Here is a 144,179-nt window from a genome sequence, read left to right as displayed (position 1 = left end):
GATGGCCACACGATGTGTCCCGTGGTGCCATGCCCATCTCAGGATCGAGTCTGAAGCCAGTGCTGAAGCGGTCTCATATGCATCAACCCGAGCAGTGTGGCCACTGCTGAGGATGCCATATGCCCCAGGAGCCTCTGAAAAAGTTTCAGTGGAACGGCTGTCCTCCATCTGAACGCCTTCAGACAGTTCAGCACCGATTGCACACGCTCGTTCGTGAGGCGCGCTGTCATCGAGACCAAATCTCCCAACTCAAAGCAGCAAACAGCGAGCAGTTTAACATACAAATATACTCAAAACATCAGCATTTAGAATCAAATATAAGATTTAGTTGCGCAAGAAAAAATCACAGTTTCTAAACTAAATCTGCCCAGATAACGACCAATGGTGTTTGAGACTGGGTCCATGGGCAGGACTTGTCGTCAATAGTGAGGTTGTGGCCTCTGAATGAGTCCATCATCTCAATCTCTGAATCATGTCTCTCTGGACTGAGATGGTGGAGGACAATGTTGGCTATATTAGTGTTTGTGTCATGACGGTCATATGACATTAGGATCTCGGTGGCAGAAGTACTGACAAGCCATCGACTACCAGCTCTTTCTACCCTAGATTCTGTCCCTTCGTCTTTAACAGACATACTAGCCTGGCATTTTTGCTCTGGGGTGTCAGCCCTCAGACCGCACAGGTGGTCGGTTATATCTCTGATAAAGGGGTTGCTGGGGCAAACCCAATGTATGTCCTTGGTGTTCGTACACATGTTCAGATTGGGAATAAGGTAGAGAGAGGGGTCATCATCGTGGTAGGCGAGCACAGATGGTGTTTTGATATGTACATGTACATTATTCTTCCAAAACCCAACATTCAATATAGATTTTAGTCGGTAAACATTCTGTTTCTCTATAATGGGTACGTTAAGGATAAATTCTATCTCTAGGTTCTGAGGATTTACATGGATGGGGATTGCACTGCCAAGGCTGTATGCCAGATGTATCTGAGAAGTTTGCACAACAGTGGTAGTGGCCGATCTTAGGATTTGTTCAACCATGTTTAGGGGAACTAGGTAGGATGGGATCTTTCCACCACTCAGGCTGTTAACTGACGTGCTAATTTCCCTCACAAGGTCATGCATTAGATCGCTAACCATTCGCACATATGTTATGTCTGATCTCACAACTTCTGACAAGGCATCCAGAGCATGCAAAGTGTTATTTAGAATTGCAGAATGCATGTTTACAGTGAGTATGGTACCCTGCAGGGTTTTACCCAAATCCTGTAATTGTTCTTGTTGTAACAGGAGTTTCTCTTTGATTTCTGGCATTTCCTTATTAAGTTCATGAATGATGGAGTTGGCAGCTTAAAGGCCAATAGAGATCAGGGAACCAATGGCCGATGCTGCTAATAGCAGGCCACCGAGGAACCGCTTTGGTCATTTATTCCCACTGAGTTCTTCCTCTGTGCCTAGGAATTTCTGCAATTGTTCTAGGATGTGGACAGTTGTCAATTTGGCATGTTCAACTGTGTCCTGGGTTTGGGTTCTGCTTACCCTGCCCTCCGTCATCTGTGGAGGTAACTGGATGTGTTTGTGATACACATCCCAAGTGTCTAAATGAATGTATATTCTTTGGGTGTAGAGGTGGCAATGGGTGATTAATAGTCCAGGGGTCTCCTGTAGGACAATACCGGTTGGCGGGCCGGTTTCTACCACCTCATTGGCTTGTATGAGCTGTAGGTTGAGGAAGATGCCAAGGATCCAAAGGAATTTCATCCTGAAACATACAAGAGTCTCGTTACCTTGTTTTTGCTGGAGTAGTCTTAAGTGTTAGTGCATGCTAATATATGAGTAAAACATGCTACACCCAACTACAAGAGACACTATTGTTGTGGGTCCGCTCCCCTTTGGAGTGGAGACTGTTCAAAGGGTTTGATCTGATTTGAATGGACCCATTTGTACATTGGTGTTTGGTTTGGCTTCGAGATCCGGATTCGGTAAGCTACCGGGGAGAGCTTCCCTATAATCTCAAAGGGACCTGACCAGCTTGGTAGGAACTTTTTGGCGATTCCCACCGGTTTAGCGAACTTGAAGTAGAGGACTGTATCACCTACTTTATATTCCTGGACAGACGTTTTCCTATCGTAATAGGCCTTTTGTCCTTTGACACTGGTTTCCAGGTTTGTTTGGGCCCAAGCAAACGTAGTTTGGAGGTGTTTGCGTAAATCGGTCACGTACTGATGTGCAGTATATGCGGTTGCAACACTGACATCTTCTGGACGGTACAGCAGATGCAGTGGGAGAGTAATTTCCCTCCCAGTCATCATTTCAAAGGGTGTGACCCCTGTGGTGTGGTGTGGAGTAGACCTGATGGCCATCAGTACCAAAGGGAGTTTCACATCAGGGGCACCTGCAGTTCTAGCTGGGATAGTCAGGTCAAACTCGCTTGCTGCCTGACACGCCCGAGGGATGGTCTGATCAGACAACATGTGTTCTGGATCAACCGCTGCCGGATGGTTTTCAATGTTTGCCTGAGACCATAGGACCTGGTTGACAGTGTCCAGCAGAGCACCTAACCTAACAAGGATATCGGCCACCATGAGGAGTGAGGGGTCAAGTTGGGGAATCACACTCATGAAGTGTGTAAACCTCTTCTTTCCAATTTGAAAGGAAAGAGCACATATCCCAATAGCCTTGATGGGCCTCTGCGGTAACTGCAGAAAGAAGGCGGTGACTTTTGTGCATGAAGGACAGAGAGGAGCTGTTCTGACACAGCTTGTCGTACAAAGCTTGACTAACGGCAGACTTTTCAGACCAGAGTACGACAAGCACATCAGGTACAAAGATACCGTTAGCATGCACGCCTCCAGCTATGCAGGGGCTGTTCAAAGCTGGGTTTGAGTTTTGTAGTGAGCAAAGGAATGATTCATGGGTGCTCACGGGTCTGCCAAGCGGCGGTGTCGGTGGAGTCACAGATGACTCAAGAGGCTCAGAGCCAAGATGAGTCTGGATGTCTGGGTAATGACAAAGTGCTTACTCAAGAACAGTGTCACAAGTGGTCTCTCCTGACTCTTGGATATAAGTGACTCGGTCATCTGAAGCGTGATGGCTGTGGGCTAGATGGACCGGATTTGGGGTTGTGACCTGGGCCCACATGTGCCCACGAAGGCAGTCAATCAGCGGGGCCAGTCGGTCCAGCAGGTCGTGACCGATTAAAAGTTGTTCTGTGTCAAAAGCACAGATGTAGATGGGATGATTGAGGGTCATCTCCTTGAAGGTGATATCAAACCAAGCGTGTTTTGTGATGGGGCTCTGTTTTGTGTGTAGCTGACAAGGCTCACATCTGCAGTGGTTTACCAAGAGAGAGCATTGCCGTGGTGACTTCTGCGAAAGTCTCCTTGCACATTAGGCTGATTTCAGACCCAGTGTCCAGTAACGCATGGATGTCTATACACCTTCCTACTGACACTGAGGTGTATATGCATCTGGCATTACCCTTGTGGACAAGGTCTCCCAAGAATTGAAAGAGCAGAGCATGGGTATTGGGCATGACTGCCACTGGGTGCATCTGGGTCTTCCCTGTGTTCTTCTCCCAGCCTACAAAGTAGACTCTAGGGGAAGAGGGGGGAGTGGGCCTAGTCACACTGACGGACTGTCATCGGGTTTTTTGTGGCCATCGTCTGGCCCTTCAATGTGCTTTGTCACGTCTGCTAGGCTTTTCTGGATGAGGCTGAGCTGACGCTTCAGATCACTCTTTCCAGGAGGCTCCGAGTGATTCCCTTTATTTCCATTCCACTGTCTGGGGTTTTTCACAAACCCGACATTCCTTTTCTTTGGAAAGGGATTCTGTTTTTTCTCTTTTTTCTGACCCTGGGAGGGAAAAGTGCCTTTACCTCACCTTTGAGTGTTGCTATTTGCAACTGGGCTTTGTAGTGGTAGAGTAGAAACAGTTTACCAACTACCTTCTGGATAGTGGTTACCTTCCCTTGAGGATCGTGTGCATTATCTACCACGGCAGCCATTTCAGCATCACACTGAGATTGTGTGTAGCTGTTAAGCTCCTTCCTTTCTTCTCTAGAGACAAGGAGAAGGTCAGCGACCCAGTTGGACAGTGAGGTTTTCTCACCTGACCTGGTAGCTTCAGCTCCGGACACTGATGGGGACTGGCAACTCATATCTCCCTGGTTAGACAGGTGAGAGGGTAATGTCCAGTGGACCCCTATAGGAACTCTTTACGAGTTAACAATTCTGAAACCTTAGCTGAGTTTTGAGGGTGGCGACTTATGACACCCATTGCTCTGTGGGAAAGACTGACGCACCAGTCGTTATCCCAAGGAAAGTATGCACAGGGGGAACCACTTACCTGTCACTCACTAGCAACTGCTTTGTATTATTAACTGTTCCTTGAGCTGCTAATTTAGGTGTTATTTATCACAGTATGACTATCAGTACGTCAGACTACTTTGTTAGTATCTAGTGACTGAATCTCTCAAACACAAACAGAAGGAGTAATGAATTATTACCAAACTAGCAACCACTAACACAACACTTGCAATGATTCACAACCACAAACGGCCTTGTGCCTTAGCAGTTTGAACTTCCTGGAGAAAAAGGAAGCCAAGAGGGGAAACCTTTGTCTACTCTAAAATATTTAGAAGTTATTTGCAAGAATATTGGAGGAAGCCAACAATTATCAGTGCCTCACACGGGGCACCAATTATTATGTAGGTGCTACTGGTTGTTTAAATCAGTTTTACTATCAGAAATAATCAATAATTAATTGTTATTAATTATTGAATAATTAAATAATAGAATTTAACTCATTAAATTCTATTCTCGGGGCACCACTCTTTGACAAGAGAAAAATGATAGCAAGTTACTGATCGAGTCTCATAAAAACAAAATCTACCCTGAAGGTTGAGTATCTTAATTGTTAATCAAAATAATTAAAAAGGGGAGAAACTAGTTAAATTATCGCTATACAAATCTAATAGTAATCTAATTACAGTTAGTTTCTAACACCAATAAAATAACAGTATTCTGAGGTAACTTGGGAGTTCTTGATGTGGCAGAGGCTGGCTTCAACACAATATTCAAACAAAAAACAAACAGGAGTACTTATTATAATATAACAAGATTTATTATAATCAAGCAGTAATGAACACAGCCAATACTAGCTGAATATAATCCAAAAAAATATCAAGGAAATCCTAAACTAACAGTGGAGCTATATGCTAGTGTGTGTGTGTGTGTGTGTGTGTGTGTGTGTGTGTGTGTGTGAGTGTATGTGTGTGTGTGTGTTTCCAGATGTGGTAACAAAGGAATCAAATGGAGGATCAGGTTCAAAATGGAGGGTTAGATCCAAAATGGAGCTGATATCATGTGAGGGTGGAAATGAGCGGACACACAAAGGAACTGAGGAAACAGGCGGGAGAATTTGGTTCACCAGCCTGAGTCAAACATTAACCACGGTGCCGCTCACTCAGTGAATATCAATGAGAGAGAGAGAGAATGAGAGTGAGAGAGAGAGGAAAAGTGCATGCAATTTAATTGAGGGTAACCACTTGTAACAGCAGGACTGAATTACTAGTTCAGATCACTCAACAAAACAAACGTAACCCCAAAAAAAATTAAATACAAATCTCCCAACTCAAAACAGCAAACAGCGAGCAGAGTTTAACATACAAATATACTCAAAACATCAGCATTTAGAATCAAATATAAGATTTAGTTGCGCAAGAAAAAAATCACAGTTTCTAAACTAAATCTGACCAGATATCAAGCCTTACTTGGGAAATCCTGTGTGATTTCATTAGGGTTGTCTGTTGGAATTCCTGTTGCATTGAGTGTTCAGGAGAAATGGTCTGGATGGTCCCTTGTCTTATGCTCGTCAGCGAAAAGACGCGTCTCTGCTTTATTCTTCAGATCCAGCAGTGGAGAAGAATGCAGAAGGTAGTCAACGTTGAATGAAAAAGAGGGAGAAGGCAAACTGGTCGCCTTTCCCTTTTTCAAAATAAATTCACTGTTGCTTTACAGTGAAACTGAACCGGTTGTTATAAGTATACTATAAGACTTGAACAAAGCTAAGTTTATCTTACTCTACCATGGCCAAATGGTGAGGTTAGAAAAACATGGTCTCTTTGTTCTCAGTCCAAAACGGAGGGAAAACTCCTTCAGTACGTGCACAGTACATATGTCCCTTAACAGCCAGCCAGAGCTTAGCACAGAGAGGCCTGTCCGCTTGACAAGATGACGTCATCGGTCGGAGGCCGCTTTCGACCAATGGTGTTTGAGACTAGGCCCATGGGCGGGACTTCGCATCCAGTTGTGAATTTATGAAGGATCCTGGGAAACTGAGTTCAATGTCTCTCCTTTGATTATAGAACAAAGGGCCATGCGGTCTCTGCTGCCATTTTGAGTGGGCAAAGGCCCTACACTAGAATGCGTTTTTCCGTCAGCATCTTGAATGGGAGACTGTGCAAAGCCCGGTTCAGTACTCGCAGGTCCAGGATTGGTTGCAACCCACCGCCTTTCTTCGGTACGATGAAGTAAGGGCTGTAGAACCCTTTCTTCATCTCGGCTGGAGGGACAGGCTCTATCGCACCCTTGCGCAGAAGGGTAGCGATCTCCGCACGCAAGGTAGCGGTGTTCTCGCCTTCACCGAAGTGAAGCAGACACCGCTGAACCTGGGCGGGTGCCTGGTGAACTGAATCGCACCAACGAGTCGGACGGTCTGGGTCAGCCATCGCAATGGGTTAGAAAGCGCGAGCCACGCGGCCATACACCGGGCGAGGGGGACCAAGGGAATGATCATGTCGGACATACCGGCCGGTGGGGCCTCGCGGCAGGGTGGATCTCAAGGTCCCACGTCAAGGGGATTCGAACCCTGTGGCCGTGCTGTGTCCAGAGACATTGAAGCACTTACCTGGCTCCTGCCGCCCACCATAAGATTGGCCGAGGAGGGGGGAGGAGGAGTCTCGTCCCCGTAGTCCACCGGAACCAATCCCGTGTGGGCGTGTTTGTGCCACAGCTGGGCAAACAGGGGCATACCTGCAAAAATGGGATGGTGGACGGAGGTCGTGACGACGGCCGTGCGCACTGGACATGTGACCCAGGGAACAAGAAAACCACTCATTTGTTGAACTTTTGGGTACCGCAGCCTCTTGGACATGCGGCAAATTTAAATGAAAACGAAACAAAAGATTCTCCTCCCGGCCCTCCACTGGGGGATGGAGTGGTCTGCTCACCAGCTCCAGAGAAGCAGGTCTCCTCGCCCCTGGGTCGCCTGTCTCAGGGGCGCTTCGAAGCCTTCATCGGGTTCTAAGCGGCAGGCCATGAGACGGGTGGTGTCTGCTTCCTGCGTTGGGCTCCACACCGGGGCCGGGGGATGGGGCGGGCTGTAGCAGTGCTGGTGTTGTTACTGCAGGAGGACACCCTTGGCGACAAGCAGATGGGGTTCGGGGTCTTGAGCCGCGCTGGGGCAGGATGTGTTGTATGGCCTCCATCTGCTGCTTCACTCCCGAGAACTGCTGGGCGTCCAGCGGCACCATAGGCCTTAGCCGTCAGGGACGACATAAACCTACAGGCCCTGGACGGGAGCTTCGGGCACCCGCGCCAGGTGGAAGCGCTCTGAGGACACAAGTGCACTGCGAGCGCCTTATCCACCCAGGGGATCACCGAATGCCCCCTGGCCACTCCACCATTGAGGGTAGTGTGAGTGGGGGAGCTGAAAGACCAGGACCGGGTGGTAAAAGTGCCTCCCACGATCTTGTCAGCTCCTCATGCACTTCCAGGAAGAAAGGAATGGTCGTCGAGCCACAAGGGTTCAGGGAAAGTGGAGAGTTCCACTCTAGCCCGATGCTCGCGGCTGCCCGGGAAAGCATGTCCATCATTTCCACGTCGGCCTGGGACTGGGTGACCATTCCCGAAGGAGGAAGCCCAGTCAAAGCCTCTGCGTCCGACTGGATGAGCCCGCTCTCCGATGCTGCGTTCGATAACTCGTCGTCTTCCCGGGCTCAGAACAAGAGGTCGAACTCGCCCTGAGACGAGCCGGCGGTCTCATCCGAGCACCTGACTGGGGCAAGTGAGCATGCTGGGGAATGGGAGGTCCGTGGGGGGATACCTGGCGGAGGTGGTCCCATTGATGTCCCCAAATCGCCCCCAGTGCTAACCGGCACGGCCTCATACCCGTAGGTAGAAGGAACTAGGCGGGGAGCTGCTGGGGTGGCATGCTTTCTTACGAATGCAAGCCGTGACCGCAACATTGCCATGGTCATGTTCTCGCAATGAGGACAAGACCCATCCACGAATGTTGTCTCCGCGTGGGCAGCGCCCAGACACGTAAGACAGTGATCGTGGCCATCAGAAGCGGAGAGATAACGACCGCAACCAGGAGTAACACACAAATGGAAAGACATCTTTAAAAAGACGTTCCGTGTGTGCTGCTCTTTTAGAATGAAAATATACTCTTTTTTTTGTTTTGCCGAAGCACCCAGGGGAGTTCTCTGCACTCCACGGGTGCAGAGGGGGAGAAGCCACTGAAATGCGCTGTAAAATCCAGCAGATGAGGTGAATGAACTCACGGATGAATTCAGCTTCAATGAATAGATCGCTCGGCTCCGAAGAGAAAATCTGAATGAGTGGTTGCATACCAGCTCCTTTTATACCCGTATGTCTGGGGGAGTGGCATGCAAATTCCACTCGCCAATTCTCATTGGCCTTTTTTCAAAAAAGTAGAGGTGTTTGGGGCTCCCAAGAGTGACCCCTAGTGTCACTACATCGACACAACTTCAAGTGAGTGACAGATAGGGAATGTCAGTTTCCACAGCTTCTGTTGTAATAGCCTATGTACTGTAAGTAGTGTTTTCCATCGCTGGTAACTTTTATCGGATTTCTATCAAATCAAAGTTTGTTGAAGGTGTAAATGCAATCCAGCTAAAGAATATCCAGATACTGTAAAATGCATGTTAATGCAAGTGTAAATGGGGTGTTGTATCATATTCATGGGAGAGTTATCTTTGATACCTTCTTAAACTCTAAACTGAACACAAACATCATCTTACTCACTAGCTGTGGCTACTGATCCAGAACATGTATCATATCAGCCTTTCTGAACTGAAGTAAACAACTCAGGACATATTCCATCAAATATACACAATATCAAATATCTGTTTGTGTATACTGAGCCTCTTAAAGAAGCAGACTACATACAAAGAGGGAGACATCTGATCATCTGTTCGTGAACCATAAACAAGATAGCGGAGACTGAAAATGTTTATGTGGAGATGGCATCAGGACAAAGTCTTTAGTAAGTTACAATAACAATGTCTTGTTCAGTGTATGGTGACTGGCAGCCTCTCCATACTATAAAATGTATTTAACATCAATTTGATTTTTTGTCTCAAAACACTTGTATAATTTTTGTCTCAAACTAATTTACTGTTTTACTAATTTACTGTTACTAACAGACACATGGTTGAGAAATCTGTTTTTGTTTTGATCATGTAAGTTGATAAGACTTGTGTAAAAGCAGTTATGTTAAAGTGCACCTATTATGATTTTTAAACATGCCTAATTTTGTTTTAAAGTTCTCATACAATAGATTTACATGCATCCAAGGTCAAAAAACACTTTAATTTGCTCATAATTTAAATTGCAGCATTACATTTTTTTTCCAGTGTCAAAAACGACTCCTTCAATGATCCATTCTAAAGGATTCATTCTAAACTCCTCCTTTCAGAGAGCCTACTCTGCTCTGATTGGTCAGATGTCCCAGTCTGTTGTGATTGGTCTACCGCTTACAGCACATGTCGGAAAGGAAACGGCCACTACCAAATCCGAGTTTCAGCTCCCTCTGAAAAAATCTCTGTTTTACCTTACCAATTTGAGCCAGAGTCCGATAGTGATACATCGGAAGATCAACCCGAACCACCATTGCAACCACGACGAGAACAGTTATATTACATGATGTTTCTCTGTGGTAAGTTTATATGTAGTTTGACAATAACGTGAGTTAGCCAGTTAGCAGAGGCTAACAGCTAACAGGCTAACACCCTGCACTGGCTGTACATGTAAACAGATCAGAGGTGGATTTTTTGTTACCAAATTACATAGGTTAGTACAGGAAGTAAGTCTGGAATTACTAACGACTCGTTTCAGGTGTTCAGAATCGGTTCTTTCTTTTGGGTGTCAATAACTCCATATTTCGTGCACTTTGATTTTTGAAACTTTGCAGATTTTTTACATTCACAAACAGCTATATAATACACTACATGAAAGGTAATATTTGAAAAACCATAATAGGTGCTCTTTAAAGGAGTTGGCGATATGTTAAACAACACAGGCTTTTTAGGAAGAGAGAGGTCAGATGGCCCATTAGTGACACTCAGTGCTAAGCATCCCTTAGTAAAAAACAAAACAGTGATGGTCACCACACTGCTGCTAATGATGTTAAAAAATAGTGCTTATTGTAGATATTTAAACATTGCTGAAAAAATGTACTCTATTTCTAAATCAAAGTGATGTTATGTAATATGATGTTATGTAGGGATGTGCATGAGTAATCGACTACTTGAGTAGTACGAGTACCAATGTTGTAGTCAAGACCATCTAAACCGAGACCAAGTCAAGACCAAGACTATAAGTCGCACTGGCTCAAAATCGCATTGTTGGTAGAAAGAATAAAAACACATAAGTTGCATTGACAGAGATTGGATCCGGCAGGGAACCGGGAGCAGCCACCCAGCCTCCATTCACTGATTCAGATGTCAAACGCGCTCCGTGAAGATTATATTACCTCAAAATCTACACAACGAATCACTGTGTTTTTGGACTTGTTTAAAACAGGAGAATTTGCTTTTAGTAATCGTATGTAACAGTTTCTCATATACTTTTTATATTTCATGAGAGAAACACAACAAGTAAGCCACATCTGTTCATAACATCTGTAACTCTATGCTGTGCACAAATGAACAGCTTTTAGTCTTTGAGTAAAACAATACACCTGTTGTATTCTGTTCATTTATTTGGTTCACTGACTGAATGTTTTTACTACAAGTGTGACGATGAAGCATAATTTTGTGGGCATGTGAGGAGTTGCGTTTGACGGCGGACTAGAGTTTGTAAGAACAATAATGTTATGATGGACAAAATATTTAAACTGGTTGCATAAAATACTTCATAATGGAAAATATACTGAATTGGCAACTTTAAAACTCTTCTACTGTCTCTATGCCTTCACTAAAATACCGGAAAAAATTGTATTTATTTATTTTGAGGAATTTTATCATTTTCCATGGCACATCTGACAATCTTTCATGGCACACTAGTGGGCACAGTGGTTGGAAAACACTGGTTTAGGTAGCCAGATTGTATTACAGAAGATTTGGCTGACATCTCTCAGACAGCCACAATTTCTTCTGTCTCCCGCATTCACTTTCTTGGAGAGCTTGTGAAGGGTGGCGGGGAGGGGTGACAGCCGTTAACAGTAGCAAAAACTTCAAATTAGAAATGAGTTAAGTTATTGCTTGCATTTGAAGCAGGAAGTTTTACATCCAATCACAGTAATGATGTTAACAAATAAATCAGACAATGCACAGACAATTTAGTGATATCCCCGTGGTTGGGGTCTTGAACAGTCTTTAAATAAAATCCAGAGTCTTCTTTGTCTGAGACCGAGACAAGACCGAGTAAAAATGTGGTCGATTCCGAGACCTCTAAAAAGTGGTCTCGAGACCAAGACCGATCTCGAGTACTACAACACTGATGAGTACTCATTCTGCATCAGCTAGTTGACTATTAAAAACACTACCTGGGTAGCTCAGCAAGTAAAGACGCTGACTACCACCCCTGGAGTCACGAGTTCGAATCCAGGGCGTGCTGAGTGACTCCAGCCAGGTCTCCTAAGCAACCAAATTGGCCCGGTTGCTAGGGAGGGTCACATGAGGTAACCTCCTTGTGGTTATGTGGTAAGTTGTGCGTGGATCGTGGAGAGTAGCATGATCCTCATGTGCTGTGAGTCTCCGTGGTATCATGCATAGCGAGCCACGTGATAAGATGCGCGGATTGACGGTCTCAGAAATGGAGGCAACTGAGACTTGTCCTCCGCCACCCGGATTGAGGTGAGTAACCGCGCCACCACGAGGACCTACTAAGTAGTGGGAATTGGGCATTCCAAACTGGGAGAAAAGGGGATAAAATTAAAAGAAAATATATATATATAAAAAAACTCTACTGGAGTTTGCAAATAGATTTACCTTTGTGCATTTGATTGCTGAATTATACTGTACTTTCCCTCTGAATCTCTCACTAAATATCATAGTTACAATTGCGTTCCAACTAGTGTGGAAATACATGTAATATTTTGATTCTTATTAAATTCCACTCTGTTGGTATTCAGTTCTTTTAGAGTCTTGCAAACCAATGGACGAGGTTCTGCTTTTATAGTTTAAAGAAAATGTGAAACAGTATGAGAAACTCTGAAGCTTATGCAACCAGTATGTGTTTATGTGCGTCACTTTTATTCTATAAAAAGCCAACTTTCACCAATTGTTTTTCTGAATAATAACATGTTTTTGATAATATCATTGTTAATGATACAAATGTGATAGCCTTTATGTAGACTCAGAGTTTATATATGTTTATTACCCTAATGCCATCAGTATTGGTTTTTATGTAAGCGCCAGGTGAGTGCAAATGTTTTTACTGTTATTTAAAAAAATAAATTACACATACTGTATATACTCTGATGTCCTCGCTGCTGTCATGATCTACGACTGACTGAACCACCATTGCTTCACCAGCCGGCACCCTCACAACACAGTAGCCAGGACTTCTTCTCTGTTCTTAAGGACATGACATAAACGTGCAAGAACGAATGACGGAGGCTTGCGATTACGTGCCAAATCCGACCCGACAGCTCAAAATGTGAATCATTATTTCAGCCTTATCATAGTGAATTGAGGCAAGATAAGTGCATGGTTTTGAACAGATTTTTTATGTAGTGAATCAATAATAAAATATTGTTAATTATTAACAAAAAACAAACAAACCTTACATAGAAAATGTTCCTACTCCCTGAAAGATATCTCTGAAATAAGTGTCCTGAGATATTTCACCGGTGTCTGTGACAGTACTAGACTGTGTAAACAGCAAACAACAGTCAGCCAATCAGAAGACTTTAATGTGCTTTCTTCTTGTCAATAATTTTTCGTGTTCTAGTGTAGTAGTTGAAGCGGATCATTTAGGTTTAACGCCATATTCAAATCCATAAATGTTGTCAGCTGATGGCACTATTTTGCTGCTTTTGTGTTTAACAACCATGAAAAGACGCACTGCTGCTTTTCTGGTCAGTGTCGGTCTCAACGGTATCTGTGAAAGGTGGTGTTTTGGAAAGAGGGAGCGTGTTTAATTCAGCGGCTCAGTATCGTGGAAGTTCCAGAACAGCTAAAAACACTTACAGTACCTTTAATGGCCCCACAGACTCGAACAGAACAGTCTGTGTTTATTGAACATAAATCCTTTTCTCAAGTCATGGATATATGCTTTCAGCAGCAATACCTGAATGGCACACATTCATAGTGTAAAGTTATTCTACCATATGAATCGCATCCTAATTCAGTCTATTACAACTGTTTTATGTTCACGTGTTATTTCCTGTTGTTATTTCAGAAAGCTTCCCTTGACAGGGAATCGGATATAAAGTCTGATGCTGCCAGTTTGAACTAGAGAGCAAGATTTCAGCAAAAGAGTCAGTAGGTGTAACCAGACTGATCTCACAATAAATTCGGTGACAGTAGGTCGAAAGTTAATTTTAACACACACACAAAAAAATATGCACATTGTCTTTAGGGCACATTTCAACTGTTAACAGTGTGTGATGAATTAGGATCTCATGTGATAGATACAACTTTATATTAATTGGTTTCCAAATGACTAATGTGTTTGGATTCTTTGACAGCAATTTCTGGGGCATGACTCACAACTAATATCAGTTACCCACAATGCACTGCGACCTCCTACAGCTCTTAGATGATCTAACTCATTGGCTCTTCTCTGGCCATGTCATAAAAGCAGAAAGCAACTGCTGTTGGAATGCAGAGAGAATGAGGCCAGCAATCTCTGAGCTGGAAGGTGGGACTCATGCCTGAACAGGGCTGGCCTGTTTCCCCAATGCTGAGAGCAAACACCATGGCAACCCACTGTTTCAGCATTCATACTGGGTGGAGAGAGAGTTTGTATAGCAGAAGGGTGAGAGAGTTGGGGGCAGCCAATATCTGGCAGATGTATGTTGGAGGTCAGCTGAATACCTGTCTTCAGCTTTTGGCTCTTAACACACCAAACTTCTCACTCATTACTCAACACATCAGTTATGTACATATAGAAAAAAAAACAAAAACAAAATTATTAAGTGTTGTTAAATTAAGTGTTCTTTTTGTTCTCTGCTGGCCCAACTATGTCATTGTGATTTTTAAAAATCAACAGACTGATGATTTCATTTGTAATACTGTGCCATCATTTATGGTGGATATGAAACAACTACAACAATGAAACATCTAGCACTCGTATTTCACATGTATGCTTTTAATTATGTCAAAGAAAGGGCCCACCTAACATGATCTACTTTATGTCATTCATAAGGAATGTACACGTTCCTGCCTGCGATTCCATTATGTGTTTGTTCCACTGATATGGGGCTTTTATAGAGCCTGAAAAGAATCAAATGCCACTGTTCAGTTTACCTCTGTTCACGGTAAATTAGTAAGAAAAATCTGCCACATATGAAATGTCAGTGCAGTTTGAAAATTAAAATCTTTCCAGTGAGTATGTTTTAATTAAAGCCTGTTTTAGGTACACTGTGTGCTCTGGATAAAATGTTTTTGTGACCCCAGAGTGAGGGGTACCTGGTGGGTTTTTGTAAAGCCTGTGAAGCTTTGAGAACACTTGGAGTATGTTGATATAGTTATGCTCAAATTCCTCTAAATTCCTTTTTAAATGACCTTGTTCAATTCAAAAATGTAAATTAAATGACACTACATTTACCTGGCAAATTAGGTTATGCCAACTAACATAATTTTTATGGGTTAGATCATGCTGAAAAATAGAACCTGCAGGTTACCACTTTTTATACAGTCTTCAGTGCTGGGGAGATTACTTCTGAATTGTAATCCGGTACTAATTACAAATTGCATGATTAAAATTGCAATCAGTAACGTAATCTCTTGGATTATATTTTGGGGTAATCTAATCTGATTACTTTTGGATTACCTCTGAACTAACACTTGTTTATTTTATGTCACATGCATTTGAGTAGGACAATATATACAATTTTGACATAATGTTGTTTAAATGCTTTAAAGAAACTTACTTAATGAATCAAAATATGAGAATTGATTTTATCATTTGTGTTTTACTCTCTATTAGTCTGTTATGGAGTGGAAAACAAGGCACTCAAAAGGGAACATGAAACACAAAAACACATATGAACTGATATGCATGTATGTACTGTATGTATTTCACAGCTACAGTATACATCATCAGTGTTTATAATTGCATAATTATTCTTCATGAGAAGGCATGTTCTAAGGGTCTGAGTGATGCTTTTGTCCATAAATTTAGAAGCACTGATTGCAAAACTATTTTACATGGTGTAAAAATAAGAAGGGAGTTGCATGTTTTCCCCCGTGATGCTAATAGAGCTCTATACCCTCCATCAATCACAGACTTCAATATAATTTAGTTTAACAGGTATTTTTATTTAGGAGAGTTTCTAGAATTATGGACAGATGTTCCAATGTGCATTTAACAAACATGGTCTTACTACAGCAATTTCGGCATTACAAGCACGATCCATGCATGGTGACAGATCAGACCATTTATATTTGTGAATCAACATCCCAAAAAAAGGTTTAAAAGTTATCACAAAAACAAAATTGCTTTTCTTTACATATTTAAAACAGAGTACAAAAGCAATTTGTTGAACTAAAACTAACTTTTCCTCTCAAATGCAATCAGTTTGGCATGTATGTGTTGAATCGTTTGCAGAGTTTACATTGCACAGTAAAGTTTTTGCCCTGTGCCTCCTGTAACAATTTTCATGTAATATTAGATTTTTTTTGCCAATGTGTGAACAGCTTGTAACGCAACTTAAAAAATGAGCCCTTCCCGGACTTCCTAGGTTACCTTTTAAAGCCTGTAGACTGATTTTCATGCGAAGGGAGCGGGTCACTTTTGCCAGGAAAATCCAAAGGATGTGACGTTTATGCGCGCTCCCGAGAGCCTTGCCTCAGACAGTAATAGCTTCTCTTCTGATGTTCAACAGCGACAACAAACTGCAACACTAGGTAACGTTATCTTAGAGATGGAATCCAGCAGAGAGGACACGTGACGCCATGCGAGAAGCAGACATGTGAGCCGCGAGCTCTGTGCACTTTGCTAGTTTTTAAATTATTTTCATGTTATAATCCGGTGAGTTTCGATACACCTAGTTACATACTTGCTCTTTGAGGTAAACATGGCAAAGAAGTCAAAATCCTCAGACTCTGGAGACATTAAAAGACACTTATGTGTTCAAGCTGAGGCCCCTGGCAGCCCTGCGAGCCAGGGACTCGATTTGGAAGGCACGTCAAGAGAAGAAATTCAGCATCAAACTGTCCAACATCTCAGTGATGCTGACAAAGGTTGTTGCTGACTTGGAGGATCTCGCTGTAATACGTCGATCGATTATGGCGATGGAAACAAAATTCTCTGAGTTGGTCACAAGAGTGTCAAATGTTGAGAAACGGATCGATTATCTGGAGTCATCGGAAAGGGAATTATCCGCTAATCTGCCCACGTTCCAAAACAGACATGGAACACATTTTGGGAGAACTGGAATATCTCGAAAATATGAGCCGAAGTAATAACATACGGATTGTTGGAATTTCTGAGCATGAAGAAGGCAGAGATATGGTGAAATTCCTTGACAAGCTCTTCCCGAGTCTGCTCGACATAACAGGCCATAAACTGGAAATTGAGCGAGCTCACAGAGTCCCGGCTCGCAGATCTGCTGAGGGAGAATGGCCCTGATCAGTCCCGGCCAAATTTCTGAGATCATCCGATAAAGATCTCATGTTGCGCCAGGTGAGGAGCAAAGGAAAGCTTTCTTGGAAGAATCACAATATTTTCTTGTTCCCGGACTTTGCGAATTCGACGAGAGAAATGCGGTCGGTTCAAGGATTGTAAGAAACTCTTACATCAATGGAAGATCGCTTTGCACTGATGTTTCCGGCCAAACTGAGAATAGACACCAAGGATGGCAGCAAAGTATTAACATGTCCCAAACTGGCACTCTCCTTTATAAATACATTGGAGTGAGTAAGCCATTTGATGTTTCTTATATTAGTGGACTGACTCGCTGTTCAGTGACTCGATTATCTGAGGAAGCTGGGCGCCATTTTTGTTTCTTTTTGCGTTGGCTCCACCTAGAGGCTGGAGTTTGGAGTTGTTTTGAATGGAATGACACTTCCTTCAAGAAACGTTTGCATTGACGGAAGATTGTTTTTACACTGAAGTTCCCTGCCAGATTGAGAATGGACACTATGGATGACCGCAAACTATCTACATGCTCACATAAAGGACGTCTTTTATAAAGTTGACAGGCTGAGTAAGTCATTTTTTTTGTTTGTTTTTTTGTGTGTGGCCTCCAAGTGAGTTTGGATCTTGATCATCCGAGAACCAGGATGCCTGTTTTGTTTCTTTTTGTGCTGGTTCTGCCTAGCGGCTGGAGCTTGTTTTGTGGAATTACACTGCTTTGGGACAGTTGTGGATGAATCTGTTCATTCTTTGTGCTTATGCCCCCTGTTGGCTAGAGTTTGTTTTTGTGGAGTATTTTTAAGGGACATTAGAATGATTTCATCATCTGCTGAACTCATAAACAGCCGGCTCACTGAACAATTGTTTGTCTGTCTGAGGAAACTGAACGGCTTTTTATCAGCTGGAGTTTCTTTTGTGCAGGAACACACCTTCAAGACAGTTCTGCGAATGAATCTACATGTTCTTTGTGTTTATTCTGCCTGTTGGCTGGGGTCTGTATTATTAAGTATTTTCTGTTATGTAATTTTGCCTCACAAAATCTGTGCAGAAACACCGGATTTGAGCAATTCAATGGCAAAGTTGTCGCAGGGGCTCTGGTAGGTGTACATGGTCTTTTTGAGTTTAGAGGGATTGACGCCGGTTGGCGCTGTCGTGTGCGTGGTTAATGCGCACATTTTTCTTTTTTCTGTTTGTTTTGTTTGGGGGGAAGTTCGCAGTTTGATTGTTGCACTAATGGGGAATGTGGTCTGTATAATCTTGTTTTTGACACAATTGTTTTTATTTTTTATTATATCAATATGTCAAATGTTAATATGAGTAGGTTATCTCTCTCCACATGGAATGTGAATGGGTTGGGGCACCCCATAAAAAGAAGGAAGATTGTTTCTTTTCTTAAGCGTAAGAAATATGATATAGTGTTTCTTCAAGAAACACATCTTTCCCCGCAGGAAGCTGAAAATTTTGGGAAGATATGGGGTGGACATGTTTTCTTTAGTGCAGGCTCAATTAAGAGCAGGGGAGTCATTACATTTATAAGTAAACATCTACAATTCAAATGTCTTAAACAGAGTAAAGATAAATTAGGAAGAGTCATTGTTGTTTTAGGAGAAATTCAGGGGCAAAGTCTGATTTTGTCTAATATTTATGCACCTAACTGATGATCAGGGTTTTTTATAGATCTCAAAGGGATGTTGCAAGCCACTGGCACCCCATATGATATAATACTGGGAGAGGAGACTTTAATCTTTTGATGGACTCGTCCTTGATCATAGTGAAGCAAAAATGTGTAAGCCCACTAGAGCAACAGTGACACTTCACAAGATGTGTAAAAATCTTGGTCTTGCAGATATCTGGCGACTTTTGAACCCATCTGGTACGGACTACACATTTTTTTCATCAGTTCATAAGATTTATTCTAGAATATTTTTATTTTTATATCTAAGTCCCTTATTTCATCTGTCGTGGATTGCTTAATTGGAAATATCTTAGTCTCAGATCATGCCCTGGTGAGTTTAGAGATGTTGCCACATACAGAGAAAAAGAAATCATATAGCTGGCGCTTTAATGTATCCCTTTTGCAAAATCCAGATTTCCAACAAATGTTAAAGGCTGAAATCAATGTTTATATGGAGACCAACTGGTCCTCAGTATCCTCTGTGGGCGTGGCTTGGGAGGCACTTAAGGCTGTTCTTAGGGGTCGGATCATACAGTATGTCTCATTCACCAAAAAATCCAAAGCACGTGAACTCGTGGAGTTGGAAGGGAATATTAAAAGTGCCAAGGCAGAGCTGAAGCATCGAATGTCATCTGATGGCCTCAGAGAATTGACCCGATTGAAATACAGATATAATACTATTTTGTCACGGAAAGTGGAGTTTTGGTTGTTCAGGGCAAGACAGTCACACTTTGAGTCGGGGGACAAAGCAGGGAAGCTATAGGCTAGATATACGGCTAGAGACATATTGGCTAGAGAGAGTCTTTTTCTACCATTCCCTCAGTGAAATATGCTGGTAGTGATATATTTACCTCAGCCATTGATATTAATAACGCTTTCAAAGAGTTCTATCTTGATCTCTATAGTTCCATGTCTTTGTCTACTGATGAAGATATTAGAAAATTTGTGGAACCATTAGAACTCCCCAAATTGATGACTGAGCAAAAAAATTTCCTTGATTCTGAGATAACCTTGGAGGAGCTTGACGAGGTAATTAAGGCCTTGCCTACAGGAAAGGCTCCGGGGCCAGACGGTTTTGCCACTGAATTTTTTAGATCTTATGCTACAGAATTGGCTCCACTTTTGTTAGAAGTTTATACGGAATTATTAAAGAATGGAAAGCTTCCACCAGCCATGACACAAGCCCAGATCAGTCTGATTCTTAAAACTGACAAAGATCCAAGCGAGTGTAAAAGTTACCATCCAATTTCCCTGATCCAGCTAGATGTAAAAATGTTGTCAAAAATTTTGGCTAACTGATTAAGTAAAGTTATGACATCTCTTATACATATAGATCAGGTGGGGTTTATTCAGGGTCATAGCTCTTCTGATAACATTAGGCGTTTCATCAATATCATATGGTCAGTAGCGAATGATCAGTCTCCGGTCACTGCCATCTAACTTGACGCCAAAAAGGCGTTTGATATGGTAGAATGGGATTATCTTTTTAAGATTTTGGTAATGTATGGGTTCGGGAGTACATTTATTGGTTGGATTAAGTTACTTTATAGACACCCTGTAGCAGCGGTACAAACAAATGGATTCATTTCAGATTATTTTACTCTGAATAGGGGCACCTGTCAGGGTTGCCCTCTTTCCCCATTACAGTCTCTTGCCCTGGAACCATTAGCAGCTGCGATAAGAGAGGAGGATGATTTTCCAGGGGTGATGGCAGGAGGCTTGGTGCATAAGCTTCTGCTTTAAGCAGATGATATTTTATTATTTGTCTCTGATGCTACTAAATCTATGCCTTGCTTCCATAGAATTATTAATTATTTTTCCAAGTTCTCAGGGTTCAAAGTCAATTGGTCTAAATCCGAAGCTTTGGCTCTGACAGCGTAATGTCCAGTAACGGCTTTCCAGCTGGGCGCCTTCCAGTGGCCCAAACAGGGCATTAAGTATTTGGGGATTTTATGCCCAGCAAATTTGTCTGATTTAGTTAGTGTTAATTTTTACCCTTTAATAAAAAGGTTTTCGAGTGATGTAGGCAGGTGGGCTTCATTACATTTATCGATCATTGGGAAGGTTAATGTTATTAAAATGAACTTTATTTCAAAATTTAACTACCTGCTACAATCTCTCCCTGTAGATGTCCCCTTCTCTTATTTCAAGCAATTTGATAGCATAGCGAAGTCCTTCATTTGGAATGGTAAGCGTCCCAGATTGCATTTCAATAAGTTACATAGGCCGATTGACAAAGGTGGGTTAGGCCTATCCAAGATTTTGTTTTATTACTATGCATTCAGTCTCAGACATTTGGCTCATTGGTCTCTTCCACCTGAGAGAGCCCTCCCTGGTTTGGTATTGAACAGGAAGTTCTTGCCCCTATTTCGCCATTGCAAAGCCTCTCTATCAAACTAATCTGAGAAGTTAAGTCACACCCCGTTATTTCGCATGTACACTCGGTATGGACAAAAGTATCCAGAATGTTTAAATCGGACATTTATTTAAATGTTGCCTCAAGCATGTGGCAGAACCCAAGATTGTGTATCGGTAAGTCCCCTTTCTGCTGGTCGGAGTGGATTGGGAGGGGGGTTACTACACTCGGTGACCTATATGAGAGTGGAGTGTTGAGATCATTTGAAAATCTGGTTCAACATTTTGGGATCCCCAGATCTCAGTTTTATAGGTATTTACAACTGTGCCACCTGCTTTGTACTGTTTTTGGGAGTAGCACACACCCCCTAAAGCAGCAGATACTCTAGGAGAGATGATTACTGATTTTGGAAAAGGTCATGAGGCATCAGTTTATTACTCCCTGTTAATTCAGAGTCTGGGGGACCAAGCTTTAACTTCTCTTAAGAGTATGGGAGAAAGACTTCAACTTGGTATTGGAGGAGGGGGTGTGGGCTAGGATTCTTAAAAACGTTAAGTCTGCATCTAGAAATGCAAGGGTGCATCTTATGCATTTCAAAATTTTGCATAGATTTTATTGGACCCCCTCTAGATTGTAGAGGCTTGGTCTTAAAGACACACCCACCTGCTGGTGATGCCAATCGTAGGATGGAGACATGGCATGTTGAGATCCAGACATTCTGGTTGAAGGTTCAGAATTTTGTGTCTGACATGGTAGGCACTCGGGTATCGTTTTGCCCCAGACTTTGTGTTCTGGGTGATGGGGCGGTCATTGATGTGGGGGATAGTCATATAGAGAATTGGGTTCTGACCTGTGTGATGATCGCCAGGCAGGTTATTTTGAGGGGTTGGAGGTCAGCTGGTGCGCCCCCATATCTGGAGTGGTGCACAGAGATGGGGAGGGTGGCAGCTTATGAGGAGGTATCATCGTGAAGACGGGGTGGCTTGGATTTGTTTATCCGGAAATGGGGCAGGTATTTGGAGTTTTTGGAGGCCTCTTGGGTGGGGTGTGGAGAGAGTAGTGTAATATAGTTAGTATGATTATTATGTGTATGTATGTATGTGTGTATGTACACTACCGGTCAAAAGTTTTGAAACACTTGACTGAAATGTTTCACATGTTCTTAAAAATCTTTTGATCTGAAGGCATATGCTTAAATGTTTGAAATTAGTTTTGTAGACAAAAATATAATTGTGCCACAATATAAATTTCATTATAAAACAAAAATTTAGTTTTTGAAATTGATGACTTGGACCAAATAATAAAGAAAATCAGCCAATAAGTGCCCAACATAAATGGGAACTCCTTCAATACTGTTTAAAAAGCATCCCAGGGTGATACCTCAAGAAGTTGGTTGAGAAAATGTCAAGAGTACATGTCTGTAAATTCTAGGCAAAAGGTGACTACTTTGAAGATGTTAAAATATAACACAGTTTTGTTTTATTTTGGATTTTGTTTAGTCACAACATAATTCCCATAGTTCCATTTATGGTATTCCATAGTTTTGATGACTTTACTATTATTCTAAAATGTGAAAAAAAAAATTATAATAAAGAATGAGTAAGTGTTTCAAAAATGTGACCGGTAGTGTATATAGAAAAAAATGTTGATTGTGATATATATATATATATATATATATATATATATATATATATATATATATATATATATGTTTTGCATTTCTTTGTTATTGTATGATTTAATATTTTTAAAAAAAGAATTAAAAAAAAAGAGGTGGAATCCAGCAAATGTCCGGCTCCCAGCACAACACCAACTCCTACACAAAGAGTAAGCCCAAAAAAAAAACAAAAAAAAAACAGTTATCTACTGAATCCCATCTGGCTAAGCGGAAACGTGATCGTGGTCGAGCGAAAACTAGAGTGAACATCGGCAGGGCATTTGATTCCTGTAGGGTCCTTCATTCGGTTTTGGGGATCAAAACTGACCCTGAATTGGCATTCTTCTTAATGGACAGGTAAGCTTACATAACTGCAAAGCATGTGAAATATAGTGCCATAAGGATTGATCTGTGTAATTTTAGCTAACTTGATCTTGCCTGCTAACACTGACGAATTGCAAGCTTCCTTGCTTCGTAACTTTCAAATAATTTCAACGATCTTCTCTTTATACTAAAAGTCAGGTTAATGTCAATGTTAATCTGTAATTAGTCAGCAAGGTAAACTACAATAACACATGAAATGAATGCTAGACAATGTTCAAGATAATGCAAAAAGCTCGATTCATTTGTGTAACGTAACTTGGTTATACAGAAAATATATACAATCTATTATTATAAAACAATAGCACATCGATATATCAAAATAACAGTTGTGATGGAATCACATCAATACTGAACTGTGTCAACATATTTATAATGTACAGTCTATTTTATAAACAGCTTCTGTCATCATCCACCAAATTTAGCTAACAGCTATCGATAAAGCTGGCTAGCTAGCTAACGCCGACATAGGCTAACGTACAAATGCAGTCAATGTATCATGCAAAGAAAAGTGATTACTTCAAACTACAGTCTCGCATAGTCAGACCTATATCCACACTTTGTTTTAGCCCTGTTCCAGCACTGAAGAGTCAAATATAATATACAGTCTCAAAGTTTGTAGTAAAACAATCATAACTGTGTAATTTTAAGCCATGCTGTCAGCATGATGTTGGTGAATCACGTTCCTCTTTGTACGTTACTTCATTGTTTTGGTCGATATGTCCTTATGGAGTGTGTGCACAAGCAACAGCAACAGGGAGTTGGCTGCAGTTCACTTAACGGCTACAGGTGTCATTAATAACAAGGGTTTCTGAATCTTACATACTGCACCTTTGAAAGTGAAATGATTTTGGTAAATCTAGTGGTTAAATGCTGAATGAGACCGTTACATCTTCAGTGGAATTATAGCCAGTGGCTAGTATCAGGTCTGTGCGTGCAATTCCACAATCCTTCCCCTCTCTTCTGAAAACACTCGAAGACTTACTAAACTTACTGTATATCATCAGTAGGCTGATATTGAATGAAAAATGTAAAAGATTTAAAAGATTTTCTCTAAATAAATACTTACATTTTGGTCTGTTCCTCACACAAAGTAATATGGCTTCAAGACTAGCAATATAGTGCTCAAGCCATATGAGCTACTTGTATGGTGCTTTTTGGTTATTTCAGGCACTTGAAAGACCCTGGTCAGTGTCTACTTTTGTTAGTATGCATAAAAAGCAGCTTGGACATTTTGCTAACATCTCCTGTTGTGTTCCATGGAAAATAGAAAGTACCATACAGGTTTGGAACGATAGGAGGATGAGCAAATTAGGACAACATTTTCTGACTCTGTGGAGATCTTTTCACACTGGCTGCTCTCCACAGAAATTTAGTGTTTCCACCGAAAACCGAGTATTTAAAAAATGCTCTTCATTACAGCATAGTGTACTTTGGAAAATGAAAACGGATTAGTGTGGATGTGGCTTTACTCTACTCACAAGGTTGTAAAGCTACAGGCTTCAGGACAGACTAATTCAAAGCCAAAAGCGAGAATCATAAGGGACAATATTAGCTTTAAAGCCAAGGAGGAACACATCTAACCTTCATGACACAAAAGTATAAGAGCTTAGATCATAATAACTTTCTCTATGACATGAAGTATCAATGAGTTATGTTATGGTAGTAGATCCCCATCTCTGCCACTCGAGCATAAATGGTTATTATGGTCATTTGCAGCTCAGAAGAAGAAAACAAGCATCTAGGGAGAAGGTGTGGAGGAAGATAATGAAATCCGAGAGTGTCGTTTTAGCTCATATTTGGGAATATGATCAAGCTAATGCTTTCAGCACACAATTATGGAGATTAGCAATGAAAACAATATCACATTTGATTGTGCTTGGCAGGATAAAATTGACCTTGTCTCATGAGAGCTTTCTCCCAGAATGAATTTCTAATGCACTCATTTGGGCATGAAAATTGAAAGCATGTGCAGAGATTACATATAATGCTCACTTCAGCGAGCACTTGGAGGATTTGGGGGTCTTGTGGTAATTGCATTGGTCTCATATATACAGCTGGCAGGGTGGGCTGGCCGTGGATCCTGGACAGCATTGCTGTGTCTGCGTGGTGTGGCAGTTGCGCAAAGCAGGCCTACATGAGCAGCACAAGCTCCAACCTCTCCCATGATGTCATGGGCAATGAGGTCACCCTTGTCATTATATGTCCAGAACAACCTGCCTGTCTGTCTGTATGAACACAGGTGTGGGGAGCTGGCCACATCAACTGGGCTGCGCACTGTCCTGCAGAACAGAGGTTAATTGGCAACAGGACTGTCAAAAGCTTGTTTGTCTGCTTTGCTCACACTGAACATGTAAGCCTCTCAGTTCCACTTCAGGAAAGAAAATGCTTATATTACACATGGACATAGTAACGCCTCTTCTAATCAATGAGTGTGTTTACATGCACACCAATATGCTGATAACCAGTTTATCCAAAAATCGGAAACGCAAAATAAACCACATTTACATGAGACTTGAAAAATCATCGGATAATCTGTTTACCTGCTACACGTTAAGCGAAAGTGTTGATCGTTTTCTTGCCATAAAATCTTTTATGACCTTGCTTACTCCATTAAAGTAAAGCTGTTTAAGGCGTTTAAATGACCACACATGTTGTCGGCTTATTAACAGTAAGATCATGCATGTAAAAGCAGCCAACAGCATTGGAACTAAAAAACACAAAAAAAACAAAAAAACACTGGAAACAAAAAACATAAAAACCAACTAATGCTGAATGTGTTTTTAATCAATGTCTATTCCAGAAAAAAAATTAATTCATTACAAATGTTATACAATGCTTAAAACCTATTCAGCTCTGCGGACCCGACGGTGGGTCCAAAAAGGTCTCTATGTCGCGAAGAAAGTTTACGCTTAAAATGTTCAAGTCTCCGGATACATAAGTCAGGCATTCAGTTGTGCTCAAAAGTTTGCATACCCTGGCAGAAATTGTGAAATTTTAGCATTGATTTGGAAATTATGATTGATCATGTCTTTTATTTAAGGATAGTGATCATATGAAGCCATTAATCATCACATAGTTGTTTGGCTCCTTTTTAAATCATAATGAAAACAGAAATCACCCAAATGGCCCTGATCAAAAGTTTACATACCCTTGAATGTTTGGCCTTGTTACAGACACACAAGGTGACACACACAGGTTTAAATGGCAATTAAAGATTAATTTCCCAAACCTGTGGCTTTTAAATTGCAATTAGTGTCTGTGTATAAATAGTCAATGATTTTGTTAGCTCTCATGTGGATGCACTGAGCAGGCTAGATACTGAGCCATGGGGAGCAGAAATTAACTGTCAAAAGACCTGCGTAACAAGGTAATGGATCTTTATAAAGATGGAAAAGGATATAAAAAGATATCCAAAGCTTTGAAAATGCCAGTCAGTACTGTTCAATCACTTATTAAGAAGTGGAAAATTCGGAGATCTCTTGATACCAAGCCAAGGTCAGGTAGACCAAGAAATATTTCAGCCACAACTGCCAGAAGAATTGTTCGGGATACAAAGAAAAACCCACAGGTAACCTCATGAAAAATACAGGCTGCTCTGGAAAAAGATGGTGTGGTTGTTTCAAGGCACAATACGACGATACTTGAACAAAAATGAGCTGCATGGTCGAGTTGCCAGAAAGAAGCCTTTTCTGCGCCAATGCCACAAAAAAGCCCGGTTACAATATGCCCGACAACACCTTGACATGCCTCACAGCTTCTAGCACACTGTAATTTGGAGTGACAAGACCAAAATAGAGCTTTATGGTCACAACCATAAGCGCTATGTTTGGAGAGGGGTCAACAAGGCCTATGGTGAAAAGAATACCATCCCCACTGTGAAGCATGGTGGTGGCTCACTGATGTTTTGGGGGTGTGTGAGCTCTAAAGGCATGGGGAATTTTGTGAAAATTGATGGCAAGATGAATGCAGCATGTTATCAGAAAATACTGACAGACAATTTGCATTCTTCTGCACGAAAGCTGCGCATGGGACGCTCTTGGACATTCCAGCACGACAATGTCCCTAAGCACTAGGCCAAGTTGAACCTCCAGTGGTTACAGCAGAAAAAGGTGAAGGTTCTGGAGTGGCCATCACATTCTCCTGACCTTAATATCATCGAGCCACTCTGGGGAGATCACAAACGTGCGGTTCATGCATGACCACCAAAGACTTTGCATGACCTGGAGGCATTTTGCCAAGACGAATGGGCAGCTATACCACCTGCAAGAATTTGGAGCCTCATAGACAACTATTTCAAAAGACTGCATGCTGTCATTGATGCTAAAGGGGGCACTACACAGTATTAAGAACTATGGGTATGCAGATTTTTGAACAGGGGTCATTTAATTTTTTTTTATGATTGTGCCATTCTGTTATAACCTACAGTTGAATATGAATCCCATAAGAAATAAAAGAAAAGTGTTTTGCCTGCTCACTCATGTTTTCTTTAAAAATGGTACATATATTACCAATTCTCCAAGCGCATGCAAACTTTTGAGCACAACTGTATGTGGTATCATTTGAAAGCTTAAAATCAGAACTTCTCATAAATAACCAACACTTCTGCATTTATTTAACATAAAATAACAAAATAAGGCATGAAATCATCAGCATCACAAAGAAAAGCGCCACCTAGAGGTCAATTTGGTAGAAATATTGATACGAATATAAAAGTCTTTCAAATATCACTTAAATAGACAAATCCTATTTCAAATGAAAGTTCTCATTCTCAGGAATGTGACTGTTCAGTTTATGTTGTTGCACTAATACAACAGTTTGAAAGATTTCCAAAAGAATCAGAAAGTGAAATATGATTTTTGTAAGACATCAATTACAAACGTTTATTTTATGCGCCAATCACTGCTGCTGTAGGCCCCAAATAGCTACAAATGTTATAACTGCACTTACCATAGGCAGTTTTCTACAAAATTAGCCATTTTTTACTTGTCTGTGAGATTGCTTGTGTGAATAATCCAATGTTATATCTTAGATGTCCAGAACAAAATATGCAGTCCAGCAAATGGGAGGATCAGCTTTCTAATGACACTGAGTCGACCACATTGCACCAAACTGAGCTTCTAGTCCACTCAGAGGCCGAGATATTCAATGAAACAATGGAGGTGGTGTAGGGGTGGGCGATATGACCAAAATTTTAAATCACGATATGAGTAATTTTATATCATGATAACGATATATATCATGATACAGGTACATTTTTCTGAAAAATCAATAAAATTGTATGATATATTAAGCCATGTCGCAATGTGTAATTTTAAGTAATCCAGTCAGTGAATTACTGTAAATACTTTATAAATAAAAACTTATATAACTTATATAATTTTCTCTTTATTTTGAACTTGACAAACATAGTCATGGAAAAATTAATAAATGCCACATTCCAGTCTGATGACGTGCACCAATTTTCTTCTTTTTCATTTTATATTTATTATTATTGTTGTTGTTGTTGTTGTTGCTATTATTATTATTGGTATTATTATGATTATTGTTATAACTTTCCTCAAGAAACTTAACATCTTCTCAAAGCTATGCAATAAGTAAAATAACATATAAATAAAAAAAGTATCCATAAATAAAACACTTAATTAGGCTCTTTTTTTAGTAATCTCTATAAAGAAAATATAAAATATCTGAAGGAAAATATTTTTTCCTCATACCAAACATCATTCAAACGGAATTTTAGAAAGGGTTTTTATGTGTATTTTAAAAACCCACATGACATTGAGAGAAACCAAAATGAGTAGTGGGTGTGATCTGCACTTTTTCTGTCACTAGAGCACAAATGACAGGATTTGGATGATTTCAAGACTCAGCTGCGAGTATGTTTGGATGGGAGGCAGGTTTGGAGCACGGGATGAATGTCATTGAATTTGCTTTGACGGTCGCTCAAGTGAAATTTCATGCCGCAGAAGTGGATTCAGTGTCATTTTTCTCGAGTTCTAGAAAAGCTTTTCATCTAATGACGTGCAGCTGTCAGTGAAAAACTGCATTTCATTAGTTCTATCAGTCTCATGTGATGCCCTGACCACTGATATATATGCGCACATGGATACAGTATATCGACATACACAATGTACAAACCTTGCAAATCGCTGTTTTCTGCTCAGTATCACGTTTTCTAAAGCCAAACCAATTCCACACCACAGAGGATGCACTTTTTCCTTCATAATCTCCTCTCATCTTCTCATTCAAATGAATTTGAGGAATGAGCAGTCACTCCGCCTTCCTCCATTTATCCAACAGGGTGTGTAATACATACTGTACGTGTTATGTGCTGTGCACATTCCTCGTGTGGCAATTATGCGTTACCGCAATAGAGACGATAATCCAAAATGTATACCAGTTTGCACATTTCTACCGGTTAATCATGTCTACCGGTATATCACCCACCCCTAGGATGGTGCATGAACTGAAATTTAGGCTGAATGTCTATGGACGAGCATATCTGTGAGGGATAAAATGTGTTAGAGCGCCACCTACATTTCAGATCAGCATTTTGTGATGGAAGGTGAGAGAGGAAAAATTATTTTTTCTATTACTTGCTTCTACCTAGTGGAATAAAATAAGACTTTTTGGAGGGAGTTAGAGTGAAGAAAACCAAAATTACATGCTTACAAATTTAGATTTGTAAGATTTTTTTAAATCCTATTCATCATAAGACTGTAAACATATACCTTTTTTAATTGGGGGGTTTTCTGAAATATTAGACCAGTTTTTTTGTTTTTTTTGTAATTAGTCAACAGTATGTGTAAACAGTGAGCTTTTAAATTTGAGTGTGAAAATTGAAGGCAGCAGCCCAAAAATGCCCCAGAGTTGAAGAGGATCAGTAGTTCATGCAGATTCATATAGAAATATATAAGAATATTTGACATTTTGCTATCAAAATTTCAGGACCAATCCATCATCAAAGCAGTATATAAAGTAACTAAATTTTCTAAAGGCAATTTGATTGGTGCTTGCCAGTGTAAAACTCGCCACCACAATACTATTAACAGAAGTCTGGATTCCAGAATGCACTACATTGGGATAAAATACATTTGTTACTTTAATTTCAGCAATTTTCTTTACATGTACAATAATGAAACTGCATTATATATAGTGACCGATGGCCAATATCTGCCACCCTTCTCGCTAGATATCAGCATCTGTATCATTGAAAACCCCATATCGGTCGACCACATTGCACCAAAGTTTTGTTTTTTTGTTTTTTTTGTAGTTATAAAGTTGTTATCTACAGCTTTCCGTTTCACTGATCCATTCTACACAGGGTTATCACTGTCTTTGTACAAAGACAGTATTATATGGTGCTTGTCTTCTAGATCCACTCACTAAGGTGGGCTAATGTATGACAAATTCCATAAAAGGTGAGTTAAACTAATGCAATCATTTTTCATGTGTGATAATTATCTCTTGCTCTGTTTTCTTTTGAATGAGGAGGAGACAGAGGAGAGGCAGCTTCCCTCCTATTTCACTCAGGATGCCACTAACTTATCATTAAAATGGCAGTACAGGACACTCGCTCATTTCCAGCTAGTCTCCCAAAGCAAATCATGCATAGCTGCTGTCAAGAGTCAAAGCTCACAGTGGGAAGTTTGATTGAGCCCTGCATAATCGTATCATTCAGCTGAAACCCGAGAAACACTGGAGGAACTGTGTCTATGAGTCATAACAACACCCAGCATCCCTCTGTCTATATGCTAGGTCAGAAGGCCACTGTTGTTTTGCAAGAGCACATTACATCAGTAAATGAGCATGTGAGTTGACAGCAGATATATCCATTTCGTGAACTAACTTGTTATGCCAAGAACACTTTACATGATAAAGACTGACACCTTTCAACAGTCATATTAGGAAATACAGTCACATAATTGCCTTTAGATGCATCTTAAAGGGATAGTTTAACCCAAAAATGAAAATTCTGTCCATTATTCCAACCTTGCTTCAAACGTGTGTAAATTTCTTTCTTCTGTGGAACACAAAAGGTAATGTAAATGCAAAAAAATATGTGATGAAATTGAATGGTGACTGAGGTTGTAATTTTGCCTAATATCTCCTTTTGTGTTCTACGGAAGAAAGTCATATGGGTTTGAAACAACATGAGGGTAAGTAAATTATTACAGAATTTTCATTTTTTTTTGTAAGAACTATCCCTTTAAGTCCTTGCTCTGATCTCATGTTGAGTATAATCATGTTGTCAGGACATTTTGTGACAGTAAAAATGTTAAGGTTACAAAATGTAAACAGTTTAAATATCATGTATCATTAATCATTTAAATAGTTCCTGGAAGGATTTTGTGGTAACAACAACCAAACCAAATTTGGACCATGTCTTCTGCTGCCAGATTTTCAGAGAGTGGCTCTCAGTTACTAGACTCCTGTTCTCCCAGAGGAGGATGATAAAATGTAAAAGCATTTTCCCACCAAAGAGCTGAGAAGCAGGAGCAGGTGCAGTTGACAAATAAATTGAGAAAGTAATCAGAGGAAAATCGCAATCTTCTCCCAGACTCCCACTAGGATCAAATTTTGTATTGTTCTAATGCCATTTTGCTAATGACTTGAGGAATTGTCAGCTGAGCTGTTTGACATATGATTAGTCATTCATATTCAAAGCAGAACACTTTTAGTAATACTCCAAAATTTGAAGAATAAATATTGTATAAATAATACATTCTTTTTTCATTGTTTTTTTTTTCTTTTTTTTTTTTTCAGCATTTGATAAAAGTTAAGTTTACATGCACATCATTTTCTGATTAAGTTCCATATTCTGGTTAATCTTTTATTCTGATTACAAACAGACACAAACAAGTTAATTTCAGTCAGAGCAATTTCTTTTTGTTAACACTATTGTTAGGCATTTCATAAAATATCAATGTATCGATTATTGATTGGTACATTATTTAATCGCTACATTTTTGAAGCATTAATATATTTATATTAGCCGAGATTTAAATTAGAAGCCTAATTTGCGTGCATTCCAATTCGCTGTCAGTTGGCCTTGTTTAATGTAGTCTGGCGTAATAGCGTTGGGAGACCACAAGGGGGTGATATAACATTTACTGAAGCCGGTCACGGGTAGGACAAGGCACAGGTATCACTCACTGAGTTTGGAATTGCATACTACCATACTACTCTTACTATTTTTGCTATAGACAGATATGGCAGAAGTAGTAAGAGTAGTATGGGTAGTATGCAATTCCGAACTCAGCAACTGTCACATTGGATACGTCAGTGCAGCAGGTGACAGTCCAACCTAAGTTGTGGATCTAGTCACCATACACACAAACGTTATGAAGGTATATTTTTGTACTTATTCAAAAATAAACAAAGTGATGTTGATGAGTTTGCAGGTTAGTGTATAAAACTGGTGTAACTGCGCAAACTAAACTACAAAAAATTATTATGCAATTTCTCTGTATGTAGCCTTTAAATGCTGTCAAAACCACAAAAAGATATACTTGTAACTGAATGTCACCCTCAGTGTCTTTGGTGGTTACGGCCACTATCATAGTCAGCTTACCTTACAGAAATACAGGGATGTATGTGCCCAACATGTGTATTCCTTGGGATATCTCTTCTGTTCATTCAAAATTCATTAAATTCTGCATGTTTGATACTGCTGAAGGTCTTTTTAAAATAATTCTGGTAACCCATAAGTAATGATTCAAGTGTTACCACATAAGTATGAAGGAATTACTAATGATCTGGACAATTATTCTAAAGTGAGACTCATGGTAATGCATTATTAATTCATGAGATCTTACTGTTGCCATCCTTGGGAGATATAAGGTTATCTGGACCATTATTCTAAAATGAAAACACATTATAAACCATTAATAGTAACTGAGGTGTTACTTGTCTGTTAGTAATGAATACTCAAGTGTTTGTTCCTACATTTTATTCATTTAATCAAACAGATTAAACAAACATTCATAGACATTCAAAAAAAAATAATAATTCTGACATTGAATTATGAATCATTGAATTATTAATCATTGAAATAATTGAACATAATTGCATAGACTACAGACCTTTAGCAGGATAATGCTTTTAATTGCTGGTGCTCACGGTTACTAAATGTTTTAAAAGTGTAATATCTTCACATAAAGTAAAATAATAAAATGATGTGTCTAAAGGACAAGTGTGTTGATCTCCACAAGACTTCAACAGAAAACGGAGAGAAAACCAACGTGCAGCTATGAGGCCGATTCCACATGTGTACTTCCGCCCTAGACAGCCCACTCTGTAAATGCGTACAGTTTTTATCAGATTAATTTGACATGCGTCCTCTTTTGCCTATGTTCAGTCTGAACAGAACAGAATGTATGTTCAAGTTTACTGCATGCAGGAGGATCGACGGGAGAGCGGCACAAAATTGCACTCAATCTTTTAGTTTCAGCGCGAGCATTGAATATGATGAACACTGATTGGATTAGAAGCTTGATGGACGTGACACTCATTCTTTTCTCTTTTTTTTTTCATTGGATCTATTAAGTTCCTCAGAAAAAAAAGCACTTTACATAAAATTAAACACTTCTTGTAAGATTAACCTACAGTATCTATGAATAAAATATTCATTTTAAAAATGTTTTGTAAAAAAAAAAATAAATATGTTGTGTATATTCAAGTGTGTATTCATTAATTAATAATGCGTTACCATGACCCTCACTTTAAAATCATTAGTAATTCCTTTGTGTTTATGTGGTAACACTTGGCTCATTACTTATGGGTTACCAGAATAATTTAAAAAAGACCTCCAGCACCTGCCGAAGTTAATAATTTGTAATGAACAGAGATATCCCAAGGAATACATGTTGGGCACATACATCTGTAAACTGACTATGATACTCTACCAGACACTGAGGCCATGATTTAGAGAGCTATTATGTTCATAAATTAATTCCCACAAAGAACACACATGAGGTGCATGTTTCTCTGAAGGCGCATTTAATGATCATGTTCACAATAAAAACATAATCATTCACATTTTAGACACATGTTTATATTTTGATTAGTGATTAATTAGTAGTTATTTTAAATTAGCCATAGTTAGTAGATAGTTCTCAATGAGGCAGACCAAATTAATTAATTACTGATTACCTAACAGTGAACTACCTCAGTCATCAGTTCACTATTACTTACTGATTGGTTAATCATGTTTCCATTTTAGTTAATAGTAGTAACTAAAGTGTTAATGTAGTACTACTCATTAATCCTGTACTAATTCCTGCATAATTACCTATTAATGACGGACCATTATTCTAAAGTGTTACCAATTTTAGAATGCGCCGTGTTGTCCGCCAGACACGTCCGGTGTGCAATCCCCTTTAATTTACCCTGCCGCTCACACTTTACCAAAGTTGTGTTGAGAAATATATGTTTGAAAAGACAAAACATATTGTCCAACGAGCAGTCCTATTTATATCTGAAAAAAAAAATGCAGATATATATCAATAATCATTGGGAAATCTTCTGATTATCGGTGAAAGAGGCATTGATCCCAACCCTAACTACTGTAAATGACACCATCATCTAATTATACACCTTTTGGCTGTTGGTGCACATGGTTAGATAGGTAATTAAAAAAACTATTGGAATTAATAGGGAGTTGGTCCTCCCTAACAGCTTCCACTCTTCTGGTAAAGTTTTCCACTAGACGTTTGAACAGGGCTGGGGGGATTTGCACCCATTCAGACACAAGAGCATCAGTGAGACTAATTAATTTGTCTTCACTGGAATTAAGGGACCTAACCAAACCTTTAACTAGAAATGGGTGTCTACAAACCTGCATTGACCCCTTAAAGTACCTTCAGGGTTCCTCAGGGGTCTACAGAGTCAGACTCCTGGTTGACATTCCTGGGCCTAATGGTTAAAGTGAGTTTGGTGCAGAAGTTTTGTCATTACCTCATCACTTCATCTGGTCACAACGCCAGATGATCCCAAGTGCCCACGTCTGTCTACTCAGTGACCTCAATCCAGGAGAGCAAGAGAAGCTCTCCAGGAAAAACAGAAACACAGTCAGCAGACATGGAGACAACACAGTAACACGGCATGATGACTGCATGATTACAATTACACATGATGGTGGACAAAAGCTTGGTGAGCTGTTTCTTAAACGTACAGCAAATGAGTTACCATGCAAACTGAGACCTGCTGGGCACAACACACTCTGTGAAATACCTCCAGTCTAAACAACTTCTCACCAAAACAACAACACCGGAGCCAATCTTTATGCCTGCGATTAAATGTTCTTTTAAAGTGTTATCACATAAAGTAAAACAGCAGAGTCAGCCTTTTATTTATTTTTTTTAATTATTTTTTGTAAAAATCACCAGAGCAATAGACAAAAAAATAAAATAAAGAATAGAAAGAGGATTCCTATATGTAAGCACTAAAAAACAATGTACTGTAAGTGGCCACTACAATGCTAGGGTATTGTTGGTGGTTGCCAGGGCATTGGTATGCAGTTGCTAGGATGTTCTAGGTGGTTGCTAATCTATTGCTATGTGGTTGCTAGGGTGCTGTTGGTGATTGCTAGGTGCTTGCTTCAATGTGAGTCTAAGGATTATTTTCTGCTGCCCATCCAAGAATCGCAAGTCAGATTGCATAGAAAAGTAATAGTACACCTCTCCTCAACAAGCCGCACAATTTAAGGTATCATACATGTCCATATCCAAAGATTAATAATAAGGGTAAGGGGTTTTGTTCAAATGAAGAAACAACATGGACTGTCTGACTGCTATTTAACCCAGCTGAGGATTGTAAATATCCAGATGAGTTAAGGCTGAAACATACTCTGCACAAGTATGTGAACACAGACATTTCTAGCAACGCAAGCTCGATTTCGTGCATTTTTGTGTTCCAAAATGTTCATAAGGCCAGAAACTACTGTGCCCCAGAGGTGCACAACACACAAAATTTACAAAGTAAACAAAAGGTCACAACACAAAGAAATTAAGCTACAACACAATGCAATTAAGCCACAACACAACGAAATTAAGCCACAAACACATAAATTAAGCCACAACACAATGCAGTTAAGACACAAAACAAATAAATTAAGCCACAACACAAAGAAATTAGCTACAACACAAATAAATTGAGCCACAACACAACGAAATTAAGACACAACACAACGAAATTACGAGACAAAACAAAGAAATTAAGTCACAACACAAATAAATTAAGCTACAACACAGAGATAAAGGGTGTGCTCACACTTGTAGTTCAGTTCTCTTGGTCCTCTTGGTCCGGACCAAAAAAGAAAATGATACATTTAGTCCTGGTTCGCTTAGCATTCACACTGGCATTTTTAACACAAAACCTAACAATACAACACAAAAGGCATCAGGAAAAATTCACAACCTGATTGGACAGCTTTTATGATGTATATTCTGCGGCGGAACTTAGCGAACATCCAAAACAATGCTGGCTGCTGGGTGAAATCTTTGTGATGTAGCTTGATTTCTTTGTGTTGTGAACTTTTGTTTGATTTGTATATTTCATTGTGTTGTGCACCTCTGGACAGTATCAATTACAGATGCAGATGTGAGTGCTTGGCCAATGTACTGCCAATGCGTGGCCCAGCTGAACATGCTTTACGTGCATTCTTTCGTTACTATGGCAGTTTCCTTCAAAACTCTGTTCCATTAAACTGGATGTGTTATTATTCAGGTAATTTGCAATAAATAGATTGACTTTAACTTAATTGCTCAGCAATATTCTCTTCTATTTGTTGCCCAGTCACAACAGTAGTTGACTTGAAAGAGAAAACTCGCCATAGAAGCAGATGGTTCACACTGATTCCTGCAATAGCGCCCCTTGCGGCAATGTTGAGAATGTAATGTGTACTTGCATTGTGTTATGGACTGCAGTCTGACACATTTTGGAACGCCACAGCGAATGAAATCAAATGTGCTTAACTAGAAGTGTCTGCAATCACATAATTTTGTAGAGTATGTTTCGGCCTCAGATGGTATGCACACTGACAGCCCACAGTCTGTGCACTAACGGTCTAATGCATATTGCATATCAAACAAAAAAATGCTTTCTCAATCAAAGAAGAGCTAATCTGATTGGCTGGTTTGATGGAACTTTGTGAGTAAAAGCACACAGAACTTTTGAGAGACTCTTTACACATTTTGTTCTTATTTTTCCATGAGTTTTCTGTTGCGCAATTATATATATATATATATATATATATATATATATATATATATATATATATATATATATATATATATATATATATATATATATATATATATATATATAAATTAAATTATTATGGTATGATATATCTCAGATAACCTCACTCCTAAACGGCACGTGTTGAAAAAACAGACGTCTCTTCCTGTCTTAGTGGACGGTTCATGGCCAGTTTAAGCTGCAATTAGCCATGGTCAAATTTGCCGTGGTCAAAAGTCTGGCTAAGCGAGGCTACAGGTGAGTTGATTAGCAAAATACAAGAATGACTTGCATTTCAGACAAAAAAATAATAAATAAAAAATAAATAAAAACCCTTTTTGTCCAAGAAATACATATTTCCATAATGTCCTTGTCCTCTGAGGGCATCCCAGATCCCCCTGCTTTTAATCTGACGAGTGAATTATCCCTGTGAAACCTGGCTATGAGAAATCCTGGCTTTCATTGTGTCACTGCACAGCAATGTTACAGTTTGTGCAGGAGGAGCAGTATCGCTCTAACGCTGCATCTGTTTGTGCTTCTCAAGAGATGCGGCTCTCTCTGGAGCACCACTTCCTCTAGCCAACCTCCCTTTGGCCAGAACTCCCCAGTAATCAGCAGATAAACAACATACTGTCTGCTTCACACACCCTTTGCACTCTTACACATCTAAAACAGCAGCACATCCACGCAAAAGTCAAGGAAAACATGCTGTGTGACGCAAAAGCACCAAACTTCCCCTGTGCACGTGCCAACACAGACGAGGGATACGCTGCTAATCACTCAAACATCTGACAGCACTTGTTTCCTTCCCGAATAAAGCATGATGTCATTGTGAATGTTGTAGCATATTGTAGCGTTAGACTCGTGTGGACCTCCGGTAATACGTTTTCTCATGTTCCTTGTAATAACAAGGTGACATAACAGTAACTGAAGCAAATTTGACATCCGTTATTCACTGTGACTGTATGAAACAATTACTGTTAAATTACAGGAAATGATTATAAAAACAGTGTTGTTGTAGCAACTGAACTCTTGTGAATCTCATACTTTTTCTTAAATAAATGTTGGTATTTGACTGATGTGGATTCTCTTAATATCCTACATTCGGTCTGGAAAACTATTAAAAGGATAGTTCACCCCTAAATGAAGATTCTTACATCTTTTACTCACCCTTATGTCATTCCAAACCAGTATGACTTTCATTCTTCTGTGGAACTCAAAAGGAGTTTAGAAGAAGCTGTTCTCTTCCAATACAATAAAAGTAGATGGGGACTAGGGCTGTCAAGCTCAAAAAAGAACAAATAAAGCACTATAAAAGCATCATAAAAAGCAGTCAGTATGACTCATGCACTGTATTCCACGTCTTCTAAGGACATTTGATAGCTGTGTATGAGGAACAGACTGAATTTAAGTTATTAACTTAATAAAAGGAAAATCTTGTTTGACAGTCGCGATGACCATTCTCTTTCATTGCATGAGAAAGAGAAGCTTCCACAGAAGAAATTAAGTAATACAGGTTTTTGAAAGACATGAGGGTAAGTAAATGATGACAGAATTTTCACTTTTGGGTGAACTATTTCTTTAATTGTGCCTCGTCTTAACTCAGCTCATTCTAGGGGGCTTTCAACTAAGTTCTATGAACAGTAAGCCTAGTCATAATAGTAGTTCACTTGTTTTCATCAGCTGGTAAACCCTACAAATCCTGTTTCACAGTCCAGTGATAAGGGAAAGAAACACAAAGTCTTAGTGATTTAGCAAGTCCAAAAAAGTTTTATTTGCTGAATTCAAATTTAGTAGGAATCGATTTCAACTTCCCACAGACTTTAAGAAACACAAAGCCAGTGATATGTATGTGTGTCAAACAATCCATTCTTTTGCATTTTCTTAAAGGAGAAGTTCACTCACAAATGAAAAGTCTGTCACCATTCACTCACCCTCATGTTGTTACAAACCTGTATGACTTTCAACCATGGAACACAAAAGGAGATGTTATGTAGTATGATAGTCTCTGTCACCATTCACTTTCACTGAATATTTTTTTTCCATACAATGAAAGTGAATGGTGACTGATATTAAAGGAATATTCCAGGTTCAATACAAGTTAAGCCTCAATCGACAGCATTTGTGTCTTAATGTTGATTACCACAAAAATCTATTTTGAGCATAAATCTGGATTACAGTGAGACACTTAACAATGGAAGTGAATGGGGCCAATCTGTAAACATTAAAATACTATTTCAAAAGTATAGCCAAAAGACATAATCAATATGCATGATAATATGATTTTAGTGTGATAAAATTGTTTACTATCCTTTACTGTGTAACGTTAGAGCCAATTTTACATTTTCGTTGCCATTACAATGTAATGTCAACAAAACCTAAAACCCTAAAACGACTGTAAAAAATTAATTTCAACAACTTTACAGCTCAAATAATACATGAGTTTTAACAGAAGAATTAATGTAAGTGCTTTTATAAAATTATAAGCTTCACCTTTCTGTCTTTAAACCCTCCAAAAATTGGCCCCAATTCACTTCCATTGTAAGCGCCTCACTGTAACCTTGGTTTTTGCTTTTTTAAAGAAAAGGACTGACGAGTTGAAATACATTTTTGTGGTAATCAACATTATGCCACAAATGCTGTCGATTGAGCTTAACTTGTTTTGAACTTGGAATATTCCTTTAAACAGTCAGCTAAACATCATCTTTTTTGTTCCACAGCAGAGAGAAAGTCATAAGGGTTTGGAACGACATGAGGGTGTGCAAATGATGACAGAATTTTCATTTTTGAAAAGTCATTTGTGTCTGAATGACTAAAAAAAGATAGAGAGACTCAGAGAAAGAAAGAGTGATTGAACCAAACAGCAGCTGCAGCTGAAAGTGTGCTATTAATCAGGAATTCAATAAACACATACCAGATTCCTGAGAAACTTTCTTTTCCAACAGATGGTATTGTCAATTGCTTTTTCTAGGGCTGATCAGCTGTCTTTCCAGAAAGGAAAGTCATCTCCTAAACACAAAATAGACCAGATACATGCAATGTCTTTCAGACTTGTATGATGTCGACGGTATGCTGGAATAAGAGTTTTTGATCATTGTTTTTTACACACAATGTTAAAATACTTTATTCTATCCCAGCTTAATGTGCCAAGACAGTTATAAGTATGCTGTTTGTAGGTTGATTACCCCAAAAAGTGTAAACACTGTCGCTCTTTGGCACTATCAAAACATTGCTCTCTTTGTTCGAGCATCCTGACCAGCTTGCACACACCAACTAATGGCATCCGTTTGGGGTTGGGCTATCGGTTTATCCAAACAATGTAAGATGGGGGGAGTGTTCAGGAAACTTGTTTGAAAACAATCAATATTTTTGCGATTACATTTGGTGATGCTAGTGGTGCAGAAATTACACACTTCACCTTTAATAAGCAAAACCCCAAAATCTACAGTAATTAGATGTTGCTTCTCACATCATCAGCTTTTCAGACTTACGTCTCAGCATAAAGGAAGCAAAAAAGCCAGACTGCAGATCAATATGATTAGTCTAGTTCTGCATAGTTTTTTAATGTAATCTTGCCATCATATGGGGTTTTCAAAAATGACTGAATCATGCAATTTGTTTACACAGTGAAGTAATTGTTCATGCATTGAGTAAGTGCACAGCTTTGGGTAATGTAGGGAAAAAAATCAGCTCATCATAATCTTTCATAATGCAGCAATAAATCATCCACAATTTCTCCATAATATACACTGAGGTGTTATTGGCTGTGTTGCCACTAATAACAATCTTTAGGGTTTCTTCAGTAATGGAAAACTTTATTTTGTTATTACTGCATACAAAGACCACCAATGGCTGGAATTCAAGACAGGAAGACAGACAACACGGAACAAAGTGTTTCATCCTGGATCAGCCCCTTCAAGTCCCTCAGCAGATAATGGCTATTTCTCTCAACCTGCTTGTAAATGCTGCTATGTAAATCTCCCCCTGAAACATGGAGGGTCAAAACAGGTTCAGCCTTTGATCATGCGCCAATGTAAAGCACAGGACAGACAAAGACCGTCCGCAAGATCTATCCAGAGTTTGAACACAGCCCCTTTAAAGTTTGTTAAACGGAGTGCCACGCTGCTATGGCTGCCCATTTGCAGACATACTGACCTGAAGAGCTCAGTCATTCAGGGACACAGTGTCCCAGACATGTCATGAGGTACAGCAGTACCTTCCTATTCTGATAACACTCCTCTTCTGTTAGCAGTCCACATAGTCCAGTGTGGTTCTGATTAAAAATAATGCATCATTATGAAAGCCGAGCTTTTATTTAGGTGTACAGATGTTGGGCAAGATGTTAAAGATCCCATGAAATCGAAACTGGAGTTTTGTAGATTTTAGTCTATAATTATTAGCTTTGAAGCCATTTATATGCTACGTAGTGTACACCTAAAAGTTGACAAAAGTCACTTTTAGCAGATATACAGATTCAAAATTTACAGTCTTTCAGTTCCAGGAAAAAGGGACCAAAAACATTGATGACTCATGTTGCACTACAGAGTTTTTTTGTCCAATCAAATGCTTTCTTGAATGAGAATGTCTAGAATGTCCCTCCCCCTAATACCACTTGCAAACAACCAGCAAGTAGAAAGTCTTATAGACAAGAAAAGCTTATTGGCTATGTAAAAACAGAGGGATGAGTGCTTTGATATGTCCAAACCAAACTGCCACTTTAAAAAGGAAATATATCAACACAGGAAGGAAAACTACACTTTTCAAGCTATTGAGTCAACAACAAAGATTGGCAACTCCCACATCTTCATATTTACTGCAAGAATAATTGAGGCCTAATGGTGTTGTTCTGTATTCCTGAAAGCAGGCAACAGCCTTCCCAGCAAGCACATACAAGTATGTGATTTTGGGACTGTTGTGAGGAACTGAAAGATGTATTTTTCCTAGAAGAACAAAACAACTGTCATCACTACACAGCACTCAAAACAAGTAATACATTAATCTTATAGCAGCACGCTCATTGGCATTTGAAGCTATTTAAATGGTCTTTACACCATGTAGGAGAGTTAACGTCCTGGTTACTTGCATAACCTCCGTTCCCTGATGGAGGGAATAAGACGTTGTGTCGATGTAGTGACACTAGGGGTCACTCTTGAGAGCCCGAAACACCTCTGGTCTTTGATAAAAGGCCAATGAAAATTGGCAAGTGGTATTTGCATGCCACTCCCCCGGACATACAGGTATAAAAGGAGCTGGTATGCAACCACTCATTCAGGTTTTATGCTGAGGAGCCAAGACAAGGTCCGGCCATTTCAGCGGGTAGTTCAGCGTTGTGGCAGGAGGGACACAACGTCTCGTTCCCTCCATCAGGGAATGGAGGTTATGCAAGTAACCAGGACGTTCCCTATCTGTCACTCACTCAACGTTGTGTCGATGTAGTGACACTAGGGGTCCCTATACAAAACGCCGCAACTGGCTGAACTGTGTTACGTGAACTGGCGGTGTGTGACGTGCAGACAACTGTGTGCCTCGTAGCCAGCGCACCAGGCCGACACGTAACCTCCCCCAACAAAGTTATGAGTGTCGAACGGCCCTTTGGGGACAAGTCGACTACCCAAAAGATAGAGACAGGCTAACCCAGTCGTGGCCTCTTTTCCCCTTCTTTTTTTCCACTCCCTAAAAAACAAGGGGGATTATCCGTGCCATAAATGCCATAGCTATGGTGTCAATGATCTTGGAGACAGTGCTTCCTTTCCGATGTGCACCAAAGTAGACAAAGAGCTGCCGAGAGATCCTAAAACTCTGCGTGCAATCCAAATAGATGTGTAAAGCACGCACAGGACACAGCAACGACAGGGCTGGGTCCGCCTCCTCCTGGGGCATCGCTCGCAGGTTCACCACCTGGTCCCTAAAAGGGGTCGTGGGAACCTTGGGCACATATCCCGGTCGGGGTCTCAAGATCACGTGAGAGTTGCCCGGGCCGAACTCTAGGCATGTTTCTCTGACAGAGAATGCTTGCAGGTCTCCTACCCTCTTGATGGAAGTGAGTGCAGTCAGGAGGGCAGTCTTCAAGGAGAGTGCCTTAAGCTCAGCTGACTGCAAAGGCTCAAAGGGGGCTCTCTGTAGACCCTGAAGAACTACAGAGAGGTCCCATGAGGGAACGAGGCGCGGTCTGGAGGGGTTCAGCCTCCTGGCGCCTCTCAGGAACCTGATGATCAGGTCGTGCTTCCCTAAGGACTTATCGTCCACTGTGTCATGGTGTGCTGCTATAGCAGCAATGTACACCTTCAAGGTGGAAGGGGACAGCTGCCCTTCCAACCTCTCCTGCAGGAAGGAAAGCACCGATCCAACTGCGCATCTCTGGGGGTCTTCCCATCGGGAAGAACACCACATAGCGAATAGACGCCACTTAAAGGCATACAGGCACCTCGTAGAGGGGGCCCTAGCCTGAGTGATCATGTCTACCACCACGGGTGCTTAGGTCTTCCGCGTCCCATCCAGAGGCCAGACATGGAGATTCCAGAGGTCTGGTCACGGGTGCCAGATGGTGCCCCATCCCTGAGAAAAAAGGTCCTTCCTCAGGGGAATTCGCCGGGGGGCGGACTGTCGCGAGGAGCATGAGGTCCGAGAACCACGTCTGGGTGGGCCAGTAGGGTGCTACCAGGATGACCTGCTCCTCGTCCTACCTGACCTTGCACAGAGTCCGTGCAAGTAGGCTCACTGGGGGAAACGCATATTTGTGAGGCCAGGAGGCCAGCTGTGTGCCAGCGCGTCTATGCCAAGGGGAGCCTCGGTCAGGGCGTACCAGAGCGGGCAGTGGGAGGATTCTTGGGAGGTGAACAGGTCTACCTGTGCCTGTCCGAATCGACTCCAAATAAGCTGGACCACCTGAGGGTGGAGTCTGCACTCTCCCCTGATGGTAACCTGTCCCTGATGGTAGCACGTCCACTGTAGTGTTGATGTCACCTGGGATGTGAGTGGCTCGCAGCGACTTGAAATGCTGCCGACTCTAGAGGAGGAGACGGCGGGCAGTTGTGACATACAACGAGAGCGCAGACCGCCTCAGCGGTTGACATATGCTACCGTTGCCGTGTTGTCTGTCCGAACTAACACGTGCTTGCCCTGGATCAATGGCCGGAACCTCCGCAGGGTGAGGCAGTTGATGTGCCAATGCAGCCGCGGGCCCGTCCATAAGCCGGCGGCTGCGTGCCCATTGCAAACAGTGCCCCAGCCCATTTTGGAGGCGTCTGTCGTGACCACAACGTGCCTGGAGACCTGCTCTAGGGGAACACTTGCCCGTAGAAACGAGAGGTCGGTCCAAGGGCTGAAGAGACGGTGACAGACCGACGTGATGACCATGCGATGTGTCCCGCGGCGCCATGCCCATCTCGGGACTCGAGTCTGAAGCCAGTGCTGAAGCGGTCTCATATGCATCAACCCGAGCGGGGTGGCCACTGCTGAGGATGCCATATGCCCCAGGAGCCTCTGAAAGAGTTTCAGTGGAACCGCTGTTTTCTGTTTGAATGCCTTCAAACAGGCCAGCATTGACTGTGCGCGCTCGTTCGTGAGGCATGCTGTCAAAGAGACTGAGTCCAACTCCAACCCGTGAAAAGAGATGCTCTGAACCGGGAGGAGCTTGCTCTTTTCCCAGTTGACCCGAAGCCCTAATCAGCTGAGGTGCGAGAGCACCAAGTACCTGAGTGCACACAACATGTCCCGAGAGTGAGCTAGGATTAGCCAATCGTCGAGATAGTTGAGAATGCGAATGCCCACTTCCCTTAATGGGGCAAGAGCTGCCTCTGCAACCTTCGTGAAGACATGAGGGGACAAGGCCAGGCCAAAAGGGAGGACCTTGTACTGATACGCCTGACCCTTGAATGCAAACTGCAGGAAGGGTCTGTGTCGATGTAGAATCAAGACGTGAAAGTATGCGTCCTTCAGGTCTACCGCCGCGAACCAATCTTGATGCCAGATGCTCGCTAGAATGCATTTTTGCGTCAGCATCTTGAACGGGAGTCTGTGTAAAGCCCGGTTCAGTACTCGCAGGTCCAAGATTGGCCGCAACCCACCGCCTTTTTTCGGTACGATGAAGTAGGGGCTGTAAAACCCCTTCTTCATCTCGGCCGGATGGACAGGTTCTATTGCACCCTTCCGTAGGAGGGTAGCGATCTCCGCGCGCAAGGTAGCAGCATTTTCGTCCTTCACCAAGGTGAAGTGGATACCGCTGAACCTGGGCGGATGCCTGGCGAACTGAATCGTGGGGAAGGATATGCCAGATAGCCTCCGTCTGCTGCTTCACCATCGAGAACTGCTGGGCAAAGTCCTCGATGGTGTCACCGAATAGGCCAGCCTGGGAGATGGGGGCAGCAAGGAACCATGTCTTGTCAGCCTCACCCATCTCGAACAGGCTGAGCCAAAGGTGGCGCTCCTGGACCACTAATGTGGACATCGTCCGCCCGAGAGACCGCGCCGTGACCTTTGTTGCTCGGAGAGTGAGGTCGGTCACCAAGCGCCGTTCCTGCATCAGATCTGGGGAGGAACTACCCTCGTGCAGTTCTTTTTGCGCCTTGGCTTGGTGGACCTGCAGGAGAGCCATGGCGTGCGGGGCAGAGGCGGCTTGTCCAGCAGCGCTGTAGGCTTTGGCCGTCAGGGACGACATGAACCTACAGGGCTTGAACGGGAGCTTTGGGCATCCGCACCGGGTGGCGGCGCTCTGCGGGAATAGGTGCACCGCAAGCGCCTTATCCACCGAGGGAATCGCAGTATAGCCCCTGGCCGCCCCGCCATTGAGGGTAGTGAGGGCGGAAGAACTGAGAAATCTTTTTGTCAGCTCCTCGTGCACTTCCGGGAAGAAAGGCACTGGAGCGGGGCGTGGCTGCTTTGAGCAGCGCCGCGAGCCCAGGAACCAATCATCGAGCCGCGAGGGTTCAGGGGAAAGCGGAGGGTTCCACTCTAGGCCGACGCTCACAGCCGCCCGGGAAAGCATGTCCGTCATCTCTGCATCAGCCTGTGACTGGGCAATCAACCCCGAAGGGGGGAGCCCAGCTGAGGCTTCTGCGTCCGACTGGACAAGCCCGCTCTACGATGCTGCGCTCGAGAGCTCATCAGCATCAACCTACAAGAGGCTTTCATAGTTGTCTCTGCATATAGAGCGCAACAGTGCCTGCACACTTTTTTAGCCGCCTGGGTTCCGTAAGTATTTTGCCCATTCAATTTTTGAATAGGTTTTTCATAAAATCCTTCATAAAAGAGTTCTAAGCCATGAACCAAACCAACCAGCTCCAAAGTGAATCACAACAGTACAAACTTTGATTTGAAACAAAAAGTATTTGAAAATTGGACAAAAAGACAAAGGTACAAGACGGTGTACTTACTATCTTTCACAAGGGCACAAACTACAATCCCACGACGCAATGTGAATAATTAATCTAATATAAATTATGGAAGTATGTCGAACTATTGATTTTAGGTTGTTGATTGTAAGTATAGAAACAATATAATTTAAGTTTACTGCAAAATATTTAGACCGACTTGATTGTCATTCACATGGAAGTGGGCACTTGCTGCTGGACCTATTTGGTAGGTTTTTTTGGCCACGGTTCTCTGATTGGTTGACTGATGGCTTCAACAAAGGCATACACCATCGATGAACATCGATGAAAGTTTATAAGTTATCATTGAAAATAAATTTGTCTATGGAAAAAAATGAATGGGATTTTTGCTTCTGGAACCAGACTATTGAGTTCTTTTAAGATGGGATAGGAGAAAGTATTTTAAAGAAATAGCTCATCCAAAAATGAAATTTCTGTCATAAGTGACTCACCCTCATGTTCATTACTCATCCCGCATGACTTTTTTTCTTGTTAACAACAAAGGAGATAGTTATAGGGATTCACTTTAAAGAAATAGCTCACCCAAAAATGAAATTTCTGTCATAAGTGACTCACCCTCATGTTCATTACTCATCCCGCATGACTTTTTTTCTTGTAACAACAAAGGAGATAGTGATAGGGATTCACTTTAAAGGGATAGTTCACCCAAAAATGAAAATTCTCTCATAATTTACTCACCCTTATGCCATCCCAGTTGTGTATGACTTTCTTTCTTCTGCTGAACACAAACAAAGATTTTTAGAAGAATATTTCAGCTCTGTTGGTCCTCACAATGCAAGTGAATGCATTTCAAGACCTTTGAGCTCAAAAAATCACAAAAGGAAACATAAAAGTAATCCATAAGACTCCAGTGGTTAAATCCATTTCTTCAGAAGTGATATGATAGGTGTGGGTGAGAAACTAAAAAAAAAAAAAAATCCTTTTTTTTTTTTACTATAAATTCTCCTCCCTGCCCAGTAGGTGGTGAAATGCACAAAGAATGCGAATTGCCAAAAACAAAAGAAGAATATGAAAGTGGAGATTTATTTACATTTAAGATGTGTCCGAAATCGTTCACTCATTCACAATTTCCTATATACTGAATGACAGTGAGTGCACTATATCTCAGCAGTGAGTGAATTCGGACACTGACATATATACCGAGCGTCGGAGCTCTGGGGCTGTCGCAGAAACAACGTCATATATGCACTTTTAAAATACTTGGGCCTTACTTGTTATTCTTATTAAATAATATATTAATACAATAAATCTTCATTCTTTTTGTCATTTTTCATATATATGTTAATATAAAGAGTAAAAACATTTTATCAAATGTACATTATTGTATTTATTTGTTATACTTTAATATCTTTAAACTCCAATACAAGCTAGGTAGCATTTCTGGGTGCATAGCGCCCTCATCCGACCATAAATAGCACCAAAGTTATCATAACCTACATGTTATAACCGAATATTTAAATCATCCACTGTGTGCTATCTCCTAAGTTAAAATAATATCACATCAATGAATTATTTAGTAAATAAAGAATTCTTCAGCTTAATGGCAAAATATAAATAGAGTACATTTTCAAATATATCTGTATGTTTTGCCTCTCTATATTTTATTGTTATTTTAATCAAGTAATGATTTGTCAAAAAGTAATTTAACACATTCAGTATGAAAAAAACAAAACACTGCAGGAGTGAAGGAAGCAGTAAACTCCCAGCTTGTATGTCTTCCCGAATACATCGAATGTACACTCAAAATTAGAGTGCATTGTGGGTAACAATGAGTGAACAAAAGTAGGGAACGAGTGGCTCACACAGAATTTAGACACAGACACCCGAAATAGTGCACTACATAGTGGATAGGGGGTGGTTTCAGACACAGCTTTAGTCATTTAGTAGTCATTTATAATAAAAAAAAAGACTTAACTATTGATCTGTTTCTTACCCACACTTATCTTCAGGGGCGGACTGGCCATGGGGAGAACTGAGACTTTTCCCGGTGGGCCGACTACGACACGGGGCCAAACGGGCTGCGATAAGCTGAAATGGGCAGCCGCGTTATGCCGAACGGGCCGCGACTAGCTGAAGAGGGCTGCAAAACGGCGCCGCAATATGCCGAAGGGGGCCACGATATGTAGAAAAGGCCAGCGTTTTGTTTGCTGTTTAGTCTAGTGCTGTCACAGAGACCAGTGAGACGACACTTATTTCATTCATATCTTTCAGGGAGAAAGACATTTTTTTGCATACCTTTCCATGATGAAATCATTTACAGCACCTTTAAACCCAGCGATAAATATTCCTTACATGTTTATCATTTGTCTTCATCAAGTGGCACACGAAGAGTCATGACACAACTTGAAATTTTGAAATGTAATTAAAGACACAGAGAGGCTATATTTGACACAAAAGTTGTATATATAAACACACACACACACTGGCGGCCAAACGTTTGGAATAATGCACAGATTTTGCTCTTATGGAAAGAAATTGTTACTTTTATTCACCAAAGTGGCATTCAACTGATCACAGTGTATAGTCAGGACATTAATAACGTGAAAAATTACTATTACAATTTGAAAAAACTATTTAAACTACTTCAAAGATTTCTCATCAAAAAATCCTCCATGTGCAGCAATGACAGCTTTGCAGGTTCTTGGCATTCTAGCTGTCAGTTTGTCCAGATACTCAGGAGACATTTCACCCCACACTTCCTGTAGCACTTGCAATAGATAAGGTGTGTGAGAAGGCACTTCTTTTGTGGGATTACAGTCTAGCTGATCCCACAAAAGCTCAATGGGGTTAAGATCCATAACACTCTTTTCCAGTTATCTGTTGTCTAATGTCTGTGTTTCTTTGCCCACTCTAACCTTTTCTTTTTGTATTTCTGTTTCAAAAGTGGCTTTTTCTTTGCAATTCTTCCCATAAGGCCTGCACCCCTGAGTCTTCTCTTTACTGTTGTACATGAAACTGGTGTTGAGCAGGTAGAATTCAATGAAGCTGTCAGCTGAGGACATGTGAGGCGTCTATTTCTCAAACTAGAGTCTCTGATGTACTTATCCTCTTGTTTAGTTGTTCATCTGGCCTTCCACATCTCTTTCTGTCCTTGTTAGAGCAAGTTGTCTTTTGTCTTTGAAGACTGTAGCGTACACCTTTGTATGAAATCTTCAGTTTTTTTGGCAATTTCAAGCATTGTATAGCCTTCATTCCTCAAAACAAGGATTGACTGATGAGTTTCTTGAGAAAGCTATTTCTTTTTTGCCATTTTTGAACAAATATTGACCTTAAGACATGCCAGTCTATTGCATACTGTGGCAACTCAAAAACAAACACAAAGACAATGTTAAGCTTCATTTAAGGAACCAAATAACTTTCAACTGTGCTTGATATAATGGCAAGTGATTTTCTGGTACCAAATTAGAAATTTAGCATGATTACTCAAGGATAAGGTGTTGGAGTGATGGCTGCTGGAAATGGGGCCTGTCTAGATTTGATCAAAAATGACTTTTTTCAAATAGTGATGGTGCAGTTTTTTACATCAGTAATGTCCTGACTATACTTTGTGATACTTTGCTGAATGCCACTTTGGTGAATTAAAGTACCAATTTCCTTCCGAAACATATATATATATTTGTGTGTGTGTGTGTGTGTGTGTGTGTGTGTGTGTTTGTGTGTGTGTGTGTGTGCGCGCGCGCAAAGATTAAAAGTGGGAATGTTACCTTGATAACATAGCAGCAAAAAACATGCATATATCGCTGTTAAAATTGTTATATATATAACAATTTTAACAGCAATATATGAATGATTTCTGCTGCTATGTTATCAAGGTAACTTTCCCATTCAAAAAGTGCCAGTATAGCCTGTCTTTATGTAGGATGTTTCAAACACACACACATGACATGAGTCACACATGAGACATGGGTAATGAATTCCCTGCTCCCTTGAGAGTACCCACTTCAATGGCTCTACCCTTCAGACTGAGTAAGGCATAGGGATGCTCACCGTAGATTCAAATTCGTCCTATGTTGCATGCCAGTGAAGCAGTTGAAACTTTGTAGTCTTTGCACATACTGCCACCTTGTGGCTGCATACCATACAATCCTAATTAAATATCCCAACTGCTCTAGCTCTTGCTTCAAGCACAAGAACGAGAGAGCTCAACTCAGATGTCCCATGAACTCTACAAATAATAATAATAAAAAAAACTAATTGTATGCATAATTTGAATGTTCCAGTTAAAGAAAGTTAAATGGTCAAAATCAGCAGCTGCAAGTTATAAGAGCAGTAGCCAAAGTAAATGCATTCAAAATATAGAATGACGTCATTATTTATTTCAAAAGTAATTTCTGTTTCATTTATGTGATGGTGTTTTCATACTACTGACAATATCTATTTAAAGATTATCATAGAAACTGAGTGAAGAGTGAATCCTGACTAGAGCTGTATGATCACCAGGAGGCACTGTGTGTGAGAACTATGTTTCACAATTTATCTTTGTTTTATTGTAAGACAGGTACAAATGCATTATTTCAAATAAAGAAACTTCTAAAAGAGGACAAGACACTAGAATCAGATAATCACAGTCAGACCCAACGTTGGCAATGAAAAAAGTCTTTGCTTAACAAAAGTGCTTTAACCTAACATGTTTTCTTGGACTGCGTTGCATAAGATAGAGAGAACATCAATAGGAAAAGTACAAAAGTATGCATCTAATTTTTGCCAAAACTAAATCTCGTCAAATGGATCTGGAGAATAAACGTTTAACAAGTGATTGCATAACTTCAGTGAAACCATGTGTTTTCCACATAAATGAGTATGGGCCTAAGGTTCATGCTAATCTTCAATTATTCAACAAGCCTACCAGAAAAAAAAAAAAAAGAAAGAATTAAGATAATTCAGGCCTTGTGAAATCAGTTATCACTTAATAAATATGCATGTGGCCAAAATGTTCAATACGGCCAACGATACAAAAAGGAAATGTAATTGTCAATATTATTTTGTCCAGCAGTAGAGCAGATGAAAAACATGATTTATCGGTTTAAATTACTAAACTACTTACACACCACATGGATGAAGTGAATTCAGATGTATCAAGCCCAAGCATGAAGACCTTTTAGATAAAAAAATTACATCCTCTCTCAGTTCTGTTCCCCTATTTTCCTATGCATTAAAACTGAACAAACCTAAAGGTCAGTGTCTTAAATTTCTTAAAGTTGCCCTTCCTTGCAGAGAGGGGGTGACCTTTTCACCCAATTGGCCAGTAGACTTCCTGCAATAGCCAGTGATGCTTTTAACTGAAAAACCACTGTGAATTCGGCAACAGCAGATCGAAAGTTTTCCTGCTGAAATCGGTCTGTTTACCAAAAATGTTTTACTGCCCCCAGTGGTCGAAGCTGGATGTGTTGTTGAATGTCTGGGCACACGTGAGCTCCAATTTACGGATGTGACCTGCATAGGGTGGCTCCAAAATTGAGTTGCATTTTTTATTTTAAATGATGTAATGGTAAACAGAAATGCACAGCAGCGGTGTTAACCACCATCTAATTGTGTCCGGGCCCACCGGTCAGACAGAAAAACACTCAAGGGGTGACAGGCTGTTCTGTGTTCTCGCGTGGATACGCTGTTTCCAGCAGTTGCAGAACAGTTTATGTGCATTGTGAAGGCAAAGTGCTGCAGGTTCACCTATTTGCACATTTCCAAACATTCGAAGCCACTTCAAGTTTTTATACAAATCTTAAAACGTGACGCAGTATGAGAAATGGATGAGGTGACAACGTTTCAGGAACATTATGGAATGAGGAACATTGTACTGTGAAACTGTGAAATACATACTGACACTGCAGTATACTATTGTTCTGTCAAAATAAAAGCCCCAGGCGAAGTCAATATATCACTTTTTTATAAATAAGAACTCAAAATAATAGTGCTAATTCAGCATTATATTATAATAATAAACTTGACTAGACAATGATAAACAATATTCAGTAAGGTTCCAAAATATGAGTGCAGTTGTAGTTTTGCACATCCTGTTCATTCACAAAAAGGTTTGGTAAAGATATATGTAGGTAAACATTGCCTTTTTATTACTGTTTTGTTGTATTGGTGCATGCAAATATAAAATACCATTACAAATTAAATAATATTCTTCCTTGTTTTGAATAGACCTGACTATAATGGCTGTTAGGATAAATACTGTAAAAATATAATTTATAATCACTTTTTATGTAATTAATTTTATTTATTTATCACACATTTGCACATATACAGTGAAATACTTCTTTTAACATATCCCAGCTAAGCTGGGGTCAGACTGCAGGGTCAGCCATGATATGGCACCCCTGGAGCAGATAGGGTCAAGGTCCTTGCTCAAGGGCCAAACAGTGGCATCTTGGCAGTGCTAGGGCTTGAATCCCCAACCTTCTGATCAGTAACCCAGAGCCTTAACCACTGAGCCAACACTGCCCCTAGTGAAAATATCAAGAAATAATTTTGAGCCATATCGCCCAGCCCCTGGGTGCCCCCAGTTGGACAGTTGCTTGGGGCCTTGGAAATCGAAACCCTGCCCCTGGGAATGGATATTTTATTAACCCTATTCCCTAACCCAAACCTCAACCTAACCATCAGCAGAGTTAAAAGGCAATTTTAGAGTGAAGATGCAACCCTCGAATCACACTTACCATTGAGTTTATGTGAACACGATCACTTCTTGGTTCCAAATGGGACCAGAAGCTGTGTCTCTGAGGTTGCTTGTGCAACATGCTATGAGTAGAGCTAGAGGAAAAGATGTTTGTGCCTGAATTGATGCAAAAAATGTCTGATGTAATTCAGCAGAATGGGATTGAATTTAGTGTACATGAACTTTCGGAAGATTTCCTGTGTAATCATGTTGGAACAACTGGTTTCCTGAACACTTACAACCACCCAGATTTTGGATTCTATATTAATTACTGCTGATTTGTCATTTAGCTGATACTGTTAACAAAAGCAACCTATAATTCAGGAATTCTAAAAAGTGGGAATGTTCAGGTGATAATTTATGGATTGTCCCTTACCGAAGGTCCTTTTAAGGCAAGTCAGTTCTTTCGGACAGACAATGTGGTACTTGTCATTTCTGTCCCATAAACAGTAAGCACTGAGAATAACAGTCACTTAGCACATGAAACTCGAAGTTTGTCTAATAACATAACCTGATATTCCAGAGCTATTCCCATATGATTAGTGTTTGGTATTAAAAGACTGCCTTCCAGTGCAAATTTTGTGTCTCTGCTTATACCAAACACTAAAGAGATAAAAATAGGTCCGCTTACATTTTTGGCTTGTCCATATCTAAACAACTTTAGCTCAATTACATCATTGGTTAACAATTGTGATGCTAAGAAATGTGACTTGTCGTCTAACTCTGGCAGAAAAGTGTTTAGATTCAATGTGTTTCGATTCAGTGGGCTGCATTAAAAATAATGACATCATGCTTTATGCTAGCCTAGCCTCATTAGCATAGAACTGTTGTAGTGACTGAGAAGTTTGGCCACTTCAATAACCCAACGGATTTTGTTTCATCGACTTGGTTTTGCTGAAAGTAATTGGCTTTAATTGTTGAAGGATTCCCCATTGAAACCTTCCTTCTTTTAAGAAAATTGACTAAGTGATTCAAGGACAAATGAGTTTCAACAAAACACTCTTTCCGTGTGATTGCGCACGTCCATCCACACTTTGTCTTATTTTTTCACTGCTCTGTTTGCTCTCCAGTTTTCTTTCCCAACATGTCTTTGAAAAGGATAGTTCACCCACGAAAGAAAATTCTGTTATAATTTACACATATGATTTTCTTCTGTGGAAAAGAAGAGGAGAAAGTTTAAAGAATGTTGACTCTGCTATTTGTTTCATGCAATGAAAGTGAATGGTGACTGAGGCTGTCAGTTCCTAATCCCCATTTATGTTCCATGGAAGAAAGTAAGTAATATGAGTTTGGTATTACAAGAGGGAGAGTAAATGATGACAGAATTTTCATGTTTGGGTGAACTATCCCTTTAAATGGATAATCATTTATTCACCCTCAGGCCATCCCAGATGTGTATGACTTTCTTTCTTCTGCTGAACACAAATGAAGATTTTTAGAATAATATCTCAGCTCTGTAGGTCCTCGCAATGCAAGTGAATGGGTACTAACATTATGAAGCTCCAAAAAGCATATAATATGCATGAAGAGAAGCATAACAGTTCAGTTCAGCACATCAAATACAATATGAACAAAACATTCTTTTTTCAATAAACAAATTTTATCATATGTATTTCATGCACCAAACTCTATGTTGACATTTAAAAAAGGTAAATTGTAAAACTTTTTTTCGCTGGGTCTCAGGAACTTATGGTAAGATGACATCATAATAGCTTGTAATGTAAAATATATATATGAATATATATTTATTAAATATATGAAAATACACAGAAATATTAGCTCACACTTTAAATATATCTTATAAAAAGTATATGTCAGAATTTACAAAGCTCTGTGATTTGTTTTGTGGTGGGCATGAATAGAGTGTAATGGTGATTGAGAGATATACCTCAAAAGCCTGTTGTATCATATTTGATGCATGGATTTCAAAGAGGGTTTTTCAAAAAAATTTATATACATTTTTTTAACCAATCACAAGTTGCTTATATTCAGCAAATACTCATTTTAAAATATTAGTAACAATATAAGCATTACTGTCACTTTTACTTTATTAAAATAAGCTGTCATTTGTCCCAACATAAGAGTCACTTTTCCGCCACCATTTTATATAGAACGATATAAACATTGAAACAACTCTTCTTTTTTTTTTTTTACACAAATAACCACTAGACAGTGCCATAAACATGTGAAACGTACAAACCGTAGGTTGTTTGGCTTGTCAGCTTGAACAGAGAATGAAACAGGAGCCATCAAATGTTGTGTATTATATTTGATACACATGGCTTTATAGGGTTAAAATGCATAAGAAACTGTGAATATAGAAAAGTGCTTGACATCTGGACACTAGGTCATAAATGCGAATATAGTCACTTTGAATTTAGTGACTACAGAAACAAGATTACATGCAGATGCTTCTGACATAAATTAGCAGGTTTTTATCAAGTTGAATTTTTGTTGGCTATTTGTGACAAAGGATCAGTGATCTTTAGGGCAAAGCATCATTCTTCATCTTCACAAGATTAGACTTTAAAGATAAAAGTCAACCTGCCAAACTCCTTTTGTCGTCCCCAGAATTAGTCCCAGATACTTGATCTGATTTTAACAATCCGAGGCCTCTCTGTTAATCCATTTCTGTTTATTTTTGAGAGACTTGTTTTTTTCCAAGGGCAAAAACTTTTAAACAAAGGTTTAGAGGTGTTTTTCCACCAAAATTCCTGGAAATCTGGATGTTTAATTCCAAGATGTCGGTGCTTGTAATCTAAGAAAATCTAAAAAAGATTTTATGGAAGAGCAATACATTATTATGGGAGGATTTAGCAAGCGATGTGTTCAGGAAAATGTTTCTTTTTGAAAGACCAGTGTTATGTTCTGTGAAGTTATCCTCTTCATCACTAAATGTAATCTGTGGGTTGCAGTGTGACCACGTAAAGCAGAAAGGTGTTTGTTCATATTTTGACAGCTCTGTTTGCACCATTTAATATATATTTAACTACTTCATGTTAGATCACACTTGATTCACAATTTAGGGAGAATAAATTACTATAAGAATTAGAAGTAGATGATATATTGGCTTTACCGATTAATCGGTGCAGATAGTTGAATTTTGGAACTATCGGTTATCAGAAAAAATCTATGCCAAAATATATATATATTTTTTATATTATTATTTCTCCATGTTCCTATGGGGCCGATGCTGGAGGATTCTACATTTATAACAGCTTGATTTGAGGTGAAATAAAAAATAAAAAAAACAACAACAAAAAAATCACCGACACCTCATTGAGAATATTCACCCATATATAATTTTATCCTCACCTCAATGCTTATTTTGTTATTTTGATTAGTTAATCAAGTGTTCTAAATGGAAGCGAAAGCATGCAAAGGAAAATGCAAACGTGCCCCATCACCACATGACCATGTCTCCAACTTTATTTCTTGTGAATAATAATAAACCTTATACCTTATTAAACCTGGTGAAATATACACTATATACACTGATGAGCCAAAACATTATGACCTGCCTAATATGCTTTTGGTGCTCCGCATCCTGCCGAGGCATGGACTCTACAAGATCCCTGAAGGTGTCCTGTGGTATCTGGCACCAAGACATTAGCAGCAGATCCTTTAAGTCCTGTAAGTTGCGAGGTGGAGCCGCCATGGATTGGACTTGTTGGTACAGCATATCCCAAAGATGCTCAATCGGATTGAGATCTGGGGAATTTAGAAGCCAGGGAAACACCTTGAACTCTTCATTATGTTCCTCAAACCATTCCCAAACAATGTGTGCAGTGTGGCAGGATGCATTATCCTGAAAAAAGAGGCCACTGCCATCAGGGAATACCATTGCCATGAAGGGGTGTACCTGGTCTGCAACGATGTTTAGGTAGGTGGCACGTGTCAAATTGACGTCCACATAAATGGCCGGACCCAGGATTTCCCAGCAGAACATACCCCAGAGCATCACACTCCCTCCACTGGCTTGTCGTTTTCCCACAGTGCACCCTGGTGCCATCACTTCCTCAGGTAAACAGCGCACATCATCGGAGTAATCGGACAAGGCGAACTTGTTCCACTACTCCAAGGCCAGTTCCGACGCTCGCGTGCCCATTGTTGGTGCTTTCGATGGTGGACAGGGGTCATCATGGGCACTTTGACTGACTTGTGCCACAGTAGAACTTCTGTCGGTTCGACCAGACAGGATAGTCTTTGTTGCCCTCGCGCATCGATGAGCCTTGGATACCCAACACCATGTCCTCAGTTTGTGGTTTGTCTTTCCTCAGACCACTGTTGGTAGGTACTCACCACTGATGACTGGGAGCACCCCACAAGCCTTGCCATTTCAGAGATGCTCTGACCCAGTCGTCTGGCCATAATAATTTGGCCCTTGTCAAAGTCGCTCCTGCATTCAACATGCTGACTACGAGAACTGATTGTTCGCTTACCATCTCCTTGTTAGAAGATGATACGTCCCAAAGGGAACATTATTCAGTTTACCTGTGAGTGGTCATAATGTTTTGGCTAATCGGTGTATTTACAAAACCCTCATCTGGTGAATATATAGGCTATAAAAAGCTCAAATTGGTAAATACTTACATATAGAGCATTGTAACAATCCACTCTGACCAGCAGAAAGGGGACTTATTAATACATAATTTTGGGTTCTGCCATGTGCTCGAGGCAACATTTAAATAAATGTCTGAGTTAAACTTTCTTGACACTTTTGTCGATACCGCGTGCAAATGCGAGATAACGGTGTAACTTAACTTCTCCGATTAGTTTGATAGAAAGGCTTTGCAATGGCGAAATAGGGGCAAGAACTTCCTGTTCAATACAAAACAGGGAGGGGCTCTCTCAGGTGGAAGCGACCAATGAGCCAAATGTCTGAGACCTAATGCATAATAATAAAACAAAATCTTGGGTAGGCCTAGCCCACCTTTGTCAATCAGCCTATGTAACTTATCAAAATGTAATCTGGGATGCTTACCATTCCAAATGAAGGACTTCACTATGCTATCAAATTGCTTGAAATAAGAGAGGGGGACAACTACAGGGAGAGATTGTAGCAGGTAGTTAAATTTACATTAACCATCCCAGTCACAGATAAATGTAATGAAGCTCACCTGCCCACATCGCTCGAAAACCTTTTTATTAAGGGTCCAAATTAACTGTAACTAAATCAGAAAAATTTGCTGGGAATAAAATGCCCAAATACTTAATGCCCTGTTTGGGCCACTGGAAAACGCCCGGCTGGAAAGCCGTTACTGGGCAGTACGCTGTCAGAGCCAAAGCTTCAGATTTAGACCAATTAACTCTGTATCCTGAGAACTTAGAAAAGGAATTAAAAATTCTGTGGAGGCAAGGCATAGATCTAGTGGGGTCGGAGTCGAATAATAAAATATCATCTGCATAAAGCAAAAGCTTATGCGCCACACCTCCCGCCACCACCCCTGGAAATCATCTTCCCTTCTTTTCGCGGCTGCTAATGGTTCCAGGGCAAGACAGAACAATAATGGGGAAAGAGGGCAACACTGTCCGGTGCCCCTATCCAGAGTAAAATAATCTGAAATTAATCCATTTGTTTGTACCGTCGCTACCGGGTGTCTATAAAGTAACTTAATCCATCCAATAAAAGAACCCGTATATTTCCAAAATCTTCTACAATATCAAATGCCTTTTCAGTGTCAAGTGAGATGATCCGAGTCTGATCATTCACCACTGACCACATAATATTGATGAGACGCCTGATGTTATCAGAAGAGCTACAGCCCCGAATAAACCCCACCTGATCTATATGTATAAGAGATGTCATAACTTTACTTAATCGGTTAGCCAATTTTTTTTTACAATATTTTAATGTCTAGCTGGATCAGGGAAATTGGATGATAACACTTACACTCACTGGGATCTTTGTCTTTTTTAAGAATCAGACTGATCCGGGCTTGTGTCATGGTTGGCGGAAGCTTTCCATTCTTTAATAATTCCGTATAAACTTCTAACAAATGTGGAGCCAGTTCTGTAGCATAAGATCTAAAAAACTCAGCGGCAAAGCCATCTGGCCCCGGAGACTTGCCTGTAGGCAAGGCCTTGATTACCTCGTCAAGCTCCTCCATGGTTATCGCAGAATCAAGGGAATTTTTTTGGTCAGTCATCAGTTTAGGGAGTTATAATGGTTCCACAAAATTTCTAATATTCTCATCAGTAGACGAAGACGTGGAACTATAGAGATCAAGATAGAATTCTTTAAAAGCATTATTAATATCAATAAAAATTTCACCACCAGCAGATTTCACTGAGAGCATGGTAGAAAAGACTCTCTCTGTTTTATATATCTAGCCAAAAGCTTCCCTGCCTTGACCCCCAATTCAAAGTATGACTGTCTTGCCCTGAATAACCAAAACTCCACCTTCCGTGACAAAATTGTATTATATCTGTATTTCAATCGGGTCAATTCTCTGAGGCCTTCAGACAACATTCAGCGCTTCAGCTCTGCCTCTGCACTTATAATATTTCCTTCCAACTCCATGAGTTCTCGTGCTTTGGATTTTTTGAAGAATGAGGCATACTGTATGATCCGACCCATAAGAACCACCTTAAGTGCCTCCCAAGCCATGCCCACAGAGGATACTAAGGACCAGTTGGTCTCCATATAAACATTGATTTCAGCCTTTAACATTTGTTGTAAATCAGGATTTTGCAAAAGGGATACATTAAAGTGCCAACTATACGATTTCTTCTCCATATGTGGCAACACCTCTAAACTCACCAGGGCGTGATCTGAGACTAATATGTTTCCAATTGAACAATCAACAACAGATGAAATGAGGGACCAATATTACATCATGAGGGGTGCTAACGGCTTGCAACATCCCTTCAAGATCTATAAAAAAGCCCTGATCATCAGCGTTAGGTGCGTAAATATTAGCCAAAATCAACCTTTGCCTCTGAATTTCTGCTAAAACAATGACTCTTCCCAATTTATCTTTACTCTGTTTGAGACATTTGAATTGTAGATGTTCACTTATCAATGTAATGACTCCACTGCTCTTACTTGAGCCAGCACTAAAGAAAACATGCCCACCCCATATCTTCCCAAATTTTTCAGCTTACTGCGGAGAAAGATGCTTTTCTTTAAGAAACAATATATCATATTTCTTACGTTTAAGAAAATAAATAACCTTTCTTCTTTTTATGGGGTGCCCCAACCCATTCACATTCCACGTGGAGAGAGACAGTCCACTCATATTAACATTTGACATATTAGAAAAAATAGATTGTGTCTCAAAAATAAAATTATAAAGACCACATTCCAACATTAGTGCAACAGACAAACCCCGAATTTCCTCCTGAACCAAACAAACAGAAAAAAGAAAAACGTGCACATTAACCCTGCGCACGACAGCGCCAACCGGCATCCATTCCTCTAAACTCAAACAGTCCATGTACGCCTACGAGAGCCCCCGCGACAACTTTGCCATCGGATTGCTCAAGTCCAGTGCTTCTATACAAATTTTGTGAGACAGAATTACACAGTAGATAATAATCTATAAAACAAACTCCAGCCACTAGGCAGAATATTCACAAAGAACTTGTAGATTCATTGACTCTCGAAGGTGTGTTCCTCCACAAAACAAACTACAGCCGCTAGTGGAACCAGCCAAAAAAAAATAAAAATAATCAGTTTTCTCGGACAGTCAAACGAATGTTCAGTGAGCTGGCTGTTCATGAGCGCAGCAGATGACCTAATCCTTCCAATGTCCTGCAAAAAATACTCAACAAAACAAACTCCAGCCAATAGGAAGCATAAACACAAGGAACATGCAGATTCCTCCACAACTGTTCCGAAGGAATGTTCCTCCACAAAACAAACTCCAGCAACTAGGTGGAGCCAGCACAAAAAGAAACAAAAAAGGCACCTAGCTTCCTCAGACGGTCAAGTGAATTGTTCAGTGAGTCAAGCTCACTTGGGAGCAACGTGAGAAACACACCATGACTTCCCCAGTCTATTGATTTTATGAAAGACAATGCTTGCTGTGGGCATGTAAATATTTTGCGGCCACCCTTAGTATCTATTCTCAATTTAGCCAGAAACATCAGTGCAAAAGCGATCTTCCGTTGAGAGTTTCTTGCATTCTTTGAATCGATCACGTTTTGCAATTTGCAAAGTCTGAAAAAGAAAGCCTTCCTTTACTCCTCGCCTCGCGTAACACGAGATCTTTATCAGATGATCTCAGAAATTTGGCCAGAATTGATTGAGGCCCGTCTCCCTCCATCGATCTCCGAACCGGGACTCTGTTAGCTCGCTCAATTTCCAGCTTATGTCCTGTTATGTCGAGCAGACTCGGGAAGAGCTCGTCTAGGAATTTCACCATATCTCAGCCTTCCTCATGCTCAGGAATTCCAATAATTCGGACTTTGTTTCGCCGATTACGATTCTCAAGGTCTTCCAACTTTTCCCAAATGCGTTCCAAATCTACTTTGGTCGCTAGCGGGTTAGCAGCTAATTCCCTCTCCGATGACTCCAGATAATCCATCCGTTTCTCGACATCCCCGATTCTTGTACCCAACTCAGTAAATTTCGTCTCCATCGCAGTAATCGATCGACGTATTACAGCAAGATCCTCCTAGTCTGCCACGACCTTCACCAGCATTACAGACATGCTGGACAGCTGACATTGAATCTCTCCCACCGCACCGTCCAAACCGAGTCCCTGGTCTGCAGGCTTCAGCTTGAGCACGTAAGTGTCTTTTAATATCTCCAGAGCCCGAGGATTTTGAATTCTTTGACATGTTGACTTCATAGAACAGTTATGTAGCAGGGTGTATCGAATCTCACCAGTTTATGACATAAAAATTATTAAAAACTATAAAAGAAAGTGCACAGAGCTTGCCGTTTACACATCCGACCCCCGCATGGCGCCACGTGACTCTCCTGCATTTGATATTTTTTACATTTTGGACTCTTGTTGCCTCTATATCTGTGCCCGTCTTAGTAAGGAAAGACTACGTAAATTTTGTAACATTCTATCAATCGCTTTTAAAAACTATCAGCCGATTAATCTATTATCGGACTTTTCCACTACCTTAGTTATCGGTATCAGCAAAATCTACTATCGGTTGACCTCTAATAAGAATAACATGCAACTGATTCTTAAAGTGAACAGACTCCAGAAACACTGTAGTTGTAAATGTGACCTGTAATATGCACCTCCACTGAATTGTCAATAACAATATTAATTGCTTTGTACTCTTATGTAACATACATCAAGACAACTTTAGGCCTACAATACATGCAAAAAATCAACTATAAAATGACAAATAGTGCAACATTCAGCACATTAAAAACACAAGTACAGTGTAACAAAGCCATCCATCCATTGTGATGCATGCTAAACCAATATCAGTAGCACGCACAGTGCAAAATCTGAATTCAACATGCATCGAGAAGAGGATCACATACGAAAATATTAGAATGGATTATTTTACCACAAATATTGGGTTGTTTGTGCAAGCAGAATAGTGGCTAGACAAAGCATTGATGCAAAAAAACAAAAAAAAAAAACAAACATCTGGCAAAACAGGCAACAGTAACAAAAAAAATTGACAGTAACACTTTAAGATTTAAACAGCCACTTACACATTATACATAATCGTGTGGAATGAACAAGGCTGATCCAGTAGCTTTAACTGTTCTTTTCAGACATGTGCATTAACTATTATTATATTTTTAAACAGAATTAAATGAACACACATTAAGGCAATCAAGACATTATCATTGTGCTATCTCATCTATCTTAAAAGACAGCGGCCTAAAGACAATGTGTAAACCATAAATCTGAACGTCATTCATTATCTTTTGGCGTTAGAACTTAATTTGCCATTCTATATCAAGTACATCTAAAAGAAATAAACTTTATTAAACATACAATTTAAGATAAATTATATATATACATTAATAAAACAATATGACGAGCGATCACTGTGTTATAAGGAAATGCACAGTAATCAAATAGGAATGACAAAATCTCCATTGATCTACAAGATATCCATGATCTACAACAGAGGCCTTTGTAGAATCTAAAGACATCAAATGAACTGAAAACTGGCCCTGTTTTTGCTGCATTGACATTACACTTTTTTCTAAGAAGCAGCTTTATGTCAGCTTCTAACCATTTAATCACAGGTTGTGAAGAGACGTAACGTTTTAAGGGGCTTCGTAACTTGACTGAAAGAGCACAAAGCACGTTCAGAATTACCGTGACATAAGAAGCAGATGTGACGTGAGAAGGATGAAATTCACACTAAAGAAAATATTTAATGAAAAATAAGGTTCTCCCCATGAACGGCTGGAGAGATAAGACAGAGATAGCCTCTAAAGTATCTCTAATGAAAGCTCAAAGTTGAGTTAAAGTATATCAGTGTGCAAAGGGAGGGAATGCAATGTAAATAAATAAACTCGGGTGATCCTCATGAAACCTGTTAAGAAAATGTCCTGAAAATAAAAAATAGAAAATACAAATGATAGGTTGCATATATAAAATGAAGCCTATTTTAAGGGCAATTACGATTTTTTACATTCTGAGAATATTTTTGTGACAATTCCACACACACAACCCCCCCTTCTCATTATGCAAAAAAAGATGGACACTATGATATTCTCATTACTGCAAAAGCTGTAAGACAGTAAAAAATGACTAGGTTACAGTAGTGAGAATCATCATCAAAAACAAAGGTAATAGTAAAAGTAAAACATCCAGAAGCATTATACAATTTAGGGATAAAATGTGCTTATGTGTCCTTAAAATAATGTCACAGTGCAAAAAAATCATAATGGTCCTAAATGTAGATTTTTTTTTTTTTTTTTTTTTTTTGCATTGATTTGGGGTTAAAGGGATAGTTCCCCCAACAAATTAAAATTTCTCATCATTTACTCACCCTCACGCCATCCCAAGTGTGTATGACTTTCTTCTGGAGAACACATACGAAGATTTTTAAAAGAATATTTCAGCTTTGTAGGTCCATACAATCCAAGTGAATGGTGACCAAACTTTTAAGCTCCAAAAAGCACATAAAAGCAGCATAAAAGTAATCCATAAGACTTCAGTGGTTTAATCTATGTCTTCAAAAGCGATAGGTGTGGGTGAGAAACAAATCAATATTTAAGTCCTTTTTTTTTAACTATAAATCTCTACTTTTACTTTCTCATTCTGAAAGTGAAAATGGAGATTTATAATAAAAAAGGATTGAAATATTGATCTGTTTCTCACCCAAAGAGATTGCATCGCTCAGAAGACATATATTAATCCACTGGAGTCTTATGGATTACTCTATGCTGCCTTTATGTGCTTTTTGGAGCTTCAAAAGGTCTGGTCACCATTCATTGCATTGTAAGGACCTACAGAGCAGAGATATTCTTCTAAAAATCTTCGTTTGTGTTCTGCAGAAGAAAGTAAGTCATACACATCTGGGATGACATGAAAGTGAGAAAATGATGAGAATTTTCATGTTTGGGTGAACTATCCCTTTAAATCTGACCCGGACATTATCTTGACAGTTGTTGTGAGAATTACCCTATTAGTCTGAATATTATACAGTCATGATTTTGAACTCTGCACCATTGTCAAGTCCATCTGTAAGAGCTTTACCAAAAGCTGAATTGGGAACAAGGTGAATAAAAGCTTGAGAACTTGCAAGTAATTCAGATCCGGTATGTGGGGCTTTAGAGATTGGAGTTGTGTTTTGATAAAACACAAAACAGGTGGCCATTAATCAAGACTAGCCCGAATGTATTCAGTGTGTTTGTGTCCCAGAACCAGGGAGACTAAATTGGTGCCAGACACAAGCAATCATGGATCCAAATCCACAGTCTGAACACGGGAACATGACAATTGTTGATCACATGTTTCTACCTGTACTTTCATCTCACGCTGCTAGTTGACCACAATTTAACACTCTTTTATAAGCGACACTTTTATGTGCACGTGTGTTTATTTCTCCAGTCTGCTCCAACATGCCTATGGTGGCAACTTCTCAGCATTTTTTGACAGGCTGTGCAGAAGTGTTTTCTGAAAGTCCCCGTCAGACACCTCTGGGACGAGAAACTCAATAAGCAGGTCCCAGATGCAGTAAACAAGGTGCCTGTAAATAAAATGTAAAAAAAAATTAAAAAAAAGAGAGAAACCACAGCCAGAGGACACAAGAGGTCACACAGCTACACCCTGCACACAGATCCCATAATACCATATTATCAAGAAACATGGATCATTACCTTACATAACTTTGCTTGCAGATTCCAAAATTCTAATAAAAAAATAAAAAACTTGCAGTTTCATGAAGCACATTCTTACCTTTAACACTGTAAAAACTAAAAAAATTCACACACTAAACGTGAGTGCAGATGGAACATTTCAAGAGAAGTTCATTATTTAACAAACTTCAGAAGTGCTGCATTTTGTTCTAAATACAAAACATGCTTGAGTCTTTTAATCACAAAGTAATAACAACATTACTATTATCACACTCTTTACAAGTGTATCATTGAATATACTGTAAAGGTGAAAAGGTATCACAAGACTATTTCAGTTATTCCCCCAAACCATGAAAATGAAATTAAAATTAGCAAATCCTATCAAGACAGTTTACTCCATTTACACTTTTCTGCCTGCTTTGTCTCAGTACATATGGTGTAGGAAGTAGAAAAAAAAGAGGACTGTTACTGTATAAACTTGAACATGTGAATTTAATGAATCGTATTACAAGCAAGAAAAAATCTATTAGCCTACATTCAATACTGTCATAGGTCTGCAGTCTGTTGTTAATAAAATAAAGGATGAAAACGTGTTTTCCCTAAAATATGAAGAAATCATTTCATTTTAGAAAAGTTCCAATCCAACAAAAGCTTTAAAAAGTGAAACTTTAATTTGATTTGATTTGATTTACATGAGTCTTCAATGGTTTGTCAATTGGTTGATCTTCAACGGTTGGTCTATTGTTTGATCCCAAATTGTTTATTTATTTTAATGAATACCCTAAACACACAGTTCAACCAATGTAGTCTAAAACCCAAATGAATGACTCTTATAAGTTATTTATTTTTAGTGAATCAACAACATACAGTAAATCTACAGCACGAAACAAAGCACAACTAGTGTAGCCCGATTCCTGAACGAACAACTATAAATCTGTTCTTTTAAATCTACACTGCAAAAAATTCCGCGCTACCTCCTGGACGAATGACTCTGAAGCCGTTCACACATGCAGCGACTATCGCTTGATGCCGCTCACCTATGTACTATGAAATCGCTAGTGGGCGTTCCTACTGCTGTCACTCTAACGTTATTATTGGACTGCACGTCTGGCCATATCTTTTGAAAAATCTATGAAAATCTACTAATTTGCCAAGGAATTTGTTTTCTTGTCGAAAAGAAATAACATTCTGCAAGGGAGAATTCTTTTATATAAACTAGAGCAGTTCAAAGTGTATTAAATCATAAACCAGATGAACGATCTATCAATTGATGTACGAATCAAAGTCACTCAGACTGCCAACAATTTCTGAAACGTCATTGTAATTTGATAAGTGATCATCTTTCTTGTCCCTAAAAATTTACATTCTACATGGGAGAGTGTTTTCTATATGAACTGCAGCAGTGCTCATTGCATCATATCGTTAACAAGATAAATGATCTATCAAAGTAGGACTCAGACTGCCTACAGTTTCTTTTCCACACATAAATGTTTAGCCATATCCTCCTGATACCCTGTATCCACATGCGTGAACATTAAGTTTTGGCTTCGCTATAGGCTGTGCATAATTTCATTTCATTTAAACAGACTGATCTCAGTTTAGAAGACTCTAGGCCAGGGCTACTCAACTTTGGAAAGCTCAGGGGCAGCAAAGCAGGACCCCTAAAACCTTGAGGACCGCAATCGCAATCTTTAGTAATTTTATACGATTTATTTATTACTTTTATAGTAAGAATTTTATAGTGAGAGTTAATTTATAAAGTTTAAAATATATATACGATAATATATATATGATATGATACTTCTCAGAACACAAAACAGAACAACAGCAACACAGTAAATGCAACATAATACAATAATAAATATATATATAAAAAAGTCTGTAAATATTAGGGGTGTAACAGTTCAATTCTCTCATGGTTTAGTTTTAATTTTTAAAAGAGCCACTTTTTCCACTACATTCATTGCACATGCAGACATGATCAGTTCTCACAAAAATGAACCATGGTTTTACTATAGTAATATTGAAGTTATCATGACTGTAATAACCATGGTCTTTTAGCAGAAACCGTGGATTTACTAATGTTGTAGTAACTATGACTGTAGATTTTATTTATTTTTTTTTGGCAGAAATCATAGTTTTGATACTAGTATTAACCATGGTTTTACTACAGTAATTTTGCATTCATATAATAACTATGGTTTTACTATAGTAATATTGCATTCATATAATAACTATGGTTTTACTACAGTAATATTGCATTCATATAATAACTATGGTTTTACTATAGAATTATTGCATTCATATAATAACTATGGTTTTACTATAGTAATAGTGCAATCATAAAATAAATATGGTTTTACTATAGTAATATTGCATTCATATAATAACTATGGTTTTACTATAGTAATATTGCATTCATATAATAACTATGGTTTTACTATAGAATTATTGCATTCATATAACTATGGTTTTACTACAGTAATATTGCCTTCAAATAATAACTATGGTTTTACTATAGTAATATTGCATTCATATAATAACTATGGTTTTACTATAGTAATATTGCATTCATATAATAACTATGGTTTTACTATAGTATTATTGCATTCATATAATAACTATGGTTTTACTATAGTAATATTGCATTCATATAATAACTATGGTTTTACTATAGTAATATTGCATTCATATAATAACTATGGTTTTACTATAGTAATATTGCATTCAAATAATAACTATGGTTTTACTATAGTAATATTGCATTCATATAATAACTATGGTTTTACTATAGAATTATTGCATTCATATAATAACTATGGTTTTACTATAGTAATATTGCATTCATATAATAACTATGGTTTTACTATAGTAATATTGCATTCATATAATAACTATGGTTTTACTATAGTAATATTGCATTCATATAATAACTATGGTTTTACTATAGTAATATTGCATTCATATAATAACTATGGTTTTACTATAGAATTATTGCATTCATATAACTATGGTTTTACTACAGTAATATTGCCTTCAAATAATAACTATGGTTTTACTATAGTAATATTGCATTCATATAATAACTATGGTTTTACTATAGTAATATTGCATTCATATAATAACTATGGTTTTACTATAGTAATATTGCATTCATATAATAACTATGGTTTTACTATAGTAATATTGCAGTAACTATAACTGTAGTAACCATGCTTAATTTTGTGGTTCCTATGGTTCAACTACAAATACCACTGATAAACTGTGGTTACTATTATAGAACCATAGTTAATTTTCCAAAGGAAGTGTCAAAGACATTGTCAACCAATAGACAAAGAGTGTTTAGCATCACATAAACCTGAAATATGTTCAAAAACAAGAGATATATTTCCTGTACTTACTCCAAAATTGCTCCAGTGACAAATCATTAGGATTTGTTCACCCTCTTTAGCGTTTTACTGTGTGAAGTAATGCAGTTCATGAATAATCAACTGCGTGACGTCTCACCGCCGTTATTGCAAGATAAACTTTTTTTTTTCTGTTATTACTGTTATCGTGATGATCATACATATATGGTGAGCTATTCAAACAGGTTTGACCCAGATTCGCACAGTGATAAGTGACTCTCGAACACAAAAGTTTGAATGACAGAGCACACATACTGACCGCCGCTCTCATGTAACATCAGCTATACTCAAATATTCTTTGTTGTTTAATTAATTCTTTACATTACTGATTCTTATTTTTGATGATGTCAACATAATGTAATTTTATTTTAACATGGTTGGCAGTGATTGGATGATGCTGGCCATTACTTTGAATCAGAATTATTTATGCTAATTTCTGATGTAATGTCTGTAACGTCTCAAAAACATGAATAATCAACATTCATGGAAACATAATCTAACCAATAAAACAATTTGATTTAAAAAAATCAGACTTTCTATAGCTTGGTATTATTTAAAATTTCACAACTTAGTCCCACTGTCCACATATGTGGACATTAATCTTTAGGAAAACTACTGTATTTGGTCTAAAAACAAAAAAAAATATTTTTTTTTTTTTTTTTTTTTTTTTGCATGTTTCTTTGGGGCTACTTGTTACAAATCAAAAAGGGGAATAGAAAATGCACACAGCAGTCAAGCTCGGGTCTCAAGAGGATATACTGTAGATGGTTACAGACAAATCATATAGAACATCACAAAAACGTCCTCTCCGTCATTGCCTGCACTCGACTCCAGACCAGAAGACGGTTTCCTTGACATGTCTTAACTCCTATTGGTAGTCGCTGACGAAAGTCTCTCCTCATTGGCATAAAGTTATACTTTTCTCAACTTTCTGAAGTCACTGGACATGCTCACATCTAGTCGACAATGGTAACTGTTGCTCATGTCACCGGAAGTCACCAGCTCTCATTGAAATTTAATGAGATATTTTCACTTTGTCGCTGGAAGTCGCTGCATGTGTGAACGGAGCTTTATGAGTCAGTTCTTCTGAATATTTGTACACTATGTAAAAAGGGGTCACTGCTCCTCCTTTCTATCCACCAAAGAGTCCTTGGCCTGAAAAGGGTTTAAGACTGATTTACAGCATTAGTCTTTTATCTTTTCTGCTTAATTTACATCATAAAGCAGGGAATGTTGAGTCAATGTATAACTGATTGTAACAACATCTGCTTCATCTGGACATTTACTGCAGACTACAGCATGTTCTAGTAAATCAAAGTGCAGTGCTCTCAAACTTCAAGCTGGTGAGAGACTAAATCATGTATCCAACTGTGCTAATGTAATGGCATAAAAAGTCACAAGGTGCCCTGATAACAGTACACAGCTATGTATCTATTGAAAGCACATTACTTTCCCCAATACATTTGCAGCATCCACATACTTACTGTACCATAACAATGATGTTGTAGGTATTAGTATTTCAATAATTACAGTCACATGTTCTAGATACTGAGTGTTGTAGCCGCTTTTTGAAATTAAGATTTGTGAGATTTATGTTAAAAACATTCTAGAATTGTTCATATTTACATATAAGGTTATTATGTAATATTTTGGTTACATTCTAAAACAATACATTTATAACATGATTAGATTCACATTGGTGGATTACAATATTTACGTCATGGCAGTAAGGGTAATGTTTGGATTAGGGCAGTGTTTCCTAACCACTATGGGAAAGAATGACAGGTGTGCCGTGGAAAACGACCAAATTCCACAAAATAAATAAATGCATAAATAAAAAATTATTTCAGGGAGGCAAACTCCTCACCTTTCTGTGAAATTCGCCTTTTTGAAATCATAATCGGTCACTTTTGTGATTGTGAAGAACTATGATTAATGTGTAAAAGTAACTGATATTTATACACGTTAAGGGGCTTTCACATGACTCAGCGCTGCCGAATACATTGAAGTCTATGAGGTGACGCTACTTTACAACAAAGTGTTTTGCACACACGTCTTTGCTTCACAAATAATGTCTTTGAGAGTACAAAGCAACAAGAAAAAGTCCAAATTTGTGAAGAGATATTGAATGTCTCAATTTCTTTTAATTAAATATTACCTTATCATTTCCAAGTCTCAGAGACCCCATTTATTGAACTAATTTAAATTCACCAAGAAAACGACCTAAACATAAGAGTCCTTTTATTACTTTCTGCTATCAAAGCAACTGCCAGTTTTTTTCTCTCTCTTCCAAACACATTTTCAATGTTAATTGTGCACAACTGTTGCGTGGCAAACTCGTAAAATCGCCCCTCTGTGACGCTTTCTGCAACGCTTGTCATGTGGAGGGCAATGCAGCGCTTGACACTGACGTTGAACGGAGTGTTGACGCCTCGACGCGTGTAAAATGTGTTTAACAATGATAAAAGAACATTATTGAAACTCAAAATGATTATTATTAGGCTATTATTGTCCTCTTTTCTGATAAAAGTCATGCTCAGCAGTTTCAATCTGTGGGAAATGATACCGTAGATCTGCTTTGTGTTTATAATTCTTAAACATTCTACTGAAGTCAGTAGATTTATAGTCATGCAAGTTTTAATGAAGGAGAAGGATGTTATTGAAACTCACTATTATTAGACTATTATTGTTGTCTTTTTGGATGTAAAATCATGCTCAAACTGAAGGAAAACTATAGATCTGCTTTGTTCTTGTAATGCTTAAACACTATAAATTCTCTTGGTAGATTTCGGTCGTGAACGACTCAAAATGATTCAATGACTCGCTCATACCTAGTGACATATCCAGAAGAGGTCACTGAACTAATCAGTAAATAAAATTGAACAAATTTGTGACGCAGAAGCAAGCCACCCCAAAATACCCTTTATTTTTGCAGCTAATTCTGCACAATTGTGCAGATTGCTGGAATCGGTGCTTTTAGCTTATTTTCTAAAATAAATCCCCTGAAAATATTCTGTGGTATTTTTTACTCGTAAAAAGTGTGCAGTGGCAGAAAAATGTTTGGGAAACACTGGATTAGGGGGATGTGGTTCAATAAAAATGTTTGACCACTTTGCTGTTTTAAATACGTTTTCTTATTCACTGGATTGCAATTTGAATTTACAAACTTTTTTTTCTTACATGAATTCATGAATGTGCAGGGTTTCCACACTTTAAATTAATTTCCATTCCCTTTCTTTTAATTTACTAGATAAGAATTTTTAAAAAGCATTTTGATTCAGACTGATTCATTCAGACCAATTTGTGAAGTTGAAAAGAAACGATTATTAGCAACGATTTGCTCACAAAATCAGATTAAGTATTTCAAAGCAGGGTGTAGCAAGAAACACGTATATTCACTTTTAAGATTTTATTTTTATTTTTTTCATTTCCATGACTCTTCCAGGCCAGGTAATACTGAATTTAAGTTTATGTAAAAACAAATTGACTGGTGAAAGTGTCCATTTTTTTGTGTGATTGTTTGTGTATATTTCATAAATATTGCTTTGCGAGGTCTTGCAAAAGTGGCCACAGAGCTGATTTCTATCTCTGTCTGTGTTTAGTACTGACACACCTGTTTATGGTGGGGTCCTGAAAAGAATCCGCAACCGTCTGCCAAGATCTCATGTACTTTTCAGAGCCAAGTATATCAGAGATTAGACCTGTAAAGACAATACCACACAATAAATTCACGCAGAAAACAAAGAACATAGAGATGGAGAGTGCTGCTGGACTACTTGACACTACTGAGGAAAAACAGTAATTCTGTGTTGAGAGGCTGGTTTCCCCAACCTGACATTTTATAGTTTATGCTTTGAATCATTTACTCATCTCATGAGTAATGGTGAAGTGCTTCTCAACAACACATCACAAAGGTTCTGCCCTTCCAACCAGTGTTTATGCTGGTTTATGCTGTATTAATTATAAATGCGTTAATCGCGATTAAGAAAAATTAACGCGCTAAACTTTTTTAATTAATTGCATGTGTTAACGTGTTCATTATGACAGCTCTTTATATTATATTATAATAATACAATTTCAGTCGTAATTTCTTATCTTTAAAACCCTCTGGCTTTTATTTTGGACAGCAGCAAAGCACCAACCCTCACCTGTCAATCAACCTGCGCTAAAACAAGAGCTTAAACTTTGCCAGTTATGTGCGGCTTTAAAAGGAAATAACCATAGGATAGGAAAATTTAAAAAAGTGAAATCACAGACAAGCACGACAAACTCTCGGATCTTCTTCAGTGTGTCTGATATCAACATGCAGTGACACTGATGAGAAGCACACACATCTGGAGCTCAGGGTACTCCACTAAAACAATGGATAATTCTGCTCGAAATGTTGCATTTGTGCTTAAATTAAATTTCCACTGCAACTTTCAAACAGTGAGTCATTTTTTTTTTCGTGCTTTCTTTGTTCTATATGACTTTTTTGGCTGTTTATTATACTGTAGTAACACACTGACATACAGTGATTGATGTATGGAGTTAGTGTGGAGTGCTCACAAATTACAAGCCATAGTGCTGAAAACAGCAGCATATCTCAAGCAGCGCACGTGCTGTGTGTCAACAACAGCAGTGCTCAGTCACTGAAGCACGCTGCGCATGCAGACTTTATATTTACTTACTAACTCATCCTTTGTGATATACAAAACTATTGTATGGCTTCAAGACCCTTTGAAAATAATGCTTCTTTAATGTCATATTGGAGCTTGACAGTAACGACCATGATACATAATAGCACACAATAACAGAGCACTGGAAAACGCACTTTATTAATGCGCTAATAATTAAGATAGGGATTACTTCACTTCTGGTGATGTGGACTTTAATGAGCAACATTAAGAATGTTTTCCCTAGGGGGCCTGGGTAGCTCAGCAAGTAAAGACGCTGACTACCACACCTGGAGTCGCAAGTTCGAATCCAGGGCGTGCTGAGTGACCCCAGTCAGGCTTCCTAAGCAACCAATTGGCCCGGTTGCTAGGGTGGGTAGGGTCACGTTTGGTTAACCTCCTCGTAGTCGCTATAATGTGGTTCTCGCTCTATGTGGGGCATGTGGTGAGCTGTGCGTGGATGCCACGGAGAATAGCGTGAGTCTCCACAAGCGCTAGGTCTCCACGGTAACGCGCTCAACATGCCACGTGATAAGATGCGCAGATTGACTGTCTCAGACACGGAGGCAACTGAGATTCGTCCTCTGCCACCCAGATTGAGGCGAGTCACTATGCCACCACGAGGACTTAGAGCGCATTGGACATGCGAAATTGGGGAGAAAAGGGGAGAAAATCCACAAAAAAAAACAAAAAACAATGCTTTTTCTCCATGTGAGTGTTTCTATTACCGGATTTTAAAAGTAATGGTTTCTGTTCAGATTTTCTGCTTTTTTTTCATTTTTAATACTATTTTAGGGAGCCAAAATTTAGGTTCATCCCTACGAAAAACATCTCAAATTATTCTAATTGTACAAATCTATTCAAAGTAAGCCTAGTAGTCATTGTCCAACACACAAATGGTCAAAGCTCAATTAGAAAATATTGAGGGTTCCTGTAATTGTACAACTAGCACTAGTAGGTGTAGCAACATGTTTATGTATGTGTGCATACTATTTGGCAACCCACCAGGTAGTAGTTTCATAAGGCATTGCAAAGCCTGCTTTCTGGACTCCTCCTTCTGCTGCTGGCTGCGTTGGGGCCGGGGCTGAGCCGGCAGATTCCCCCCGGGCCAGATGGCATCCTGCAGCACCCGCAGATAAATCACCCAATACTGCATACAGGTCAGGTTAACCCCACCCACCTCCAGCCATCTACAAGCCAATGAACACAGCACAAAGAGTTAAAGATGATGTTATCATGTCAGAGGCATCAGCAAAGGTGGTTGACTGTTGGCTGAAGCATGGTGTAGCCTAGAAGTTGTTGATTCAAGTCCCACAAATGGCAATCTCTAGCTAGCACTATTAGCTGCATTTCCATAATCGGGCCAAATGAGGTCATGCTAGTGCGTGCCAGGGCCAGTTGCATTCTCATGGTCACTTCCGGGGCTTTACAGTGCCTCCTCGGGGCTTCCTTGGGACCAACGGCCAGTGGACTTTGGTCCACCGACTACCCTTGGGTCAAAGAAGGCCAACTAGGAATTCAGGCGGGGTTAACGTCAAAGGATTCAGCACAAAGATACTCATTTCCAATCTTTCATATCTAGCTACCAGCTTACCTCAACAAACCAATAGAGAATGGAGAATCATCAGTACTGATCAGTAGATGAAATCGGGGCTCTTCTGAATATTTAGGCTGAGGAAAATGTGCAACGTCAGATCGATGGCTTCTGCCGAACGAAAATATGATTAAGTACAGTACTGTGCAGAAGTTTTAGGCACTTATGAAAAATGTTGCTTGGGATTTCTTCAAAAATAATGTCATAAATAGATTTCATTTATCAATTAACGTCATACAAAGTCCAGTAAACATAAAAAAAAAAAAAAGCAAAAGCAATATTTGGTGTGACCACCTTTCCCTTCAAAACAGCATCAATTCTCCTAGTCCTAGGTACACCTGGACAGTTCTTCTTGGTTGTTGGCAAATAGGATGTTCCAAGCTTCTTGGAGAATTTGCCACAGTTCTTCTGTCTATTTAGGCTATCTCAACTGTTTCTGTCTCTCCATGTAATCCCAGTGGGGGCTCTGTGGGGGTCAAGCTCCCTGCTCTTCTATTCTATTTGCAAAAGGAACACCTAAAATGTATATTTACTATTGACACGCAAAAACTGAAGATATAAATAACCATCTTAAGACAAATGTTTTTGTGAAACATCTTATGTGCCTAAGACTTTTGCACAGTACTGTATCTTTTCACAGAACCTGCCAAGTTGTGTATCCAGCACACAGTGGTACAGGTTCAAGAAAATAAAAATATAAATTGTGGGCACAGTACAAATCCGTGTTCATTTTGAGGGCTAGCTAGTCTCCAGAGTCTGAAATCTCAGCTTGAGTTTCCCTTGTGAAATGAGCGGGGTGTGTGACGTTGGCACCAGGATGGCGTTTTAGGTTTTAGGGCAACGCTGCGGGGCTATTGCCTGATGGTGAGAATGCAGATCGATTTTGCTCTTGCAGCTCGAGGTCCGAGGCTATTGGCAGTTGATAGCCCTGGTCTGCACTGGCTCGATGGTGAAAAAGTGGCTATTGTGTCCTTGACCAAGGCACCTTAGATTGTTCCAGGGTAAGTTGGATTAGATAAAAGTGTCAGTTAAATGACATAGTAGTCATTTTCTAACTCACAAATGGCAAAATCATTAGAAATCATTTGAGACCATGGAAAGTATTGCCTGGAGCAGCCCAAGTCAAACTGAAATAATAGTCAACAGTAAATGAAAAGAACAGGTTTTTTTCCTGGTCTTGTGTGTACAATATTATTTTGAGGAACTGGATATAAATTCAGTGTGCTGCCTATAAATATGCCAACGTACTTCAACATTTTAGATAGTAAATACTAATGGGTTGTAACTAGGGCTGGGCGATATAGCTAAAAAAAAACAATCTCTAAATTTGTCAGCCTTCTGAAAATGTTCTATATCTCAATATATATGCATTTTCTCAAGGCTTAAAAGGGTGATTTTTGTTCTTCAAACAGAGGAACCATCATTTCGACAATACAGCCATTGTAGTCAACTAGATTTAAAATGTTTACTGCAAGAAGTAAAATATTGCATCTTTTTAAACCGCCAGCAAATTGTGAATACCGTATGTCGTGACTATATGATATATCACCCAGCACAACTTGGGACTATTCGTTCTTGACAGAAACTTTAAAAAAAATAATTATTGCTGGTGAATTAGACGGTAATGTGATGATGAACTGCATGGAAACTGCACAAAACACACCATGAACCCTAGTCAAAGAGAACATCCAGTAATTGAATAAAACATCAAGTCCTTGGCCTTCATCTTTTAACGACTGTCCCTCAAAAAGGCGCTTTTAAAATGTGCCACTGCAGCGGACAACGATCTTTGTCTATTTAGATAAAATCTGTGACTAGCCACATATGGAGTTAGTTTGTCCTAACAAAACGCCAGCAATGAAACGCTGTCTCATTTCACAGCATTAATACCGCAAAATTACTTTTGGCCGCTTTACACTACATTACAGAATTTGTGTATAACTGCAGTGTTGCGTAACCTTACTATGGATGAAAATGTGTTTAATCTTTTAATAATCACTACCACTTTGGCAGACAGTCCTCTTAACAAATGGAAATAAACAAAAAAGAAGTGGAAAAAGTATTATAAAACACTACCATCTTTATGAAGACATCCTGCAGTACATTTCATCACTGAAAACTTTGCCCTATGACAAAAGATGTCATCCACGATTCCTAAAATTAAATGCTAAATTGTGGTCAAAATCGTACAGTGTGCTCCGGGCTTTAGTGTGTGGGGGGTTACCACTTTGAAGTACAGTATAGTGCAGTTTTGTTTTTGTTTTTTTAAATGGTCATGTAAACTCAGTTATGACTGTTTTTGGAACAAGAAACCTTGGCTAACATTGTAAGACTTCAGGGAAAAAAACAAATGCTACAAAAGTGCATATACAGATCTTGGCCATGTGGTGCTATTTTGACATCTTAGACATTTGACAAGTTAAACCAACCTAACATTGGCATTATGAAAATTAAGTAGTCTTAATAGTAGAAGACAGCATAAATCTCCTATAATTTATGTTTACAGTTTCATCGCTACACATATAAAAAATAAAGTGTGGCTCGTCTTCTTCAGATAAATTTTGAGCTGCTGTTTCAAATATATTCCTAATAAAAAACAAACCTGACAGTTGAGGAACTGTAGTGCAGAAAAATTGCAATGGTACAGTAAAAACAACTTACGAAAGATGTTTAAATATGAATATGTAACCCAATCAAGCGACTGGGAAAACAACGGTCTTCACCTGAGGGTATTCTCCAATTCATGTGTCCCAGGATCTTCATGTGTCATTGATTTAAGTCGGCCCTGCTCTTCAATTACATAGCTGGTTTATTTTGGTCTTTACTCTTTGAAATGCCACAGATGCTGCATGGTGACAGCACATTTGACACCGCATACCATCCATAGAAGCTCATAAAATCATGCTCACTGAATGCCAGTACAGTGACAAAGAATAAATATATATTCAATATTGCAATACATATACTCTGTGTAAAATACTGAGATCTTCATCAAAAATCTAAAATCTTCAAAGTCACCAGTATAGACAAAAACAATTTGCTTAAGCTAACAACACACAAACAATTATAATCTTTAATGTCTTTACTGAACAAATCCCATTAAACATTTACAGTGCTGTGGAAAAAGTAAGTGAACCCTTGGATTTAATAACTGTCAGCAATAACCTCAACCAAGTGTTTCCAGTAGCTGCAGATTAGACCTACACAACATTAAGAAGGAATTTTGGATAATTTTTCTTTACAGAACTGCTTCAGCTCAGCCATATCCTTAGGATGTCTAGTGTGAATGGCTCTTGAGGTCATTCCACAGCATCTCTATTAGGTTAAGGTCTGGGCTCTGACTGGGTCACTGTCCTGCTACATCATCCAACTTCTACTGAGCTTCAGCTGGTGCACAGCCACCCTGACATTATCCTGTGGGATATCTTGATACATTTGGGAATTAATTTTTTCCTTGGTGCTCCCTCCACCGTACTTCACCATTGGGATGATGTTTTCATGTTGGTCTGTGGTGCCCTTTTTACGCCATACATAGTGCTGCGTGGTCTCAAACAATTCAAACTTAGTTTCATCAGTCCACAAAACATTTCCCCAGTAGCGTTGTGGAGTGTGAAGGGGGTCTTTAGTAAACTTCAGACACACAGCAATGTTTTTGTTGGAAAGCAGCGGCTTCCTTCGTGGTATCCTGCCATGGACACCATGCCTGTGTAATGTTTTCTGTATAGTAGACCCATGAACAGAGATGATAACCAGTTCCAGTGATTCATTCAAATCTTTAGCTGTCACTCTAGGGTTCTTCTTTAGCTCATTGAGCATTCTGCAGTGTGCCCTTTGAGTAATCTTGGCTGAACAGCCACTTCTAGGGAGAGTAGCCACAGCACTAAATCGTCTCCATTTTAGACAATTTGTCTAACTGTGGACAGATGAATTTCTAAGCTCTTCGAGATAAACTTGTAACCCTTTCCAACTTTATGCAAAGCAACAATTCTTGATCGTAGTTTTTCTGAAATCTCTTTTTTGCAAGGCGTTGTCCACATCAGCAGATGCTTCTTGTGAATAGCAAACTCAAAATGTTTGAGTGCTTTTTACAAGTTAAAGTAGCTTTAACCCACACCTTCAATCTCAATTAATTGGATGGCAGGTTTGCCAACACCTGACTCTAATTAACTTTTGTTGATGTCATTAGCCTAGGGGTTCTGAAACTTTTTCCAACCTACACTGTAAATGTTTGAATAATGTATTCAATATGCACAAGAACAATAAAATAATTTGTGTGTTATTAGTTAAAAACAGATTGTGTTTGTTCATTATTGTAACTATTGTAAGACAAATGTACATATAAATGCAGGTTATTCCAAAAGGTTCACATACTTTTTCTTGCCACTGTATATATTTTTTTCCATTAATTTTCATTTCATGACAGTTATTTTTTGTTTTTTCAGTGTTATCTAGAATCTGATGCATTCTCAGCTCACACGGAATTATGGGATAGCAAAGTGCCCACACTTCAGAATCTCAGAAGGTGCAGGACACCTATATGTTTGTACAATAACAGTAGGTATTGTTCGCCTACTGTTTTATGAATGAGTATTCTGACATCCTACTCATTTAGCGTGCTGCTTTTTGTATACTGTGCAAAAAAGATAAGCACGCATATTCAGTTGCATGGAGTCCATGCACACATCATGGCCATTCTGTTTCGTGATAGTAATATTTTTAGAGTCTGCAGAAGATTTTAACAGCAGACTTTATAGCAGTTGTGTAGGAGGTCTTTTAAAAGAAGCCTAAACAGGTTTCTTTCCAGCAATGACATTCAAAACTAATTTTTGTAAATGTGTCAGCTGCTACGCTCTCAAAATTCTAGGTTGCCAGGCAGTTCTAATAAGAGTTTATGAAAATGCTTGCACCGACTCTGTCAGAGGACCTATCTAATCCTTGAGAGGCTCTGATGTAAGGTGATGGAACAAAAACTAGTTGTCTGAACAACAAGTACAGCATTTTATTCCATTAATGGCATTTCTGCCATTTATAAAGGGCAGTTCATGTGGACTGGCAAGGCCTTTGACGGAGACGTGCAGCATTAGCGGGGAAGATATTTCTCAAGCCAAGAGGAGTGGAAAACAAGGGTGCTTGGAGCTCACTGGAGCCAATTAAGTTTAAACTACCCTTTTCAGATTTTAATGTGAGCCTTCAATTCTTGTGACACTCCAAAAACATAAACATGATAAGTATATTCCATTTGGAACCTTGCCTAATCTGCATCTCAAATAAACTTGGAAAAACTGATGTGCTGGAAGACTAATCTGGAGGCTGAACTGTATGGAGCATTATTATGAGATGGTAAACTAACTGTCTGTTTGTCATGAGAGAGATGCAGAGAAGTGTAACAACCTCACTTCTCAAAAAGTGTAGATAGGGTGTTACTGAAAAAATAAATCTAAAAAAGTCATCAGTTTCACAGCAACTTTCATGATAATGAATACAATGTCAAAGACTCTGAATGGCTTGATAAAGTCTTGTGTGAAAGTAAATAAAAAAATCCTTGAAGTTGAAATTTAAAAGACAGACAGTCAGACAGATAGATACTGTACCTTTGAACTGCTTGACTGTTGGAGTTTGAAATCATAAACTTTCCGAACCAAACTCAGAACATTCTGTCAATAGAGTGCAACAGTGCCCGCCCAATTTTTAAGCTGTCTGGGTTCCGGAAGTATTGATATAGATTTTTTGCATAGGTTTCTCATAAAATCCTCCATAAAAGAGTTATAAGCCATGAACCAAACCAACCAACTCACTGAATCACAACATTACAATCTTTGTTTTGAGGGGAATTTTTTTTTTGAAAATCTGACAAAAAGACAAAAGGTACAAGAATGTGTACTTACCGTCTTTCACGAGGGTACAAACTACAATCCCATGAAGCATTGTGAATTATGTAATAAAATAAAAAACTATGGAAATATATAAAAGTATTGATTTTAGATTGTTGATTATAAGTATAGAAACAATATATTTGACATTTATTGTAAAATATTCCAATAAGTACAAATATATAATTAGTTTAAGGGTGAAGGGACAACGACTTGGTTGCATCATTCACATTGCGTCATGGAAGTAGCCGGTTGCTGCTGGGCTCTTTTGGTGCATTTTGTTTGCTGCGATTCTCTGATTGGTGGATCTTTTCCCTTCAGGATCATGGGTAGTGTAGATGTTTACCAGGAATTCCACTATTAAACATGATTTTTAAACAATGAAGTTGAAATAATGCAGATGGATGGCTTCAATGGAAGCATATACCGTCAATGAACAACCTCGAAGCTCACGGCAGGTATGTCTTTAAAGATTTATAAGTTATCGTTGAAAATCAATTAGACTACTGAAAAAATAAAAAGGATTTTTACTTCCGGAACCCAAATGTTGCACTCTATAGAAGTCTATGGGTTTTTTTTTATAGTCTACTAAGGGAAAACTGTAAGTCAGATCTCTATAGAAAAGATACAGTAATAACTCAAATCAGAACAGGCTGAAGGACAGTAGCTCAAAAGCTCTAGGAGAAGTAACATTTTAAAAGTTTGGTCTCAGGTTAGGGATTTTGAAAAACCATAACTTATGCTTTTACAATAATAGTATGTTGGCTTTTTGAAGCAAACATAATAAGGACAGTGAATTGAACTGAAATGACCCTTACCCCAGCCATCCCAAGTTTCAAAAAGTGTATAAATCTAAATCAGCCTTCCGTTAAGATTATGACTGATTCTAGCAAGATTGATCACACAGGTGAGTAAAAAAACTGTTAAATGCTTATAGAAAACAAAGTATTCCAGGTGGATTTCTTTCTCAAAGCAACAGAGCTAACCTCTTAGCTAAGTGAAGTCTGGGACCACAAAACGAAACACAGAGGCAAACTCTGATTCTAGTGCAGGTGTCTGCAACAGGTGTCTGTGCAGGCTAATTCCTCAGAGTCTCCTGTCCAAAAAGAGGCAACAAGGAGACCAATTCAGCTCCTGCTTTCTTAACAAATGGAACATAGTGACCTATATGGGCAGCCAAGAGCTGAACTGCATCAATTTGCACTGTGAAATAATCAAACACTCTGGGTTATGTTCCAGCTTTTTAAACAAGCCATTACAAGTTACCAGTCTGTTTCAAAACCCAAAGGAATGTTGGACCAAAACAGATCATCTTCCCAAAGTCCAAATTAACTAGTTTATCTCAGACAAAATCCATCTCCAGGCACCGCTATTGTAAAACAACAACATACTTTCACTTCAAAGGCCTCATCCTAGGCCAAAAATAATATCTTGGATTGGACAGCATCTTCTATGGGTACATTTGCTGGTAACAAATCACCTCTGATTCAATTACAAAAAAAGACAAACACAAACATTTTAAACTGTGAGATGAGATTAAAGCTTCATTACAGAGATTTTCCACAGGGACACCAATGAAAGCAGAGCTGTGTGGTCTTATTTCCAGATGGGCCTACTAACAGATCCTGCCTCATTTATTCACAATTTAGTCTTTATGTCTTCAGCAAAAGTTCTTAAACTGCTGTCAGGTGTTTAACGCCTTTGTAAAAACAGGGTTTGCACACTTTTGACCAATTAATTCCCATGACTTTTCCATGACCATTCCAGTCATTTGTGATTACTGGATAAGGAATTTTACAAATAAATTTGATTCAGCCTGAATCACTAATGAATCATTTAAACTGATTTGAGATCAATTGATCAATTAATTGAAAAGATAAGTAGACCAAAGACCAGAAACATCGCAAGCTGTCTTAAATGTAGTAGCTTAAAAGATTCACATGTAGGATCATTGGTAAGTAAAATCATTTTCGCAACCAAACACAATGGACGCTTCCAGTGTAGACAGCTTCATTGATTACAACAGAAACGATTTACTTTTGATGTGTCGCGACGCACTGCTCACACACAGGGTGTCAGGAGTTTTCTGTGGAATTCTGCATTCAAAGATTCTATGTAGGCCTGGAAATTGCTGTATACTCTGTCATTTGGACCTTGTAATGATGGAGCATTTTGAATGCTTTTGTAATAACTATGTCTCAACCACTAAGAATTCTGGGAAGATGTTCAATTTCTTTCAACATTGATTAAAATTCAATGTCCAATCAGATATTCTTAAGTGCTTATTTGTGTTGTTGCATACACAAAGAGATGAACAATATCAACATTGTTTTTTGGAAACTGTGTTGTTAAGCAAGACCTGGATAAAAAGAAAAGCCCTTTGTCACAGACACCAATGCTATAATTGTCTCTCCTCACCATGCACACTAGAAACAGATAACATCAATCAAAGAATATTCTGAGAAAAAATAAAATAAATAAACTTCAAAATGTGACTTCTGGACTTCTCTGTCTCCTCAAAGAATCTGAGTAATGAAATGAGAAACCATGGCCATAATCAAATGCATGCAAAGTTTATATCTACATATGGAGGAACATTCTGTAGTGTTCTGTTAGTAATAAGTCAGATCAAGGGATCCTTTGGAGCTCAACTACAAGCTTGAGTGGATATTGTCATTTGCAAAAGACAGGACCAATTTAAGGTCTGCATTTTTGTATATGTACTGCCGTGGTTGTTTGAAATGGGGGTGACAAAGCATAACCGCTAGACGGACTTGCTGTCGCAGTGTGGAGACAAGTCTGCAGTACTACCAGCCAAAATCGAAGTCTCCAGAATGATGGATCATAGAAACAGAAAGAGACAGCAACAAGAGAAAAAATGCTGGAAATATTGGCACAGTAATAATTGAGATTTTCAGTCCATCTTTATTCATTGCAACATCAGAGGGGGCAAATTTGTTTCTACAATTTTTATTGTATATGACATCACCATAGAATGGCACTATGAACTTGATGGATCGAAAGATCTAATTTCAGTTTTAAAACCAAACTGTGTGTGCGGCTTCAAGAGAGCAAACAAACTCACTGAGCACTTTATTTGGTACACCTAATTATTCATTCGATTATCTAATCAGCCAATTGTGTGGCAGAAGTGCAATGCATAAAATCATACAGATACAGGACGGGAGCTTCATTTAATGTTCACATCAACCATCAGAATAGGGAAAAAAAATTGATCTCAGTGATTTTGACCATGGCATGATTGTTGGTGCCAGATGGGTTGGTTTGAGTATTTCTGTAACTGTTGATCTCCCGGGAATTTCACACACAACAGTGTCTAGAGTTTACTCACAATGGTGCCAAAAACAAAAAATATCCAGTGAGCAGCAGTTCTGCAGACGGAAACACATTGTTGATGAGAGAGGTCAACGGAGAATGGCCAGACTGGTTCGAACTGACAGAAAGGCTACAGTAACTCAGATAAACACTCTGTACAACTGTAGTAAGCAGAATAGCATCTCAGAATGCAAAACACATCGAATCTTGACGCGGATGGGCTACAACAGCAGAAGACCACATCGATTAGGACCACAGTGTTCCAAAAAAGTGCTCCGTGAGTGTACATTTGTGGTGTACTTCAGTTGTTTCTTTAATTCTTTCACATTACTTTCGTATACAGTATATTTAATATTCATTTCTTTCATATATTATTTGAGCTGTAAAGTTGTTCAAATTGTCATTTTTACAGTAATTTTAAGGTTTGTTGACATTACATTGTCATGGCAACAAAGTTGTAAAATTGGCTATAACTTTACACAGAAAAGGTAAGTGATTTTACACTCATATTGTTTAAGTCTTGTAGCTATACTTTTAAAATAGTAAGTATTTAAAATTGTACAAATTGGTCCCATTCACTTCCATTGCAAGTGCCTCATTGGAACCCAGATGTTTGCTTTTTTTTAAAGAAAAGGAGGAGCAAGTCAAAAAAAAAAAGAAAAATTGTGGCAATCAATATTATGCCATAAATGCTGTCAATTGAGCTCAAATTTCCGTATTGAATCCGGAATATTCCTTTAAGCAACTGCAATGCTAATCAAAGCATAGTGTTTCCAGAGATCTTCTTTACTGAGATAACAACCTCCACACATTTACCATAGAAGAGAGCGTAATGGTCAACTAGCGTTTTACGACAGTAAGTCACCGTTTGCAGATACCATACAAATGAATGGGGAGAGCTGTAAACTGACACCTACCTATTGCAAAATCGTTCATGACTTCTCTTATAAAACAGTCATTTTATCATGGCAACACCACACATAGTTCACTCCAAAAGGAATGTTTAGTGTAAAACATATTGAAGATTGGTGGAAAGGCAGTTAATTTATTAAGTGATGAATTGTTTCCTCACAAAAGCAGTTTATTCAGCATCGGGAAGCATCTCCTTCACAGACATCCATTCAAAAAGAACAGCCTCTTGTCTCCTCGCCAGTGTACTATCTATGGGACTGCTGCGTTAAGCTATTCTATGCTAACATTGTAGCCTCTGCCTTCAGACAGGCTCTGTTGTTTCCAGTTAGTCTGCATTTAGCATGCTAGCATTCACTGTACTAGGCTAGTTCTAGCTAGTACTAGCTAGTAAGGTTTCCTCTACTTGAAGTATTTAAGTTGAGCTTAAGTGCTAATTTCGTTTAAACAAAGATTTAAATTTAGAGTGCCATTAAAATGTATGAGCTTGCTGAAAAAAAATAATAATAATTTAGAAAGTAAATAAATTACATTTTGCTTTCATGTTAACTTCAAAGACACACTATAAATAGGGCTGATACAGATTTCTCGATTCAATTCGATTCTGATTAGATTCCGATTTGATGCATATGGGTATATTTCAGTTATAATGTCCTTTTTGCTTACATATTAAATTAATTATTTCCCAGCTAATGCTGTGTATTATACAGGGGACCTTCTTACTATGTACAATATGAAAACATACATTTTACTAATTATATTTTATTCGTTTTTCATCATTTTGGTCACATTTTTGCCATTGCTACTGTCATGCTTTACCAGCTGAGCTACAGGAACACCTCCATTATCAACAATACTAACTGGTCTGGCCTGTCACAAACATACGGCAAGTAAAACCTACCTCATAATATGCCATGGATCAAGATATGCTCAATTTTAAGACACAAATCCAGTTAATGAAAGAACAGTTGAGAACAACCTACTAAAACGTGTAACATATTTGTACCACTTATTTATTGACATCTTCGATCAATATTTGACAGTAGACACTGCCACCAAGTTTTTTTTTTACAGGCATGATCATTCATCTAAAGCGGGGGTGCTAAGAGTTAGAGTCGGGGCACTCGAGTTTGGACTCGGGCTCGAGTCTGAGTCGCAAGTCCAATTTTAATGGACTTGGACTTGTCACGGACTTGGATGCATTTTTACTGTGACTTAATAACAAACTGTGACAAATAACAAAACAGAAATGTATGAACACATCTCTGTCTGCATGCAGCTGTATTATCCCCTGAAGTCATAGACATAGCCAGAGTTGTTTCACACGCACACACACATACGCACGTGCACAGGCACACTCATCAGTCAACCAATACGCTTGAAATGTTACTACAGAGATTACTGTATAACATCGACTACCGAGGTGGCTGACACGTCGAAAACATAAAGACGGGTATGTATCCAATATAATAGAAACTAAACTAGGCAGTTTCACACGACACAGGACCTGACAACTGGTAAAATTGCATGTGGCATTTGTGCAGCCAAGTCGGTGCTTGCATTGCGGTTTCATCGTGGTAAAACTTAAGTTTAAAAACTTAAACTCAAGACCTTCATTGAGTCAATTCACCCACATCATGTCTCTCACAGTTTACTAAAAACATCATATTGAAATAAAAATACATAAAAACAGTATTAATATTGGATATTAAGTCTTTTTAGGCGTAATGTATCTACACATGTAGGCTTCTGTAGTCTCTTGTGGTCCACGCAGTAGTAATGTCCGATTCTTGAAAGAATCGTTCTTTTGAGCCGATTCTCAGCATGTAACCGGTCGAGCCGGTTCACAACATCGAACTGAATCGAATTGCAATGACTAATTGAGTAAATGTACTGGCTACACAGCACGTCGAAATGTCAGACTCAAAAAGAACCGAATGAGCCAGTCCCAATGATTGTCGAAGTTTGCAGAGGATTACCGCAGACTTGCTATGTGTTGAGATGGTAACTGCAGTAGCCAAATAAAACATTTAGAAACCTACAGATGTTTGTTTCGGTGTAATTTTTGAATTATTTACAAATATTTGCAAATGAAGGTCTTGAGACTTAAGTAGGCATTTTTTCTCGATGATGTTACTACTGCTGGCAGGCGGCTCTTACGAGTTACTAGACCAGTTATTGAACCAAAGAACCCGTTTGAAATGAAGTAATCAAACCTACAAGCAGAATTGAAAGTCAGCTCTTCAGTTGTGCCTGACTCAAAAAGAACCGAAAGAGCCGGTCCACAAACTGTCGAAGTTTGCTGAGGATTACAGAGGAGTCTTAATGAGGAGCTGCTGATACTATGAGCATGCGTGTACCGAGGACATGAACGAGCCTACCAAAACATACTGGAAACATTCTTATGACTAGTTTTATTAAATAAAATTTAAGACACGTAGAACATATCCGCGTTTGTGCACAGTGTCCGTACTGGGTGCTTTAGGTGCAAAACTTTAATGTAGGAAACTAATCCAAAATGTAATCAATATTAATCAATGTCTCATTCGACATGCAGGATCACAGAATGAAACACTGATGACAATAAACACCATTATTATTAAAACTTAAATTGAATAAAGGGTAATAATCAGCAATATGCATTCACATATGGCTTTATTTAAATGTTTGAGTGTGAAAACCATGACTCCAGAATGTTAGAATTACGTGCTAGAGACGTCAATACATGATGACGTAAAAGAACCGCTGAATCGGTTTTTGAACCGGTTCATGGAAACGAACTGTCCGAAAGAACTGGTTCGCGGAAATGAATCGGACTTACCATCACTACCACGCAGTGTTGTTAGCTTGAACTGGTCCATAAAAGCTTGATGAATTAACTGTGTAATTTTTTAAATAGTCGGGGTAGCTTTAAATAGTCGGGAGGGAAAAGCGTTATTGCTAAAGCAGACAGCAACTCTAAACAGATAAACAGCACCTATTTATTATTGATTGACTATTTTCAAAGCATTGATGAGCTGCTTAAAATACATTCTTTTACAGCATTTGTCCACCATTCACAACATTCAACCATACACAAAATATTGGGATATTTTGGGCAGTGAAATGTTTAGTTTCTAATTTAATTATAAAATAAATGTATTATTCATTAGTGTATGAAGCTACACTTCATGTTATGAGATTAATTTAGTTGGTTATGACGTTTTTATTTTAAATGTTTCTTTTATATTTATTGTAAACCACCAGGTAACTTATGCACGTCTTTTTTTAGCCTATACCTCTGACACTGATGTCTGAAGGACAATTCTGTTAAATTTATGACTCAAAATTATTATTCTACGTGTTATTGCGGTTAAAGAAGAGCTCAATTACATTTTCTTTGGTTTGTATTTAAAGATTTTAGACTGACTGCAGACCAACGATGACTGCACAAGCAAATATCAATTAATATTATAATTTTTTTATCTTCTGTGGCAGCTGCTGCGAGACACACACGGACGCATCAGGGATTTAGGTACACGAGAAGCCCACAGACCTGCCCTGCAGCCGCAAATTAACTTGAAAATCAAGTCTGTGATGACATGGCCCTAATATTAGCAGTGGGCTTTACCAGTGTTTTTGGATGTAGCATTTGCAGTCAAATCGTGAGATGGAACTTCTCAGTGAGTGCTAATTACTACTAAGTTGACTCACTTGTATGTACTGTATTTTACCAAATCAGCTGGCAGATAGAGAAAAAAGATTCAGAAAGAAATCTCAGTGTAGACTATTATTTCTTTAGATAGGGATCATTTTAAATAAAACTAAATTAAACTGAATTGACAAATTGAAAATGAAGTAGAAATAAAAAACAATTAAAATTCGAAACAATAATAACTCTGGTTTTAATGACTAATGCAGCTTTCACTTTCTTTAGTCTGTGTTTGAGTGTAGGCGAAAAAGCAACAAATAATTTAAATGTCAACAGAACGCAATAAGAATTGTGTTGAAGGACAGTTTTGTCTTCATACACCTAAAGCATATGCTTTCATTCTGAAAACACTTTGAAATCTGTTCTGCAGGACACTAATAATTAAATGTATATATGAAATGCAACAGAGGTATTTTTGTTACATTTATACTGACAAACAGTTTTTCTTAGCTGTGAAGTTTAATATAAGCTTAAAATATTGATGTTGAGTTTATTGTTACAATTTGAATTCAGATTCATGAACAGATTCATTCTTGAGTCTGACTCGGCCGCTTTTGGACATGGACTCAACTCAGACTCGATTGTTTAAAGACTCGGACTAGACTAAGGTGGACTCAAACCCAACACTAGAGTTTACAGTAGATCCAATTCTGATCAAATACACCTGAGCCGGATAATCAAAAGGTCATTACATTCTCTTGAAAATTACAGGCAGGTGCGTTAGGGCAACACTGGGGCTGGAATGAGCACTCTTAATCTAAACACTCACCCCTCTACCCTTGATCAAAACCCGTACATAAAAACAGACGTCTGCGTGTTTGTCTGAGTAGTTTAAGTAAAACATGGTGCAGGTTTCGCAGTCATTTCCAAGCAGTGGGCTAAATTAGGGATCAATATGTTGACTAAGTATCCCTGATCATAGTGAACATTCCACTGTTGTTATCAAGGCCAGAGGAGTATTTAAAAAAAACATTCTCATCAGGGGACCAAGTGCCATTACCGTAACCATCCTTATCTCTTGGGGGCCACATGACAGGAATAAGCCTGACTGTCCTTAGGTGATAATTGATCCATTGCTAATGAAAGCATGGGTCACTTGTGGGAAAGTTCAAAATAGTTTTGCTTTCCATCTCAGGTGTTTCTAATGAAACATGTCAAGAAAATGTCTTTGTCAAATTGAACCCCCAATCAAAAAAAAAGTTACCCTCCAAATTCTCATTACCATAATGTATTCCCACTGTTTTCAATTATGATTCTCATTACAGTAACACTATTTTTTTTAACTTTATTACAGTAAAAAGACGCTGTCGCACAATAATTTTTACGATTAAAATCAGCACAAATGAAAAGGCAGAACCAAGGGAGTACAACTATGATGTATAACAATTAAAAAAAATGACCACCTTTCTTTGCATTGTGGTAATAAAAAATGGGGGTAAAAGGTGCATGAATAATATCAAATAATGTCACAAAAAAATAGGCATTATTTTCTATCTGCAATATATATAATTCGTGAGAATCACTCTCTTTTGTTAAAAAGCATATCAGCTGCTTTCATAATAGAGGCATGCTGTCTGAGGTTGCTGTGGCAGAATGTGTAAATTTCCATTTGGAAACTGTTGTCCTCTGGATTATTAGGCAGACAAAGACGTCCGGTCCAGTGCTAGAAGAGAAGCAGACGGCAGATAAGCAAACTAATGCCTTCCCTGAGATGATGTCCGTCCGCTGTGTCTGTTTGCACCGAGGCACGAGCGGCAGCTGGCTCAAGTTTCTGTCTCTGTCTCGCTAGTTTCCAGACAATCACATGCTGCCATTTCAACGGAGCCAATCCGGCATGTTTTTATTTAGATTGTCACTGCACCCGTTAGTCATCATCTAACGTTTGAGCCAATTCACTTGAGGCAAGTGTCATAGTTGATAGTAATTTTAAGCAAAATTGTGAATGACGGACTGGGTTGGGTTTCAGTTGAGGCTATATCTGAATGTTTGCTGGAACTGCTTTTTGCTTTATTCCCAAAGTACTTACCGTTCGTAGCATCTACTAACTGTAAAACTAATGAATACAATTCTATAGTAAATGATGTGCCAGTTTGGAAAGGTCTCATAATTACAAAAACATTGCACTTTCCATGAATAGCATACAAAGTTGGCCTTGAAGCTCATCAAGTTTTTTTCTTTTTCAACAAAAGGCAAAAGAAATGACCTTCAGAAATAGTTGTTCATCAACCTCAGGAGTCAGGAGATCAAATTAAATATTATAGAGCTGTTTTATTTTCTATTTTCTATTAAGTTGGTCATTTTTGCAACCCGGTTACCAAAATTGTGTAATGTTTGAATATAGTTTGGAACCCTGATATGTGATTTCATTATTTTTTTTAGCAAAAAACACAAAATAAACCTACAAATTAAATTAAATGTAGACATTTAAAGAGTTATATATACATTATACGAACATTTTTTCACCAGACCTAGATAATGACCACGACACAGGCATCTTATCAAAAAGGGGGGAAACAATAAATCTCCAATTTCACTTTCACATTCTTCTTTTGTTTTTGGCGATTCACATTCTTTGTGCATATCGGGCAGGGAGGAGAATTTATATTAAAAAAGGACATAAATATTGATGTTTCTCACCCACACCTATAATATCACTTCAGAAGACATAGATTTAACCAGTGGAGTCGTATGGATAACTTTTATGCTGCCTTTATGGGCCTTTTGGACCTTTAATGTTCTGGTCACCAATCACTTGAACTGTATGGACCTACAGAGCTCAAATATTCTTCTAAAAGTCTTCATTTGTGTTCAACAAAAGAAAGAAAGTCATACATATCTGGGATGGCATGAGGGTGAGTAAATGATGAGAGAATTTTAATGTTTGGTCGAGTTATCCCTTTAAAGTAACTAAATAAGATCTATGAAGTAACTTTGTGATTGCCTGTGTGTTAAACCTTAACACAGTATTAAGTGTCTAGTTTGTTAGTAAGTGAACTGTTGTGGGACCAAACTTTTTTTCAGATGCCAGACTGTGATTAGCTTGCAAGTGAATTAGTAGCAATTTTCTGAGCAACTGTAAATTCAATCGAGTGACAGAAAATGAGCTCTGTAAAGAGGAAAAAAATCCCACTAGAAAAGTTAGTCATCTTTGGCATTTCCACTGACTTTGTCAAAACAGACATTTTCCTTTATTTGTCCTGCATTATGTTTAACTGATCGTAACAAGATGGAGCTCGGTTTCATCCAAAGTACCACTACACAAGATTGAATATGGCAACAGCTTCTATATCAACACAATTCAACAGTAAAAATGCTTAGCGGGGAAAATGAATACATGTTCTCTGAGAGATGTTACAGTGGCCAGGACAGCAAGAAGAACAAGATTATGTCCAGTAACATGCTTTTCCATCCAGAGATAGACAACTTCAAAGCCAGACACCAACACTGTGGCTTGAAACAAAATATTTAGGGGCTGTGGAACACATTTTGTAATACTCTCCTCCAAATACACCAAGATTGTCATAACTCAACTATGTATTATTCAATGCAAAACAGAACTTTTGTGCTGTCAAATTTCCCCACTGAGACTGGGGTTATTATGGTTTAGATTTGTTTTATTTCTACTTTTAATTTCAATGTATCCTTTCAATGTATTTATTTTTTGTTAGTTTTCACTCTATGACTAAGTTTTAATTTAAGTTTTAGTTTTTTCAGTGTTTTCTAGTTTTTCAGTTTAGTTTTTCAGTATATTCAGGTTTTCAATTTTTTAATTTTAGTATTTTAGGGCTGCAAACATTAATTCGTTAACAAACATCACTTAAATTTGTTTAATGCTGTTAAATTTCTCATGGCTGTCTGGAGTTATTGCTATCTAGTGGTATTTCATGTTTAATGAAGGTGGGGTGTAAGGTTTTAAATTTTGTAATAATTATAACTTCAGTGGCAAGAAAAAGTATGTGAACCCTTTGGAATTACCTGCATTTATGTATAAATTTGTCTTAAAATCTGGTTTGATCATCTGTTACAATAATGAACAAACACAATCTGTTGTAACTAATAACACACAAATCATTGTATTGTACTTGTACATACTGAATACATCATTCAAACATTCACAGTGTAGGTTGGAAAAAGTATGTGAACCCCTAGGCTAATGACGTCAACAAAAGCTAATTAGAGTCAGGTGTTGGCAAACCTGGCATCCAATTAATGAAACGAGATTGGAGGTGTGGATTAGAGCCAGAGATGTTCACGAGTCTTTCATCTGGAGTCAAAATCAAGTCTGAAGTTTTAAGCTGGAGTCCGAGTCAAGTCACGAGTCCGAGTCGAGTCTCAAGTCACTAAATGTTTCATCTTATATATATATATATATATATATATATATATATTTAAAATACTCTACTTAAAAATTATAAATGTGTGATCTTCTGGGATATTAATATGATTCTACCTGAACTTGAAAAAAAATGATTTTATTTCATTTTATGATTTCACAGACTTATCCTATAAGTTTTTTTTGTAATAAAGGTGCCGCAGTTTTTCTTATGGTCAGTTCAACAAGGCTCAGAACGCGCACACAGGCAATGCAATATGACATATGCAATGCAATGTAATGTGATATCATTTGGTAGGGCTGGGCAATTTGGCCAAAAAAAATTATCACAATATTTTTTTCATATTGTTCGATATTGATGTTTATCACAATATATACTGTACATTTCATTTCATTAATAGGGCAGAACTGCATTCCACATGTTTGTTAGACCTCAAGAATGAATTAAACATAACTTGTTTGTTTACAAGTAAACTCCACAGGGTAAGCGATTTTTAAAGTAGACTCAGTTTAGGATTTAATCCTACATAAGGTGTGTTACCCCTTTTGATGGAAATTAACCAATTTCATTATTTTCAGCTGATGTCTGACTCAACTGCAAGACTTTCTTTTGACGTTTCACTGTCCAGCTCAGTAGTTGGTGGTAATGCACCATAAACTGGATTGCCAACAAATGTTCTCTTTCCCATGGCCACAGTGTTAAATAAGAGACTGCCGGTCATATTCATACAGCTGTATTTTTTTTTAGTACAAATACTTAACTGTGGAATTGTATTTTAACTTTTAGTTAACAAGTTCCAATGTTGCAAATTTTGTGTAAAAATGTGTAGCTGACAAGAAATTTGTAGTACTGACAAGCCATATCATTATTACATATGCAATATAACATCATATGGATAAAATAGGCTATATGGAATTTGTACATTTTACAAATATCTAAAATGTGGTTAAAATCATATAAAACTAAATATAATACAATAAAATAAACTTTCACATACTAAAATATGTTACATTGAATTTAGCTACATATTTCAATACAAAGTATTTATTTGTATATATATATATATATATATATATATATATATGCATACCCTCCAGGTATCCCAGTTTGAGACTTTCAAAATCTGGTCACCCTATAGAAAATGTGCTAGCCGTGTCTGGGACTTCAATTATGACACATTTGAACCTTTACTGGTATGACTGTTCGTTGTGTTACCAATGCATGATGTTAAAACAAAGAGAACAGAAACAATATAATATCCAATATCCCACGTTGCACAAATGCCTGTTTTCCCCATTCTATACGTATCACTTCATATAAAAACTAAAATAAAAACTAAATGTAATGAAAAACTAAACTATAAAATATTTAAAAACTAAAACAAAGAACTAACAAACAAAACGAAAACTAAATTGGAGCAAAAATGTAAAAATGAAATAGAAATAAAAACTAAATTCTAAATGTAAAACTATTATAACCTTGCGTGGCACACTAGTGTGCCGTGAAAGATTGTCAGGTGTGCTGTGGAAAATTATCAAATTCCACTAAATAAATAAATGCATAAATAAAAAAAATTTAAAAAAATCTATCGGGGGTCGGACTCCCGCTTGATTGATTACAGCAGTAGTCAATCACGTGCTTGGCAACCACAGTCCTCTCGAGGCAGATCGCTTGATTGGTTACAGCTACGGCCAATTGCGCGCTTGTCTACAGCAGCGCGTGCACAGTGAATCTGTGTCTGACAAGAATGGAGCTCCTCGTGAAACTTCTTATTTGTGAACAAGCTGAATGACCTGGTACATGTACCGACTGTCTGAATGAGAGGGGCATGTTGTTCGTTCACTTCGGCATCTTTCGTCTTCGTTGTTCATCAAGGAGAGAAAAGGGCGGAAGAGCTACGATGAATGTGTAAAAGTAACTGATATTTATACACGTTAAGGGGCTTTCACATGACTCAGCGCTGCCGAATACATTGAAGTCTATGAGGTGACACTACTTTACATTTTACATTTACATTTTATGCATTTGGCAGACGCTTTTATCCAAAGCGACTTACAGTGCACTCATTACAGGGACAATCCCCCTGGAGCAACCTGGAGTTAAGTGCCTTGCTCAAGGACACAATGGTGGTGGCTGTGGGGATCGAACCAGCAACCTTCTGATTACCAGTTCAGTGCTTTAGCCCACTACACCACCACTCCATTGTGTTTTGCCAAAGTACACCAAAGTGTTTTGCACACACGTCTTTGCTTCACAAATAATGTCTTTGAGAGTACAAAGCAACAAGAAATATTTAAAAACTGTCCAAATTTGTGAAGAGATATTGAATGTCTCAATTTCTTTTAATTAAATATTACCTTATCATTTCCAAGTCTCAGAGATCCCATTTATTGAACTAATTAAAATTCACCAAGAAAACGACCTAAACATAAGAGTCCTTTTATTACTTTCTGCTATCAAAGCAACTGCCAGTTTTTTTCTCTCTCTTCCAAACACATTTTCAATGTTAATTGTGCACAACTGTTGCGTGGCAAACTCGTAAAATCGCCCCTCTGTGACGCTTTCTGCAACGCTTGTCATGTGGAGGGCAATGCAGCGCTTGACACTGACGTTGAACGGAGTGTTGACGCCTCGACGCGTGTAAAATGTGTTTAACAATGATAAAAGAACATTATTGAAACTCAAAATGATTATTATTAGGCTATTATTGTCCTCTTTTCTGATAAAAGTCATGCTCAGCAGTTTCAATCTGTGGGAAATGATACCGTAGATCTGCTTTGTGTTTATAATTCTTAAACATTCTACTGAAGTCAGTAGATTTATAGTCATGCAAGTTTTAATGAAGGAGAAGGATGTTACTGAAACTCACTATTATTAGAGTATTATTGTTGTCTTTTTGGATGTAAAATCATGCTCAAACTGAAGGAAAACTATAGATCTTCTTTGTTCTTGTAATGCTTAAACACTATAAATTCTCTTGGTAGATTTCGGTCGTGAACGACTCAAAATGATTCAATGACTCGCTCATACCTAGTGACATATCCAGAAGAGGTCACTGAACTAATCAGTAAATAAAATTGAACAAATTTGTGACACAGAAGCAAGCCACCCCAAAATACCCTTTATTTGTGCAGCTAATTCTGCACAATTGTGCAGTTAATTTGCTCTACTTGAATCATAAAAATCACTGAAATTTTGCTTTTAGATAATTCTTAAAAAATAAAAAATAAAATAAAAATAAAAATCCCATAAAAAATGTTAGTGGACCAGTGATTCTCTCACCTTTTCCGCCCTTCATGAGTTTGCATTCATGTAATTTGCTGTGGCATTGCAAGAATTACTTTGCAAGAACAAATCAACAAATTAGAAAATAATTTTTTTTATTAGAAATAAATTTTTTCATTATCCAATTAGTGCTCTTGCCACCTGTGACACCTGATTACACAGCATACCTACGTAACTTCATAGTGGTGTGCCGTGGTATTTTTTTTTATTCGTAAAAAGAGTGTTGTGGCTACTACACTACCCAATGTTTGCGACAGTACAATATTAGCTAGCTTTGAGTGTTAATGTGACTAACCTTTGAGAATGTGTTCTTCCTGAAGTTTCTGCTTCTGAATGCACAACCAAATGTGAGCACAAATGGCACAGCAGGTGCCGTCAAGTTTAATGGGACTCTTATCACATTTTGGGGTTTACGCGGAAATACATCATCGAATTCCATGATAAGGGTCCAATCGATCATGACACACAGGGAAATGTGAAGCAGATATAATAAAACCATACAAATCAAACACAAATTCTTCTTTTAATATATTAATAGTTAATGTTAAAAGACTCTAGTCATTTTTTAAACATTCACAAGTCCTTTGTGTCGAGTCAAGTCTTAAGTTATTTTAGGTCGAGTCTGGAGTCGAGTCTTAAGTCTATTAAAATGCGAGTCCGAGTCTCTAACTTGAGTCTCCATCTCTGGTTAGAGCTACTTTGACTTATAAAAAGCACTCAAACATTTTGAGTTTGCCATTCACAACAAGCATCTGCTGACGTGGACCATGCCTCACAAAAAATAGATCTCAGGAGACCTCCGTTCAATAATTGTTGCTTTGCATTAAGCTGAAAAGGGTTACAAAGTTATCTTGAAGAGCTTAGATATTCATCTGTCCACAGTTAGACAAACTGTCTTTAAATGGAGATGATTTAGTTCTGTGGCTACTCTCCCTAGAAGTGGCCGTCCAGCCAAGATTACTCAAAGGGCACACAGCAGAATTTTCAATGAGGTAAAAAAGAACCCTAGAGTGACAGCTAAAGATCTGAATGAATCACTGGAATTGGTTAACATCTCTGTTCATGAGTCTACTATATGGAAAACATTAAGCAGGCATGGTGTCTATGGCAGGACACCACGAAGGAAGCTGCTGCTTTCCTATAAAAACATTGCTGCAGATTTGCCAAAGACAACCTTGACACTCCACAACACTCCTGGGAAAACGTGGACTGATAAAACTAAGGTGGGAAGAACACACAGCAATACATATGGTGTAAAAAGGCCACAGCTTACAAAAATGAAAACATCATCCCAACAGTGAAGTACGGTGGAGGGAGCTTCATGATTTGGGGCTGCTTTGCTGCTTTGGGACCTGGACCGCTTGCCATCAGAGGGAAAAATGTATTCCTAAGTTTATCAAGATATCCTGCAAGATAATGTACTCTGGCCCAGTCAGAGCCCAGACCTTAACCCAATAGAGATGCTGTGGAATGACCTCAAGAGAGCCGTTCACACCAGACATCCTAAGAATATGGCTGAGCTGAAGCAGTTCTGTATGGAAGAATGGTTCAAATTTCTTCTTAATGTTGTGCAGGTCTAATCTGCAGCTACCGGAAATGCTTGGTTGAGGTTATTGCTGCCAAAGGAGGATCGACTAGTTATTAAATCTAAGGGTTCACTTACTTTTTCCACAGCACTGTGAATTTTCAATGGGATGTGTTTAATAAAGACATGAAAGACTATAATTGTTGGTGTGTTGTTAGCTCAAGCACATTGTGTTTGTCTATACTTGTGATTTTGATGAAGATGAGATCATATTTTATGACCAATTAATGCAGAAAACCAACTAATTCTAAAGGTTTCACATACTTTTTCTTGCCTCTGTATATAGCATAGTTTTGGACCCATAAAGATGTATTTCAGCTTATTTTTAGTTTTACCAATTTTATTGTGCGAATATATTTACAATTAGTTTCTGTTAATGGTAATAACAATGACTGAGACTTCTCAGTATTAAAGAATGTCTATTTTTATGCACACTAAATTAATACCCTGTCAACGAAAAGCCTTAACCAAAAACAACACAGACTAAAAACCAAGTGTAAGGGAATGATGCCATGTTTATATCACTATGATGTTTAAAGCACACTGAGGATTGTTCTGATACATGTTCTGCAGCCTGAAACATCATTGTGGTGAAAATAGGGGAAATTATCCCGATCGCAAGTCACCACATTACATTTATTTCTGTGAACAAATAACCATTTTGCTGATCAGCTTTTGCAAAAAACAAATACATGTTTAAGTCTCTGTCCAACTGTTTAGGAAAGGTGTGGGCTTGGCTCCAACTTTCCCCTCCGATGGCTGTTCGCCATCAGCTAAACATGGCAGGAAGCCTGTCTGCAAGCAGGTGTTTAATACCCCGCTGCACAAACAAGCCATTTAAAATGGCTAGACATCACACCACATGTATCTGCAAAACAGATGCGTATGGAGCTGAGAGCTTGCATGTGCGATTTAATGTGAGGCCTGACCTTTCAGTTTGATTCCTCCAGCAACGATGAGAAGGTTTTAAAGAAACCAAGAAAAAAGATTTCAAAGCCCCCCCACTGACGAATGCCGAATCTCATCCCCCTTCTTAGTTCCCTATGTCGTTAATCATACAACGTCACAGTAATGTAATGACTTGAGTGACTAAATGATGAAGGAATTTTCATTTTTGGGTGAATTATTCCTTTAAGTCATCTTGAGGCCCTCTTGGGGGCCCATGCCCCCTGGTTGAGAGCCATCATTACAGAGGCATTCTTGTGCCACAGGATAAATCTGTACTAGACGTGCGGTCATCGCTAAATTGAGCAGCTAAAACAAGAATTGTATTAAAGCTGAGCAGAAAGCTTCAACTACATTGAAACTGAAGCTGAATTTGATGGCACGGCGGGACGTACCATTACTGTAATTAACTACAAGAGAAGCGGAGCAGAGGAAAAGTTTCTGATGACAGCTTTAAAACACACAGTCCTCACTTCCTACATCAAGTTGTCATCAATCCCCACTGCCCAACTTGTTTAAGAAAGTATTTATATTCGAGTTTAAAAATAAAAATGATCACGCCATTGTGCAGCAAATTTGGGAGGGAATGAGTGATGCCTTTAGGTAACACCTCATTCAGTCAATCCATCTGTTGTATCTGTCTTTAGGCCCGTTTAAAAAGACTGGTGAAGACTTAATCTAATACTGAGGCCTGATATAACCCATTTAGAGACAGTGTGACAGATATTTGTTAATAAACAACCTCCTCTTATTTCACTAGTCAAGACCTAGAAAGTAGAAAACATCTAGAGTGTAAAACTGTTGAAGACTGAACATATTATTATGGCCTACTTCAACTCATTCGAAGACAGTCTACATTTACATGCACTTTGAAAGTTGAATTTCAGTTGCAATGCACAACATGCATTTAGCACTTCCTCATCTGATGTCCTTCCTTCAAATATTGGATTAAGCATTGTGTCATGTACAGTCAGGGTTGGGGAGTAACAGAATACATGTAACGGGATTACGTATTTAAAATACAAACTATAAGTAACTGTATTCCACTACAGTTACAATTTAAATCATTGGTAATTAGAATACAGTTACAATCAAAAAGTATTTTGATTACTGAATTACTTTGCCTTTAATTGTCATTTGTTCCATTTAATATTTCGTTTATACAGTTGGAAAACATTTATACATATAAATGAAGAGAGCCAAAGTGCATTTGAAACACTTTCTTATGATGTGTTACATTCATACGAGAAAACAGAGAAGTTTGAAGTAAATTTGGAGCAGAAGAAATAGAAATATACATTGTGTAAATTGTTATGTGAACATTTAGCTTTATGCTAAGTTAAAATGCTATTTCTAGCCAATTTTACATGCACCTGTTACCAGGCACAATCATATTATTTTATCAAGAAAATCAATGTTAGATCATAATTCTTTTTCTCTAGTAAGTCCTTTGATATAATAAACCTTGTGTGCAAAATGAAATAACCATATTGACAATGTTTTATTTTACAAGACACTAATAAAATGTGTTCATATTTATGACTTCAAAAGTCTTAGAACTGTCATGATTTACTATCATGTAGAATTTCTTGTTTGAGCAAAAATGTGTTTTTTAATATTATTAACCTGCATGATCTCTTTATTTTTTGATGAATTACCATGATAAAGGATAACTTATCTTTGGTTTGTGGTTCACGCACCTTTCTATGAAGGTTCCAAACAGCAGTCTGATGGTCTTCTGAATGTTCTCTGTGCACAGCCAGCTCCACTGATTCTTCATGAGCAGACACAGGATATTCAAAGCCAGGTTAGACAGAGCTGTCTCACTAGCTGGAAACAAACACACAGGTACACAATACATAACTCAGAGAATGAGTCATAGCTGGAAAACACTATGAGAGACTGTGGTCACAATCTTTGAATGGGTGTTTGTAAAATGATTTTGGTTTCCATTCAGATTTGTGAACAAGTGCACATATTGTTTGCATTTGAAGGGAATGAGCACACCTAAAATGTGAATGCATAAAGATCCAATAACTGACATCTTGTATAATTTGGAACATTAAATGCACTTGAGTTTATTTTTCTTGACCATAACTATGAGAGCTAGTATTTCTCCAGATGCATAAGACACTATGCACTATAATGAAAGTACTTTGCTGCCCACTAGAGTTATTTTAGTGTCATCACAGAACTATTTGATTGAGCCTACATGCTTTATTACATTGCTATTTGGGCATTATGGTTAACAGCCAAGGGTCATAATCAATAAAATCAACAGTATTTACTGTTATTATCCTAAAATTGATTTAGAACACAATTGTGTATGAACAGGGTTGGGCTGTGACGGAATTAGAGCTGTCAGAATTAACGCGTTAACGCATGCATTTAATTAAAAAAAAACGTAATGTGTAAAACTTTGTCATTTTTCTTAATCGCGATTAACGCAGTTACCGTTAATACGGCATAAACACTTGTGTGAAGTGCGGATTCTTTGTAATGTGTCTTCCCGGAGTCATTACACTGACGCACACTTCACAAATAGACCTTCTACCAAGATGAGCCTACAAGCTTAGGATAAAATAGCATAACACGCCGGTCCCATTGACATTCTATGGGCGGTAATGTTGTAATACTCTCCTATGATAGAGCTGTGGAGGTTGTAATCTGAGTAAATAAAAGAATCTCTGACAGCGCTTCCCAGTCAGTGACAAAATGATGGCGAAAGGAGCTCTTATGATGTGCAAAACAAGCCCAGATGGGACTTGTAAGGTGCATTTTAAATACCACAGAACCAAGTCGTCTTAATTATCACCAAAACGCAGAATGAGATGTTTTTGTCTGGAAGCGCTTTTCATGGTGAGTTCAAAGCTCAGGCGTTTACACTCTGATGCGAATCATGAACGCAGCTTCATGATTGCGGTAACAAAGCGGATAGCCACAATCGACCGGCAGATTAATATTGCAGAGGATGAGAGTTTAAGAGATTTAATGCCCACTGCAATGAATATGCAACCTATGGGGAAACTAGTTCTTTCAATTAGTCAAACTCCCACTTAGGCTTTGGGAAACGTTTAATGTTACTCGAATTGGTGCTGTTTTAGTGCATTTCTTGTGGAAGGCTTTGTTTGGAAAATGTTAATAAAGCATTATATTGTTACATATTGTTTTGTTTTCTTTCCCAAGATGGAAATAAATGCATTTTGACAAGAAATAAATATATATAGTGTCAAATTTCAGTACTTTCAAAATCTGTGATTAGTCACGATTAACTACAAAACAAATATGCGATTAATTGTGATTAAAAAAATGTAATCGACTGACAGCACTAAATGGAATACATGTTATGTCGTTACATATTCAGAATACAAAAATGAAGTAACTGCATTCAGCCCCCATTATGTTTTCAACCACCTGTATTCAGAATACAGTTACTTCATAAAATTTTATTAGAATACTTTTAGAAAACTTGATTGTTAATCTAAACAGTTATTCTGAACAGCGCGGATGCACGCTGCACAATTTTCCTCTTGCTCTCTCTTCCCCAGAGCAGCTGCAGGGCGTGAGCAGTGTTGCCAGGGTTTTTGAAAACACAATTGCAGGTTAAAATTATAGTATATAATTTTTGGGATACTTTAAAAATGGACCTCGGTCACCAAAAGGTTTGATGGTAGACACTAGATAAGGAAAATAAAATGTGTTAGTCATGTATAATGATTCCTTGATTGAATATCTGGCAACCGCACCGGAATCAGCTGTGCACCAGAATCAATACACTCATATTTCTACACAAATATTACATTCGAGCACATGATACATTGTTTTCCACGATTGTAACTGCTGTGTAAATACATTTATTTAACATATCATATGAAGTGATTCACAAAAAAATCTAAAATTGACAAATAAAATCAAAGGAGTAAAAGTATTAAAAGCACCCAAAAAATACAAGTGTCAGTAACAAAAGTAGTAGAAAACACAACGAATAAATAGGCCTAAATATGAAAGCAAGCCTAGTTAAAATCATTCATATACTATATTTTAGTCACAGGACCTCACTGTTGCATGTTTACTTTCTGCAAGTGGCATCCAGTTATCATCTCGAAAATATGGTTAAATTGCATTTCGTAGACAATTTTGTCAGTCTCAGTCCAATCAAATAATGGGTTAAGAATAAGATTAAAATACAAAAAAATAGTTAAAAACATAAAAAATGCCATTCTGAACATTCACAAACAACCCTACAATGTCACAACTAGGGGCTTTTGAGCCTTTTTGTGTTGTTGGAAGGTGGACAAGATATTGTTGTTGACTGCAAACTGCCTTCTGTTTGCCTTCTGTCTTCCATAAAGAAAAACATCAGCATCCAACTTCACATCTAATTTAAAGAAATCAAGGTAGTACTAGTTCATGACATTTGCTGACATATAGCTAGCTGGCTGTTTAGACTCAGTTGGATGTTAATAGTGGAGATGTAGTGGTTCAGATAAGATAACAATGACATCTCGCACATAATTCTTTCAATTGTGTCTTGCCTTTATAAATATGTTTTCAAAAAGTTTTACTGTATTCTGAAAACTTTACTTTTTATGTAATATATCAGAATTACATAACTGAATACATTTAAGAGAGAGTATTTCTTATTTAGCCCAGAGTACTTGAAGTATTCTGCCCAACCCAGTGTATGAATATCATGTTTATGTAATATTAATAAGGCCCTGCTTTGATCCATATTAATATTATTGATGACTCATTTAAAAAACATTATTGACAGTCATGCTTTTGTTCTTTAATGCACAGTCATACATATAATTTGTTTCCGAGATGACTGACTCAGAAAGCATTAGCATGGTGAGATGTGTGGATCAGATTTTCATGGCATCAGGAACCAGTAACACTTGATGGTGTAAAATTGTGTCAGAGATGCTGTTTATGCAGTTTCAAAAATAAAAATTTTTAGTTGCAAAGTAAAAAAACTAAAAAAGTCAGCATTATTTTCAAGATGAAAACTGAGATATACAGTAATGTGCAAAAGTTTTAGGCACTTGTGAAAAATGTTGCACAGTGAGGATGTTTTAAATAATGTCATTAATAGTTTTCATTTATCAATTAACATCATACAAAGTCCAGTAAACATTAAAAAAAAAGCTAAATCAATATTTGGTGAGATCATCTTTGCCTTCAAAACAGCACCAATTCTCCAAGGTACACCTGGACGCAGTTTTTCTTGATTGTTAGCAGATAGGATGTTGCAAGCTTTTTGGAGAATTTGCCACAGATCTTCTATTTAGGCTGTCTCATTTACTTCTGTCTCTTCATGTAATCCCAGTCGGGGTTTGTGGGAGTCATGCCATCTGTTGCAGGGCTCCCTGTTCTTCTATTCTATTCGCAAAAGGAATGTTTGGGAGTCTAACGTTTAAATTTCCTATTGGCACACTAAAGCTGAAGATATAAATAACCATCTTAAGACAAATGCTTTTGTGAAACATCTTATGTGCCTAAGACGTTTGCACAGTACTGTAACATTACTGTTGAACATTTTTAAGTTATTGTGGTTGGTAGCTTGAGGACTGTTGTTTAAGGACTTTAAAACTCTTGGTAGGGTCAGCAGAAGAACCAGTGCTGGTAATTTGTTACATAAAATAATTTGCTTAAATGATATCAAGTTTTACACATCTGTCATCAAATTCAAAAGCTTTGCATTAAAATCTGAACTTTTTTTACTGAAACAAATAAATCTGGTTCTACCAACAAATAATAAGTGTTTCCAGAAATCTGCTATTTTATGTGGTGATTTGACATAATATGAGCAAGCAAAGAGGATGGGTACGGGATCAAGGACCCTTCCAAAATAAATCCCTAAATCCATTCTTAAATATTACAAAACAATTTAGCTTAGTGTTGTCCAAACTCTTGATGGGCATTCACCTTGGGATATCCGTGATAAAATGTGTGTAGTGCCATTTGTAGAGTAAAATTCTGCCCTAAAAACCGTTTAAACATTATAGTGTAAACAAGAGTCCTTACCAATGTCACCGAGAATAGGTGCATTCTGTTGCTTTGCTCTGGCACATGTGCAGGGTTTCGTGTCCCATTCGGGTCCATGTGCCCCGTTTCTGTCTAGATCAGTATCAAAGCCTGGAGCTTTACCCTCAAAACACTCCATCTCTGAGATGAACCTCTCTAAACCGTTCAGTGAGAAGCCATTAAAAACCTGAAAACAAACAACAACAAAAAACAAGTCAAGCATTTTCCCAGGGTTGCTAATGAGTAAGCTGATTTTGAGAGGATAATCCAAAATGGTAAAATGTGTGAAAAACATTAATACATGAATTTAATACACTCCTCTTGGTAGCTGAAAGCATAATCTAATTCTTAATTATTTGGGCTAATGGTGTAAGTATAAGCCCTGTCAAACAACTTGCATTGAAAAAGCCTCAGTAAATGATGATTGCTACTTACAGTGCTACTTTCATCAAAGCAGTAAACCACTTTGGGTCTCAATTCAGACACATTAAGAGCAGGTGCAATTTTACTAGAGAACCTCATTCTAGACCTTGAAACAATAAACCAGAAAGAGGTGTCAGTAAAGTAAAAAAAGCTGAAGGAAGAATTACCTATACATGAATTAATTTGCAGCTACAAGCATTCAGAAACAAATCAACAAGGCTCAAAGCACTCTGTTGCCATACTTTGATTTTTTGTCTGTGGAGAATTTCCCATCAGGCTCTGCATCTATTTCATCAGTAGGGCTCTGTGGCTCTGAACGAGGGAAGGCTGTTTTCAGAGTGTCTACTATGGCATTCACCACAATCTATCAGGACACATATCACAATCAGTTAACTAAATAAAAGACACTTTCATGCCAAGTGTTCAATTACACACCATCGGCATTTTAAAAATACCTTATCTATGCGTGAAACGATGAAAGGTTTCTTGACAAAGGCAATTCTCGCATCAGTGTTTAGAGCAAGAAATTCTTGCATTTCTTCACTGTTGGCTGTTTCAGGAATGGCACAAAGTTGCTGCAGTAAAAAAGGAGGATTCAGTGATCATTTAAAAGACATTGTGTGGGATTAAACACATATACAGAACAAAAACTAATAGACTGATTTAAGTCTCACAAACTTTACATAGTTATATATATATATATATATATATATATATATATATATACACACACAGTGATGTTAAAAAGTATTTGCCCCATACTGATTTCTTCTATTTTTTGTGTATTTTTCATACTAAATTGTTTTAGATCTTCAAACGAGATATGACATAATACAAAGGCAACCTGAGTAAACACAAAGTACAGTTTTCAAATATATATTTATATTTTATTGAAGTAAAAAAAGTTATCCAACACCTATATCACCCATGTGAAAAACTAACTGCCCCCTTAAACTTAATAGCTGGTTGTGCCACCTTTAGCCTCAACAAGTGCAACCAAATGCTTACGATAACTGGTGATCAGTCTTTCACAACACTGTGGTGGAATTCTGGCCCAATCTTCTTTGCAGAACTGCTTTAGTTCAGCCACAATTGAGGGTTTTCGAGCATGAACTGCCCATTTAAGTTCCTGCCACAGGAACTCCAAAACTTTAATTTGGCTTCTTTTGAACCATTCAGAGGTGGACTTACTCCTATGCTTTGGATCATTGTCTTGCTGCATAATCCATATATATAAATATATATTTGTGCTCAAAAGTTTGCATACCCTTGGAGAATTGGTAATATATGTACCATTTTTAAAGAAAACATGAGTGAGCAGGCAAAACACATCTCTTTTATTTCTTATGGGATTCATATTCAACTGTAGGTTATAACAGAATGGCACAATCATGCAACAAAGAAAAAAACGAAATGACCCCTGTTCAAAAGTCTGCATACCCTTAGTTCTTAATACTGTGTAGTGCCCCCTTTAGCATCAATGACTGCGTGCAGTCTTTTGTAATAGTTGTCTATGAGGCCCCAAATTCTTGCAGGTGGTATAGCTGCCCAATTCGTCTTGGCAAAATGCCTCCAGGTCATGCAAAGTCTTTGGTCGTCTTGCATGAACCGCATGTTTGAGATCTCCCCAGAGTGGCTTGATGATATTAAGGTCAGGAGACTGTGATGGCCACTCAAGAACCTTTTCTGCTGTAACCACTGGAGGGTCAACTTGTCCTTGTGCTTAGGGTCACTGTCGTGCTGGAAAGTCAAAGAGCGTCCCATGCGCAGCTTTCATGCAGAAGAATGCAAATTGTCTGCCAGTATTTTCTGATAACATGCTGCATTCATCTTGCCATCAATTTTCACAAGATTCCCCGTGTCTTTAGAGCTCACACACCCCCAAAACATCAGTGAGCCACCACCATGCTTCACAGTGGGGATGGTATTCTTTTCACTATAAGCCTTGTTGACCCCTCTCCAAACATAGCACTTATGGTTGTGACCATAAAGCTCTATTTTTGTCTCGTCGCTCCAAATTACAGTGTGCCAGAAGCTGTGAGGCATGTCAAGGTGTTGTCATTTGTGGCATTGGCACAGTAAAGGCTTCTTTCTGGCAACTCGACAATACAGCTCATTTTTGTTCAAGTATCGTCATATTGTGCTCCTTGAAATAACCACACCATCTTTTTCCAGAGCAGCCTGTTTTTCTCCTGAGGTTACCTGTGAGTTATTCTTTGTATCCCGAACAATTCTTCTGGCAGTTGTGGCTGAAATCTTTCTTGGTCTACCTGACCTTGACTTGGTATCAAGAGATCCCCGAATTTTCCACTTCTTAATAAGTGACTGAACAGTACTGACTGCCATTTTCAAGGCTTTGGATATCTTTTTATATCTTTTTCCATCTTTATAAAGTTCCATTACCTTGTTACGCAGGTCTTTTGACAGTTCATTTCTGCTCCCCATGGCTCAGTATCTAGCCTGCTCAGTGCATCCACGTGAGAGCTAACAAACTCACTGACTATTTATACACAGCCACTAATTGCAATTTAAAAAGCCACAGGTGTGGCAAATTAACCTTTAATTGCCATTTAAACCTGTGTGTGTCACCTTGTGTGTCTGTAACAAGGCCAAACATTCAAGGGTATGTAAACTTTTGATCAGGGCCATTTGGGTGATTTCTGTTACCATTATGATTTAAAAAGGAGCCAAACAACTATGTGATGATAAATGGCTTCATATGATCACTGTCCTTAAATAAAAGACAGTTTTTTTGCATGATCAGTCCTATTTTCAAAATTAATGCCAGAATATCACAATTTCTGCCAGGGTATGCAAACTTTTGAGCACAAATGTGTGTGTGTGTGTGTGTGTGTGTGTGTGTGTATGTATATGTATATATATATATATATATATATATATATATATATATATATATATATATATATATATATATACACAGGTTAATTTCCATCATAAATGACTTTAGTGTGCTTTAGGTGTAGTGTACTCCAATAACTCAGTGAGCGAATCATTACACTGATTCAAACTAGAGCTGGACGATATGGCTGCAAAAATTCTCAATATTCTTTAGTTTATTGACGATATTCGATATATATCTCGATAATTACTTATTTGTTCTGAAATGGCATTGAAAGTGTTTTTTTTTTTTAAAGAGAACCATAATTTCAACCAAACAGACATTGTAGCCAAGTAGATTTAAAATGTTTAATGCATGAAATAAAAATGTAAAAAAAAATAATGAAGGCATGTTTTTCACTAAATCAACACAAGAAAGAACAATATTTAATTATTTTCATATAGATGCACCTATACAACAATAAAAAACAATATTTACTTATATTGTTAAACAATAAATACATATATTTTTACCAAAACATTTTGGTGTGCAAAAACTACACTTTTTGGAGCCCAGTTGAATTTAATTATGATACAATATAACTCCTAATTATTATCATTATGAGGATTATATTTGTTTCGTACAATAGTAATATATTTTTGTTGTATTTACTTCATCTGGAGCTTTTACTTTGGCGGAAATCTGAAAGTCCTGTCATATTTAATTTTCCTTTACCTAGAACTTTTTTTCTGGTGGAACACGGGAAGTGCAGTACGTATTTGACAGTTTGCAATGTTGCTCACTACAAATCTGGTAAAACGCTGTCCCCTCCTTTTCTGTAATACCGTGTAACATTTTTATATTTGTATAATGACTTGTAGCGGTTACAAATGTTTGGCATTGCTTGTATGTGTGAACCTGCAGCTCTTTGCTTTCACAATGCACTCTGAGACCGTTCAAAAGAGCGTATCATGATTCTCGCATGCGCAAACAGAACAGCGCCTCACCTGTTCACACAGAGCATGTATGCATAGAATTAAATCACAGCTTTTTGTGGTTTAATAATCAAATATGAAAATACTGAGATTTCAATGTTATTTAATCATTTTGCAGCCCTGATGGATCATAAAATGAGTCTAATGATGCACTCTTTAAGAAACGTAGTGGCCAAGATATTGCTTAATTTTATATCACCAGCAAAATCATCGTGAAAAAATCGTGAATATTCTATGTATCGCCATGTCATTATTCAACCATAACTCATGAGTTTAAAACTGATTTTTGAGACTGACCGATTCATAAAAAAGAACTGGCTCAAAAGTCATAAATTGGACTACAAGGTTCATTCTGTATGCTTGTTGTTGCGTGTAACCAGTGAAGACAGCGCATTATAATTATTATAATTCTATAATTACTCCATTATTTTTCAGCTACATTCTTTTGCCACTACACTGTAGATTCGGCAGTAGTGCAGTAAACACTGGGTGATAGAGGTCAACACATCTAATTCAAAGACTGAACTGTGTTATGGCAAGTCAGGTTTATGCCATTTAATTATATTAAAAGAGAAATTAAAAGAACTTACTCTAAGGAATGTTTCCAAAAGACTTTTCCTGGCTTCGACTTTGTCACTGTCCATGTTTCCAAATGGAAGCTCAGGAAAGATTTTCTTTGGTCCTTTCACATCTACATTAAACAGCACAAGAGAACCCATGAAAACATTGTTGTACAAAGCTGTAGTGCTACTATTAATTCTGCACTGCTCACTTTTCAGAATTTTGCGTAATTCAGGTTTCTCCTCCAAACGGGTCTGAAGGTTGAGGAATTCACTGTATCGTCGGTTGACAGTGTGATAGGCCAAAGGCTGCAAAGTCCCTGGATTCTCAGTGTCCACAGCTGTCTCGTACTATACATCAAAGAAGTCCATCATCATCCATCCAATTATAAAGCTGTAAAATATCATTTGCTGAGAGAACTAATTATATTAATACATTGGCCCCAAAAAGCAGGGATGCACCAAAATTTTGGCCACTGAAAATTTCGACGGAAAAAGAAAAAAAGGCCGAAAATTTTGTCCGAACATTTTAACAGAAATTGTTACTTTAATATCCGATAACAGAAACACTAACATTGAGAAAAAGCTATTTTTATGCTGCACATAATAATAATAATAATAATAATAATAATTCCTTACATTTATATAGCGCTTTTCTAGGCACTCAAAGCGCTTTAACATAGTATAGGGGGAATCTCCTCAACCACCACCAGTGTGCAGCATCCACCTGGACGATGTGACGTTAGCCATAGGGCGCCAGAATGCCCACCACACACCAGCTACTGGTGGAGAGGAGAGTAGAATGATGTAACCAATTCAGGGATGGGGATTATTAGGAGGCCATGATAGATAAGGGACAATGGGGGAATTTTGACCAGCACACCAGGGTTATAACCCTACTCTTTACGGGAAGTGTCCTGGGATTTTTAATGACCAAAGAGAGTCAGGATTTGTGACATTTTTGGCATGAAAAGTGTGCTTGTACTATCTTTATTTAAAATACCACTGGGTTTAGTATTTTATTTTTATCCACCACAATGACATTTATACATTTTTAAATGTCCAAATGGTGGCCAGATTACCTAAATAACTATACACATGGATTATTACCTGGTCAAAAACTAGGGATGTGCAAAACTACCAATTTTCATAACTGACTAGTCGGTCGGTGGTTTGAACGACTGGTCAGTGTTAAGGACAATAATGTATAAATAGGCTCCGTTATGTCACGTGACCCTGATCAGATGTGTTTCAGAAGGATATACGGACACTTAGCGCAGCACTTCAACATGGTAACTAACGGAAATTCAACAAATTATTTCTTATCTTATTGCGCAAAACTATCAAAGTAAGAAAAGTAAGAAATAAGAAAGGCTACAATACAGAGCGCCACAAAACTACTTATGCTCTTCAATGTAAACAGAGAGCTTGGGAGTCTCAGGGCGATCCTCGTTGCGCATTCAAAAGCGCAGAACTACAAGATAATATTGCTGGTACATATCTAGTTCATGACATCAAGCATTTTAACCTTTCTAACTGCAAATTTTTATTCAAGCAGTGTCCGACAGAATCAGCAAAAGACTTTAATCTCTCCACCTCACCTCACAAATACAGGAACATTACTCACAGCAGAGGATTAAACGTCCGACAGTGATCGTCTTGAAATGTATTGTTGATGCAGCACTTTGATGGCTGAAACAGCAGCAGTTCATAAATGGACTAAACTTAAACCATTAAAGAGACGAAACTTCTTGCAAACGGTTTTACTGTGCTGACTATTAATCACTTTTAAGCACAGCAAGCTATAATCACGCAAAAACGTTCTCCATGAAGTAGCGTCTCTCAAATAATTTGAGAGCTGCGTCTCCCTTTAAAACCACCACCACTAAAAATATTAATGTTAGTAGTCAACCCCACTAATCAAATAGTCAGTTATTGGATGACTACTCAATTTGTCGACCACCGAAGCACATCCCTATCAAAAGCAGAGAGAAAATTCACCTTTACAGTGTAGAGAGTGTAGGGATGCGACCCTGTGCCTCTGTGTTCTTTGGCAGTGATGGTGCCGGTGATTCGAAGATTCTGTATAATAACTGGACCCTCTGGGCTGCTGAGGGGCTCAAAGGTGAAAGTTGCTAGGGATGCCGTCCCAGCAGCCGGTGCGGAGGCCAGCAGGGGCGCAGTAAAAGCCAGCTCACTGAGATTAACCATGCCAGCCTGATCCGCAATCGCCCCCACTTTATCTGCACTCGAATTACTCTTGTCCAAAGGCTGGAAAGTGCAAAAGCTTGATGACTCTTTCTCTGTCACACCGGTGGAATGGAATGACAACTCCTGATGGTCTGAGACCAGAACCTTGGGGCACTCCTTCTCTGTCGAATTGGTGTATGTTGGAAGTTCACTTACAAGGTCCAAGACACTATCTATCGGCGTGGTGCATTTGGTGAATCTTTCTGAAAGTGTCTCCTCTGTGCCAATCAGAACCAGTGATTCTAGAGAACTCCTTTTAAAGTCTGTCAAAGGAGAGTCTAAATCGGAGTCTGTTTCTTGATAAAATGGATTGGGCTTGCTGAGTCTGAGGTAATCCCTTGGGCCGAAACCCAATGGAAAAGGTTTTGTTGGCCGTGGTTCATCTTCCTCCAGATTATGAGGAGAATAAAGTTCAGTGGAGTCCATGACATCATAGGCTGCCAGTTCTGGTGTTGGGGCCTCTATTACTGCAGGGGTCTCAGGAATTACTTTTAAGGTCAAAAAACGAGGAATCTCAAGTTCTTGCTGTGCATTTTCTTGATTCGTCACAACTTGTGGCAGAGGCTGAAATTCTGCGGTTTCTGGTTCTGGGGTTGGTTCGCTGGATTTGGTAAAGAAACTTACAATCAACATGTTTAACCAGTCTGGGTCAGACAATTTTGCAATTAAAGGCAGAATAACGTTGCATGTTATAAGTTCACCCACCACAAATCGGCCTGTTCTGGTTTCTAAATGTGGAGGAGGTACAAGAACATGCAAAAGAAGATCCACAATGGCCCTTGTGTAATTAACCTCAACAGCACAGCTCTGAAGAGCAGGGTGAGGTACGCAGAAATTGCTGTAGGCCTCCCAGAGCATGGTTTCACTACTGCCATCACCACCTGCCCCAACTTTTTTTCCATCCACGATTTCCTTGGCACTCAAGTAGCACTGAAGGTGGCATCCAGATAGATCCAACACCTTCTGCGTTAAAGATTTCCTATCTACCCTTTCCGCCCGACCCTTCAGCTCCATCGCCATGGAGATCATGGCATTGTGCACCTCATCTTCAAACTCTTGTTCTCTGGACACAGTGCTGTACCACGAGGAGACAAAGTCTCGTATGATCTTGCCGACTGTCTTCTGGATTTCATCTTCCAGTTGTTGCTCACTCTCAGTGCTAGACGTGATCTCCTCTAGTTTGACAAACCGCTCCAGGTGGATGACATTGTCAGAGTCCAGGAAAGCCTGAGATCCGAGCCATCCACCTAAGACCACTAAGAAGCTTGTGAAGACACAGAGAAGCCATATATTGACCAGTAAGTGGAAGAGGACCATCCAGGCCAACAGTGCCCCAAAGCCAAGCAGCCTCCTCTGTACCAAAAATTCAGACAAGCAAAAAGGGCTTGTGTTTAGATGCTCAGGTTGAGACATGGCAGAGGTTTACATGCTCCTGTAATGGCAAATGTAGAGACAGTCAAATTTCAATGTTTATAGTGGTTTCGGCCATGTTTATTATCACTACAATAAAACTGTGACAACTTGGTAGTAGTCATCACTGTCATCAAAAGTAGTTTTCAAATATACCAAAATTCTGAATGATTTTTTACACTGTTCCATATTCATGTATTACGGTTTCACAATAACTAGCATTTTGGTAGAAACTATGGCTACCATAGCAAATATTTTTAAGGGTTATATAGATAAGCAGTGAACTAAATAGATTTGCTGTCTTAAAGGTGCTGTAACACTGATATTGACTCATTAAGCACTTTATTAGGAACACCTGTACACTTACTTATTCATGTGATTATCTAATCAGCCAAACGTGTGGCATAAAATCATGCAGATATGGGTCAGGAGCTTCAGTTAATGTTCACATTAACCATCAGAATGGGGAAAAAATGTGATCTCATCATGTGATTTTGACCATGGCATGATTGTTGGTGCCAGATGGGCTGGTTTGAGTATTTCTGTAACTGTTGATCTCCTGGGATTTTCACACACAACAGTCTCTAGAATTTACTCTGAATGGTGCCAAAAACAAAACAAAAAATCCAGTGGGATATGTCAACGGAGAATGGCCAGACTGGTTCGAGCTGACAGAAAGGCTACAGTAACTCAGATAACCGCTCTGAATAATTGTAGTGAGCAGAATAGCATCTCAGCAGGGTTTGAGCAGATGCTTCAATGTTAAATTCAAGGATTTTCAATGACTTTTCAAGCACATTTTTATTTGTTTTCAAGGACTATGCTCAAGATGTCATTAAAACAAATTATTTTTTTGTTAATTTTAAATAAAAATATTTTATTCATTCAGTTAATTTATTTTTATAAAACACCACTTATTATAAGTACAACATATCTCAATGTTTTTGTTTGAAAATATGACAGTTAAAATGTGAATTAATAACATGCTGGGAAAAATCACTACATGCATATTTAAGCAGCCTCTTAACTTTGACATTAAAAATTATTTTCCACAACTTTTTTATAAAAAAAAACATTTATAACATCAATTCCATGAAATCAAGGGACAAACACTCTTTTTAAATTATTTAAATTATTAATAATAATTTAGTTTTGCACACTTGTTTGGCCTTGCACTAATGCTTGTATTAAAAATAAGTACAAAATAAAGACATAAATAACTTTAAAAGTCATAGAAGTGGTGTACTAGATGAAGGGGACAAGGATTTTTTTCAGGCAGTTGACAATTTCAAATATATTTTCTAAAAAATTTGCAAAAGAGAGTCAAGCCATATATTATTAAAAGGTTAGGTTATTAACAAAATAACGACAGTTAGACGGTTCATAAAACTGAATCCATTGATCTGCATTCAAATCTCAGAACGTTTTACATCTCATCTAATTGTCGTCGTGTTTTTACGAAAACAAATAAATACATTTAATTTATTAAATGATTTAAGCAATGTATTTAATGATTTTCTATAATTAAAGCACTTTTTAAGCACCTCTTGGTAAAAATGGCAATTTTCAAGGGTTTCCAGGACTTAAAGCAGGGCTCAACGCTAAGAATTATTTCTACTGGCCTGGACGGGCCAGTGCTTCAGATTTTTACTGGCCCTGCCAAAATTTTCACTGGCCCCAACACAAAAATTATAAATAGCTGTTTTTACCATCATAGCTTTAAAAATGTGTCTGAAGATAAATATTTTTTTCATATATTATGTTTTTAAGACAATGCCCCCAAACTGAATCACATTTATAATTTGCAAGATATGATTTATGCCTTATGTAATCCCATATAAGCACTTTACAGATATACATTCATAAATACATCATATTAACCTCAGCCATACTGCCATTTACACGAGTTTTCAAGTGTAGAGTTCTGTGGAGGAGGTGATGTGTTTTCGGTCACCTGTTTAGTCATGCTATCATGCAATTTTTGGCCATGTGTAGTGTATTCACACACAGGATCAAAGATTTAATCACTGAGTTAAAGATGTGATTATTTTCTGAATGTAATAAACATATGAATCCCTGAGAAGAGACTTACTACCAAATCGGTTGTGATGTGTAATATACAGGTGCATCTCAATAAATTAGAATGTCGTGGAAAAGTTCATTTATTTCAGTAATTCAACTCAAATTGTGAAACTCGTGTATTAAATGAATTCATTGCACACAGACTGAAGTAGTTTAAGTCTTTGGTTCTTTTAATTGTGATGATTTTAGCTCACATTTAACAAAAACCCACCAATTCACTATCTCAAAAAATTAGAATATGGTGACATGCCAATCAGCTAATCAACTCAAAACACCTGCAAAGGTTTCCTGAGCCTTCAAAATGGTCTCTCAGTTTGGTTCACTAGGCTACACAATCATGGGGAAGACTGCTGATCTGACAGTTGTCCAGAAGACAATCATTGACACCCTTCACAAGGAGGGTAAGCCACAAACATTCAGAGTGCTGTATCCAAGCATGTTAACAGAAAGTTGAGTGGAAGGAAAAAGTGTGGAAGAAAAAGATGCACAACCAACCGAGAGAACCGCAGCCTTATGATTGTCAAGCAAAATCGATTCAAGAATTTGGGTGAACTTCACAAGGAATGGACTGAGGCTGGGGTCAAGGCATCAAGAGCCACCACACACAGACATGTCAAGGAATTTGGCTACAGTTGTCGCATTCCTCTTGTTAAGCCACTCCTGAACCACAGACAACGTCAAAGGCGTCTTACCTGGGCTAAGGAGAAGAAGAACTGGACTGTTGCCCAGTGTTCCAAAGTCCTCTTTTCAGATGAGAGCAAGTTTCGTATTTCATTTGGAAACCATGGTCCTAGAGTCTGAAGGAAGGGTGGAGAAGCTCATAGCCCAAGTTGCTTGAAGTCCAGTGTTAAGTTTCCACAGTCTGTGATGATTTGGGGTGCAATGGCATCTGCTGGTGTTGGTCCATTGTGTTTTTTGAAAACCAAAGTCACTGCACCCGTTTACCAAGAAATTTTGGAGCACTTCATGCTTCCTTCTGTTGACCAGCTTTTTAAAGATGCTGATTTCATTTTCCAGCAGGATTTGGCACCTGCCCACACTGCCAAAAGCACCAAAAGTTGGTTAAATGACCATGGTGTTGGTGTGCTTGACTGGCCAGCAAACTCACCAGACCTGAACCCCATAGAGAATCTATGGGGTATTGTCAAGAGGAAAATGAGAAACAAGAGACCAAAAAATGCAGATGAGCTGAAGGCCACTGTCAAAGAAACCTGGGCTTCCATACCACCTCAGCAGTGCCACAAACTGATCACCTCCATGCCATGCCGAATTGAGGCAGTAATTAAAGCAAAAGGAGCCCCTACCAAGTATTGAGTACATATACAGTAAATGAACATACTTTCCAGAAGGCCAACAATTCACTAAAAATGTTTTTTTTATTGGTCTTATGATGTATTCTAATTTTTTGAGATAGTGAATTGGTGGGTTTTTGTTAAATGTGAGCCAAAATCATCACAATTAAAAGAACCAAAGACTTAAACTACTTCAGTCTGTGTGCATTGAATTTATTTAATACACGAGTTTCACAATTTGAGTTGAATTACTGAAATAAATGAACTTTTCCACGACATTCTAATTTATTGAGATGCACCTGTACATTAGGGAGATATTAGGCCGAATCTGTGAATTAACACTGTGTACTGTATATAACATGAAATCAGACAACCTAAAGACCAACACAGACTGATGCACAAAGCACAAAAACAAAAATACCTGTACGGTCCAGAAATTAGAAATGTAACTGGTGTTTCATGAGGATGATATGAAGTAGACAGTTCTGAATATTCATCTCCACCCTGCAGCTGAACAGCTCTGATAATAATAGTCTAATAGCCATAGTGATTTTGCTTCTTTTCATATCAAACACTATTATAATGTCGAATTAATGTTTACATTTTGAAACTAACCTAACTAAATGTATACATACATTTTGGATATTGAGCAGCTCATGATTTCCAGACACGTGTATAACTGGGGTTTAACAAAGTTTATTATGTCTCATTCAGCACTTCAGCTCTAAAGGCGAATTAATGAGAGAAAATGTGTTTGTTTTTTTACAGTGGGAATAAAACTAGCGCTCTGTCCCTTTATGAAAGCACATGCATGTTAAACAGTCTACACTGCATGGAGAGAGATGGTGATGATGAGACATATGCACGGAGAGACATGGATTTTCAGTCCTATAGAAAGAAACTGTTGATTTCTTGTGTTGCAATGTGTGGATTACAATGTGTAGAATAACCACCTTATCACGTGGTTCGCTGTGCATGACACCACAAAGACTCACAGAATGTGGAGGCTCATGCTACTCTCCGTGAATCACGCACAACTTACCACATGCCTCACTGACAGCGAGAACCACTAATCGCGACCACGAGGAGGTTACCCCATGTGACTCTACCCTCCCTAGCAACCGGGCCAATTTGGTTGCTTAGAAGACCTGGCTGGAGTCACTCAGCACGCCCTGGATTCGAACTCGCAACTCCAGGGGTGGTAGTCAGCGTCTTTACATGCAGAGCTACCAAGGCCCCCCTCATATATATATACAATATAAATAAAAAAAGCTGGTGGCTGCCACTTTAGAATCACATGACCAGCAGAATACCAGTATTCTCTTAAACTCAGTAACCGCCCTATTATTGGACACTTTCACTCATTGATTAAATCTATCATAGCTGACTGTTAATAATGAATTTCTACAATGGCATATTGATTTTGAATGATGCTGCATCCACACCACTATGTGTCAGTGTAAGTCCAAGACGACATAAAGACAAAAATTACTGAGTGCCCCTTTAAATTTGAAAAAGCCAAATTCAAGTACTTCAAGCACCTTGTAGTTGTTTCAGAATGCACAACATGTCGAACTTTGAGGTTGATCTGCTACAACAGCAGACCACGTCAGGCACTTTATTAGGACCATAGTGTTACTAATAAAGTCAGTGACTGTATATAGAACTGGACTGCTGTCGCAACAGTAAACTGCCAGCAGGAGGCGAAGCCACCGGAAGTGTTCAAGTAGCCATACTGGTGTTCCCCAACTGTCAAAGAGCCTCAATCGCCGCCTCCGACCTCCTGCCCTAGTGCGTTATAATGCTTTACAGGTAGATTTCAAATAGACAAGTGGTGGTTGAATGACTAATGTTTACTCTTTGAAATGAGATGATTTCCTGTTACATCAATAGGCACACTGGAATGTTTAGGCATCAAAATATGGTGCCGCAGTGGCTTCAATGATATGACATCATCAGTAATCCAGTTCTGTTATAGATCAGTGTGCTGTAATAAAATAAATAAAACAGAATGTAAGTGTCTTTGAGTTTGTAAAAGTTGAAGTTCTTTTTAAAGGTGTTGTAAGCGATTTTAGCCGTTCTGAAACTTCCGTGACACCGAGATGTTGAATTAGACACGCCCCCTTTTCCCAAAACACGGTCCTCCAAAGATGACAGTGTGTCTTCTCACAGTTGTAAAACACAATAGCGCCCTCAGCTGACAACTGTTTTGAATATGAATATGGCATTAAACCTGAAAGATCCAAGTAGGTATAGCTGCAATCCGGAGAACTCCAAATGAGGGCGGAATCTCCACAAGAGGGCGTGGCTACTCCAAAATTGGGTTGCGCCTATTCCAAAAGAGGGCGTGGTTAATCCAAAAGGGGGCTGCGCCAACTCCAACAGGGGGCGTCACTTCCACTCACGGTTAAGGTTAGGGAAAGGGTTAGGGTCTCCCTATATCTTCAATGGCGATTGGAGTTCACGTCCCTTTCTGAAGCAATGTTTGCAGCTATACACTTCTCGAAAGATCCACTTCAACTACTACACTAGAACGCGCAAAATGATTGACAGACAGAAAGTGCATCAAAAGTCTTCTGGATTGGCTGATCACAGAATGTTTCAGCGGCCCGCGGTCACATTTTTATTTGCTGTTTACAGCCTAGTGCAAAAACGGTCGAGATAGCTCAGGAGTCAGGACACTTATTTAAGGGAGAAGGAACGTTTACCTGACGACTTAAAAAAATATAGAGTTCATATTTTTGAAAGAGAGGAAAAGCTCAGCCTTGAAAAAAAAAAAAAAAAAACAACCCCTGAATGTAATTATCAAGGCCTATTTTATCATTAACATATATGTCTATGACGTTGTGTATGTGTATTGATGGAAATCAAGCTGGCATTTCGTGCTTATTAAATATGTGAAAACGACAAACATTACTGAATTCAAAACAGCTTACCTTAAAAACATAAATGTTGGACGACATGTGTAGAAGTTAATTTGAAACCTGAAAAAAATCATGTTTAATCGCCGAAATTGGCTCCGATGGCCTCTTCCTCTGTTTTGACGGCTTCTTCTTCGTCATCTCTCCCCTCAGATGATGAACTATATTCAGCGTTCTGTCGTCCTCTAGAGGTTCCTCAAGTATTGAGTATATTAAATACTGTAAATCATTGCTCAGTTGCAACAAACCCTACTTATCATTTTCTGGAACATCTCTGGTACAAGGAGTCATTATAACAAGACAAATTTAACTTTAAATTTGTCAGCAGCTTCACCTCATAAGCAGGCCCAGAGGTGTGTGTGTAGGACTCCATAGAATAATCTGGAGATTTCCACAGAAATGGAATTCTAGTCATTCATTTCATTCTACACATACCTCTTTATGAACTATTTTTGTTTAATTTGATCATGCTTCCAACTAACAAAATGAGTGTAGTACTCTCAGCTCTGTATAAAGGGAAATTTCACCCAAAAAGAAAAAATGTTCTCAGTATTTACTCACCCACATGACTATCCCAGATGTGTATGAATTTCTTTCTTCTGCTTAACACAAAGATTTTTAGAAGAATATTTCAGATCTGTACATCCATACAATGCAAGCGACATTTTGAAGCTCCAAAAATCACATAAAGGCAGCATAAAAGTAATCCCTGACTCCGGTGGTTAATCCATGTCTTCAGAAGTAATATGATAGGTATGAGTGAGAAACAGATCAATATTTAAGTCCTTTTTTACTATAAATATCCACTTTCACATTCTTATTCTTTTGTTTATGGCAATTCGCATTCTTCATGCACATCGCCACCTACTGGGCAGGGAGGAGAATTTATAGTAAAAACTAAAATATTGATCTGTTTCTTACAGACACTTATCATACCACTTCTGAGGATATTGTTAAAACCACTGGAGTCATATGTATTACTTTTATGCTGACTTTATATGCTTTTTGGACCTTCAAAGTTTTGGTCACTATTCACTTGCATTGTATGGACCTACAGTGCTGAAATATTCTTCTAAAAATCTTTGTGTTCAGCAGAAGAAAGCCACACACATCTGGGATGGCATTAGGGTGACTAGATGAAAGAGTTTTTATTTTTGGGTGAAATATCCCATTAGTGCATTTGTACATGTTTAAATCTATTCCGCAGAATTCCATAGATTTTACCCAAAAATCAGTGCAGAGAATGTGTAAAAAGTCAGCAGATTCCATCTGGGCCTACTCATAAATTGAAAAATAGTTAAAACCCTTAAAATCACCTGTTTTAACACAATGTTCTCATCTTCCAAAGCTGTAACAATCAAAGCTGTTGTGTAGTCCTGCTACAAGAGATGTTCAACATCTGTTTTCTCAGAGGCAGACAGTCGTTTCCGTTATTCTGTAAATTTAAGGGAAATCCCCACAGATAAGCAAATCACATTATTTATTTGCAAATATTTCATTGACACTGATGTTCACTCCATATTTTACTCCCACTAATGGAGTGTGCCTAATGGTAGAAATGTGAACAACACAGATGTAAATAAATACACATTTTGTGTACCCTTCCAAGTTTGCACCTCAACAGATGTCGTGATTTATTTTTATGAAATTGATAAAAGAAAACATCACTGCTGTTGCTGGAAAAAGTACACATTCTTAGTTGACTTGGCATGTCCAGGTAATTAAGGTGAATGCAGGACAAAGTCTAAATGACAGAGTGACCCAATTCACTAAAATAACCTAAATTCACTTGTTTTGTTTTTTTTCTCCTCATAGAACTCATTGTTCCAGCCAGCATGAGTTCTGCAATGCCATTTGGATCCTGTCCAGCTGCATAGTGACCTATAGTGCTGATGATTCTGATTGGATAAGGCAATCCGTTCATAATAGCAACCCAACATAAGGTAATGTTTGTTTACCGAGCATCCCTTCCTCAGTACCCTCCAAACACAATAATTCAACTATTCCAGACTCAATTTAAACAACTTTGAAGTGTGTCCTCTTTGAGGTATACTGATTTAATACAAAAAAGAGCCAATTTTCCATGCATTACATTAATCTGTGAAATCAGTATTGGAGTATTCAGTCATTTCTTATTTGTGAACCAGTTTGGCCGATTCATTGGAAATAACCGACTCCAGAGAATAAATCGCATACAAATTCCCATGGCTTACAAGCAAACTTTACCTAAGCAATATCTAGCTGATGATATGAGATTTATGTCTTTGCAGAACAAAAATGAGCTTCTCCCAATCAGTGGGTGTTTTCAAACTGGGATGGCCATTTTCAACCACTTTACACAATTTGCCTACTACACTGAGATTCCCTACTTTAATTGGATAGTTTAGAAACGCCCACTGATTAATACACTGAGATTCCCTACTTTCATTGGATAGTTTAGAAATGCCCATCCTGTTTTGAAAATGCCCACAGATTGGGAAACACCCATTATTGTTTTGCAGAGACATATACTTGATGAAACAGAGCAAAATGGAAAATGTTATATTCACTACTGAATTTTTTTTTTATTGTTCTTTGACTTTTAATATGATTAATTTCTGTGATATTTCCAGTCCTAGAACACATACAGAGATCTTACAATTATCAAGTAGAACTAACTAACTGCAGCAGCACATAAAAGTTTCAAAAGTCAATGTATTTGTTTTTATTGAGGCTTGTGTATTTATCCATCATCTATACAGCACTGTGAGATACACTCATTTAAAAATGTATAAGACTTATGTCAGGTTGCAAACCTCCGCTCGGTGGAATCCCCACAAATGCATTCAATCCACAATGATTTGTACAATTCAATGACAGCTAGAAAGCCATTCAGCGTCCCTTGGAAATACTATAAAAACCCAGAGCATCCCATGGAAGCAATTCCTCCACATCACTTGATCATCTTGTAGGCAGCATCTATTCGTCTGCACGTTTGCAAATAGTGTCAAGTAATTTTTTATTTTTTTTTATTCCATGTTCCTTTTATGGTAAAATCATGTAAAAAAAGTTGATAATCCAAAAGAAGGCCCAGTCCATCTGATATGTAAAGAAATCATCTAAGAATGCACTCTTAGGTTTTCGGATGTGAGGAACTAGAGCAGTTTCTCAAACTCTGTGAAGTACTCATGCTCATCAGATGTGAAGAACAGTATATAGGAGATGGTAGTAATGCTGGGGACTTTTCTTTTCCCCTAGTGTCCATATAAAAGAAATAGAGAAAGTAAAGAAAAACTCTAAGTTGAACTAAAGGTCATAGGTTCATACGTAGATGCTCTGGCCTTTTGGACAAGACTGGGTAGGCCTGCTGTTTAAACTGGCCCATGTTGGAGCCAGCGGGTTGCCTGATGGGAAGAGGGGCAGTGGCCTCGGCACTGGCTGTGATATCCATCTGATCCATGGTGGACACTTCCATAGCAAGTTCTGAAGGAGACTGGAGGGTGGAGGATTCAGGCAGAGTGGGACCTCGAGTCCAACCATCTCCTGAGAACTTAACTGGGCTAAAACAGTGGGGAAGAAATCAAATGAGTGATAATGTCCTCATGTACTAAAACTAAGTCTTGAAGTATTCATCATTAGGGTTGGGTACTGAGAACCGTTTCGTTCAGCACCTGTTCCGTTCTTTTAAAATACCAGAACTGTATGATATTTATGACTTCCGGTTCCCTTAATGGTTCCCCTACGTGCACTTTTCCACTGATGCCAATGGAACTCCGTGCTAAAATACTGAATCTACAGCCTAGAGCACGCAGCACTACCAATGTATTTTGATTCCCGAACGAATAGGGCTGGGTATTGCCATACACCTCACTATGCGATATGTGTTGCGATTCACACGTCACGATTCGATATATCGTGATGGATCACGATACACATATCACGATTTGATATATCATGATATCTTGATTCAATTTCATTTCCAATTCATTTGGGTACATTTCAGTTATAATGTCCATTTTGCTCACATACAGTATGAAAGAAATTCTCTTTCAGTTAATGCTGTTATTAATTATACAGGGGACCTTCAAACTTGGTAAATTATGGAAATATTAATATTAAATATTGAGTTCTTTATCATTTGTCATATTTTAGGTTTTTAAAAATATATCAATACAAGTCTATGTATTCCATCAAAAAAGATGATGTCTTGAAATTGCATATATTATACATATACTGATATTGTTACATGTTTGTTGTTTATATGCCTAATTAGTACAATTTACAAGTATTTACATTAATATGTAGAACAAGTGCTAAAATGGTACTGTCTCTTTAAGACCAGCATTAAATGTTTCTTTTGTAGTTTTTGATCAACAACTGACTGTAAAGAACAGAAAGGATATTAAAAGAGACATTACTGAATGACAAATGGATTGCATGGATCTCATCTTTGGACATGGAAAGAGTAAAAGGTTTGACACTTTCCATGTCCAAACATGCAGTGAAAAGATCTCGGTGCTAAATTTTGCCACTAAACAACTGTACATTGGTGAGTAAAATCTACAAAATTACAATCTACAATAATACAATATTGTGAGAAAAGGTTTCGCGATATATTGATATTTGATTGTATCGACACAGCCCTACGAATGAATGACTCTGAGCCGGTTCTTTTGTATCTACATTACAAAACATATGGCGCTTCCTGTATAGTCCGATTCCCAACCGAATGACTCTTATGAGCCATTTCTTTTTAGTGAATCAAAAACACAAATCAATCAGAGGGGTTACTGAATTAATCTTATACTGATGTGTAAGTTATGAATGTCCAATTCGAAATAAAATAAGAACTGTGGTAGTCTCACAATTAGGGATGTTATTTAATGATTAATAATCGATTAATTGTCATTAATAATTTGATCTATTAAGCTCATTGATCGTCGATTAATTAATTTCAGGACAAATGCGTTTAGTAATCATGCCAGCAGACTTTGATAAGGCAGTCTATACAGTCATCCGTGCTAAAGGGTGCTTGCACGCTGCTATTTCCACAACGATCGATTATGAAAATGTCTGAAAATTGACATCCCTATTCACAAGCATGAACTACAACATTAGACTACATAACACTCTAAACGGTCTCTGGAACGGTTCCTTATTTAATGTTGTACTTCAGACCTGTGCAGTTATTGACTGCTTGTTCATATGACAATGTGTAGTTAAAGATGCACAAGTTTTATTGGAATTTTATAAAATAATAAATGAATGAATGAAATATACCATCACATTTCTTGTTTGTTAGATTTGTTTATATATATATATATATATATATATATATTTAGGATCAATTATTTTATTGCATGTATGCCTCTAAAAAGCCTGCAAAAACACCTTTTGCAAGAATTGTATTACATTTATTTCTGATTTGTTATATCTGCTCTGTAAAAATCTGAAATGATCTCATCATTTGGCAACAGGCTGCTGGGGGCAGTAAATGCAACTGTATTTCTTATTTCTAAATAATTCTTCCTCAAAAGTACTAAAGGAATCGTTAAAGAACTGGACTTGTTGAGATGAATCAGAATCTGAACCAGAATCGTTGAATTCCATGCGATTCCTATCCCTACTTATAATACATATCTAGTCTCTAACTTTACTGCACAATGTCATTTTCGAAGGCATCCGTTCCCATTTAAGTGCACAGATTAGGAGAAATCTAAAATACATACATGTAAAAAAAAAAAATAAGGAATGCAATCATAGGCCCAGACAGAATCTGCGCCCGCAGAACTCCTGCTGGTTCCCCAGCCCTTGCTTGTTTGTTTTTAAAAATATTTTGGCTACTTTCATGATGCTTTCAACTACCAATAATGGTATAGTCCTCTAAGTTCCATTTTATCCCATTTTACTATACGTAATTCCCAGAATTCAGCAGATTTTACCTCAAAATCAGCACAGATAATGTGAGAAAAGTTCGCCAATTCTGTCTGGGCCTAAGATTTCAGTCATTCTGCATGAATATAATCCATAAAATCTAATTACCTGACAGGTGTTCTGGGGCTTCCCAAAAACCGGCGAGGTGAACGAATTTTTGGCTCAAATGAGAACTTCTCCTTTATGTTTTCCAACACAGATGGAGCTACATAGGTAAATCCCTGCAAAAGACCAGATAATAAAATCACAATATGGTAGTGCCATAGATTTAAAAGCAAGAAAACAAAGACAGCAAAATCATGACTTGGCTGTCTTACCAAAAAGACCTGATTTGCACTTTCACTCAGTGTGGAGTCATCAGGACTGTCAACGGGGGTCTGGCTGGTGAACTTTGAATCAAACTGGCTCACATCCTCAGCTGATTGCTGTTGAAGCAAGACATCGGGTCATGTAATTCTGTCTATCTAAACTCAATGAACTCCTAAGATACCAGCACACATAAAAGAAAACGTCTCGGTTATGTACGTAACCTCGGTTCCCAGAGATGAATGGAATGAGACATTGCATGCTAACGCATATGGGGAGTGTCCTTCCACACGACCTAGTTGAAACCTCTCTATAATAACTTCAATAATGTAATATTGGCTATGGTGTTTGAGCCCCACCTTTTTAGGTGTGAAGTTGTTCGTTATAAAAGCAGGTGCGCAAACACCATTCCTCAGAATTTTCTGACTGAGGGACAAGGAGCTCATTGCTCGCACCTCAGAAGAACTCAAGAGTCTTGTAGTGCAGCCAGCATTCGCAATGTCTCGTTCCCTTCGTCTCAGGGAACCAAGGTTACGTACGTAACCGAGACGTTCCCTTACAACTCAATACACTTGACATTGCATGCTAACGCATATGGGGAACAGAATCCCATCATGCCGCACTAGATGACATTACCTTCCAGAGAGGAAACATGACGCCGCAGTCCCGCAGGACAGCGACCGATATTAGTATGCCACAAGTCAGTGACCATCATGTTGGGCCAGGAGAGGAGCACTCAGAATGAATATATGAACTACAGTCATATAGTATGAATTAACCCCTTCACGAACCCAGTCAGGAAGGGAGTTTATTTATAATGAAAGTGCTTGTGACTTTATGTGTAAAATGATGGGGAGTCCATACTTAAGGGGAGGGGCATAAATATATGTTTGGCAAACGAAATAGCAAGCGCTCTTAACAGAGAGGACTTGTGAAGAGAGAGACATTACCTCTAGGTTGTAAAACCTTGCGAATGTGTTTTGAGAAGACCATCCTGCTGCAAAACATATGTCTTGTAAAGGCACACCGTTCGTCCATGCCCATGAGGAGGCCATTCCTCTAGTTGAGTGTGCTTTAACACCAATTGGGCAAATCTTACCCTGTGACTCGGAGACGGACATTCCTTTCGTGTGTCCTCCATAGCACACAAAGAGCTGATCAGACAGTCTGAACTGGCGGGTGCGCTCAACATATGCCTGTAGTGCCCGCACAGGGCATAACAAATGCAAGGATTGTTCCTCATCCGAATTAAATGGAGGGAAGAAAGCTTGAAGATGAACCACCTGTGCTCTGAAGGGCGTGGCTAGAACCTTAGGCACATAGCCTTTTCTGGGTTTGAAAGTGGCTTTTGAAAGACCGGGGCCAAACTCCAGACATGAATTGTAAATTGATAGTGCATGCAAGTCACTGACCTGTTTTACTGAGGCCAGAGCCAGCAGTAGTGCGGTCTTAATGGAGAGCATGTGCAAATCAACAGAGTCCAAAGGCTCGAAGGGGGGCCCTGCGAGGGCTTTTAGGACTAAAGTTAGGTTCGGGAGTGTAGCCGGCCAAGGTGGATTTAATCGTCTTGCTCCTCTAAGGAACTTTATGATTAAATCATGCTTGTCTATAGTGGCGCTGGCTAGTGAGTCCTGCGTCTAATCACTCTTGAAGAAATTAGAATTTCACGTATGGGGCAGTTTACTGCATCTTTGCCATTTGAAAGACACCAATCGGTAAACATGTTCCATTTTAGCGCGTAGAGGAGTCTCGTGGACGGCGCTCTGGCCTGTAAAATGGTGTTTATGACTGAATGCGTCAGTTCTTGCGCATTTAGCACGCTCCGTTCAGGTTCCACACATGCAGGTTCCACACATGCAGGTTCCACAGCTTGGGCTGGGGATGCCAGATTGTGCCTTGCGCCTGAGAGAGGAAATCCCTCCTCAGCGGTATTTCCCATGGCGAGCTGCATAACATTGCTATCATTTCCGGAAACCATGGCTGACTGGGCCATTTCGGCGCAATTAACAGAACTGTTTCCATGTCCACTCGGACTTTGCTGATGACAGAATGGAGGCGCACCGGGTGAAGCGCATACTTGTTTCGCCGGCCTTACGTGGGCCAGCGTGTCAAGGTGACATATATACCCCACTCCTGTTGTGTTGTCTGAAAGAATCAGAATGTGGTGATTCACAATATCAGAATGAAAAGCTCTCAAAGCTAGAAAGACAGCCAGTAGCTCTAGACATGTCACGTTCATTTCGCACCTGTTTCCAGGTGTTGAAAGTCAGGCATCCATTACACACTGCACCCCAACCTGTGTTGGATGCATTTGTGGTCAGCACTTTCTTTCTGAAAACTTGACCCAACATAACACCCTTTTGGTAGAAGGCTGGTGCTGTCCATGGTGCTAGAGCAGCCAGACAGTGGCGAGTTACCATGACGCACATGAAAATTAATTCAGTGGTAATGTTTTTTTTAGTTTGAACTGAAACAGACACCGAAAAATGGTCTGTACACGCTCGTTCATGAGGTGCACATGCATGAACTCCTAAAAAGGAGATTTACTGACTGGGGAAAAGTGTGCTTTTCGCCAGTTGACTTTAGACCAGATTTTCCATATGGCAAAGCAGCAAGTCTCTGTGTTCGCTCAGTACTGCCTATGATTGGCTAGTAATAACCAATCACTGAGATAATTCAAAACAAACAGTTCGTTTTCAATGGGGCGAGTGCCGCATCGATACATTTCGTGAAAGTGCGGGGAGCCAGAGACAGACTAAAATTAAGGACTTTAAATTGATACGCAGGTCCCTCAAACACAAATCTAAAAACCCGCCTGTAACGCGGTGCAATTGGTACATGAAGTGCGCGTCCTTCAGATCTATTGATGCAAATCAGTTTCAGAGTTAACATTTTGAATGGGCGCGTCACAAGCGCACGATTCGAGTGTCTCGGAACTAGAATGGGCCGAAGCCCACCGTCCTTCTCCAGAACGAGGTTAAATTAACGGCTGTAAATCCCTCTGTGTGTGCATGCAACACCGGCATATCGTGTGGTCACACCACAGATTGTGCTCGATCGTTGTAAACACCAGCTCTGACACAACCGTGAGGACTTGCCAAGCATTCGCTCAGCGGGACAGCAGGCTTATTAATTCATATGAAACAACCTCTATTCCGTTCTTTGAGAGAAGATTGTGTATTTCAGCTCATAACACTGGCGTGTCTTCTGACGGAACCGTGAAAGACAGAACACCATTGAAACGGGGCGGCCGATGTACAAATTGGATCACATTACCACGTTCGATAGTTTTTTAGCATCCAGTCAGAATGCCAGTAAGAGCTCGCCATGTGTTCGCGTAATGGGACAGAGGGCAATTTGGTATGTTCATAACATGATATAATGTGCCGCTCACCAAGTGGTCGTGCAGAATATGTTGGCTTGAAGTGGGAAAGCCCTTTATTGAAAAAGTGTGAGCGTCTTTGTATGTTCATACAGACAGCAGTGGGGAAGAGGGGAACAGTACTGTAAGGAGTGCTTTGCTGCACAGTGGGGGTTTTTCCCGTCGACGCAAGGCTAGTGCTGAGGCGGCTGCGTTCATTTGGGCTTGCGTGGTGGCAACATTTGGCGGCGCTGAGGCAGCTGGTGTGGGGAGTTTACCAGAGACAGAGCTGGAGCTAGCCAGTTGTGATGAAGTGCTGCTCCGTTTTGGTATAAAATGTATCATAGCCTGCGATTGTTGCGGAGTCATGACGTAGCGCTCAGCAATTCTATTCACAGAGCCTCCGAAAAGGCCGGCTGGAGACACCGGAGTATCAAATAGAGCAGCTTTTCTTGCGTCACGCATTTCCGTGAGGGTCAGCCATACGTGACGATACAAAAACACCAGGTTGCTCATTGACTTGCCAATGGCCTGTGCAGTGACGTTCGTGGCTAAGTCCGTAGCGGTGCAGAGCTCTTTGAATATTTTTGGATCGTAGCCTTGCTCGTCCATTTGTGTGAGAAGCTTAGCTTGGAAAACTTGGAGCACCATCATTGTGTGGAGTGCTGAACCAGTTTGGCCCGCGGCCGAGTATGCTCTTCCAGCCAGTGCAGACGTTAGTCGACACTGATGAATGGGGCGTGAGTTCCACGCCCTGCTACTCGCCGGGCAAAGATGTGCTGCTATTGCCTCTTTTGGGGGGGCATAACCGTTTTTTTCCCTATGATCCACATTAGAGAGGATGTAATCACTGCGCTCATTATGAACTTCAGGGAAGAACGGGGCAGATCTACGATACATGGTTACTTGACTCCGTCCGTCAGCAGGAACCATTCATCAAGGTGAGATTGTGTAGGTTCCTCTGCAGGAGACCATTTGATATCGAGCTCTTTGACCGCCCTTGAAAGAACGCGAAGCATCTCCTTGTCAGTGTCGCGTACACGCTCCTAGCCCTCGCTGGGCGGAAGGGCGGTAGCATCATCCACTGACCACTCACCTGATGCAGAGAGAGACATGACATCGTCATCATCCCCAGTGTCAGAACCGCCGAACGAGACGAGGCCGTGTGCACATAATGTATCTGCATAGATGCATTGCATGGAGATTGAGGGGCTCGCGGGGCGTGCCGGCACGAGGTCCTCTTCAAATTCATCCTGCTCGACCTCGCGGCCCTTATATATATATATATATATATATATATATATATATATACACATACATACACACAATTGCTTTATAAGGATACACAACTCCTGCCGAAGCGCTGCGGGGAATCAGGATGCAGAAGCAGCCCTTTCACCAGTGAAGCATCAACCAGCGAGGAGGAGTGATGTTCGCCGGAACACTGCAGGGGAGCGGAGAGCCCACTGACTCGCTGACTATGGCAAAGCAGTAGAGGGCGTAGACGAGAGTAGATGAGAGATGAATCACTGTCTTGAAGGAAGAAAATTCGGAGGAATGGTATTTGCGCACCTGCTTTTATAGCAGACAGCTTCACGCCTAAAAAGGTGGGGCTCAAACACCATAGCCAATATTAGAATACTGGCAATATTGTAGAGAGGTTTCAACTAGGTCATGTGGAAGGACACTCCCCATATGCATTAGCACGCAATTTCAAGTGAACTGAGTCGTAAGGGAACTAGACTATACTCACCAAGAAAGGCTTGAATGGTGGTTCTACTTTTCGCGAAAGAAGGTCTTCCCAATTAACGTGTCGAAAGAAGGGATGAGTCTAAGAGTCAAACACAAGAAATGCAATGAATTTCAATCAATTCCATGATATGATTGTGGCTGAATGTTAAAGCATTGTTACACTGCTTGTAAACAGACCTGTACTTCTGTTGCATCTCCAGGTCCAGCCCCAAGCCTAGATGAGGCATTTCTTTTCAGTAGCTGAAAAACACAGTAAAATCAGAATTACGGAAAATGACAAACTAACCTATTAAGAGCTATAAACAACAAGGTCATTAACTGTAATACAAGCAACAGATATACAAATTATAACTAGGAGAGGGTCAAGAGGTGTTTGCATACCCTTTTGAGTAGGTCTCTGGCTTCTTGTGTGAGGTAGGGTGGGAGGTTCAATTTGCATTTAAGAATTTTGTCAATTGTTTTCTTCCGGTTCTCTCCAGTAAATGGTGGCTGGAGCAGCAAAAATACAAAAACAAAAAACATCCATTTATTGGTATTAACTAGTCCAAGCGTACTCAAAGTTCCAAAAGGTCCGGTCTCTACATTTCCTTCCCAGCAAAGGTCTGGATAATAATAAGTAGCTTACACAGTGTCATATGGCTCTGAAATTATATATATATATATATATATATATATACATACAGGTGCATCTCAATAAATTAGAATGTCGTGGAAAAGTTCATTTATTTCAGTAATTCAACTCAAATTGTGAAACTCGTGTATTAAATAAATTCAATGCACACAGACTGAAGTAGTTTAAGTCTTTGGTTCTTTTAATTGTGATGATTTTGGCTCACATTTAACAAAAACCCACCAATTCACTATCTCAAAAAATTAGAATACATCATAAGACCAATAAAAAAAACATTTTTAGTGAATTGTTGGTCTTCTGGAAAGTATGTTCATTTACTGTATATGTACTCAATACTTGGTAGGGGCTCCTTTTGCTTTAATTACTGCCTCAATTCGGCGTGGCATGGAGGTGATCAGTTTGTGGCACTGCTGAGGTGGTATGGAAGCCCAGGTTTCTTTGACAGTGGACTTCAGCTCATCTGCATTTTTTGGTCTCTTGTTTCTCATTTTCCTCTTGACAATACCCCATAGATTCTCTATGGGGTTCAGGTCTGGTGAGTTTGCTGGCCAGTCAAGCACACCAACACCATGGTCATTTAACCAACTTTTGGTGCTTTGGCAGTGTGGGCAGGTGCCAAATCCTGCTGGAAAATGAAATCAGCATCTTTAAAAAGCTGGTCAGCAGAAGGAAGCATGAAGTGCTCCAAAATTTCTTGGTAAACAAGTGCAGTGACTTTGGTTTTCAAAGAACACAATGGACCAACACCAGCAGATGACATTGCACCCCAAATCATCACAGACTGTGGAAACTTAACACTGGACTTCAAGCAACTTGGGCTATGAGCTTCTCCACCCTTCCTCCAGACTCTAGGACCTTGGTTTCCAAATGAAATACAAAACTTGCTCTCATATGAAAAGAGGACTTTGGAACACTGGGCAACAGTCCAGTTCTTCTTCTCCTTAGCCCAGGTAAGACGCCTCTGACGTTGTCTGTGGTTCAGGAGTGGCTTAACAAGAGGAATACGACAACTGTAGCCAAATTCCTTGACATGTCTGTGTGTGGTGGCTCTTGATGCCTTGACCCCAGCCTCAGTCCATTCCTTGTGAAGTTCACCCAAATTCTTGAATCGATTTTGCTTGACAATCATAAGGCTGCGGTTCTCTCGGTTGGTTGTGCATCTTTTTCTTCCACACTTTTTCCTTCTACTCAACTTTCTGTTAACATGCTTGGATACAGCACTCTGTGAACAGCCAGCTTCTTTGGCAATGAATGTTTGTGGCTTACCCTCCTTGTGAAGGGTGTCAATGATTGTCTTCTGGACAACTGTCAGATCAGCAGTCTTCCCCATGATTGTGTAGCCTAGTGAACCAAACTGAGAGAAAATTTTTAAGGCTCAGGAAACCTTTGCAGGTGTTTTGAGTTGATTAGCTGATTGGCATGTCACCATATTCTAATTTTTTGAGATAGTGAATTGGTGGGTTTTTGTTAAATGTGAGCCAAAATCATCACAATTAAAAGAACCAAAGACTTAAACTACTTCAGTCTGTGTGCACTGAATTTATTTAATACACGAGTTTCACAATTTGAGTTGAATTACTGAAATAAATGAACTTTTCCACGACATTCTAATTTATTGAGATGCACCTGTATATATATATATATATATTTGAATAGTTTTTATAACTTGCCACGTTGGCAGCAAAAGTAATTCCTCAACACTCAAAATAGTCTCTTCAAAACTGGGCAGGGATAAGGATATTGGGGGCCCAGAGACAGCCAAAGTAGTGGGGGCTGAGGGATCTTCTACCTAAAGATTCAAATATTTCATCAAGACTTCAGTTAAGGGCACTTGGATATGAATATTAAAAGATCAGATCAACGGTTCATTTTGAAGCTGAATGACAGCAGTCCAGTTTTTGTGTTTAAATATTTTTACATTCAGAATATATGGGACATAGGAGGCCTTTTGAAAGATAAAAAAGGTGTCCCCTGAATTTTTTATTTTTTTATATAATAAAAATGTAAAAGTTTGAATGGACCATTTTGATATTTTCCTTAAAGTGAGAATCTACTAACAAACAAACAAACGTTTAACATAAAAGTGAAGCATTAAAATACTGTTTGCTTAATTTAAGTGTAAACAGGCTTTCCTTGCCAACCATGCCATGATGACATGAGATTATTTTCACAAAATTAGAACAAAAATCTGTTTATTATGAAAGGCTCGTAACATGCTGGTTAATAAAGCATAATTTAGACAGAATAAAAAAAACATTATTGTCTAAAGATGCCACGTTAACTTGTCCTGACCCAGACCTGATCTGAATCACATATCAGACAGATGAAGGTAGTTTCACTTTGCTTCATTTTTGTTTTCTGCAGTGTTTAAGCGAAAGATGCCAGTAACTGTAACATTGTCTCCGATAATGTTAAATTAATTGCGCCTGCAACTACGTACAGTAAATTAAGCTTTATGCTGCACCTCTTTAGCGGGGAGAGAGGCAACGTGTGGAGAGCAGGAATAAAAGCTCATTCAGCGCTAGGGAATAATCGCATAGCGCTGGAGATGCTTTATTCCCGCACTTGTGAGCGTGCTTTATTCCCGCTCCACGCGCGTATACACGTATGCTTACACAATCACTTGGCCAGGTGTCAGATAACTAGCACAAAGATTTAGATCTCGTTCCGGAATGAATTGTCCTTCGGTTCAGATCTGGATCGGAGTCCGCCTATTGAGTACCCCTGAACTAGTGGTTGATCGATATGGGTTTTCAATATTGTTATCTACAAAGCAAAATATGCCTATGCTAATATACTGTATACATTTAATGAAATGAACATTTATTTTACACAATATTTACTCAGTTCAAAAACTGAAAACAACATTTTTTATCTATTTTAGAGGTAGATTTTGGAATGGAAACAAGGGAAGGTAACACTTTTGTTAACATGCACTTTAAAGTTCAATTTCAACTGGACTAAAATACACACACACACAGTACTGTGCAAAAGTCTTAGGCACATAAGATATTTCACAAAAACATTTGTCTTAAGATGGTTATTTACTGTATATCTTCAGTTTTAGTGTGTAAATAGGAAATATAAATTTTAGACTCCTAAACATTCCTTTTGCAAATAAAATTGAATAGAAGAACAGAGAGCCCTGCAACAAATGGCATGGCTCCCACAGAGCCCCCAACTGAACATCGAGTCTGTCTGGGATTACATGAAAAGACAGAAGCAATTGAGACAGCCTAAATAGATAGAAGAACTGTGGCAAATTCTCCAAGAAGCTTGGAACATCCTATCTGCTAACAACAAATAAAAACTGTGTTCAGGTGTACCTAGGAGAATTGGTGTTGTTTTTAAGGCAAAGGTGATCACACCAAATACTGACTTAGTTTTTTTATGTTTACTGGACTTTGCATGACATTAATTGATCAATGAAAACTATTTATGGCATTATTTTTCCTCACTATGCAAAATTTTTCACAAGTGCCTAAAACTTTTGCACAGTACTATATATATATATATATATATATATATATACACACACATACATATACATACACAGTTGTGCTCAAAAGTTTGCATACCCTGGCAGAAATTTTGGCATTGATTTTGAAAATAGGACTGATCATGCAAAAAAACTGTCTTTCATTTAAGGACAGTGATCATATGAAGCCATTTATCATCACATAGTTGTTTGGCTCCTTTTTAAATCATAATGGTAACAGAAATCACCCAAATGGCCCTGATCAAAAGTTTACCCTTGAATGTTTGGCCTTGTTAAAGACACACAAGGTGACACACACAGGTTTAAATGGCAATTAAAGGATAATTTCCCACACCTGTAGCTTTTTAAATTGCAATTAGTGTCTGTGTATAAATAGTCAGTGAGTTTGTTAGCTCTCACGTGGATGCACTGAGCAGGCTAGATACTGAGCCATGGGCAGCAGAACTGTCAAAAGACCTGCGTAACAAGGTAATGGAACTTTATAAAGATGGAAAAGGATATAAAAATATATCCAAAGCCTTGAAAATGCCAGTCAGTACTGTTCAATCACTTATTAAGAAGTGGAAAATTTGCCGATCTCTTGATGCCAAGCCAAGGTCAGGTAGACCAAGAAAGATTTCAGCCACAACTGCCAGAAGAATTGTTCGGGATACAAAGAAAAACCCACAGGTAACCTCAGGAGAAATACAGGCTGCTCTGGAAAAAGACGGTGTGGTTGTTTCAAGGAGCACAATACGACGATACTTGAACAAAAATGAGCTGCATGGTCGAGTTGCCAGAAAGAAGCCTTTACTGCGCCAATGCCACAAAAAAAGCCCGGTTACAATATGCCCGACAACACCTTGACACGCCTCACAGCTTCTGGCACACTGTAATTTGGAGTGATGAGACCAAAATGGAGCTTTATGGTCACAACCATAAGCGCTATGTTTGGAGAGGGGTCAACAAGTATTGTGCTCCTTATGCGCCATCTTGAAAATTGTGTCTTTGATCTTCCGGTCTAGCGCATTCTATAAAGATTTCTGTGGTGTTGATGTCAGTGTGTAATTAGCTAGCAAAGATGATTTATGGGTTGTATAGCTGCCAAAAGTCATCATGAGCATTTTAAAGTGTTTAGGGGATGTCATAACAACTGGAAGCAGAGTGGGGAGATTTTAAAACAAGAGTACTTCATTCATAAATCCATAAGATCCTACCTTCACACTGTGGACGTACTGATGCGTGCTCATGAAAATCCAAGAGACAACACAAAGTCATCAAAAAAAAATCTCTGTACGACACCTGTGACCATCTTCTCATATCATTCACCCATTGATCGCATTATTGTTCAGGTGAGTCGAATTTGAGTGTTAAAATGGGACGGGTGACACTATATTTATCCACACACACAGTATATATATATGTTTGTACTGTGTGTATATATATATATGTGTGTGTGCGTGTGTGTGTGTGTGTGTGTGTGTGTGTGTATATATATATATATATATATATATATATATATATATATAAGTGTACGTTTTATTTTATCTTCTCATGTCATTCACCCATCGTGTTATACAGTTCAGGTGAGCAGATTTTTTGAGTGTTAAACCAGGACGAGGGAAGTGGTCCAACTATATTTATACACACACATATACATGTGAAAGTTTACATTTTATTTTATATTCCGTTTACAATCATTTTAATCACATTTAAGCCTCTTAAAAATGTAGGTTGACAAATTAATTTAAAAAAAGGACATTTGTAATTTTCTTTAATGTTATGAACTTGCATGTGTAATAACATGAGCTGTCACAAATTTCATGTCAACTACACATTTTAACACAAATTATTAACAAGCTGAAACCTAAAAATTAAGCAGAATTACACGTATAACAATGAAATGCTTGTATCATGACAAAGTGCAGTGTGTCATAGCTGACTGAATGTGATCTGCCAGGTCCAATTTACCTCCATGGGTGTAAAAAAAAAAAAAAAAACAGACATTCACAGTGACAGAAGAAAACACGTCACAGGCATTTTCACATAGTAAAGGACTAACACTATCAACTCTTGCTGAAAAATACTTTCTGTGCTCCCACACGTAATCCATTTTGATCGACTCTTCTCAGTAGCTTCAATACAAACAGAAAGTTAGATGACAAAATTCAAAAGAGCGGAGCGCTTAAAAGGGTTGGGCTGAATTACGTGAATAGGACTAACGGTTCCATAGTTAGAGCTATTTTTAGGTTTGTTCATGTTATAGCAGCACCACGTAGCCAATGTGTGCAAAACTTTTCATGTGTCCTTAGTTTGACCTCCTACATAAGTATCCCAAATGTGGTGAAAATATCTCATTCTGTTCAAGAGTATATCCATTTATGTAAAAGTAGCCATACCCATTTCATATGTTTTAGCGTACTGTTGAAACAATGAATGGAAAGTTCAAACTTTTTTGATAGTTATTGATATTGGGACTCCACAGAGTCTTTCTGCACTGGTTTTGTTCCAATCGGGCAAATGGCCTAGGACTAGTTTGAATAAGCAGGTTTTGCAAAAAACATTTTGATGACGGAAATTAAATCGGAGGTAGACATTTTTGCCTTAAGCCAAGGGTTTAAATGGCATAAGGCACTTGAGTCTGTGACATACGGTTCAGTTATGGCCCAAAATACATTTGCCTTTGTTACAGAGCCCCCAATTGGTCGATTGGGATGAGTCCATGCGCATGTGTAGCCAGCCAGAGTACTACCATTTCCCAAAGTTTCATGTCTCTAGGCCTTAGGTTTTGGACTGCACGATCATCAGTGATCGCTTGTCATAAATGTCCAGTATTTAATGTTAATTAATTACAGTAATGTGTACTGTTAATGTATTTGATGAAGGACATACTTCTCTGCTAGTAAAACAGTACATTCTTAGTTATGCTAGAGTAGCATGAATAGATTCAGGATATACTTCATAAGGGGACGTGGGTATTGACACGTGACCTGAATAATATATGACATAATAATGACAACCGCGAAAATAATCTACTCTGGTTTTGTTAAACAAGCACCATTTAATCACAAGGAACAACTTTCTCGGTATATATCACTTACAGTTGAAAAGAGACGTCCGACTCGCGGACACAGTTTTTTTGAACATGATGTCTCCTCAGCTCCTGTGGGATTATGGGACAGTAAAGTGTCCAGTCGATCCGCACTTCAGAATCTCACCGGAAATAGCAGGTCATCCAGGTATTTCTCACATAATGTTACTCGGCGTTGTGCACATGCTCTGAGAGAGAGGTGACTTGTGTATTTAACCTGCCGTATTTAATGTTTTTCCTTCACATATTCGATTACGCAATGTGTCATGTATACATGGACAGAAAGATGATGAATATAGCTATATACAATATTGATGAATATACAGAACTGCGCATGTAAATGTACTGACTGTCATTAGCGAATGCCAATCATCTCAAAATGGCCAAATATCTGCTAATTTATTGGCCTGACCGATTTACTGCTCAATATATTGTAGCAAACTAGTGCACTGCAGTAAAAGCTGATACTCACTGCTCCTGTTAACATGTCATACATCAAAGCTCCAAGACTCCACCAGTCAACAGCTCGATTGTGTCCGCTTCTCATGAGGATCTCTGGAGCCCTGAAACAAAGGAACTTCTTATGATTTTGCAGAATTCATGCAAATGCATGTCACACAGTTATGTCAGGAAATGTGACGTGCAAAACAGGCCACTAGTCACAGGATAAAGATGGACGAGGCCTGTTGCGATCATTAAATAACCGTTTGATCGTGGTTATTTGATCTAACCATGGTTATTTGAGATAATTATTGGGCATTCAAATTCCAATCACATTTTAATACACAAATAAGGGTACTTTAAGCGAATGTATTGTAGAAATGTCATGAACAGCGTGTTTTTGTGTCATTCAGTTGAACTCGGAGCATCACTGAGCTGTACCACGGAACTCAACCAGAGCAGCTCCTGTCCGAAAGAGTGCATGAAGAGCCTCTCAAGCGCTCTGATATGTGCACTGTCAGCAGAGGCTGGCGCCAAACTCCCGCAAAAATATAATTGAACAACTTTGACAGTGAACACAAAGCGCCCCAGCTTCACTTTAAACGCAGTGACACAGAGGAAGAGACACATGCTTATTCTGTTTCTGTGGAGTGATTAAATGATGAAATGAAATCTCAAAGGTTTTGCTTCATTACAAATAAGGGCTTGTGGGTTTAATCAGAGCATTAAAATAACTTATGAAAGTTAAGAAATTAGGACAGAAATATTTTACAATTGTATAATATAATAAAATAATATATATATATATATATATGTGTGTGTGTGTGTGTGTAAATTATTTTTTAGATAAAAAAATATATAATCTAAAATATGAGTTCAAAAAACAACACTGTAAATGTAAAATTGACAAACTAAAGTTGACCAAAATGAGAAACATGTTTTAAGTCTTTAAAAATATTTTGATATTTAAAACATTATTTTTCATGTAATTCATAACTTTTTAAAGCCTTAAAAGGAAATCATATATCCCCATTTTATTATTTGATTTATACATTTGAAGTGAAATATGTAAAAATGACTTCTTAAGGTGTATGAAACACGCATGCAGAAAAAAGCACACCTTACGAAATATGACAATTGATATGACAATTAATCGTGAAAGCCATCAAACAGGCAGTTAATTGTCATAATCGCAATTATTTGTTTGACAATTAATCGTCAGCCAAATTTCATAATCGTGACAGCCCTAAGATGGACCATCCAGGTTTTTGTTTAAATCTAACTCACATGTACTCAATAGTGCCACAGAAAGTGTGGGTCACTGTGCCGTCATGGATCGACTCTTTACACAGTCCAAAGTCAGTCAGTTTTACATGTCCTGCAACAGGAAAAAGACAGAACAACACTAAAAAACTGAACTAAATCAATTCTTCAAATTGCTTGCTTTATTTTCTATAAAGTGGCCAAACCTTGGCTATTGAGCATGATGTTCTCAGGTTTGAGGTCTCTGTAGATGATGCCTTTCTGATGCAGGTGTCCGAGAGCCATTGAGATTTCAGCCAAGTAAAAGCTGCGTGTAAAAAGCCCTGAGCATCATTCTGATTATCTTCGTTCATCTCATGTTGAATGTTAGGCTTATAGTATTGCATGTGTCGGTGTTCAGATTCGTCCTTGAAAATTGTTTGAAAATTCAATAAATCACTGTATGTGATATGTAATGACCATACTTAACTGTATATCTAGCTCTTCACTTAATGAAAGGAGCTGATGCAAAACACTGCAACAGTTTACATTTTAAGAGTCACAGAGTTGACCAAAACATCTTCTCTTACCAGGCCGTGTCCTCCATGAAAATCCCCTCTCTCTCGAGCTGCATGAAAAGCTCCCCACCTGCAAATTGAATATGTTTTTACCACACACGCAACTGTTAAAATCAAACACAAAGAGAGATGGGCGAATAATAAAGCTTTGCCACATTAGAATTCAAAACGTGAAATGCGAAAATGTTTTGACACATTCTATTTCAATAGAAAACAAGACATTCAAAGGAGGAATGCCACAGAGGAATGCAAAATATCCTTTAGCAACTCCACAGCAACTGCAGGAGACTGGAAAGAATGAGAAGTTATCTATCTCTAGCGGACAAATGTTGTTCTTGATTCACAAACCACTTAGGTATTCAAGGATGAGGTAAAGCTTGCCGCCCGTCTGAAAGGCATAGATCAGATCGACTATGAAAGGATGCTTGACTTCCTCCAAGATGTTCCGCTCTGCTTTAGTATGCGCTGTGTCCTTGGCATTACGTACAATCATCGCCTAAAAGAGGTAAAACAAGGTGACTTTGAGCAGGCCTATTTACATTTGAAATGTAAATGATTTCATCCAAATTTAAGGGATTTGTTTAACCTTTTTCAAGACTTTCATAGCAAATATTTTTCCCGAAGCTGCACCGCTTACTTTCCGAACCTGGAAAACCTGCAAAGAAAAGAATCCCCCCCCCACCCCAAAATGTTCTTAAAAACAGCCCAGTCATGTTTAAAGAAATAGTCATTAACGTCAAACCTCACTGGTTCTTACACATCTTGTGACCAAATGTAATACTCCAAGTCTTCTGAATGCATATGATCTCTTTGTATGAAGAAAAGACCATAAATTATTTACTCTAACATCAAATCATTACTTAAGTCTATAAACAGTGCTGAAATCCAGTAAGGCAGCTAGGTCAATAAAATCAAATAGCTACCTTATTGGATTTATATACTGTTTATGGACCAAAATAATGATTTGATTAAATGTAAATAACAACTTAAATTATGGTCTGTTCTTCATACAAAGTGACCGTATGCCTTCAGAAGACTTGGAATATTTTGCACAAGTCGCATCGACTACTTTTATGATACTTTTGGGTGCTTTATTATGCATTAAAGTGAGTCACTATGTACTTCCATTGTTAAGAATTTAGGACTGGGTAAAAATATCGATTTTCCGACACATCACAATCTTCATTTGAACAATCTTGAATCTGAATACTTGTAAATAGTAGAAACTATGCCGCTAAACAATTTTTTTGTAGAATGTACAATTTTAACAAATTAAAATGTGATCAACATGATGAAAAACTAATAAAATATAATTTGTAAAATTAATATTTGCACAACATACCTAATTAGAAGGTCCCCTGTAAAATTAACAACAATGGCTGAGAGAGAATTTCATTCATATGCAAGCAAAATGGACATTATAAATGAAATATACCCATAAGAATCAGAATCAAATCGGGAAATCTGTATCAATACCCAGTCCTAACTGAATGATTTCAGAACATTCAATTCGTTCCTTTCGTGTTCTACAGAAGAAAGAAAGTCAAATGGGTTTGGAACAACATGAGGGTGAGTAAATAATGCCATTTTTTCCTGTTCATATTAACTATTCCTTTTATTGAACTACTGTTCCAGATTCTTAATATCAGTGAACACAATATCAACAACAATTAGCACTAAAACATACCTTTCCATAACCTCCTTTACCCAAAACACGGAGCAGCTCAAAGCACTCAGGCCGGATGTTCTCGGTGCCCTGGTTCACATTGTCCTCCGATATCTCAATCTTCTCACAATCGTCCATGTTGCTATAAGAATAAACCATAAATCACAATATGACAGTTACAAAAAAACATTTGTAATAAGCATAGTCAAAACGGCTCAGTCTTTAAACACACTATAAATACTTACAATTCAAAGCCACTGCACTGATCCATGAGGTCATTGATCTGAGCCTGCAGAATAGAAATGTTAAACGCATGATCAATCAGAGCTCAATTCACTGCACAGTGTAGAACAAGGTATGCTGTGTGTAGAGATGATCAGTGCGGCACGAGATAACGTTTCGAGGCAACAGTTGGCAGCAATTCTAGTCTGAACCTAAAAACTAAGGGGTCGGATTTCGCAATCCTATTCCCAGAGATCCCATAATATGACATGGACCATCTATGGTATTGCAAACTTCTAATTGACTGATCCTTACAATAAAAGTTCAGGCAATGACATTTGACCATGCCTGTCACATTAACAAAGTATCACACTCAAGTCAGCCCATAAAAACACTGCAAACTAGAAGCCACGCACATTTAGAAGGAATTTCAGATCAAGTAAAACAGAGCAGTTTCAAAGCAGACGTCGGCCAATGAATGTGGCATTGCAAAGCGAACAACAACAACATACCTCCAGCCCTTTAAACGGCCATTACTGTACTATACGGCCGAGTAACAAGCCTATAACACTATCTCCAACTTATGTCTTTAATTAGTACAAACAAGGGAGATTGTAGACGAGAAAATTCCACTATCTATGTCACATATGTTGACTAACGGAGTATCATATTCACGAATGTCCATAAAAACTGCAAAGCACTCATGTTAGCCTGCTAGCATAACATAAAGCAGCCTGACGCTGATTAATCGGGCCTGCGCTTTGCTCTGGGTGGAACACCCGCACGTCCGTTACCTCCTCCAGCTCATCATCGGAGACATTTTCCTCTGGCTGGTCCAGATCGATGTCGAAAACGCCAGCCATCGTTAATTTCGCCGACTTGGGTCGCTTCAAACCGCGTGAGGAGCTCGCGCTTCCTGCCTCATGGACATGAACGCACCGTTGCCATGACCGGCATGCGCGCGACACACTGACACCCCCGCGCGGAGAAATGCGGGAAAATGCTGACGCCGGACTAATGCAAACTAATGGAACTACCTAATGTAAAAGTAAAACATTTTGTTGATAAATAAATATGTAGACAATTTTCTTATTTTGTTAAATTAATATTTGGCAATCACACATGTGGATAAATCACTCAGCGAACTCAATATTTCTTGTTTTCTGACACTTTTGACAACTGCTTCACAGAAGACATCCACATACGTACAGTAGTGGCCAAAAATATTGACACCCTTGGTAAATATGAGCAAAGAACTCTGTGGAAAAAAAATCTGCATTGTTTATCCTTTTGATCTTTCATTAAAAAAATTCACAAAAATCTTACGTTTAATTGAAGTAAAACAATTGAAAGAGGGGAAATATCTCATTATTAAATAAACATTTTTCTCCAAAACACATTGGCCACAATTATTGGCACCCCTAG

At 38.6% G+C, this 144,179-nt stretch overlaps 2 protein-coding genes across 2 annotated transcripts; both read right to left on the bottom strand.

Moving 5' to 3' along the window:
• Positions 1–64,799: 64,799 nt before the first annotated feature.
• LOC127422640 (sorting nexin-19-like) lies at positions 64,800–120,221 on the bottom strand. Its single transcript, XM_051666390.1, has 12 exons — positions 120,089–120,221; positions 112,120–113,800; positions 110,331–110,469; positions 110,149–110,249; positions 106,180–106,299; positions 105,967–106,088; positions 105,737–105,830; positions 105,302–105,488; positions 100,975–101,104; positions 74,731–74,915; positions 72,684–72,771; positions 64,800–65,554 (listed from the first exon to the last, which is right to left on the bottom strand). The coding sequence occupies exons 2-12, from the start codon at positions 113,779–113,781 to the stop codon at positions 65,431–65,433; spliced, it is 2,952 nt and encodes a 983-aa protein (XP_051522350.1). The 5' UTR covers positions 113,782–113,800; positions 120,089–120,221; the 3' UTR covers positions 64,800–65,430.
• A 2,541-nt stretch (positions 120,222–122,762) lies between these two features.
• LOC127422644 (ribosomal protein S6 kinase beta-1) lies at positions 122,763–143,734 on the bottom strand. The gene is made up of 15 exons (XM_051666394.1): positions 143,549–143,734; positions 142,778–142,821; positions 142,554–142,674; positions 141,453–141,521; positions 141,215–141,362; positions 140,879–140,936; positions 140,516–140,616; positions 140,334–140,424; positions 139,078–139,168; positions 131,787–131,894; positions 131,583–131,645; positions 131,407–131,484; positions 126,304–126,411; positions 126,095–126,207; positions 122,763–123,612 (listed from the first exon to the last, which is right to left on the bottom strand). Exons 1-15 carry the CDS (start codon positions 143,615–143,617, stop codon positions 123,366–123,368), a joined length of 1,509 nt encoding a protein of 502 aa, XP_051522354.1. The 5' UTR covers positions 143,618–143,734; the 3' UTR covers positions 122,763–123,365.
• Between the last annotated feature and the right edge of the window lie 445 nt (positions 143,735–144,179).

Source organism: Myxocyprinus asiaticus, chromosome 31 (genome assembly GCF_019703515.2).
Source record: "Myxocyprinus asiaticus isolate MX2 ecotype Aquarium Trade chromosome 31, UBuf_Myxa_2, whole genome shotgun sequence".
NCBI classification, from domain to species: domain Eukaryota; kingdom Metazoa; phylum Chordata; class Actinopteri; order Cypriniformes; family Catostomidae; genus Myxocyprinus; species Myxocyprinus asiaticus.
The sequence above is the reverse complement of the archived record's forward strand: the minus strand, read 5'-3'. Positions and strand labels throughout refer to the sequence as shown.

What these genes read in the sequence shown, in the direction of transcription:
- LOC127422640 (XM_051666390.1), bottom strand. Translation starts at nt 113,781, where the DNA reads ATGTCTCAACCTGAGCATCTAAACACAAGCCCTTTTTGCTTGTCTGAA. An exon ending in TTTTGGAAACATTCCTTAGA is followed by an intron (nt 106,300 to 110,148) that starts GTAAGTTCTTTT and finishes TTTTTACTGCAG; the next exon opens with CAACTTTGTGCCATTCCTGA. An exon ending in CAGGACCCCACCATAAACAG is followed by an intron (nt 65,555 to 72,683) that starts GTGTGTCAGTAC and finishes TTTTATTTACAG; the next exon opens with GCACCTTGTTTACTGCATCT.
- LOC127422644 (XM_051666394.1), bottom strand. Translation starts at nt 143,617, where the DNA reads ATGGCTGGCGTTTTCGACATCGATCTGGACCAGCCAGAGGAAAATGTC. An exon ending in GTAAAGGAGGTTATGGAAAG is followed by an intron (nt 141,522 to 142,553) that starts GTATGTTTTAGT and finishes TTTTCTTTGCAG; the next exon opens with GTTTTCCAGGTTCGGAAAGT. An exon ending in TGTGGCACTATTGAGTACAT is followed by an intron (nt 139,169 to 140,333) that starts GTGAGTTAGATT and finishes CCTTTGTTTCAG; the next exon opens with GGCTCCAGAGATCCTCATGA.